The 142674-nt window shown below is 45.3% G+C and overlaps 7 protein-coding genes, 1 non-coding gene and 1 pseudogene across 11 annotated transcripts in view; 3 read left to right on the top strand and 6 right to left on the bottom strand.

Moving 5' to 3' along the window:
- The window catches only part of PGLYRP3 (peptidoglycan recognition protein 3), a 15928-nt gene extending 10416 nt beyond the window's left edge, over positions 1–5512 (bottom strand). The window contains exons 1-2 of the mRNA XM_010381150.2: positions 5236–5512; positions 3217–3312 (exon numbers count right to left, since the gene is read on the bottom strand). Coding sequence (XP_010379452.1) covers positions 3217–3271 — 55 coding nt within the window. The 5' untranslated portion in view covers positions 3272–3312; positions 5236–5512. The remainder of the gene's footprint in view (positions 1–3216; positions 3313–5235) is intronic.
- A 25942-nt stretch (positions 5513–31454) lies between these two features.
- PGLYRP4 (peptidoglycan recognition protein 4) lies at positions 31455–53999 on the bottom strand. Its single transcript, XM_010381146.2, has 11 exons — positions 53969–53999; positions 51842–51942; positions 50168–50465; positions 49517–49611; positions 47671–47760; positions 46724–46925; positions 44640–44758; positions 43176–43328; positions 41947–42145; positions 38740–38858; positions 31455–32319 (listed from the first exon to the last, which is right to left on the bottom strand). Exons 4-11 carry the CDS (start codon positions 49563–49565, stop codon positions 32141–32143), a joined length of 1110 nt encoding a protein of 369 aa, XP_010379448.1. The 5' UTR covers positions 49566–49611; positions 50168–50465; positions 51842–51942; positions 53969–53999; the 3' UTR covers positions 31455–32140.
- LOC115899369 lies at positions 32989–33095 on the top strand. The gene has a single exon (XR_004059094.1). It is a non-coding gene; the product is annotated as a U6 spliceosomal RNA (small nuclear RNA).
- Positions 54000–59428: 5429 nt separating the features above from the next.
- S100A9 (S100 calcium binding protein A9) lies at positions 59429–62738 on the top strand. The gene is made up of 3 exons (XM_010381142.2): positions 59429–59588; positions 59976–60140; positions 62379–62738. Exons 2-3 carry the CDS (start codon positions 59991–59993, stop codon positions 62571–62573), a joined length of 345 nt encoding a protein of 114 aa, XP_010379444.1. The 5' UTR covers positions 59429–59588; positions 59976–59990; the 3' UTR covers positions 62574–62738.
- A 12602-nt stretch (positions 62739–75340) lies between these two features.
- Positions 75341–76242, bottom strand: S100A12 (S100 calcium binding protein A12). The gene is given in 3 exon segments (XM_030935904.1): positions 75341–75605; positions 76093–76177; positions 76179–76242. Coding segments are annotated over 3 exon segments (276 nt in total). The 5' UTR covers positions 76229–76242; the 3' UTR covers positions 75341–75464.
- Positions 76243–80656: 4414 nt separating this feature from the next.
- LOC104676360 lies at positions 80657–85631 on the bottom strand (annotated as a pseudogene).
- Positions 85632–91073: 5442 nt separating this feature from the next.
- On the bottom strand, positions 91074–92234 carry S100A8 (S100 calcium binding protein A8). Of its 3 annotated transcripts, none has more exons than XM_010381139.2 (3): positions 92082–92234; positions 91436–91598; positions 91074–91285 (listed from the first exon to the last, which is right to left on the bottom strand). In XM_010381139.2, exons 2-3 carry the CDS (start codon positions 91574–91576, stop codon positions 91145–91147), a joined length of 282 nt encoding a protein of 93 aa, XP_010379441.1. In that variant the 5' UTR covers positions 91577–91598; positions 92082–92234; the 3' UTR covers positions 91074–91144. The 3 variants fall into 3 exon arrangements, with proteins under 3 accessions (XP_010379441.1, XP_030792552.1, XP_010379442.1); XM_030936692.1 differs by having other exon boundaries at positions 91436–91615; positions 92082–92224; XM_010381140.2 differs by lacking the exon at positions 92082–92234 and adding an exon at positions 91898–92012.
- Positions 92235–97515: 5281 nt separating this feature from the next.
- Positions 97516–103636, bottom strand: LOC104676349 (protein S100-A15A). 2 transcript variants are annotated; one of them, XM_010381138.2, is made up of 4 exons: positions 103614–103636; positions 101118–101263; positions 100292–100521; positions 97516–97848 (listed from the first exon to the last, which is right to left on the bottom strand). In XM_010381138.2, the coding sequence occupies exons 3-4, from the start codon at positions 100439–100441 to the stop codon at positions 97672–97674; spliced, it is 327 nt and encodes a 108-aa protein (XP_010379440.1). In that variant the 5' UTR covers positions 100442–100521; positions 101118–101263; positions 103614–103636; the 3' UTR covers positions 97516–97671. The 2 variants fall into 2 exon arrangements, with proteins under 2 accessions (XP_010379440.1, XP_010379439.1); XM_010381137.2 differs by lacking the exons at positions 101118–101263; positions 103614–103636 and adding an exon at positions 101692–101827.
- A 15000-nt stretch (positions 103637–118636) lies between these two features.
- LOC104676348 (protein S100-A7) lies at positions 118637–121438 on the top strand. The gene is made up of 3 exons (XM_010381135.2): positions 118637–118674; positions 120139–120296; positions 121212–121438. The coding sequence occupies exons 2-3, from the start codon at positions 120156–120158 to the stop codon at positions 121374–121376; spliced, it is 306 nt and encodes a 101-aa protein (XP_010379437.1). The 5' UTR covers positions 118637–118674; positions 120139–120155; the 3' UTR covers positions 121377–121438.
- Positions 121439–142674: the final 21236 nt, after the last annotated feature.

Genomic DNA, 142674 nt, shown 5'->3' with positions numbered 1-142674 from the left:
GCCCCCTCCTCTCCACTGTGGCTGAACCACTGCCCAGACACACGCAGCACTCAGCCTGGGAAAGTCGTGCCACCTTGTTCCCAGACTATCTCTCCTTGTCTTTCCCTGAAGGGCAAATCCCATCCCTTACTGCCCCCTGGCCTACATGCTCCCCTCCTTCAGAAAGCACCCCAGGCAACCCCGTCGCCCACCCTGGGGCTCTGAGCTGCCTCCTTAGCCAGGAAGCCTGAGGATGTATTTTCCTCACTGGCGTTTGCCCCGGTCACAACTGTGTCTCTTGTCTTCCCCTCCCCTAAGAACTGTGACTCTCTGAAGGAAGCTCTATCAGTCTCCTCAACAAGGGGCTGCAGAGCTCACAGGAGGCTCCATGAACACGGGGTCTGCGCCTCTTTCTTCCGGGTGAACACTCCCTAGTGGCAGGGCTGTGAGATCCCGCCCACGGCTGCAGGCTACCTGAGGGCTCCCTTTCTCCATCCTCATCATAGGAGCCCCAGGAGCACTCTGAGGGACAGTTGAGACACTGTCATGCTGGAGCTGAGAGTGGAAGACATGTCTTTTCCTCTTTAGGTTTTTTCTCCCTCTCTCTCTCTCTCTCTCTTTTTTTTTTTTTTTTTTTTTTTTGAGATGGAGTCTCGCTCTCTAGTACAGGCTGCAGTGCAGTGGCGCAATCTCGGCTCACTGCAGCCTCCACCTCCCAGATTCAAGCGATTCTCTTGCTTCAGCCTCCTTAGTAACTGGAATTACAGGCGCATGCCATCATGGCTGGCTACTTTTTTGTATTTTTAGTAGAGACGAGGTTTCACAGTGTTAGCCAGAATGGTCTCGATCTCCTGACCTCGTGATCCACCCTCCTCGGTCTCCCAAAGTGCTGGGATTATAGGCGAGAGCCGCCACACTCAGCCTCCTTCTCTCTTTTTTCATCTGGGTTTCTCTTCTTTTTCTCTCCTTAGGCTGAGGAACTCCCCTTTGCCTAAGGACTCAGGATGATCCAAAGGAGTGGTTGGAGATGAACATCTTGGGATTCCTCCCCATCCCATTCACTCTTAGTCCAGACATTATCACGTCCTGAGAAACATTTCTGACCACTTAAGAAGCCCCAGCCAATCTTCAAACCGCCTCACCATTGGGACCCTTGTGAATGAACTGTGAGATCCTGACAAACAGGTCCATAAGCCTCTGGGACAAGCCTCTAACTTGGGTCTCATTCCAGGAGAACTGTGGAAAATCCCCTGCAAGAGAGCCCTGGTGCATTGGTGGACTCCTTGGAGTGCACATGGCCAGCAAGTTCAGAGGCTGAGCCAGACATCCCACTCCGCAGTGCATAACCTCTCCTCCTCCCCAGGTCACCTAATGCCCTCTAGGGAGCACACAGAGGAGAACCACAGAAGTCTCTGGCCTCAGACTGACTCTGCCTTCCATATCTTCCCGGAGAGGCCTTTTTCCTCCCACCTCCTCCAGCCTCCCTCCATTCCAGGAGCACTGCAGTCTCGCCTGCTGCCTTATCTGGGCAGTGCCACCTTTCCTGGTTCACCTGGAGACCTACTAATCAAACCATGGGTGCCCAGCACAGTGTCACATACCAAGATGGTTTGACATGTTGAGCTAACACACATGTCTTAATCACCTATTGGTGCCAGACAAGGTTCTTGAAACAGAAATATACAGATCATTGTGACTGCCTTCAAAAACTAGATGTTTCAGAGATGCTTTACTGTGGATTAGCCACTGCCAGCCTGTCCTTATCCCCCACTGCTCCCATTCAGTACAAGGGATCCTGGGAGCAGTGGCCAGTGGCAGCAGTGACATTGTCACCAGCCCCACCTCCCACAGACCAGCCCTGTGATTACAAAGCATGTCTAAGGACGCTATCAGAATTGTGGCTTAAAACAACTTCGTGAGTTAAGCAAAGCAACTATGCTCTCTATACAAAAGGGAAACCAAGTCTTAGGAAAGTTAGGTAACTTGTCTAACATAGCAGAGGTTTTAAGTGTAGATTTAGATTCCAATCAGACTCTCTGACCCCGAAGCCCGTGTTCATAACAACTGTACTCTTCAGCCTCCCCAAAGTTGTCAGATGAACTTGGGTTAGTCACTGCCACAATGTGACCTGTTTCTCTTCCTACAAGACAAAGTCATCGAGGGTCTCCACCATGGTTCTGGGATTCTGTCTTTCTGTGAAATCAAGAGCAAATACATGACCAGGACACCAAGGCCAAGGTGTGCTAGAGAGACTGCTGAGGACAGGAGCCCACCTCAGCAGGCAGAGGGCCTGAGCTGGGCTGTGAAGGGGACACAGAGGACTGGAGAGGGGGGAAGGCGGAGCCTGGAGAGGACACTTTGCAAATGAAACCTAGAGGACTCTCAGAGTGGAAGAGCAGCCTGCAGGCCAGCACTGACACTTGGCAGGCAGGACAGGGGCAGGGCAGGAACCAGGAGACAGGGATGAGGACCACACACAACTCCCCGTCTTGCTTGGGCAAGTTAATTTCCCCATCAGAGCCTCAGCTTCTCCCTGGCCTGTGAGTTTCTCTAGCACTAACTCCAGGTAATCCCATTAAATTTGCTATCTGAGTAGCAGAGGACAGAAAGAAAGCTATATTACGTTATTCCTTCAGAAGGGGGTCTGCGTATGTAAGACAAACTGAAAAACATGTCATATTTAAGAATCACCAAGCTCACTTTCATTTTAATTCAACAGCATTTGTTTATTGAACATTGCTATGTGTCTACTGTTACGTATAAAATGATAAGAAATCTTCTTAATCTAGAGAAAGGGCATTGCTACTCTTGGGGAATTTGCTTTTGTTTAGAAATATAGACCCAAGTGCTGGGTTTAACTATGATTGGTATAATAATGATGGTGATAAAAATTAAATCATAGCTACAAATTACCCAGCACTTACTACTTGTGCTAAATGGCGCGCACTTGTGAACTAATTTAATCCTCAAAAACAACCCTAAGAAATGAGCAGTATTATCCTTTTATCATGGGAACAAATAAGATTCAAAGAAATTGCATAACTTGTTGAAGACCATAACAAAGGGCAGGCAAGGATTTGAACAAAAATCGTAAACTCTAGAACAGGGCTCCAAATTGCAAATCTACACTATCCACTAGCAAAGGGAAAGCACTTGGATGGGTTTCTGTTATTAAACTTGAGAACAGTTTTCTCTTGCTCATCAAAAGCACTTCTGATACAAGTAAAGAAAACTTACCCCAAGCCTGGAGACCCAGAATGGAGAAGGCAAGAAGCCACGGTAGCATCCGCATGTGGTCCCAGGACTCTGACCAGGAGAGTGTGAACAGTGGCCCTGGAAGAGAGGCTAACACTTAACACAACCATGCTAACTCTGCAAGTGGCGCACCCACCTACTATGTGGCATCACTGACTGCCTCCCCTACCATCCTGTGGCTTCCTGAGGGCCAGCACCTGGCTCAGGCTTCTCAGGACCCCTTGAACACATCAGGTGCCCAATAAGTGTCAGGACACTAATGCCTATGTCTAGCCACCCCACTCCCCATCCACCTCCTGTTGCCCTGGGCAACTCCTGGTTCCTCACAGAAGCCCAGTGCCTGATCTTAGGCCTTTCAGGGTAGAAAATAACAATTTCTAAAATCCTCGAGGTAGCTGTTATGAAAAAACCCTGTGTATGTATTTTCATATCTAGTGGTGCAATTTCATATTTAATCCCATTTTTATAGGCAAGAACATTGAGGCTCAGATGGAGTGAACTACAAGCAGAAGCAGGCTTGGCTTTGCCCCCTGCACCATTTGAGAGTCTCAGGTACGTAAAGTCATTCAATTCAGTCCTCTACTCTGCAAAGATCCCTGACAGATGCTTGACTAACCTCTTCTTTAGTGAGAATCATAACAACAGCTACCACTTACTGACTGCATTCTGTGTTCCGAGGTTTTTACTGAGGACTCCATGGATATTCACTAAGTAGTCTCACAATGACCTATGAGACCCGCACTTATCATCAGAACACTGGGCCTCAGAGAGTTTGAGTCACTTGTTCTAAGTTTCCCAGCTAATAGGGTCAGAGCCAGATTCATACCCAGGTCTGTCTGACTCCAGAGCCTCTGCCTGAAACTTCACAACCTGCTTGAGATTCTGATGATGGATGTCCTCAACGTGGGCCTGAGGTTGAACTATAGGATCACTATAGTCTTTTCCAGCTCCAGGAATCTTTCCTGCTCTTTCAGGTTGAAGTGAATTGCTTACTCATCCTCGGTCAGACTGAAACTTTAGCTCTATGAGCTACCACCCAAAACATCAACTTTCCCCCCAATTTTCCTACTGAGAAACTATAAAGTGGAGTTTGAAACCAAATGGGATAGATCATTGCCATTCAGGGTTTTTAAACTGCAATCAGTAGTCCCCAGACGGAAAATTTTTAAAACCACATCTTAAGAGTAGAGCATGTAGAAGCTTCCTGGGTCAGGACAAGCAACCACTTAGCAGATAACACCCAGGATTCCACTCATTCAGGAAAACTGCAGTGAAGAAAAAATGAGCCAGTTACAAATGAGGCAGGCACCTAATAAATATGAGGGAAAATGTTCAGCCTCCCTTGTTAGTTAAATGAGAGGTAAGGATTCACTTTCCCAAGATTGAAGCCCTGTTAGGAGTTGGTCTCCTGCAAAGTTTCTGGAAGCCACTATCAATTCTGGTTTGGACCCTGGTCATTTAATCATGGTGCTTCCACAACCATGTAATGTCAGTATGGCAAATCCTGCCCCAAGCTTGTCATATCATACATCCAAAATATCAAGGCTTCAGCCCAGTCCCTGACCTTGCCAGAGACAGAACTGATAGTGTCTCCAGTTCGCACCACGAACTGCAAGCACTAAGATGGCAGGATAAGCTAGAGCCAAGGATTTACCACCTTGGTTCACATTGTTGTGCATCCTATATACTTAAAGAAACGTTAGAGCAGGAGACAAGTGAGACATAATAGATAAGAATTTAGGGCTCTACAGAAAGGGAATAAATTGGGTGGAGGTAACCCCAGAACCCACAGCCTTGCCAAGAAAGATCCAGGAATGATGAAACCAAACTCATTTAGAAGAATTTAGAATAAAGAAACTTTTCTTATTTGGAGAAAGAGTTCCACAAGGGAGATCAGGAGAACTTTCCCTACCATGTACACATTTTAACCCTATAGACTTCACTCCCGTTGCTGGAAGAGGGCTTCTAAAGAAACAGACTCACACTCAAACTCACAGATACCTGTAGGTTCTGTGCTGTCCCAGCCCAGCAGGTCAGGGTGCAGTCGGCTCGCCCCTGATTGGCCAGCAGCTCCTTCCCTTCAAGACTTGGCCTCCAGGCCCTGCCCTTCTTCTCCAGCTGGTGCCTCCTCCGGTCTTCACTCTCCCTGGCGCTAGAGGGCACTCCCTCCCTGGGAATGGAGCACTTGGGCTCTGGCTTCCCAAAGAGGAGAACCCAAGATCCCTAACAAAAGATGGAAGAGGAGAGAAAGGCAGAGGGCTAAGGCTCCAAGCCAGCTCCGTTTACAGCACCCAGAGAAACTTAAGTGGGAACAGACTCAGCCTGAAAGCACCTGGGGACCCGCCCTGTGAATAAGCCCAGGTAGCTCCTCCCTGGGAAAGGGCATGATTGCCCAACACTCCCTGAGTTCCTTCCTCATCCCCAGCCCTTGTGCCTTGTAGACCTGGGGTCCCGGGGGTTCTGTCCCTGACATCTGGGAACTTCTTACCAATGAAGATCTATCTGTTCCAGTTTCCACTGGAGTCACCAGCAGGGGCAGGAGAAAGGGACAGAAATGGAAAGGCACATTCCCAGGAGGCAGCTAGCCACTTATTCTCACCCCATAGCTATCATGCCCATTCATCCACCACCACATCTCAACTTCAAACTCTTCACCTGAAACAAATCAAGGCTCTCCTCTCCTCACCCATTCCTAACAGTGGCCCTCAATCCTCAACTCCAGTCTCCAAGAATCGCTATCTCTTCTCTGAAGCAGTTGATACATAAGACTTTCCAGTCAGGCTCAGCCAAGGGTACCTGAGCTGCAGCCCCCTGGATGGGGAATGCTCAGGCCAGAGGTCTTGGAAAGTACCATTCTCTCTTGAGAAGATACTTGGGTATCCACTCTGTTCTATATACTGATCAGCCCAAACCACACTTCAGGGACAAAAGCTGGGGAGACCTCTGCTAGACCCCACACCTCATATGGCTGCCAGCATCTGAGGGAGACATGCTGAGTGAGCTCCATTTTCCATAGGGTGGGGAATCTTGGGTGAGGACCTCAGAGACAGACATCTAGCAAGGGGACCAGGAATTATAGTTGGTGACAATGACAGACACTACCTTATAAGTCTGAAATTTTTATTTATGACTTTGGATCTTTGGCAATCATGATTAGGTCCTTAAAATGATAATGGTTTATCTTTAGAACAGCACATTAGGGAGAACTGAGGAGACTGTCTCACTCTGAAGACCAGACATGGAAGAGAAGAAACCCAAGTGATAAAGTGGGCAGTGGCAGCCCACAAAGGGAAAAGAAAATGGGTACGATCCTGCAGTCCCCAACTAGAGATCGAAGGACACCAAAGGATTAGCTGGCAGAAAGTCTGAAGCAAGACCACTGTTAGCCATATGGTATTTTCATTAACATTAGAGAAAGTGTTCCTTCCGCAGGTAAAAGTTACAGCTAATATGTTAAGGCTAATGAAAACAGTTAGGATAAACAGCTACTTTGTATGTCATGTAAATTGAATTATTAAACAAAATAGCACTTTGAATTCTTTTTTTTTTCTTCGCACTTTGAATTCTTAATCACAGTAATTAGGAACTCAAAGTTACTCAGAGCATTTTTTTTTTATTATACTTTAAGTTCTGGGGTACATGTGCACAACGTGCAGGTTTGTTACATAGGTATACATGTGCTATGTTGGTGTGCTGCACCCATCAACTCGTCATTTACATTAGGTATTTCTCCTAATGCTATCCCTCCTCTAGCGCCTCACCCCTTGACAGGCCCCGATGTGTGATGTTCTCCTCCCTGTGTCCATGTGTTCTCGTTGTTCAACTCCCACTTATGAGTGAAAACATGTGGTGTTTGGTTTTCTGTCCTTGTGATAGTTTGCTGAGAATGATGGTTTCCACTTTCATCCATGTCCCTACAAAGGACATGAACTCATCCCTTTTTATGGCTGCATAGTATTCCATGGTGTATATGTGCCACATTTTCTTTATCCAGTCTATCGTTGACGGACATTTGGGTTGGTTCCAAGTCTTTGCTATTGTGAATAGTGCCACAATAAACATATGTGTGCATGTGTCTTTATAGTAGCATGATTTATAATCCTTTGGGTATATACTCAGTAATGGAATTGCTGGATCAAATGGTATTTCTAGTTCTAGATCCTTGAGGAATTGCCACACTGTCTTCCACAATGGTTGAACTAATGTACACTGCCACCAACAGTGTAAAAGCATTTCTGTTTCTCCACATCCTCTCCAGCATCTGTTGTTTCCTGACTTTTTAATGATCACCATTCTAACAGGCATGAGATGCTATATAATTGTAATTTTGACTTGCATTTCTCTAATGACCAGTGATGATAAGCATTTTTTATATGTCAGTTGGCTGCATAAATGTCGTCTTTTGAGAAGTGTCTGTTCATATCCTTTGCCCACTTTTTGATGGGATTGTTTGATTTTTTCTTGTAAATTTGTTTAATTTAAGTTCTTTGTAGATTCTGGATATTAGCCCTTTGTCAGATGCATAGATTGTAGAAATTTTCTCCCATTCTGTAGCTTGTCTGTTCACTCTGCTGATAGTTTCTTTTGCTGTGTAGAAGCTCTTTACTTTAATTAGATCCCATTTGTCTATTTTGGCTTTTGTTGCCATTGCTTTTGGTGTTTTAGTCATGAAGTATTTGCCCATGCCTATGTCCTGAATAGTATCGCCTAGGTTTTCTTCTAGGGTTTTTAAGGTTTTAGGTCTTACATTTAAGTCTTTAATCCATCTTGATTTAATTTTTGTATAAGGTGTAAGGAAGAGATCCAGTTTCAGCTTTCTACATATGGCTAGCCAGTTTTTCCAGCATCACTTATTAAATAGGGAATCATTTCCCCATTTCTTGTTTTTGTCAGGTTTGTCAAAGATCAGATGGTTTGTAGATGTGTGGTGTTATTCCTGAGGTCTCTGTTTTGTTCCATTGGTCTATATATCAGTTTTGGTACCAGTATCATGCTGTGTTTTGGTGACTGTAGCCTTGAAGTCAGGTAGCATGATGCCTCCAGCTTTGTTCTCTGTGCTTAGGATTGTCTTGGCAATGTGGGCTCTTTTTCGGTTCCATATGAAATTTAAAGTAGTTTTTTCCAATTCTGTGAAGAAAGTCATTGGTAGCTTGATAGCATTGATTCTATAAATTACTTTGGGCTGTATGGCCATTTTCACGATATTGAATCTTCCTGTCCATGAGCATGGAATGTTCTTCCATTTGTTTGTGTCCTCTTTTACTTCATTGAGCAGTGGTTTGTAGTTCTTGAAGAGGTCCTTCACATCCCTTGTAAGTTGTATTCCTAGATATTTTATTCTCTTTGCAGCAATTGTGAATGGGAGTTCACTCATGATTTGGCTGTCTATTATTGATGTATAGGAATACTTATGATTTTTGCACATTGATTTTGTACCCTGAGACTTTGCTGAAGTTGCTTATCAGCTTAAGGAGATGTTGGGCTGAGACAAGGAGGTTTTCTAAATGTACAATCATGTCATTTGCAAATAGAGACAGTTTGACTTCCTCTTTTCCTAATTGAATACCCTTTATTTCTTTCTCTTGCCTGATTTCCCTGGCCAGAACTTCCAACACTATATTGAATACGAGTGGTGAAAGAGGGCATCCTTGTCTTGTGCCGGTTTTCAAAGGGAATGCTTCCAGCTTTTGCCCATTCAGTATGATATTGGCTGTGGGTTTGTCATAAATAGCTCTTATTATTTTGAGATACATTCCATCAATACCTAGTTTATTAAGAGTTTTCAGCATGAAGGGCTGTTGAATTTTGTCGAAGGCCTTTTCTACATCTATTGAGATAATCATGTGATTTTTTTCATTGGTTCTGTTTATGTGATGGATTACGTTTATTGATTTGCATATGTTGAACCAGCCTTGCATCCCAGGGATGAAGCAAACTTCATTGTGGTGGATAAGCTTTTTGATGTGCTGCTGGACTCAGTTTGACAGTATTTTATTGAGAATTTTCACATTGATGTTCATCAAGGATATTGGCCTAAAATTCTCTTTTTTGTTATGTCTCTACCAGGTGTTGGTATCAGGATGATGTTGACCTCATAGAATGAGTTAGGGAGGATTCCCTTTTTTTCTATTGATTGGAATAGTTTAAGAAGGAATGGTACCAGCTCCTCTTTGTACCTCTGATAGAATTTGGCTGTTAGTCCATCTGGTCCTGGACATTTTTTGGTTGGTAGACTATTAATTATTGCCTCAATTTCAGAACCTGTTATTGGTCTATTTAGGGATTCAACTTCTTCCTGGTTTAGTCTTGGGAGGGTGTATGTGTCCAGGAATTTATCCATTTCTTCTAGATTTTCTAGTTTATTTGCATAGAAGTGTTTATAGTATTCTCTGATGGTAGTTTGTATTTCTGTGGGATCGGTGGTGATATCCCCTTTATCATTTTTTATTGAATCTATTTGATTCTTCTCTCTTTTCTTCTTTGTCTTGCTAGCAGTCTATCAATTTTGTTGATCTTTTGAAAATAAAACAGCTCCTGGATTCATTGAGTTTTTGAAGGGTTTTTTGTGTCTCTATCTCCTTCAGTTCTGCTCTGGTCTTAGTTATGTCTTGCCTTCTGCTAGCTTTTGAATGTGTTTGCTCTTGCTTCTCTAGTTCTTTTAATTGTGATGTTAGGGTGTCAATTTTAGATCTTTCCTGCTTTCTCTTGTGGGCATTTGGTGCTATAAATTTTCCTTTACACACTGCTTTAAATGTGTCCCAGAGATTCTGATGTGTTATATCTTTGTTCTTATTGGTTTCAAAGAACATCTTTATTTCTGCCTTCATTTCGTTATGTACCCAGTAGTCATTCAGGAGCAGGTTGTTCGGTTTCCATGTAGTTGAGCAGTTTTGAGTGAGTTTCTTAATCCTGAGTTCTAGTTTGATTGCAGTGTGGTCTGAAAGGCAGTTTGTTGTGATTTCTGTTCTTTATATTTGCTGAGGAGTGTTTTACTTCCAATTATGTGGTCAATTTTAGAATAAGTGTGATGTGGTGCTGAGAAGAATGTATATTCTGTCGCAATATTTGGGGTGGAGAGTTCTGTAGATGTCTATTAGGTCCGCTTGGTCCAGAGCTGAGTTCAATTCCTGGATATCCTTGTTAAGTTCCTGTCACATTGATCTGTCTAATGTTGACAGTGGGGTGTTAAAGTCTCCCATCATTATTGTGTGCAAATCTAAGTCTCTTTGTAGGTCTCTAAGGACTTGCTTTATGAATCTGGGTGCTCCTGTATTGGAGGATAGTTAGCTCTTCTTGTTGAATTGATTCCTTTACCATTACATAATGGCCTTCTTTGTCTCTTCCTTCATCCCTTTATTTTGAGCCTATGTGTGTCTTTGCATCTGAGGTGGTTCTCCTAAATATAGTACATTGATGGATCCTGACTCTTTATCCAATTTTCCAGTCTGTCTTTTAATTGGGGCATTTAGCCCATTTACTTTTAAAGTTAATATTGTTACGTATGAATTTGATCCTGTCATTATGATGCTAGCTCATTATTTTGCCCATTAGTTGATGCAGTTTCTCATAGCGTCAACGATCTTAACAATTTGGCATATTTTTGCAGTGGCTGGTACTGCATGTTCCTTTCCATGTTTAGTGCTTCCTTCGGGAGCTCTTGTAAGGCAGGCCTGGTGGTGACAAAATCACTCAGCGTTTGCTTGTCTGTAAAGGATTGTATTTCTCCTTCACTTATGAAGCTTAGTTTGGTTGGATATGAAATAATTCTGGTTTGAAAATTATTTTCTTTAAGAATGTTGAATATTGGCCCCCACTCTCTTCTGACCTGTAGGGTTTCTGCCAAGAGATCCGCTGTTAGTCTGATGGGCTTCCCTTTGTGGGACCTTTCTCTCTGACGGCCCATAACATTTTTTTCTTCATTTCAGCCATGGAGAGTCTGACGATTATGTGTCTTGGGGTTGGTCTTCTTGAGGAATATCTTTGCAGTGTTCTCTGTACTTCCTGAATTTGAATGTTGGCCTGCCTTGCTAGGTTGGGGAAGTTCTCCTGGATAATATCCTGAAGGGTGTTTTCTAACTTGGTTCCATTCTCCCCATCACTTTCAGGTACCCCAATCAAACGTAGATTTAGTCTTTTCACGTAGTCCCATATTCCTTGGAGGCTTTGTTCATTTCTTTTCACTCTTTTTTCTCTAATCTTGTCTTCTTTCTTTATTTCATTAATTTGATCTTCAATCACTGATATCCTTTCTTCCCTTGATTGAATCAGCTATTGAAGCTTGTGTATGCTTCATGATGTTCTCGTGATGTGTTTTTCAGCTCCATCAGGTCACTTATGTTCTTCTCTACACTGGTTACTCTAGTTAGCCATTCCTCTAACCTTTTTTCAAGGTTTTTAGCTTCCTTGCAATGGGTTAGAACATGCTCCTTTAGCTCGGAGAAGTTTCTTATTACCCATCTTCTGAAGCCTACTTCTGTCAACTCATCAAACTCATTCTCCATCCAGTTTTGTTCCCTTGCTGGTGAGGAGTTGTGGTCCTTTAGAGAAGAGATATTCTGGTTTTAGAATTTTCAGCCTTTCTGCTCTGGTTTCTCCCCATCTTTGTGGTTTTATCTACCTTTGGTCTTTGATGTTGGTGACCTACAGATGGGATTTTATGTGGATGTCCTTTTTGTTGATGTTGATGCTATTCCTTTCTGTTTATTAGTCTTCCTTCTAACAGTCAGGCCCCTCAGCTGCAGGTCTGTTGGAGTTTGTTGGAGGTCCACTCCAGACCCTGATTGCCTGGGTATCACCAGCAGAGGCTGCAGAACAGCAAATATTGTTTCTTGATCCTTCCTCTGGAGGCTTCCTCCCAGAGGGGACCTCTGCCAGCCAGAGCTCTCCTGTATGAGGTGTCTCTCGGTCACTACTGGAAGGTGTCTCCCAGTCAGGCTACACAGAGGTCAGAGACCCACTTGAGGAGGCAGTCTGTCCGTTATCAGAGCTCGAATGTCGTGCTGGGAGAACCACTGCTCTCTTCATAGCTGTCAGGCAGGGACGTTTAAGTCTGGAGAAGCTGTGCCCACAGCTGCCCCTTCCCCAGATGCTCTGTCCCAGAGAGATGAGGGTTTTATCTATAAGTCCCTGACTGGGGCTCCTGCCTTTTGTTCAGATATGCCTCACTTACAGAGGTGGGATCTAGAGAGGCAGTCGGCCTTGCTGAGCTGCAGTGGGATCTGCCCAATTCGAGCTTCCCAGCAGCTTTATTTACACTATGAGCATAAAACCGCCTACTCAAACCTCAGCAACGGCAGATGCCCCTCCCCCTGCCAAGCTCCAGTGTTCCAGGTCAATCTCAAACTGCTGCTCTAGCAGCAAGAATTTCAAACCAATGGATCTTAGCTTGCTGGGCTCCATGGGCATGGGACCTGCCGAGTCAGGCACCAGAGGGAATCTCCTGGTCTGCCAGTTGCAAAGACCTTGGCAAAAGTGCAATATTTGGGCAGGAGTGTACTGTTCCTTCTGGTACAGTCTCTCATGGCTTCCCTTGGCTGGAAAAGGGAAATTCCCTGATCCCTTGCACTTCCCGGGTGAGGCAATGCCCCACCCTGCTTCAGCTCGCCCTCCATGGGCTGCACCCACTTTCCAACCAGTCTTCATGAGATGAACCAATGAACAAGGTACCTCAGCTGGAAATGCAGAAATTACCTGTCTTCTACGTCAGTCTCTCTGGGAGCTGCAGACTGGAGCTATTCCTATTCAGCCATCTTGGAAGAGCACTCTCTTGGTTATGCTCAATATGTTTAGTTGCCTGACTTTCTTTTGTTTCTTTTTTCTTTTTTTGTTGAGATAGGGTTTTCCTCAGTCACCCAGGCTGGAGTGAAGTGGCACAATCTTGACTTACTGCAGCCTCAACCTCCCAGGCTTGTGTGCACCCACCTCAGCTTCCCAAATAGCTGAGATTCCAGGTGAGCTACCACACCTGGCTAATTTTTGTATTTTTGTAGAGATGGGGTTTCACTATGTTGCCCAGGCTGGTCTTGAACTCCTGAGCTCAAGGAATCCACCTGCCTTGGCCTCCCAGAGTGCTAGGATTACAGGTGTGAGCCATGATGCCTGGCCTAGTTGTCTTACTTCCTGAAGAGAAATGATCCTGCTTAAAAGAGTAACCTGTCATGTTGTGAGAAGGCCTATGAAGGGGGCCCCAGAGTGGATCTGAGAGAAGCTTCTGGGAGCTAAGAATGATTCCAGGCCAGTATCTAACAAGAAAACAGGGGCCTCAGTCACACAGCCATAAGGAAATGAATGATGCCAACAAACTGAATGAACTTGGAAGCAGATTTTTCCCCACTCAAGCCTCCAGATGAGAGTGCAGCCCTTTAGACCTTAACTTTGCCCTGTAAGGACTTTAGCAGAGGACCTACATAAATCATGCCCAGATTTCTGACCCATGGAAACTATGAAATAATAAATGTTGTTGTTTTAAGCCACTAAATTTGTGGTTGTTTGTTATGCAGCAATAGAAAACAAATACAGTATCTAAGATAATCAGGTAGTCTCCTGGCCATATAGGAGCATGTCAGCAGCTGAGAATGGAATCTTTGATGTATCTTTCTCATAACCATACAAAGATACAAGAAGAATTAATATCTTAAAATTAATTAATATCCTAAAATCCTACACCTTCAGCAAAATTAGCAGATGAAAAAAATCCAATTTTAGTTACAAAGGATGAATATGTTTGGGAGATCCATAGTACCGCAAGGTGATCATAGTTAATACTAATGTATTGGATACTTGAAAATTGCTGAGAGTAGATCTTAAATCTTCTCACCGCAAAAAAATAAAACAAGTATGCGTGGTGATAGATATGTTAATTAACTTGATTTAACCATTTCACAACGTATACATGTACCAAAACATCATGTAGTATGCTGTAAATATATATAATTTAAGAAGACAAAAATGTTCACAAACTTCTAGGTATATGAAAGTAAGTGTGGAGAGGGGAGAGAGCAAGTCAGGAAACTGACACTAGAAGCCATAACAATGAATGGTGAGGTGGTGGAGTGGTCAGTGCTATGAGGAAACGTGGGGATGGAAAAAGAGACCGTTATAAGCAGAATCTGGAATCCACAGCAGATATTCATCACCAGAATGTGAGGGACCACCTAGAGGAGCACTGCTCTGGACAGTTCTAAGAATGAAAAGGGTATTGCATGAGAACTGGTGGAGATCGACAGAAATGACTGGGAGTGCAAAGAGAACAAGGTAGTATCACAATATATCCAATAAACTACCCATTGAGTGCAACAGATGGAAGAGCCAATGAGCTGAGAAACAGGAGAAGCTACATTAATTTTCTCCCACCTCCAAACACAACTGCCACAGGATACTCCTGTAGCAAATGGACCAGAAAAAATCCAACTCATCTAAATATGAATAATAAAAGGCAAACTGTCACATCCAAACAAAGGCTCCATTTAAATATATGACATAAAATCATATTTTATTAACAAAAGTCATCATTAGAAAAGGTTACAATAGGCAGAGGGGAAAAATATTTCAACATAATTTTCCTAATTGTCTACCTATAAAAAAGTTTACAAAACAGAAGTAGAAGACCTCAGAAAAGAATTTAACTAGACAATAGGAGGATGTGAAAGAGAAGTGACATAATCATCTCAGGAATTAAGACTAAAATACAAGGAGTACAAAGGGGAGTATGTGCCCCAGAAAACACATGTCAGGGATCTAGAGAAAAGAAATTTTAGAAGTCCAAGGAAACTAAAAATTTTTTAAAAGAGAGAGATAAAAAAGAATTAGAGAGAGTTTGTACACAATATGATGTACTTATTATCTCAGAACTGTACACTTAATAATACTTAAGATGGTAAATTGTATGTGTATTTTGCCACATACACCTCCAATAAAAAATTGGAGGAAAAAAGAATTAAAGCAAAAGTGATCAATGTAGAAGACAGGCAAAGGAGATCCAACATATACATAATTCATGTACCAAAAGAAGAAAACCAATGTAAAAGAATAAATACTTTAAACAATAATTCAAGAAAAGAATGTTTTGAAATCAAAGATACGACTCTACATATCGAAAGGCCATACTTTTACCTGGGAGAATTAACTGCAATAGTAATTGCTAAACCATATTATGGTACTTAAAATATGAAGACATAAAATTTTTAGTCAGTCATGTGAAGAGACCAAGTCATTTAAAAGAGAAAAAATTAGATTGCCATCAGGCTTCTCAACAACAACATTCACACGCAGATTGTGGAGAAGAACCTACAAGACACTCATCAAAGAAAAGAGATAGCATGAGCCAAGAATTTTACATCCAGCCAATCTATCCTTCAAAGTATAAAGGCTACAGATAAAAATGGTTTTGAATATGTAGTAACTAGGTAAATCTTGTTGCTCTATGAGCCCTGCTATGGTTTGAATATGTTCCCCAGAATCCATGTGTTGGAAATGTAATGCCCAATGTGATAATTCTGAAAGGTAAGGCCTAATGGGAGGTGTTTAAGTCATGAGGGCTCATGCCTATCTGCCTTCCACTATGTGAGGATGTAACAAAAACACCCTCACCAGATGCTTGTGCTGTAGTCTCGGACTTCCCAGCCTCCAGAACGGTGAGCCAATAAATTCCTGTTTATTATCAATTACCCAGTGTCAGGTATACTGTTATAGCAGCACAAAATGGACTAAGGCAAGGCTCTTTTTTGAGCACTTTACTAGAGAATAATCTTTATCCAGTCAACGGATTATTGGAGAAATTTTGACCAAAAAAACCCTAAAAACTTGTGGTGAGCATTGAGTGTGTTTAACTCTAGAACTAGGGCTAAAACAAGTCTGAAGGACACAAAAGTAGATCGAACAAGTAAATGGGCATTTTTAATAAATATTATTGAAACAAGATCTAGTTCTAGATCCTCCCATTCACAATTGCTTCAAACAGAATAAAATACCTAGGAATCCAACTTACAAGGGATGTGAAGGACCTCTTCAAGGAGAACTACAAGCTCAATGAAATAAAAGAGAACACAAACAAATGGAAGAACATTCCATGCTCATGGATAGGAAGAATCAATATCTTGAAAATGGCCATACTGCCCAAGGCAATTTATAGATTTGATGCCATCCCCATTAAGGTACCAATGACTTTCTTCACAGAATTGGAAAAAACTACTTTAAAGTTCATATGGAACAAAAAAAGAGCCAGCATTGCCAAGACAATCCTAAGCCAAAAGAACAAAGCTGGAGGCATCACGCTACCTGACTTCAAACTATACCGCAAGGCTGCAGTAACCAAAACAGCATGGTACTGGTACCAAAACAGACATGTAGACCAAAGGAACAGAACAGAGCCCTCAGAAATAATACCACACATCTACAGCAATCTGATCTTTGACAAACCTGACAAAAATCAGAAGTGGGGAAAGGATTCCCTATTTAATAAATGGTGCTGGGAAAACTGACTAGCCATATGTAGAAAGCTGAAACTAGATCCCTTCCTTACACCTTATATGAAAATTAATTCAAGATGGATTAGAGACTTAAATGTTGGACCTAAAACCATAAAAACCCTAGAAGAAAACCTAGGCAATACTATTCAGGACATAGGCATGAGCAAGGACTTCATGTCTAAAACACCAAAAGTAATGGCAACAAAAGCCAGAATAGACAAATGGGATCTAATTAAACTAAAGAGCTTTGGCACAGCAAAAGAAACTATCACCAGAGTGAACAGGCAACCTACAGAATAGAATAGTGGCCCATATGGTGAAACCCCGTCTCTACTAAAAATACAAAAATTAGCTGGACGTGGTGGCACACACCAGTAGTCCCAGCTACTCAGGAAGCTGAGGCAGGAGAATCACTTGAACCTGGTAGGAGGAGATTGCAGTGAGCCGACATCACACCACTGCACTCCACCCTGAGCAACAGAGTGAGACTCCATCTTAAAAAAAGAAAAAAAGAAAAGAAAAGAAAAAGAAGCAGCAGCAGCAAAGTGTATTTTTCTGTCTTAGTAGTATTGATCTGGTCATGTGACTTGCTTTGGCCAGTAAGTAGAACGTGGAAGTAAGGTGCAAAAGTTTGAAATTTACATGTGCATTTGAGCCCCAGAATAAATATGCATGGGGCTGATCTGTGCCTAGTCTGGAGCAAGAAGCCAAACCCAGGCAGAGCCACAGCTTGAAGCAAAGCCTATCAGTCAACTCTAAATTAGCTCATTCACACTTGTTTCTCAGTGTGAGAATAAATGCTTATTGTCATATTCTGCTAAGTTTTGAGGTGATTTGTGAGGCAACATTATTGTGGCCAGTGCAACATTGGGGAAACAATATATTATTTTAAAGAATCAAGATTTTGTTTGGGGTGTGTGTGTGTGTGTGTGTGTGTATGTGTGTGTGTACATATTGTTTTTTATTTTTTCTGTATAAACTCTATCTCATGGTGTTCAAATGGTTGGTAAAGGGAAGTTTCTCTTTATAAGAGTATTCCAGCTAATAAATGAAGGTGGAATGATTGAATTATAATATCAGCACTTTATCACCCCTAATGAATTTCTGAACATGATTATCAGTGGCTGCTAACATCAAAAAGAAAAGCTAAATAGGCCATCAGGCATTATGTGACTTCTAATGGAAGAATCTAACCCCATCATTAAGTATTCTTGCCCTCAAAGAAATTGAACCACAAACCTCTAGATCTGCCAACTTACAGGAAATTTCAGAGCAGAGAGATGTGTTAAAATGTACCATGGATACACAATTACAAAATCTATGCTGTGGAAAACTGTAGCAAACCAAACTCATTTCTTCAACAAATAAATAGTAAGGAAAAAAAAAGAGATGCTAGGAGCCTACAGATTAGAGGAATTATAAAAGACATATCAAACACAATGTATGGACTGGGTGCGGTGGCTCACACCTGTAATCCCAGCACTTTGGGAGTCCAGAGTGGGTGGATCATTTGAGGCCAGGAGTTCAAGACCAGCCTGACCAAAATGGTGAAACCATGTCTCTACTAAAAACAAAAATATTAGCCAGGTGTGGTTAGTGAAACCCATCAGACTAACAACGGAACTCTCGGCAGAAACTCTATAAGCCAGAAGAGAGTGGGGGCCAATATTCAACACTCTTAAAGAAAAGAATTTTCAACCCAGAATTTCATATCCAACCAAACTAAGCTTCACAAGTGAAGGAGAAATAAAATCTTTTACAGACAAGCAAATGCTGAGTGATTTTGTCACCACTAGGCCTGTCTGAAGAAGCAAGAGCTCCTGTAGGAAGCACTAAATAAGGAAAGGAACCACCAGTACCAGTCACTGCAAAAACATGCCAAATGGTAAAGACCATCGATACTAGGAAGAAACTGCATCAACTAACGAGCAAAATAACCAGCTAACATCATAATGACAAGATCAAATTCACACATAACAATAGTAACCTTAAATGTAAATGGACTAAATGCCCCAATTAAAAGACACAAACTGGAAAATTGGATAAAGAGTCAAGACCCATCAGTCTGCTGTATTTAGGAGACCCATCTCACGTGCAGAGACACACATAGGCTCAAAATAAAGGGATGGAGGAAGATCTACCAAGCAAATGGAAAACAAAAAAAAGCAGGGTTTGCAATCCTAGTCACTGATAAAACAGACTTTAAACCAACAAAGATCAAAAGAGACAAAGAAGGCCATTACATAATGGTAAAGGGATCAATTCAACAAGAAGAGTTAACTATCCTAAATATATATGCACCCAATACCAGAGCACCCAGATTCATAAAGCAAGTCCTTAGAGACCTACAAAGAGACTTAGACACACACACAATAATAATGAGAGATATTAACACCCCACTGTCAACATTAGACAGATCAATGAGGCAGAAAGTTAACAGGATATCCAGGAATTGAACTCAGCTCTGCACCAAGCAGATCTGATAGACATCTACCGAACTCTCCACCCCAAATGTTGCAACAGAATACACATTCTTCTCAGCACCACATTGCACGTATTCCAACATTGACCACTTGGTTGGAAGTAAAGCGCGATTCAGCAAATGTAAAAGAACAGAAATTATAACAAACGGTCTCTCAGACCACAGGGCAATCAACCTAGAACTCGAGATTAAGGAACTCACTCAAAACCACTCAACTACATGGAAACTGAACAACCTGCTCCTGAATGACTACTGGGTACACCACGAAATGAAGGCAGAAATAAAGATGTTCTTTGAAACCAATGAGAACAAAGGCACAACATACCAGAACCTCTGGGACACATTTAAAGCAGTGTGTAGAGAGAAATTTATAGCACTAAATGCCCACAAGAGAAAGCAGGAAAGATCTAAAATTGACACCCTAACATCACAATTAAAAGAACTAGAGAAGCAAGAGCAAACACATTCAAAAACTAGCAGAAGGTAAGAAATAACTAAGATCAGAGCAGAACTGAAGGAGATAGAGACATAAAAAAAACCCTTCAAACAAATCAGTGAATCCAGAAGCTGGTTTTTTGAAAAGATCAACAAAATTAATAGACCGTTAGCAAGACTAATAAAGAAGAAAAGAGAGAAGAATCAAATAGACTCAATAAAAAATGATAAAGGGGATATCACCACTGATCCCACAGAAATACAAACCACCATCAGAGAATACTATAAATACCTCTACACAAATAAACTAGAAAATCTAGAAGAAATGGATAAATTCCTGGACACATACACCCTCCCAAGACTAAACCAGGAAAAAAGTTGAATCCCTGAATAGACCAATAACAGGCTCTGAAATTCAGGCAATGTTTAATAGCCTACCAACCAAAAAAAGTCCAGAACCAGACAGATTCACAGCTGAATTCTACCAGAGCTAGAAAGATTGGCTGGTACCATTCCTTCTGAAACTATTCCAATCAATAGAAAAAGAGGGAATCCTCCCTAACTCATTTTATAAAGCCAGCAGCATCCCGATACCAAAGCTTGGCAGACACACACACAAAAAAAAGAATCTTAGACCAATATCCTTGATGAACATCGATGCAAAAATCCTCAGTAAAATACTGACAAATTGAATCCAGCAGCACATCAAAAAGCTTATCCACCATGATTAAATGGGCTTCATCCCTGGGATGCAAAGCTGGTTCAGCATAGGCAAATCAATAAACGTAATCCATCACATAAACAGAACCAATGAAAAAACCAAATGATTATCTCAATAGATGCAGAAAAGGCCTTCGACAAAATTCAACAGCCCTTCATGCTAAAAACTCTCAATAAACTAGGTATTGATGGAATGTCTCTCAAAATAGTAAGAGCTATTTATGACAAACCCACAGCCAATATCATAGTGAATGGGCAAAAACTGGAAGCATTCCCTTTGAAAACTGGCACATGATGGGGATGCCCTCTCTCACCACTCGTATTCAACATAGTGTTGGAAGTTCTGGCCAGGCCAATCAGGCAGGAGACAGAAATAAAGGGTATTCAGTTAGGAAAAAACGAAGTCAAATTGTCTCTGTTTGCAGATGACATGATTGCATATTTAGAAAACCCCATTGTCTCAGCCCAAAATCTCCCTAAGCTGATAAGCAACTTCAGCAAAGTCTCAGGATACAAAATCAATGTGCAAAAATGACAAGCATTCCTACACACCAATAACAGACAGCCAAATCATGAGAGAACTCCCATTCACAATTGCTTCAAAGAGAATAAAATACCTAGGAATACAACTTACAAGGGATGTGAAGGACCTCTTCAAGGAGAACTACAAACCACTGCTCAACGAAATAAAAGAGGACACAAACAAATGGAAGAACATTCCATGTTCATGGATAGGAAGAATCAATATCATGAAAATGGCTGCCCAAGATAATTTATAGACTCAATGCCATCCCCATCAAGCTACCAATGACTTTCTTCACAGAATTGGAAAAGTTCATATAGAACCAAAAAAGAGCCCACATTGCCAAGACAATCCTAAGCAAAAAGGACAAAGCTGGAGGCATCATGCTACCTAACTTAAAACTATACCACAGGGCTACAGTAACCAAAACAGCGTGGTACTGGTACCAAAACAGGTATATAGACTGATGGAACAGAACAGAGACCTCAGAAATAATACCACTCATCTACAAACCATCTCATCTTTGACAAACCTGAAAAAACCAGAAATGGGGAAAGGATTCCCTATTTAACAAATAGTGCTGGAAAAACTGACTAGCCATATGTAGAAAGCTGAAACTGGATCCCATCCTTACACCTTATATGAAAATTAATTCAAGATGGATTAGAGACTTAAATGTTGGACCTAAAACCATAAAAACCCTAGAAGAAAACCTAGACAATACCATTCACGACATAGGCATGAGCAAGGACTTCATGACTAAAACACCAAAAGCAATGGCAACAAAAGCCAAAAAAGACAAACAGTATCTAATTAAACTAAAGAGTTTCCGCACAACAAAAGAAACTACCATCAGAGTGAACAGGCAACCTACAGAATGGGAGAAAATTCTTGCAATCTACCCATCTGACAAAGGGCTAATATCTAGAATCTACAAAGAACTTAAACAAATTTACAAGAAAAAATCAAACAACCCCATCAAAAAGTGGGCGAAGGATGTGAACAGACACTTCTCAAAAGAAGACATTTATGCAGGCAACAAACACCTGAAAAAATCCTCATCATCACTGGCCATCAGAGAAATGCAAATCAAAACCACAATGAGATACCATCTCACACCAGTTAGAATGGCGATCATTCAAAAGTCAGGAAACAACACGTGCTGGAGAGGATATGGAGACATAGGAACACTTTTACACTGTTGATGGGACTGTAAACTAGTTCAACCATTTTGGAAGACAGTGTGGCGATTCCTCAAGGATCTAGAACTAGAAATACCATTTGACCCAGCCATCCCATTACTGGGTATATACCCAAAGGATTATAAATCATGCTGCTATAAAGACACATGCACACGTGTGTTTATTGTGGCACTATTCACAATAGCAAAGACTTGGAACCAACCCAAATGTCCATCAATGATAGACTGGATTAAGAAAATGTGACACGTATACACCATGGAATACTATGCAGCCATAAAAAAGGATGAGTCCATGTCCTTTGTAGGGACATGGATGAAGCTGGAAACCATCATTCTGAGCAAACTATCATAAGAACAGAAAAGCAAACACTGCATGTTCTCACTCATAGGCGGGAACTGAACAATGAGAACACTTGGACACAGGGCGGGGAACATCACACACTGGGGCCTGTCATGGGGTGGGGGTAGGCGAGAAGGATAGCATTAGGAGATATACCTAATGTAAATGACGAGTTAATGGGTGCAGCACACCAACATGGCACATGGATACATATGTAAGAAACCTGCACATTGTGCACATGTACCCTAGAATTTAAAATATAATTAATTAATTAATTAATTAATTAAAATAAAGAATAATTTGAGATTTTCTGTTCTATTTTATTAATTCTTTCCTTTTTTTTTTTTTTTTTTTTTTTTTTTTGATGGAGTCTTGCTCTATTGCCCAGGCTGGAGTGCAGTGGCACGATCTCAGCTCACTGCAACTTCCACCTCCTGGGTTCCTGGGTTTAAACGATTCTCATGCCTCAGTCTTCTGAGCAACTGGGGCTACAGGTGCATGCCACCACACCTGGCTAATTTTTTTGTATTTTTAGTAGAGACGGAGTTTCACGGTGTTAGCCAGGATGGTCTTAATCTGTTGACCTCATGATCTGCCCGCCTCAGCCACCCAAAGTGCTGGGATTACAGGCATGAGCAACTGCGCCCAGCCTATTTCATTAATTTCATCTACCTTCATTATTTCCTTTCTTCCACTATCTTAGGTTGATAGTGCTACTTACTTTCTAACTTCTTGTGATAAAATTTTATCTCGTTAGTTTTAGTTTCCTCTTTTCCAATGTTTGTGTTGAAGGTTATAGTTTCCTATAAGTACTGCTTTAACTGCATCCCACACATTTTGTGTGGAGTATTTTTATTATTATTCGATTCAAATATCTTCTTATTTCCATTTTAATTTCTTCTTTGACCTATGAATTCTCTATCCCTTACATGGCCAATTCTTGTATGTCCAAAAGTCATTGCTCACAATTAATTTGATAATTTACTTTATGTATATCTCCCTGGCAGACTGTAAACTTCAGAGGGCTGTGAGTCTTTAATTAACTTTTTATCCATGGTATTATCACCTTTCCTAGCAAAGCACATTATAAAAATATTTTGAAAGAATGACAGAATATATAAATAAAGTCTTCATTGTAAATAATCAGCCCAAAAGCTAAAGGCTGTCTCGACTAGATAAGGCCAGGAGAAGGCAGTATAGACTCTTTGGTGACCTTAGAGTTCACAATCCCACCATTAGGAATTTCCCAAGTCTCCCAACTGCTTCAGCTTTTCTCTTAACTGTATATCAAAACCATTATTCTGCACACAACTGTCAGGGGTTTACTCTATGTGAAGTTCATCGTCATCCAAAAATAAATGACACAATAATTAGTTTACTTTTGAAGAGTTAATGATAGGATAGTGTGGGTCACAGGCTGAAACACCAGTAATTTTTTTGACAGTGAGGTCAAATATGGTAACCCGTGTGCTTTCTGTAAAGAGATATCTAAGAAAAGGAATTCTGAGGAAGAATGTAGAAGCCAGAAATGGGTTATTAAGGTGGGAATTGAGGCTATGTAATGGGCTACTAAGTCATAACCCTTTGATTTCGTGCTTGGGTTCAGCAAGGAGTAAAATGGTGAGAATGGTGAAAATCTTAGAAATAGAAGAGACTGGGAATATAAAAGAAATCTCCAGGGTTCTCAGTTTGGGAGGTGATACAGTTATGAGTGATGATGAGCTTGAGCTCTGTGACTAGGAACCTCTGAGATGAAGTCAATGGGGAGCATTTAGAGTTGAGAAGGTTGAAGGAACAAAGAAAATGGAAGTGTTCTTTGTGTTCTTCATATCAATGCTGAAGCAGCCTGGAGACCAGAGGCGTGATCAGGTCTTGGTCTGGATTGAACCCAGAGGGCAGGGCCATGACCTAAAAATACCTTTGGGCTGTGAGGAATTTGTTGAGACCTTGTAATGCACAAGAGACACCAAGGGAGTGGGTAGACAGAGAATGTATTAGAAAGTGTCAGCAACTGTGCAGATAATAGTGCCAGATAATAGTATGGTTGCAGAAAGTATTTTGGAAGATGACCTGGAATAAAGGGAGGGGGTGAAGAGGCAGTGGGTTGGAATATATTCTTGCAGGGGCTAGGCTCAAAGTTTTCCTCTGAGAGTCTGTAATTCTTCCCCAGACCTCAGATCGCTATGTGAGGGGTCAGTGTGCATGGACAGGATAGGGACTTTTCTGCTGGTGGGGCCTCCCAGAAACCTGGATTCAGAAGAGCACCCTGGAGTCTTGAGGCTCATTATAATACAGCAACTGAAAACTCCAGTGGACTCTAGAAATGGTCTAGACTCCTTATTTTAAAGAAAAAAATACTAATGTCCAGAGAGGGAAAGACTTTCTCAAGACCACAGAGCAAGTCAGGCAAAAAAAAGCCAAATCTAGAACTCAGCTCTGGTGCCCATGGTCTAGTGGGCACTTTCAACCAGGACTTTGAAACTTCAGAGCTAAAAGAAGAAAACCTGGGACAATAACTCTTTGTGTCTGAAGTGACAATGCCCTATCACCCCCTGGTGACTGGCAAAAGCCCACTGATTACTATCTAGAAGGAGTGAAGTTCCCAGAGGCACATCAGGATATGGAGATGGAAAGAGACATTGGCTCCCTCACTGTCCTGGGGATGGGAGAGAGTGCTGTTTCACTGTACGTATATAAACCTCTGTTTTGCATTGTTTCATTTTGTGTTCAAATAACCCATTTGAAGAAACTTCAGTGACTCCCACACAGTGACTAAAACACCAGACCAAAAACAGTGAGGACAGTTGCCTTATTTCATGTACAGGCAGAGTCGCCTGCTTATTGATAAATAAGACACCTGAAAGAAGAAATTTACCTACTGCGTCCCCTCACTCTTAACTGCGAGTCTTGGTTACAGTGAGAAGTCGAGGGTGAGAGCTCCTATATATCAGGCTAAAGGTCAGAGCCTTGAGCCCCTCAGCCCTGCAGAGGTTGGAATAATCATCTGCCTGCTACGTGGATTAAGTGGGATTCTTCAGTGAAGACTACCCTCTGGGTGGCCTGCAGTGAATGAGGGCTCTTGGCATCAGTCCACCTGCCCCTGCCAAACTTATCCCGGTCCTGCTTCCTTCTCCTCTCCTCCCCTTATTTTATTTTCCACCTGAACCAGATACATTATATATGGCACATATAACGTATAATAATATACAATATGTGATTATATGAAATTACATGTAATATTATATATAATTATGAATTACATATAATATTTATCATGTGATTATATATCATCACAGCCAGTGACTCTGAGCAAAATTACAGGGCAAAGGTAAACAGATCCAGTATTTATTCATTTGTTCCTCCACTCATTCATCCCTTTATTATTCAACATGTATTTATTCAGCATAAACTGTGGGCCAGACACTGCCCAGCACTGTGCTAAGCATTGAGGGTAGAACCACAAATAAGAGCCTGGCCTCAAGGAGATTGTAATCTAGGGAAGACACAGAGACATGCGAAGTGGTAAAGCAGGGTGCTGGGCAGTCTGATTTAATAGAAGGACGTGCACAGTGTCAAGGTAACTCCGAGGGTCTTCTGTTGATAATGCAGGTTCAGGGTTCAGGCAGGTGAACAGGAGGCCTATCAGAAGTGAAATCTTCTCAGAGAGGGAAAAATTTGAAATGGACTCCGGAAATTCAACCATTTAATGAGCTACCTTGTGCCTGGTGCTTAGAATAAAGAGACAAACAAGACAAGGCCACCAACCTCAGGGAGCTCACTGCCAAAAAAGGGAAACTAGCCCTGTACACTAACAGCCCTGCAGAGCAGAGGTTACAACCCAACTGCTTGAAGATACATTTTATTGGGCGTACATATTATTTTTAATTTTATATTTCAATTAAATCAGTGTTCCTTTAAAACCTGGAGATTTAAAATTAAAAATTGAGATGTATTGATACCTTACTCTGTTTGGGTGCCTCAACAAAATATCATAGACTTGGTGACTTAAACAACATTTATTTCTGACAGTTCTAGAAACTGGAAGTCCAAGATCAGGGTGTCTGTATGGTCACGTTCTGGTGAAGGCCCTTTTCCTAACTTGCAGATGGCTGCCTTCTCACCACTTGTTCACATGGCCTTTATTTGGGGGAGGGTGTGTGTATTTGTGTGTGTGTGTGTGTGTGTGTATGTGTGTGTAGACCTCCTGGTGTCTCACGAAGGCACTGATCCCATCATGAAGGTCTTACCCTCATGACCTCATCTAATCCTAATTACCTCCCAAGGGCCCATCTCCAAGTGCCATCACATTGGGAGTAACAGCTTCAACATATGAACTGAGGGGGACACAGTCAGTCTATAGCAATTGGAATATCAGGAGATCCGAAAACACAGCCCACAATCCAGAAATTAAGAACACTCATTCGTTGATTCATACAACAAATATTTATTGAGCTAACAGTATGCTCCAGTGGTCCTCCCATCATGTTAGGAATTGGGGATACAGCGGAGAGCAAAAGACAAGCCAACCACCACCCAGCAGTGTTCTTTCCACATGCCCCCTCAAAACATAATGCTGAGGCAGACACACATGGTTCAATAACTGGCTGGTGTCTGACATTAATTGAAGGGCCTTACAGGTCATGAAATGCCGGAAACTTCACACTTGAAATGTGAACTAGTGCCCCATATATTTTTTTTACTCAAACAGATAAAGGAAAAATTAAGGACAGAGTTAAAGGAATCACTTACCTAAGTGAAAAAAGAAGGATTGAATAAACCATATGGGCTGACTGAAAATGTTGGACAATTGTGGCAATATGTATACACACACACACACACAAATTTCAGCCATTATTTCTTCCCTCTATAGCATTATAAAACAAAATGGGCTACATAGTAGTACTTCTCATTTTGTCACTATGTTTGTGACTGATAAATGAAAGGAAAGGTATGTACTTCATGAAGTGGGTGGCCCTGGAGGAGGTCACTGGTGAAATCACACAAGCTATGATGAAATCACCAGAAGCTCTGATGAAGGAAAGCTGACAGTGAACCCAGAGTCGGGGGCCTGGTTCAAAGCCAGTTTGTACTCTGTCTGCCAGGTTAATTCTTGGGCACCTCTTGGTGCCTTCATCTGCAAACAGACATTATAGTACCTACTTCACGGGGGTTTTATGATGGTTAGATGGGGCAATTATGCGGAGGTACCTGCACACGTCATCTAACAAGTGTGGTCTGAGTTCCCTACAGGAAGAATGTTGATGAAGGATACAATAAGGCAGAGAAGACATGCTGCTCATATTTTCAGATGACCCAAAAGCGCTGAGTGCACAGTGAGCTCAAAGCAGATGACAAAATCGACATTTTGAAATGTTTCATGGCTGAAAAACTATGATGCCACTAAATCAGGACAAACTATACTCTTTTAAACACTGGGTCTGATTAGGCACATTGGTTGAAATGTGGATTTATATAACTTCTTCATAGAAAGCCTGATAGTTTTTCCCATCTGCCAAATCAATGAAGGTGATCAGAAGAATATAGATATCAAAATAGATCATGCTATCTTAGGCCTTATAATTATTACAACTATCAGTTGAGAACTATATCATTCACCAAGCATTTTCATATGTATCACCATATATAATTAGTGTATTGTAATAAGAGAAATAATGGCTCCACTCAGCTCTGCCTAAGTCTGGAAATCCTTGGAGTATTGTGTTCACTTCTGGTCACAGCATTTAAGAAGGAATTTGAAATCCAAAGAAATCTTGCCATGGTATAATTCCCAAAAGATAGGAGGTCAGATATACCTAGATGCAAGCCCATCTTGGAACCGATACCCATAAGTTATGACATTAGACAAACTTATTAACCTCTCTGAAACTGTTCCCTCACCTATCAAGCAGAAATGACAATACCCAGTCCACAAAATTGTTATGAAGATTCATGAATCCCCATAGACTCTGTGCACACAGAAAAGACTCAATAAAAATTGCCCCCTCACATAGGCTACATGTTGACTCTGTGGGTCTGCTCTAATTGGGTTCAATCCTGGATATGTTTCCTTTTGACTCTTCCATCCTCTCACTCCCAACTCCCCACCCTGCAGCCAACACCAATTCCCATGATGAACATGTAGGATCGTAGGAGGGCCAGATCCCATCAAGCCTATACCACTTTGGATCAGCTATTAAAACAATGTCAGATATTAAGGAGTATATTCCCTGGAGTCTTGGGATTCAACATTCATCCAACTTAGCTATGTTTAGTTCGCAACTACTACATGCAGCAGCTAGATAAACAGTGGTGAAAAGACAAGCGTGTTTCCTGAGTCCACAGACCTTTCATCAGCTGGGAGCCGTGTGTGTGATGTTAATAGTCGTTAATGCCTAGATTTTTCATTAGGGCTTGCAAGGTGATGATATTCCATTTCTACCATTACTTTTTCATTTATTTGTTAGCGTACATCTATTAGGAGAAGTTCTCTATTATTTGGTTATTCAACTGTATTCTTTGCATAGGAAAGGAAGAATAGGTGCTTTTCTCTTTCCCTTTTTTTACAAGTTTTAAAGTAAAAAAGTAGATTCAGTGGATGTCCTAGAAGTGACAATTTGGGGTTTTTTTGTTATTATTACGAATGTGTTGATTTAAACTTAACAAGCTCAGACACATTGCAATTATTGTTGCTGTTGATGCTCATATTGTCATTAGCCATTAGACACTGGAATTTTCCCTTTAGACAGTAGAAATTTCCCAAGTCCTTTCGACCCAATATGAGAAATATTTAATAGCTTCATTGCTATCTGATATGATAAAATGTTTTAACTTATATGTTTCCCATCCCAGACCTGAAATCAGCCATTTCTCTAAGAACTGTTGATTTCTTTTACTGGGAAGTGGTATTTTAAGATCACAACTTGGGTGCTATGGATACTTATTGCTACCATATTGATCAGGTTTCTGGGCCTTTTCAGTGAGCAAAGGTAAAGTTATTTAAGATGAAACACCTCATATGTTCATAAATGAGTTCACTCTGTTATTTTTTAATTCACATCCAGGGACACAGTGTATCACTTAACCTCTGCTCTGTTCATCTGTATCTCCTTTTCCCACACTGAGAATCCTACTTCAAAAACACTGGGGATGATGGAATTAGAATATCACATAATTACTCATTTGTTTGATTCAATATCTCATACTAAACTTTCTTCTAATAACAATATTAATATTAGAACTACAATATGATTACTAAAATGGTTTTAAAAATTAACTTGCAGATGCTCTCCTTATTCTCTCCCCAGTTTTTTACAGTTCTACCTTATACTACACTGTCAGAGTTCATAACCATTACATACAATACTATTATTATAATAACCTTCATTTGGTCTTAATTTTACAAGTAAATATATATTAAATGCTTACCACCAGTCATAATGCCAGTGTCTCTCCAGTTATTTTGGTCATTTTTAAAGACATTCTCTTGTAGGTTCTTACAAAGAGTCTCATGAGAATAATATTCACAGAATTCTTCCATGTTTATGAGATTTTTTTTGTGACCTTTGTACATAAAAGTCAATTTAGTTGAACATAATCCTTGGATCACATTTTTTCTTATTTTTAAAACATTTTATTATATTTTCTCCTAGTCCAAAATGTTGTTGTCAATAAGTCTGATGATATTTTTCTCTCTTATTAGTAATTTGTTTTTGGTTTTTTTCCTGAATGCCCAAAGGATATTTTCCACTTAAGAGACTGAGTTCTTAAAAATCCATTAGTTCAGCTAGACCTTATGTTTGCATTCATCATTTTGAGTGCATCTTTTCTGGTATGAAGTGTGCCCTTTAAAAACAAAATTTCAAAATTGTTTTATTTCAGGAGGTGTTTCTAGCATAGTAGTTTTGAATATTTGTTCTGTTCCTTTACTTCAATTTTCTTCTTTAGGGACTCCAGTTACATGTGTCTTGTATCTTCTTTGCCTATGTTTTACATTTATCACTTTCTCTCTAATTCTTTTAATCTTACTTTTTAATTTATTTTTTATTTTAGAATTTTCCTTCATTTTATCTTATTTTTCTTTAAAGGCATTATCCATTGTGTGCATCCACTTTTAACATTTTTTAACTGGTTATTTCTGAAATGGATATTTCCTTTATTTCTTATTCTCTTCTGAGCCCCATTACCTTGTTTCTGAGTTTCTGTACTTTCCATTAATTGTTCTTTCATATCTTGTATTATTTTCCTAATTATTTTAGCTCAGTTTGAAATTGCAGTTTATAGTTTTCACCCATAAGCATGTCTTTATGTAATGCTTTTATTTTCTTGATTCTGCTCCTGATTCTATTTTTATCTTAAAATAACTTTATGTGGGTTTGAACCTCAAGTATTTTCTGTTGTTTATTGTATGTATTAGCTTTCCTCAACTTTAAAGAAGATGTATGGTGTTGAATAGCTTTTTTAATTCAATCACTCTGGAACACCTTCTTCTATTATTTTTTTCAAGTAAATGTTCAACATTATGATGGCTTATATTCAGAGAGCTTCTTGCTCCACTGCCTTTCCACACTTTCATGTGAGCTTCTTTTCTATTTTTTTTTTTTTTTTTTTTTTTTTTTTTTTATGTCTTATGCCTGGACTGAATTAGATTCTGTTTCCAGTAGTTCTCCCCTGTACTTTGTTCTAGAAGGGAATTTTATCTGGCTAGTTTTGAGAGGCATAAGACCCAGACCGTTCCAGTTCCCGTAGATCTTACTGCAGAATCCTTTGTGTTTACACACCATTGGGGTGTGCAAAAAGGCCTCTTGATTTTAGATGCTAAGCTGTCAAAAATTTGAGGTAAAATTATCTTGGTTATTTTAGGTTCTCATGTCCACCAGACACTCTGTTGTTTCTCTTTGCTTCCTCTTACACAGATGCTGGTACCATATAGATCTTATGGCTCTTGGACTGGGAGGGAACAGAAATGCAGAAAATGCTGGTGGTATGGGGGCACTGTCCAGAAAGTTATTCTCCAAATAGGGGATAATGTAATGAATTGGCAAGGTGAACATGAATTTGGATCTCTTCATTCATTTATTCATCCACTTATTGAATAAATATCAGTAGAACCTATTAAATTTCAGACACTGCTGAGAAACAGAGGACATACAGATGAATAAAACACAGTTCTTCCCCCGGAGAAACTCACAACCAAGTGGCAAGGATAGACATATCTATAAATAATGACAGCCCTTAAATAAGGGCTGCATCCAAATATATACAAGTTTATGTGTAAGAAAGAAGAGTGGTCTCATTGACCTGAGTTATGGGTGAGGGGTGATAGGTGGGAGGTGGGGGCTGCCAGGCAGACACCAGGGGAAGGCTCACCTGGCAGAGGGGCATGGAGAGAGAGAGAGAGAGAAGGAGAGAGAGAGAGAGAAAGAGAGAGAGAGAGAGAAATGAAACAAGAACCGGTACCTTGTCTCACCTGGCTGAGGAGTTGGGTTTCCAGGTGAGAGGAAGGTAAGGAGAGAAGAAGTCTGGACTCAGACTCGGAGGACTGTGAATGTCCAGCTATGAGGTTTGTAGGCCCTTGGAGGATGTTGGCAGGAGAGGGCATGATCATCCCAACCTCAAAAAGGAAGCACAGGATGGGATGGCAGAGGAGGAGGACACAAGGTGTTGAGCCAAGGTGGATGGTGAGGACAAGAGAGACCTGACAGGGGAGGGAGAGCAGTCTCAGAAGGACCTGGGGCTTCTCTCAGTGTTTGAAATGAGGCCAGGTGCTGATGATGTTGTACAAAGCCTGCCCAGGAGACAAGGTTTGGGCCACATCACTGTGGCCCACCAGCAGGTAGTTGGGAGTCAGGTACCCCTTGACCATGGCACACTGGATCAGGTCTTGGGCTGCCTCTAGTGCTGCAGCATTTGGTGGTGTACCTGCAAAACACAGCAGCCCATTGTCCACAGGATTACAGGGCACTCTGCAAGATAGAACATATTCCCAGAACCCACCCTCATCACAAAGCTAATATATTCCACTGTCGGCAGCCTCCCTAGAGACAGGCAAAAAAACAAGGTCAAGATTTCTTAGTGCCAAAGTTTTCCTGAATCAAAAGAGACAAGCCTGGGATAATATATTCTTCTGGGGATATACAAAGCTTTTATCCACTGCAAAAGTTTAGCCTGGTAGTTCTTTATAAGGATGCAATTTAGCCCCCCAGAGGACATTTGGCAATGTCATGAGATATTTTTGGTTGTGAAAACTGGGATGCAGGGGAATGCTAGTTGGTAGAAGCCAAGGATACTGCTAAACATCCTAGGACAGGACAGCCCCCTACAACAATGAATTATCTGAGCCAAAATGTCAATTGTACTGAGGTTGAGAAACTTGATTTAATCACACATATGCTGCCTGTACCCTTTCATGTCTAGCTGAATGCTCAGCCGAGTATCAAGTCACAGTCCTGGTTCACCCCATCCCCTGATCCAATGCCCGTTTTAGTATGGGCCATGTCACTGAATCAGTCCCAGTGACATGGCCTCATCTTTTCAGAGGTTCAGTGAAAGATCCTTGAGTCTAAACAAACCGATTAAAAGCTTTGAGTTGTTCTCACTTTGGTAGGACATACATTAAAACTGAAATGATATAGAGAAGATTAGTGTGGCCCCTGAGGTACGATGGCATGCAAATTCGTGAAGCATTCCATATTTTTAAGGAGAAATAAAGTGTTTCCTAAACAAGAAAATGCTAAGGGAATCTGTCACCACTAGGCTGATCCTATAAGAAATGCTCAAAGAAGTTCTACGCATGGAAACTAAAGGACAATACACACTATCATAAAAACATTTGAAAGTATAAAACTCACAGGACTTATAAAGCAATTACTCAATCGAGACTGCAAAGCAACTGGATAGCCATTAGCATTATGACAGGAATAAATCCTCACATATCAATATTAACCTTAAACATAAATGAACTAAATGCTTCACTTAAAAAATATAGGCTGACAGAATGAATAAAAACACAAAATGCAACCATATGCTGCTTACAAGAAACCCCCTAACTGGTAAAGACATTTACAGACTCAAAATCAAGGGTGGAGAAAGATATTCCATTTAAATGGAAACCAAAAAGGAACAGGAGTTGCTACACTATATCAAGTAAAACAGACTTTAAGTCAAAACAGTTAAAAAAAAAAAAAAAAAGGAAGTTCATTATGTAATGATACAGGGGTCAATTCAATAAGAAGATATAACAATCCTAAATACGTATGCACCCAACACGAGAGCACCCACGTTCATAAAATAAATACTGCTAGACCTAAGAAAAGAGATGAATGGCGATATAACAGTAGTAGGGAACTTCAACACCCCCCTGACAGCACTAGACAGATCATCAAGGCAGAAAATCAACAAAGAAACTCTAGACTTAAATTGGACTCTAGGCCAAACAGACCTAGCAGACATTTACAGAACTTTCTAGTCAACAATGGCAGAATATATATTCATCTCTTCTGCACATGGAACATTCTCAAAAACAGACCATATACTAGGCCACAAAGCAAGCCTCAATAAATTTTTTAAAAATTAAAATCATATCAAGTATCTTGTTGGACTACAGTGGAAGAAAACTAGAAATCAATATCAATTAACTCTCAAAACTATACAAATACATGGAAATTAAACAGCCTGCTCCTGAATGGTCATTGGGTAAATGATAAAATTAAGGCCAAAGTTGAAGATTTTTTGAAAGGAATGAAAATAGAGACACAACATACCAAAACCTCTGGGATACAACAAAAAACAGTGATCAGATGGAATGTTATAGCATCAAATGCCTCTGTCAGAAAGATAGAAAAGTCTCAAATTAACAACCTAATGTCACATCCCAAAAAAACTGGAAAAGCAAGAACAAACAAAACCCAAAACTAGCAAAACAAATAACAAAAAACAGCAGAACTAAATAGTATTGAGACCAAAAAAGAAATAGAAAGGATCAATGAAACAAAAAGTTGGTTATTTGAAAAGATAAACAGAACTCACAGACCACGAGCTAGATTAACCAAGAAACAAAGAGATAAGATTAGAATATCCACAATCAGAAATGATAAAGGTCACATTACAGTTGATATCACAGAAATAACAAAAGATTGTCAGAGATTACTATGAGCATCTCCATGCACACAAACTAAAAAACCTAGAGGAAATGGATAAATTCCTGGAAGCATACAATATCCCAAGACTGAACCAGGAAGAAATAAATAATTCAACTAAATCAGTAATTTAAAAAAGAATCTCCCAACAACAAAAAGCCCAGGACCAGATGGATTCACAGCCGAATTCTACCAGATGTAAAAGGAAGAATACCAACCCTACAAAAACTGTTCCCAAAAATTGAAGAGGAGGGAATCCTCCCCAACTCATCTACAAAGCCCCTCTGATACCAGCGCCAGGTAAGGACACAATAACAACCAAAACTGCAGGCCAATATCCCTGATGGATATCGATGCAAAAGTTCACAACAAAAAACTAGCAAACTAAATCCAACAACACATCAAAAAGTTAATTCCCACAATCAAGTGGGCTTTATTCCTGGGAAGCAGAGATGGTTCAACATATGCAAATAAAGAAATGTGATTCACCACATAAGCAGAATTAAAACAAAAATATATAATAGTTTTGATGCAGAAAAAGCATTCAATTAAATCCAACATTACTTCATGATAAAAACTCTCAACAAACTAGACATCAAAAGAACATACCTCAGAATAATAAATCTATATATGATAAAATCACAATCAACATCATACTGAATGGTAAAAAGTTAAAAACATTCCCCCTAAGAACTGGAAAAAGACAAGGATGCCCGCTTTCACCACTCCTATTCAACACAGTATTGAATAAAACAATCACGCAAGAGAGAGAAATAAAAGGCACCCAAATTGGAAAAAAGGAAGTCAAAACATCTCAGTTCACTGATGATATAATCTTACACCTACAATACCCTCAAGGCTCCTCCAAAAGATTCCTATATTTAATAAATGATTTCAATAGTTTCAAGATACAAAATCAATGTACAAAAATCAGTAGCATTTCTATACACCAATAACAATCAAGCTAAGAACCAAATCAAGAACTCAATTCCATATACAATAGCTACATATAGATAGATATAGATAGATAGATACACCTATAGAGATACACACCTATATGTGTTATATATAGGTGTGTATATATTTGTATATATGTATATGTTTGTATGTATATATATGTATTCCTAGTATATATATGTATTCTTTGTGTGTATATATGTATATACATACACACAGTAGGAATACATATATGTGTGTGTGTGTATATACGCACACACACACACACATATACTAGGAATACATTTAACCAAGGAGGTGGAAGAGCTCTACAAGAAGAATTACACAACACTGATGAAAAAAATTGTATGCTGGGTGCGGTGGCTCATGCCTGTAATCTCAGCACTTTGGGAGGCCAAGACGGGTGGATCATGAGGTCAGGAGATCGAGACCATCCTGGCTAACACGGTGAAACCCCGTCTCCACTAAAAAATACAAAAAAAATTAGCTGGGCGTGGTGGCAGGTGCCTGCAGTCCCAGCTACTCAGGAGGCTGAGGCAGGAAAATGGCGTAAACCTTGGAGACGGAGCTTGCAGTGAGCTGAGATTGTGCCACTGCACTCCAGCCTGGGCAACAGAGTAAGAGTCCGTCTCAAAAAAAAAAAATTGTAAATGGCACAAACAAATGAAAAGACATCCCATGCTTATGGATTTGAAGGATCAATGTCATTAAAATGACCATACTGCCCAAAGTAATTTACAGATTCAGCACAGTTCCTATCAAATTACAAACATCATTTTTCACAGAATTTGAAAAAAACTATTCTATAATTCATGTGGAACTAAGAAAGAACCCAAATAGCCAAAGCAATTCTAAGTAAAAAGAATAAAGCTGGAGGTATCATATTGCCTGACTTCAAGTTATACTACAAGACTATAGTAACCAACTAGCATGGTACTGGTATAAAAACAGATACACAGATCAATGGAACAGAATAGAGAACCCAGAAATAAAGCCACATAGCTACTCAACTGATCTTTGACAAAGTTGACAAAAACATACACCAGGGAAAGGACACCCTATTGAATAAGTGGTGCTGAGAAAATTGGATAGTCACATGCAGAAGAATGAAACTAGACCCACATATCTCACTGTATACAAACATTAACTCAACATGGATTGAAGACTTAAATGTAAGATCTCAAACTATAAAAATCTTTGAAGAAAACCTAGGAAAAAACTCTTCTGGAAATCGGCCTAGGCAACGCATCTATGACTAAGTCCTCAAAAGCAAATGCAACAAAAATTTAAAAAAGACAAACGGGACGTAATTAAACTGAAACGTTTCTTCACAGCAAAAGAAATAATCAACAGAGTAAACAGACAACCTACAGAATGGAAGAAAATGTTGGCAACCTATGCATCTGACAAAGAGCTAATATCCGGAATCTACAAGGAACTCAAACAACTTAGGGAAAAAAATCAGCTCATTAAAAAGTGAGGAAAGGGCATGGACAGATATTTTTCAAAAGAAGACATGCTAGCAGCCAAAAACCATGAAAAAATGCTCAACATTACTAATCATCAGAGAAATGCAAATTAAAATCACAATGAGAAACCATCTTACACCAGTCCGATTGACAGAGATTGAGGCCATCCTAGCTAACACGGTGAAACCCCATCTCCACTAAAAAATACAAAAAAATTAGCTGGGCATGGTGGCGTGCACCTGTAGTCCTAGCTACTCAGGAGGCTGAGGCAGGAGAATTGCTTGAACCCAGGAGGTGGAGGTTGCAGTGAGCCGCCGAAATCACGCCACTGCACTCCAGCCTGGCAACAGAGCAAGATTCTGTCTCTATAAATAAATAAATAAATCAGTCAAAAAATAACAGATGTTGCTGAGGATGCAGAGAAAAGGGAATGCTTACACACTATTGATGAGAATGTAGATTAGTACAACCTCTATGGAGATTTATCAATGAGCTAAAAATAAAATAGCCATTTGATTCAGCAATCCAAAGAGTATCACCCCAAAGAAAAAGAAATCATTGTATCAAAAAGACATTTGCACTCATATGTTTATCTCAACACTATTCATAATAGCAAAGGCACTGAATCAACTTCAATGTCCATCAATGGATGAATGAATAAAGAAAATGTGGGTTGTGTTTGTGTGTGTGTACACCGTGGAATACTATTCAGCCACTAAAAAATGAAATCATGGTGCAATGGCTCACTTTGGGAAGCCGAGATGGATGGATCACGAGGTCAGGAGTTCGAGACCAATCTGGCCAACATGATGAAAGCCTGTCTCTACTAAAAATACAAAAATTAGCCAGATGTGGTGGCATACGCCTGTAGTCCTAGCTACTTGGGAGGCTGAGGCTGAAGAACCACTTGAACCCAAGAGGCAGAGGTTGCGTTGAGCCAAAACTGCACATTGCATTCCAGCCTGGGTAACAGAGCAAGACTCCATCTCAAAAAAAAAGAAAAATGAAATCATGTCTTTTATAGCAACATAAGCGGAAATAGAGGCCATATTCCTAAGGGAAATGACTCAAAAACAGAAAATGAAAAACTACATATTCTCACTTATAAGTGAAAGCTAAACAATGGGTACACATTGGCACACAGAGTACAATAATAGACATCAGAGACTTCAAAAGGTGGGAAGGTGAAAGCAGGATTAGAGACAAGATGTTATTTAATGGGTACCACGTACACTACTCAGGTGATGGGTACACTGAAAGCCCAGACTTCACCACTGTGTAATAGATCCATGTAGCACAATATATCCATGGAGCCCCTAAATCTATAAAAATGAAAAAAAAAAGTGAAATAGAGCTCTGAGCCATGACAATTCTCAGTGTGAACTCTCATTGCAAAGACTGGGGCTCACTGTGGCTTTGGCATATAAGGCAAAGTGTCTCTACATTGTTGTCATGGTAACCAAGAGAGGATGCATCTGCTGACCAAGATGAGCTAAAAATAAGCACAAAGATCTTTTCCCCTTGCTTTGCATGTTCCTTACATACTGGAAGAAAGAGACATTTGGCTGGGTGCAAAGAAGGGTAGATGTAGGGTAAGCATTATGTCTGGGGATTACCTCTGGTCACACTCAGCTGAGTCAAATGTTGGATTGGAAGCTGGGTCAATCAAGCATATGTAGGCACTAAAATGACACTTGAGACTGAGACTTTGTCTTCCATGTCAGATGCTCTCTTTCAAATACCATGCAATGACCCTACTGCCCAAAGCATCCACTTACCTGTGAAGGTGCCCATGAAGGTAATGCCCAGGGCAATGTCTTCGTAGCCAGGGGTGGAGGAGCCTTGGACATTCCAGCCCACCCCTTCATAAATGGCGCCGTCCTGGCCCACCAGGAAGCTAGAGGACCACAAGGGGAGATGGAGACCAGCATGAAACTCTGGAATTGTTTCTCTCTTTCATGTATTAATTTATTCATGTCTTTACTGCTTCAGACTTTGATTATCTATTGGATTCTAAGCACTGGGTTACAGAAACAAGACAGAGTCCTTGCCAATGGAGTGCTGGTAAACTAGCCCAGGGGGAATGAGGAAGGCAGAGTAAGGAGAGGGAATCCCAGTTTACAGCATATACTGATTTCTGTGGTGTAAACCTCTCACTATAGCAGATTTCAGGTGACCAACAATTTAACAACAACCAGCTCCCAAAATTCCAGAATCTCTAACAATCAGCTCTCATGAGCTGGCACGAGTCCACTTGACTCCAGCACACCACTGCAGCCCCTAAGTAGCTCACAGTCAATAAGAAAAAAGAGAATGACAGCTTTCAATCCCTACGCCTTTTCTCCTTCTCACCAAGAAAGTAGTTTCCCCCAAGGTGACCCAGGATCTCCTTACCATTAAGTACAACGTAAACTTCCCCAATCTTTCCTGACTTGATCTCTCTGTAAGTTTGACTCTGCCACCCCTCTTGACTTCTCCAAACATTCTCTTCCCTTAGCTTCCATCATACCACATTCTCTTGCTTTCTTCTCCAGCTGCTCTCCCTCCACAGCTCATCTTCCTGCACTCTTTCCTTAAATGTGGGGTTCCTCAGGATGCTATCCTAAGCCCTCTTCTCCTCTTACTCGACACAGGACTAACCCATCCACTTCCTTGGCTTCAGTTGCCATCCATGAAAGTCCACATGGTCACAACTGGACCCATCTTCTTCCTCACCTGTTCCCCTTTCTGGGATCCCCATCTTGATGAAAGGCATGGTCACACACCCACTGGCCCCAGCCAGGAATACAGGCATCAGCCCACCCACTTCATCCACTCATTAACCCAGGCTTGTCAATGATGTCTCCCAACTACACTCCCTGATCTGCCCTGAGCCCTGGTCACTAACCATTAACCTCCGCTGACCTCTGAAATTCCTCCACTTCTCTCTGTGACCTCTGCTACCATCACAGGGATGTCACCACTTAATCCTGCCTGGATTGCTGCACAGTCCTCAGATCTCACTGCCTCCAATTCCACCCTTTCCCATCCAATCTATTCCTAAAGGGTAGCCAGACTAGTCTTTCTAAAATACAAATCTTACTGTGTCAAAACCCTGTTTTCAGTCCCTCAGCACTGAGTGCACACACCCTAGCTTAAGTTACAAGATCCTTCTGACATGTACCCTGTCTGCCTCCCCAGCATCAGCTCTCCCACACCCCTCTTTGACATCTATATTTATGCCGATGAACTTCTCTCAGCTGCCTAAAGGCACCTTTCTCAGGCTGGAATTCAGTCCTTTCCACGGAGCCCTTTCCCTCTTCCTGAATCACTCTTCCTGCTTCCTCCTCCCACTCACCTGTGAGGCCCCAGCTAATCTGATGCTCCCACAGAGATTGCTTCCTTCACTCCCATTTTCCTGGCATCCTAAGCCTCCCGTCTACCCTTCACGTGTCCCCTATCATAATGTTTAACCTACCCTACTAGAACTTATTTGTTTGAATTATTTTCTTCCTCACTAAAGCATTGGCTCCATTCAGGCAAGAACCATATCTATGAGGCACATCCAATGGCACCCCCAGATGATAGCCTTGTGCCACGCAGAGTACACATTCAGTTACATGTTCTGTGAATTGTAATCTATGAGGCAGGGAGTGTGTCATCCCGACCACAGAGCACCTCAAGGAAAGAAAATGACACTGTCATAATGCTATAATAGAAGAGGATACAATACAAGGTCCGAGTCAAGGGACAGGCAACTACCCTCTGAGACCTGAATGGAAAAAGGGAAAGGACCTCCCCTCAGCCTCCACCACTTTCCAATGTAGGCTTTCCAAATTTACAGTCAATTTTCAACTATCCACTCTCATTAAAGACAGCTACGCTGCAAGTAATCCTGTATGGTGGGACCTAGCAAAGCACTTGATAGGTTCTGATACGTCATAGATGTTGGAGGGAAAGTTTTCTCCTATCTTGAAAAGATACTAAAATGGGGACAGAGAACAGGGAGACCAAAGAGGGGAAAGACAGTCAGCTCAGAATCATGTACCAAGCGATGGTAAATTCATCGCTAAGCCAAAAATGGCCCTAGAGTTAAGGGCTCCTTCTATGAATGTGCATAAATATGCCAAATGGGCGAGCAGTAGCCTTTCCTGAGATTTAAAATTTAATGTGATTTTTCCTGATGGGACATTACATGGGGTCTAACCCCGGATGTCTTATCTGCAAGCTCTGAAAGCATCCTTCAAGAAATTTCTACTTGTTTTGTGGATTATTTGTTTTGTGGACTATTTGTTTTGTGTGTTTGTGCGGCAGTTTTTAAAATCAGTACTTTTTAATGGAAACATCTTGATCAGAAATGTATCACAGGATTTTGAGACCCTTTAAGATAATGTTTAATGGGGAAAAAAAAGAAATGTTTACTCTTGCACTTAGGTCGGTGTGTTCCTTGTTAAAGAATCACAGACCTTAGCATTACAGAAATCAGAAGATAGTGTCTGGTCTCTCCCCGGCCTTCAGACAGGAAGGATATTCTTCCCAAGGAGGTTGGTGGTTTCTAGAAGCAGAGAAGCAGCATGAGTCTACCCTGAGGGGGAACCGCTTCAGGTTGTGGCAAAGTGAGCAGCAGAGCCCCAGCCTCTGAGTAGTAGGTGGTGGTTACACAAACAAAGCACAATCTTTCAATTATCTTTTCCACAGGTACCACAGTCTTGCATGCGCACTGCTTCCTCCGGTGACTTTTTGGCAGAGTTTTAGCATCTATCATGCCAGTTTACTACCTTTAGTAGGTACACGTCTTGAGAACATGTTTGGGCAAATGACTACCCCCTTGGCTATCTCCTAAGTAAGACCCATGCAGGGTCGTGTGATGAATCCATTTGGTTACCCACACAGTGCCTCTCCTATGGTGACCACCCAGTTAATATTAGTTCCCTTTCCTCTTCCTTTCAAAGGTTCTGTTTCTGCCCCCAAGGGAAGAGAAGCCCACAGTACCCAGACCCACTTACTTATACCCAATGTCGCACGACTTGAGCTTGTCTATGTAGAAAGACTGGATGTCCCGGACCAGCAAGCGGCACTCATCGGAAATGTTGCAGGTCCTCCCGGCAGTGTGGATAATGATGCCATACTTCGCTGGGAGGGTCATCCTGAGACAGTGGGTCTCCCTGGCCCCCCACGCAGACCGTGGGACAATGCTGGGGCAAGCTGAGGTGGGGCAAGAAACCACAGAGGGTTCATCTTCCCCATCCATGCCAGCCGCTTCTCCACTGTAGGCTGACATAATGCTCAGGGCCCTCAACTTCCCAAACCCTTCTGGGTCTCCCACCCTGACCCAAACAGTGGGACTTGAGAGCAGACAGTATCCCACAGTGGGACATGGACATTTTATTCTAAGAATATGTCTTTGAGTCATTTGTAATCCATGAAACTCTCTGTCAGTGTAAGCGATCATGTATATTGACAGATGGCACCAGAGATCAAATTTACTAAGGCTTTAACATAAGAGATGAATCTTCTTTCAATCTTGATTAAGCTCAAGAAAAGGCTGAAAGTGCTTATTAAATTTACTGTTTTTGATGTTGCTGCTTGTCAAACCCAAACTAGTATCCACCTTTTATTATCTGAATTATGTTGAGTTCTTTCTTTAAAGTCTGTATAAGCAGTGGTCTAAGTTTTCTGCGCCACTTCAGTCTATTAGTGTTGTTTTGGTTTTTGTATTCAGAAATGTGTGTCAGTGTGTGTGTGTTCATGTGTAAACACATCAATGTATAAATATGTGTATAAATACATCCAGTCCCTTTCCATTGTTTCCTCCCTTGCACTTTTCTCCGTGTAATGTACCAAAAACGTCACTTATTTATTTGCTTATTGACTGTCTCTGCCCTCTAGACTGAAACTTCATGAGGCCAGGGACTTTTGCTTTTCATTCCTTCGTATATTTTCAGAGTCTAGAAGGTGTTCAATAAATGCTTGTTGAGTGATGGAAGAAAGGAGTGTGCATATATGACACCAGAGATAATGCTATGGCTCTTTCATATGAGGAATCTGGGGGATAAAGAGGTGGCCTGCAGGTTTCCTCTCAAGATTTGCCAGCCCCAAGAGTTCAGAGAGTTGGGTGGCCAGTTGCCTACCAGAAGGAATCTCATGAGCCCTACTGAAAAGGTCACTCCCAATGGTGTTTGCAAGTTAGTTGGGGTGAACCCAGCGGCAGGCCCAGTAGGGTTGAAGGTCTTACCTTTCTTCAGGCTCGCCTTCTGTCGAGGGGCCAGGCAGTTCTCACCTTTCACAAGAAGTGGCTGAACATAGCTGGATGACAGGTGGCCCTTCTGGACAGCATAGGAGATTAGGTTTTCCATGGCTGACAGGGCAGCAGGGCTGGGACTGTGGCCTGGAAGAGAGAAATCTGTGGGAAACCTCCACCCAGCCTGAGTTTCAGGGTATCTCTTGGGGGAGGAGGAGATGTTCTGCCAGCCCCTGCACAGCTGATGGAGAGGAAGAAAAGGGAACAGGTTATGGCCCCAGTTGGAGAGGCTGAGAAGGATCTGCCTGGAAAGATCTCTCAGTGACTCAAAATGAAGTCCTTTTCCATCCCAAATACCTGCCAAACTTCACCCCCTCTCTCCATGAAAGAGCTCAGAAGCAGCACCAAGCTCAGCAGCACCCGCCAGGCCAGGCCAGGGTTTCTCATCAGAAGAGGACCCCTCCAGGTATGTGCCAGACTCTGCCTACAATAACTCATTTAATCCTCAGCACAAACCTCTGAGAGATGCTATTATTAACTGCATTATTTGTGAAGAGGAACTTGAGGCTCCAAGAAGTAACATGCTCAAGATCCCAAGTTAACAACAAATGGAAATGAGTAGTCATGAAAACAAAAGCAAAAACAAGATAAACACGGAGTCATCTGGAACGCTGGGGAAACCACCCAGGAGTTGGAGATAAAAGATACGGATCATGTTCTGATTCCTCTCCTTCTAGCTGTGCCACTTGGAGTCATCGACCTCTCTGAATCCCAGGCTGCACCTCTGCACAACAGGGGTTATTAAATCTACCTGGACTATCTCAAAGGGTACTGGGAGAGGAAAATGAGAAACTAGGTATGCAAGATCTCTGTTAACAGGAAAGGGTGCACAAATTCAAAGGAATGGTCCTGGAGTACGTATGTTAGGATGCATGTGGCAAGGGGCCTTGGAGCAATAGCCCAGAAAGAAGTGAAAGAGAGTCAGAGATTAGGGGACTCAGAGTTGTTGTTTTTTTTTTTTTTTTTTTCAGAAATACATAGAAAATCTAGTAGTAAGAGATGAAAGGAAGAGGTGCCTGGCAGGAACTTGGAAAGCATGGCCCACAGTCACAGAATGGTCAGAGCTCAAGAGGATGTGATAGTCATCGACGTAGAGGAGAGAACTGAAGCCCAGATAAGCTTGCAGAGAGACGACTGGTTAGCCATCGAGATGGCTAGAGGAAGAGGAGCCTGTTTACAGGGGTTGAGAAGGACACCAGGCTAGTAGGAAGAGACCCTTCACAACATCATTTCCTGGAAATAGAGGAAGAAGAGAATTCCAAGAGAGAGTGGGTCTTCAGAGAAGTGTGAGAAGGATAAGAAGACAGCAGAGTAGCAGACAACTACTTCCCATGAAGTGGCTCCTGAGACAAAGGATTAGAGAATTCTTTGGAGAAGGTCAGCTGTGATAACTGTTACCTTTCTTAGTGCCGAAGAAGGCAAAGCCCAGGGAGATGTTGTTGTAGCCTTGGGTGTGCACTCCTTGGACGTTCCAGCCAACACCTTCATACACCCTGCCATCATCCCCAACCAGGAAGCTATGGAGCAAGATAATACTGGTTTCATGGCTGGCACTGTAGGACATTCCTCAGAGGGGAAACCACTTACCCAGCCTCAAAATGGAGAAGGGCTGAAGCCGTGTTCACTAAAAGGAAATTGCACGAACTCTTCCCAGACGCTGGAAAGAACAAGTCATTTATACTAGTCCTTAGAATTCAGAAGGAACCACTCTCACACTCCCTACCTCCTTCCCTTTTCAGAGGCTGCAGTTTTACCATAAATCATTCTACACGCTCAGGAGAAGAGGTCCTAGAGGTTCCACCGTAACTAACACTGACCTGACTACACAATGGAAGGGTCTTCTGTCTTCCACAATTCCTTAAACATGGCTCTCCTACCTCCTCCAAAGTGTGTGCTGTCTGTGTGATCCATGCAGAGCTGTTCATTCTATTTCTCCCTGTCAAGTAACTGTCCTACATAGACTTACCAAGAAGTAGCTCCTGAGACAAGGACGAGGATGCAGGCACTTTATTTGCAAAGGGACCTGACAGAGCAGGAGCACCATCATCTCGGACAAACACCACCACTTTAAGTTCCAGCTCCCTTTCTAGCCTCATGTATTTCAAGGAAATCACTTCTCTTCTAACAACAAGCAGCCAGAAAGAGCAGACAGTAAAACACAGATAAGACAGCTCAGGCACCGGGGGAGGGGGGGCGGGGGGGAGTCTCTTGGGTAACTGCCAAACTTCACCCTCATACAACTGGCCCCAGTAAAACAGTGGGCCTTAATGAGCACGTTCCTTTCCCTGCAGGTGCACTAAGATATGGAAGCTAAAAGCAGACTGGGGGGTGGTGGGAGTATGCCTGCAGCTGAAGAAGGATGTATGGGAACAGACACACAACTCTCCCTCCCAGATAAGCACAACAAAGACACAGAAGCAGTCCAAGCCTCTAATAAACTCTCCCACCCTGAATCCTTAAAAACTCTTAGTCTGTAAGAGAGTGGACTCTGACCTAACTTGGCCAGAAGCCTCTCTCAGTTTTGTTTTCTCTGAAATAAACCTGCCCTCGACTGTCAAGCCGCCTTTCATGTTTCTTTCCTCTGTCTTCAATTCTTGAAGGATCCCAGAAGCCAGGGTGAGGAGAGTGAGACAGAAGGAAGAAAGCCAGCAAAGTGTGTGAAATTGGGCTGACTCACAGGGGCCACCCACAGCTCCACCCCACCCTTTGGCCTTCCCAGGAGCTGTGTACATGCGCTTTAGAACTGCCTCTCAGAAGGGCTAGGGTTGAGGAAGCTACACACCAATCACCCTCCCCCACGAAGGTATTTACTCCCTTTTGTCGTCAGGGGCTGGGGGAAGGTCTGAAGCAGGAAAGCAGAGAGATGTGTTGGACACTTGAGGCAGGAAGCCATCACCACACTCAGGAACTGTCCACAGCTAGTCAAAGTCAGAGGTGAGCCAGAAGCATGTGGTATGGACACCAGTAGGAACTACTAGAGAGATCATTACAGCAACTGATGGACAGTTGCCTCACTGAGACCGGAGCCTATGCGTGTGGTGTGGAGGAACACACCAGGGATGAAGAGAGCCAGTTTAGCCTCCATGAGTCCACAGATGTGTGACCTCAAATTAATCAGCCTCCCTCCCTTGGGCCCCTCTCCCAGGGCAAAGAGATGGTGACACCTGCCTACCAGTCGGGGGAACTAAAGCCCTCATGTATGTAATCTGTGGTGTGCTGTGTAAGCCAGGGTTGGGGAAGGGTAGAGAATATAGTTATTACTTAACCTTCCTTGCTTCCTTCTGGGAGCTCTCAGAGACAGGTACCTCACAGAAAAATCCAAAGGATTGGGAGTTTCATGAGGGTTTTAAATATTTTATTCATTATAAAACATATAGGACCACAACCCAGAAAATGAGGAAAAGGGATGAGAAGGGACAAGAGAAGCATCCCAGGGAAGCAACACTGACCATTTGCCTTGGGACCCAGACCCAGCCTCTTACTTGTAGGCCACGTCACACCCGCTGTTGTTGTGGATATGATGGGCCTGCAGTTCCCGCAGTCTCTGGCTGCAGACTCTCTGGTCGTGACACTCCAGTCCAGGGACATGGTGTATAACAAGGACATTCACTGGCGTGGTCAGCTGAATACTGCAGCCAACAGCTTCTGCCCCCCATGCCTTGCGAGAGACCGGTGTGGAGACATCTGTGGGGAGGCCTTGGGGACGTCACTCAGTGTACCTGCCCCATCACTACCACATTAGCAGGCCAAGCTGAACATGCAGGCATGGGCTGTGTCGGCCTCATGGTAGTGGAAGAGCCTGAGAAGGAAGCCTTCAACAGGCAGGTACACCTGCCCTGCTTACCTCTGCAACCCCACCTCTCCAACACTCACCCCCAACACAGACTCTGCACCTGGCCAGGGAGCCTAATGCTTTGTTTCCCCATCCCCGAATGTCCCCTACTCAGTTCCTGCCCTGCTGTGTTCCAGGCTCTGCACTTCAGGAAGCATCACCTGCTTATCCGTGGGGAAAGCCCTGAACAGCCTGGCCTGGTGTCACCTCAGCATTCAGTATGTGCTCTCTGATCATTTCCTCTGTGGCTGTGAGTGTTCCCTGAGGGGACTGCATCTTCTGCCTCCAGCAGGGACTGTGTTGCCCCCTCAGTCTGAGGACTCCCTGAGGGCAAGGTTTGGGTTTCCCTCCACAGGGGCTCCCTGTCTGAAGAGGCTGTTTCCCTCCTTCCTGGTTTTCTAGCCCTCCAGCACCAGCCTTCCATTCCAAGGACCTAGGGCAATTAATGCAGGTGGTTTACTGGTACTGCTCTCTGCATCTCAACCCCATTTGCCCCCTCCCAGTCGCATGTGGCTCTGCAGACCTCAGAAACATTTCCAATCACATGAAAAACCCCAGCTGGTCCCCAAACCCCCTTACTATCCAGATCCAGTTTACCTTTTTCAGTGAGCTGGGGGATGTTCTCAAATGGGTTCTGAAGCCCCTCTGATACCTGTTTAGCTTGTGTTTTGTTCCAGGAGGAATCACCTGCAAAGGAATATCCCATTTTGCATCAGAGAGCACCAATACCAGCCATCGTGGTGGGACCAGCTCTGAATAGAAACAGCCATCCCCTCTGCACTGCCCCTCTGCCTCCTCAAATCCCAGAGCCCCCTCTAAGAAATCCCTCTGGGCTGACCAGAGGGCCACCTCTAATAGCAGCAAGTGGCAATAGCTTCTTCTCACGCCAACTCTGGGCAATCCCCTGGGATAGGCAGGGAGTTGGAAATGTTATCTTTTTCTCATGAGCTGTATCTACACACACGATTGGCAAAAAAAAAAAAAAAAAAAAAAAAAAAAAAGTGGAAATATATTCAGACACTTCAAAACCACAAAGTCCTCTCCTGTGTGCATTGTTTTACCGAAGTAATGGGGAAGCGTGTGTGGAGAACGGGTTAGAATTACCTGCATGGCTCAGACCAGTTTCCCCAGGATTGATTTTAGGGACATGTGCTATGCCCATTCTCCTGTCTGAAGGCCCATGGGGGATGGACAGGGTGTGTTGATTGAGACCCTTACCCGCAAGGAGCTTTCTCTTATTGACAAGCACAAACCCAAGCCATAGGTTAAAGTCTGATTAACATCATAATAATACAAATGCAATCCTTGCTCCTGTTTATCTGCTTTTACTGCCCACGTATTGCTATATCTTCAGGTGCATTATCTCATTTAATCCTCACAGTGAGTTAAGGAAGTCATAACTATCTCAGTTTTCAGGTGGGAAAATAAAATGTTATAGAGCTGAATTGCTTGTTTAAAATCATTCCTAGAGGCAGAGCAAGGACTTGAATCCAGGTCTATAGGCTCCAAGTTCTGTGCTCGACGTACAATCTATTCTTTCGCCTTAAGAGAGAGTAGGTTTTTATTTTGGTGGGGGGGTTGTTTTGTTTTTTGTTTGTTTGTTTGAGACCGACTCTCACTCTGTCACCAGACTGGAGTGCAGTGGCGCAATCTTGGCTCACTAAAACCTCTGCCTCCCGGGTTCAAGCGATTCTCTCATGCCTCCCTCCTGAGTAGCTGGGACTACAGGCATGCACCACCACGCCCAGCTAATTTTTGTATTTTTAGTAGAGATGGGGTTTCACCATGTTGGCCAGGATGGTTTTGATCTCTTGACCTCATTATCCATCCACCTCGGCCTCCCAAAGTGCAGGGATTACAGGCATGAGCCACCATGCCCAGCCAAGAGAGAATAGGTTTGTTTTGTTGCTGTTGTTGTTTGTTTGTTTGTTTGTTTGTTTGTTTGTTTGTTTTTGTTTTTGAGACAAGTTCTCGCTCTGTCACCCAGGCTGGAGTGCAGTGGCATGATCTCTGCTCACTACAGCCTCTACCTCCCGGCTTCAAGCAATTCTCCCACCTCAGCCTCCCTCCCGAGTAGCTGGGACTAGAGGCACACCCAGCTAATTTTTGTATTTTTAGTAGAGATGAGGTTTCACCATGTTGGCCAGGATGGTCTCAATCTCTTGACCTCGTGATCCACCCGCCTCGGCCTCCCAAAGTGCTGGGATTACAAGCATGAGCCACCATTCCTGGCCAAGAGAGAGTAGGTGTTTGTTTGTTTGTTTGTTTTTGAGACAAGTTCTTGCTCGGCCACCCAGGCTGGAGTGCAATGGCGGGATCTCGGCTCACCGCAGCCTTGAACTCCTCAGGCTCAGACAGAGAGTAGGTATTTTTTAAATTCCTATTACAAGACTTTAGGATCACCCTTCTTGGTTGCTCTTTGGCCCAGGGAAAGAAAACTTACCCCAGGCCTGGAGACCCAGAGCAGAGAAGACAAGAAGCCACGGCAGCATCCCCACGTGATCCCAGGACACCAACCCAGAGAGTGTGGATGGCAGCCTGAGACAGATGTTGACAGTTGTTAATATGACCATGCTCAACTTGCAGAGTATTCCCCACCCTGACTGCGGGGGGTGCCGTCCGCCTCCTCTACCATCCTGTGGCCTCCTGAGGGTCAGCACCTGGCTCAGACTTCTCAGGGCCCCCAGCATACAGCAGGTGCTCAGCATCCCTGTCCTATTATTACCCAAGCAACTGAATTTCATCACGTGCCCACCGCGTGCAAGGCCTGTGTACACACTTGCACATGCAGTCTTATTTAATTAGTCCTCACCCTAATCCTGTCATGTAAGACTGTTAACCCCCATTTTTATAGACAAAGGAAGTAAGATCCAAGAATGGTACAACCGAGAAATCCAGACTCATATGGATGGGTCTGATGCAGAGAATCCCTTCCCCACTGGGAATATGCTGGGTGAGGGAAATATAGGAGTAGCAAGGGTTCCTAGTTCTAGGACAGAGGAAATCCAACCCTTAACACCCTTTCTGGTGGATTCCAGTCCCTTTGCTGGAAGAGGGCTTCTAAAGAAGAAACACACACTCAACTCACAGATACCTGTGGGTCCTGTGCTGTTCCAGCCCAGTAGGTCAGGGTGCAGTCAGTTTGCCCCTCATTGGCCAGCAGCTCCTTCCCTTCCAGACTTGGCCTCCAGGCCCTGCCCTCCTTCACCAGCTGGTGCCTTCTCCTCCAGCCTTAACTCTCTCTGGCCCTAGAGGGCACTCCCTCCCTGGGAATGAAGCAATCAGGCTCCAGCTTCCCAGAGAGAAGAGGAGAGCCCAGGATCCCTAACTAAAGATGGAAGAAAAGGGGAAGACAGAGGGCCAAGGCTCTGAGCCAGCTCCTTTCACAGCACCTGGAGAAATGCAAGTGGGACCAGACTCAGGCTGAGAGCACCTGGGGACCCGCCCTGTGAATAAGCTCAGGTAGCTCCACCCTGGGAAAGGGCAAGATTGCCCAACACTCCGGAGAGCTCATGCTCAGCCCCAACCTGGGAAAGCCTGCAGGGCCTGATGGCTGTGTCTGCAATATCTAGAAACTTCCTGCCTGTGAAGATCTGCTCCGGGAGTCTGAAGACTGTGGATTGAAGTCACTCACCAACACCCCCTTTTACCAGGATCATGAGCAGGGTCAGGATGGACAGAGAGAAACTGGGAGGTACAATCTCAGGAAACAGCTCACGATGCCTAATTCCGCCCCAATAGCCTACATGTCTGCCCATCATCCTCCCGCCTGCCACTCCCCACCGTTGGCATCAAGCTGCCACCCACCACAGAAAGCCTACCACAAACCAAGAATCTCCAGCTCCTGGCCATGTTCCAGTTGTCACCTAATCTCATTCTGTAACCTGAACTTCCAGGCCTTGAATATTCACAGAGGAAACTCTGCATGACACTTTCCAAGAACACAGTAGGGTTCAGTCTCCATGGGGACCTGCAGAGCCTCTCATGGGGCAGCCTCCCTAGACACTGAGGAAGTGCCCTGAATCCAGAACAGTTGCTCTCAGTGAGCTGCAGTCCCACTCTCAGCCCCAGCTCCCCAGGAGCGCTCTCTGGATGGAGCCCCTTGCATGCACCAGGTCTACCTGGCATTCACCCTAGTCATGCACCCAGACCCAGGCTGGAGCTATGTGATGAGCAGGGGCTGCTAAGCTCTGTCCTGGGGCAAGGGTTAATGTGGGGCAGAGCCAGAGACAGAGATGAAGGAGACCAAGAACTGGAGCCTGGCACCAGTGCTGTAGGGACCCTGGCGATTTTACCAGCCTGGCAGCATGCTGTTTCTTCATGCCTTTAACTGGCTGCCCATCCTAACCGAGTAGAACAGCTCTCAAAATGAGAAGGTTTCTGGGCTTGCATCCAGGGCACCAAGGACTTGAGGAGACTCGGTTCCCCTTTTTGGAGGGGTTTAGGGAGGGGAAGCCCAAGGAGAGATTGGGTGGTGGCTGCCTAAGGGGACCACCAGATTCTCTGCCCCATCCAGAGACCAAGAGATTCTTGAAGACTAACAGACTGAGAGCTGTCCGGGACGAGGGCATCAGGAGGGAGGAAGAGAGCAGTGTGGGTCATCCCTCTGATTCTGTGAACTCAGACTCCCGAGAGGACCTCCTAAGTCCTGGATTATCCGGCCCCCAGTGCCATCTCACTCCACACTGGCAGAGCAGGCTCCCAGTGCTCTCTGCCCTACCTCTCACCATCTCAGGACCCTTCCCAAGTGCCCAGCCTCGCTCCCCACCTGCGGCCAGAGGCTCCACTTCATCCTGGCATCTTCAGAAAGGGCTCCGTGACTAGTCGGGACTGGTAGAGTCTCAGAGTCTCTCTTCTCCATTCTAGCACCTGTCATGAATTGTAATTATAACCTCCTCAAGAGAGTTCTCAAGTGTATCTCTTTACCTACCTTTAATAATATCATTATTTATATTTACTTTTTTTTTTTTTTTTTTTTTTTTTTTTTGTCCTCTGTCTTAAGCTTCCCTCCAGTTGTGAACTTCACAGAGGTGGAAATTATACTTTACTCTGTAGTCTCGGGGCTTAGCGTAGTGTCTGGCATAGTGCTGACTCATGTTAGAAACTCAATAAGTATTTGCCAGATAAAGAAGGAAGGAGGGAAGGAAGGAAGGAAGGAAGGAAGGAAGGAAGGAAGGAAGGAAGGAAGGAAGGAAGGAAGGAAGGAAGGAAGGAGAAGGAGGAAGGAAGGAAGGAGGGATGAAAGGAAGAAAGGAAGAAAAAGAAAGAAAGAGAAAGAAAGAAAGAAAGAAAGAAAGAAAGAAAGAAAGAAAGAAAGAAAGAAAGAAAGAAAGAAAGAAAGAAAGAAAGAAAGAAAGAAAGAGAAAGAAAGACTTAAACAGGACACACTTTTAAAAGGTGTCAAAAGAAGAAATGGAAAGGAAAAGCAAGCCAGCACACCCACCTGCTTCAAATAATGCATATCCTCAAGTACCTAAGGCAGTGGTTCTCAAAGAGTGGCCCAGGGGAAGCTGGGGGACCCCAAGGCCCCTTGCGGGGTCCATGAGATCAAAACTAATTCCAGAACAATATTCCCCGAACTGCCCACCACAGGAAACTGCCCACAAACCAAGACTCCCGGCTCCTTACTTTCCTCGCTGTGCTGATATTTGCACTGATGACACAAAAACAGTAGTCGATAAAACCACTGGAGACATGAACCTATGTGTGGCGTCAAACTGCACTAGCAGTCCTCGTATTGCTCACAATGTATTCTTTCAAGAAAAGGAGCCTCACTTAGGAATGTTCTTGATGAAGCAGTGAGAATTATTCATTTTATTAAACCTCAACCCTGATTCTCTCAAGGAAAAGCACTTGTGTGCTAGAGTTGTGAGTTGAAACAGCCACTTTTTCATGAACGCCATGAACAAATAACATAGAACAAATGATGGCCAAACTATGGATACTTATATTCGAGTATGCGGCATACATTTTCCTAAAAATTAACAAAGTGAGCCTTTCACTTCCAGGAAAACAACTAGAAATTGTTAGCATAATAAAATTGGAACTTTCAGGTAAAAATATGAACTTTGGAAAATTTGTGTCTGCCACCATGACTTTGACAGCTTCCCAATACTTGAAGACTACTGATGAGATCAGTGGTGAGATTAACAAATGTGGTGGGGGTTTTTTGCTTTTTTTGTTTTGTTTTGTTTTGTTTTGTTTTGTTTTTGAGATGTAATCTCTCTCTGTTGCCCAGGCTGAAGTGCAGTGGCACGATCTCTGGTCACTGCAACCTCTGTCTTCCCGGGTTCAAGTGATTCTCCTGCCTCCGCCTCCCAAGTACCTGGGACTACAGGCATGTGCCACCACACATGATTAATTTTTTTGTATTCTTAGTAGAAACGGGGTTTCATAGTGTTAGCCAGGATGGTCTCAATCTCCTGACCTCGTGATCTGCCTGCCTCAGCCTCCCAAAGTGCTGGGATTACAGGTGTGAGCCACCATACCCGGCCAAATGTGGTTTATTTATATGTGTGTGTGATACATACAAATATGTATATATATTGAGTAATAAATGATGTCAGCATTTAGAAGATGTACATAACTCAGTTAACCAATATTTTCCAAATGGTCAGTATATGAAGTCACAAAGTCACAAAGTTTGGATAAAAGATCCATTAAATTTTAGGATGGACCAGTTGATTCTAATGTAACAGAGAACAAAGAATTCACTGATATGGTTTCAGACTCTACGTTGCAACTAATCTTTGAGAAACCACTACTTGTTGGGTTTTGATGTAATACGAGAGAAGAATATCCACAATTATATATTTAAAGGCCCCCTTTGCAACTACTTATCTGTGAAAGATTGGATTTTCTTCAACTCTTCGACCAAGGCAACATATAGCAATACCTTGTATGCAGAGGTAGATGTGATAATCCAGCTGTCTTCTTTGAAGCCATACAGTAAATAGGTCTGCAAAAATGTAAAAAAAAAAAAAAAAGAAAAAAAAACACTCTTCTAACTTTTGATATAGATATAAAAAAATTATTTTTAATCGTTTCAAAATGTGGTAATATGTAATGTGTTTATTAATGGTACTTTAAGTGAGTTAATAAATCATTTAAGATTTTTTAAACTTTTAATGTAAGTAAATATTGATACATATAATCCACAAAAGCTCTTTGGGATACTCAATAACTTCTATGCATACGTATGAAAGGCTCCAGAGAGCAAAAAGATTGAAAACCTGGGGCCAAGGGAATCCCACAGCCTGTCCTGATGCAGATAGACCACAAGGTGGCAGCATGCGTCCTCTGATAACTCCGGAGCCACCTTCACTCACTAGGAGTCTCTGAGCAACCTCTTTTCTCCATCTCTCCCCACCGCTTCCTTTCTTACCTTCATGCTTCTGTGTTGCACGTCTTTTTTTTTTTTTTTTCTAACCAGCTTTATCCACCAACGCCTTCATAATTACAGGAAATAGCAATCTCCTAAGCATAAGTTCTGGCCAAACCAAGCCAGTCATTCATTTTATTCTGCAAACATTTCTCAGGTGTCAGCTTATCATCCAGGGATGAGTACATTGAGAACACTGCTCTCAAGTAGTTAATAATCTAATGAGGGAGACAGATCCAAAGGCCAGTGATTATAATACCTGCTGAGTGTGAAAACCCTTTATTCTTTACAAAGGGCTGTGGACTTCAAAGGGAGTCCTGAGAGCAGAGGATGCCAAAAGTCAGATGCTGAGATACTCGCCGAAAATTTCTGCAGGGATCTGGAACCTAGGCACATAGTGAGGGAGAAAGCCAGGTTCCCAGGAGATTGGGGAGGAGAAAGGATTGGAGCAACAGAAGGCAGGGGACAAAAGGGAATGCCAGCTTTCTCAATTTTGAAAGTAGTTTGTCTGAGAAATTAGGAGGATGATGAGCAGAGACAGCCAAGGTGGAGACAGGGGGAGGAGTCCAGACTTGGGGAAGCTTAGGTTGAATGTCTAGGAAGCCAGATCACTGGAAGGTCTTCACTGTGGATGCTGGAGCGGCCCAGCATGGAGGCAGGGAGTGGGGCTGCTGTCAGCAGGGGGCCTCAGAGAACTCAGGATAGCCAGTCAATGGAGGCCACAAGGATGCCAGGGGTGGTCAAAGCTTGGTGTGGACTGAACCCAAACATGGTAGGAAAATGGTCTGAAGCTACCCGTGGACAGCTTCTCTAAGTCATCCTAATGTACTAGAGTCTAGAATGAGCACTGGGGAAATGGGGGATGTCAGGGGGCTTGTGGTTAGGAGACCCATATCCAGAGATCTCCAAGGAAGAGCACCTGGGACTCCCAGCAAGGAGGAAGAGAGGGAGTGGAGGAATAGTCAGCAGGCTGGGCACAGCCTGAATGGGGCTGGGCCTCAGGCATCAGAGTCCCTGTGAGGAGAGGGACCTGACTTCACCTGCAGGTGGAGCAAGTAAGCCAGGAGACAGTGCCCAGGGACCGTGAGGCTAGTGGTAGTCATGGAGCCCACCAAGAGTCCATCAAAACTTGGAATCTGTGCTAGAAATGACCAAGGGTCAGCTGTCCCAATCTCCTCATGTAATGGATAAGAAAATGAAGGCCCGAACATGGAAATCACTTCTAAAGACCACCAGCAAGTCTGGGAAAGCTAGCACTAAAACCCAGCTCAGTCCCTCAGTCTGGGTCCCACTGTGTGCCTGCTATAACACCCCCATTACAACACAGGAGGGGCAAAGCTCCCCCAAAAGGCCACAGTGGGGGCTGCAGAGAAGGGAAAGACAGACGCACAGTGGCTCCCAGGCATCTGGGAAAGAACACAACAATTTGAAGGTAGCTGCAGGAGCCTCTGCCTGCCTGTTTGCTTGCTTGCTTGTTTGTTTGTTTGTTTGTTTGTTTGTTTGTTTGTTTGTGATGGAGTCTCACCCTGTCACCCAGGTCAGAGTGCAATGGCACAATCTCAGCTCACTGCAACCTCTGCCTCCCAGGTTCAAGCGGTTCTCCTGCCTCAGCCTTCCGAGTAGCTGGGACTACAGGTGTGCGCCACCACACCAGGCAAATGTTTTTATTTTTAGTAAAGATGGGGGTTTCACCATGTTGGCCAGGCTGGTCTTGAACTCCTGACCTCGTGATCCACCCACCTCATGCTCCCAAAGTGCTGGGATTACAGGCATGAGCCACCACGCCCAGCCACTTATTTGTTTTTTAACCCAAAAAGCCAAGCCCTTTTCTCCCAGTGAAAACCTGGAGTCATTGTACGGAGCCAGGAAAATTGGCCCACTCACTTCATGCCCCAGCAGGAGGCTCTGAATTTCCCTGGAAAATCAGTACCCAGAGGGGAAGACTCCCATCCCACCATCCCTCAATCCAACCTCTGGCCTCGGCTGGCAGTGAGGAGGCAGGTGGGGGGTCAAGCACCTACTGATCATGCCAGGAATTGTCTGCTCCGGTCAGAACCGGAATGGGTCGGCCCTGGCCTCACCTGCGCCTGGGCTAGCCTGGAACCTGGGGGCCTGCAGTGGCCTTCTTAGATGGGAGCCCATTGTCAGCATCGGATCCCCCAAGTGCAGACTCCCGTCTGTTTTGAAACCCTGACTGGCTGCTCACTCCCACCCACTGCTGAACCTTCTGTCCCCCACTCCCAATTTTACTTTCATTCTGAGTCAGCACTAAATGACCACAGTCAGTGGCTCTGCAGAAAGTCACAGAACAGAGGGCGACAGGCCAGTGTTTATGCCACATTCACTCACTTCATCATTGATTCATGCAGTCCTGCATTTATTCAATCAACAAGCGTTCATCCAGTGCCTACTGAGCCAGCCCTTGCCCGGTGCTAAGACTTCAGAGGTGAGCACGCAGCATCCCTGCCTAGAGGAGCCACAGTGGTGTGGACGAGTCAGAAAGTCGACCTGACAGTTGAGAGCTCCATGGCAAAGCAGAGGTGCCTGCCGCACACCATCACTCAGGGTTTGATTAACACACGCCCTGCTTCATTGTCATGCTTTTTTTGTTTTTATTTTAAATTAATGGACAAATGGTATTAAACAGGAATTTTCACATAAAGATTCACATGTATTGAGTCCTCAGGAGGTCCAAGAACATCTGATCTACTTTCCCACGTGGCAGCCCTGGCCTGAGACTGGCTGTCCCTTCAAGTTAGGAACGTTCTCATTCCCCACAGTCGCCACCACTGTCCAGTGTCCCCAACCCTGAGGCCCCATATTAGTGGCCACAAGTTACCCTACTGCTGATGTTGATGTTCTCATGCCTGGCCAGCTTCACCTTGGATCTGGTTCCTGCAAGGCTGAGTTGGAAATCCTTGGTCCAGGGTGAGAAGTGCTTTGACAGAAGCAGCAGAGGGCGCCATGGGAGCACACAGGAAGGGCGCCTGGGGCATGTGCAGGAACTGCAGAACAGGCTGCGTGGGCACACAGGGCCGGCTGCTGGCTGCTGGCTGGGCTTCCTCCATTAGCTTAAACAATGGAAGGCGGACTTGGATAGGAACTCTACCTCATGCATTCCTGAACTGTTCTGCACCATTCATTCATTCATAGATGACTCATGTATTCGAGCACTCATTCATTTATTTATTAAATGCTTGCTGTGTGCTTAGCACTGTGCCAAGCCCTGTCCTTAGCTACCAAGAGTGTAAAATGTGATTGGAAGACAGGCTATAAGACCATGTCTCCCGTGTGTCGCGACTCACTCATCAAGTTCTACTGGCGTCTAGCATTCGTATATGGCACTCAGTAGGTGCTCAATAAATATTTGTTGCATAAATGAAGGAAAAGATTATTAGTAACAATACCTTTTATTTACTGAGCCCTTCCCAACTTTCCATGTGTTGTCGCAATCCTCAAGATAAGTCCTGTTATTATCCTATTTTATTGATAAGAAAAGTAAGGCACAGAGAAGTTAAGTAAATTGCCTAAGGTCGCACAGACAGTCTGAAGTCTTAACCACTACTCCATGTGCATCTCAGCAGTGCAAGGCAGGCCATGCTCAGGGCCAATGCTTAGCACACACAGAGATAGCCTCAGGCTTTCAGAGGACAAAGCGGTCAGGAGGATCTGGAGCAATAAAGGAAGGCTTCATGGAGACAGAACAAAAGGACCAGTACAGGTAGAAGAGAACCATCTTTCCTGATAGAGAGAGTGGGCAGCAAGCAAGAGGGAGTCCCAGGGTGGATCCTCCACACTGGCTTCCAGAGGTGAGGGAAAGGGTGCCAGCAAGGACATCAGCAAGGATCAATCGGCAAATCTGAGGGTGTCCCTCGTGCCAAGCCCTGGGCTGTGTGTGTATAGGAGAACACGAACCTGAATGAGAACCTACCTTTGAGGATCTACAGTCAACTGTCGGACAGAAGCAAAATACGTAAATAATTTTACTCCAGGAAAGCAAGTGTTGAGAGTCAGAAGTGGTATGAAAATCATTGTCAGGAAGACAGAAACTGTTTCCAAATGGGAAGCACAGAGCAGTCTCCTTGGAAGAGAGTGTGTTAGAACTGAGCCGTGGGGGTGGACAGGATATCACTGTGGAGTGGGGGAAGGGCACTCCTGAGGTGGCAAAGTGGGAGGTGGGCCCTATGTTCCCGCAGTGGGCAGGGAAGTAGTGAAAGTGAATCTGGCCAGACAGGCAGGGCCATTCCAAGAGGGCTTTGTGTGCAGGGCTAAGTTAAGCTTTCTCCATAGGCAATGGGGAGCTACTGGAGGTTTGTAGCAGGGGAAGGACCTGTCTTGCCCACCAGGAGCCTACGTAAAAACAGTTGTCTCCCAAGTTAAAAGTTCCTGGAACCCTTGCTGGGAGCAGGATTTAGAAAAATGATGCTGAGAGACGCTAGAAACATATCCGCCCTGCGGCTCTCTCACTCAGACTACAGGAGGGAGGTATCATCGGAATCACCCTTAACCGGGAACCAGAATAGCTGGGTCCACTTCCTGCCAAGTCAGCAACCAGCTATGTGACCTTGCTCAGGTCCATCTCTGGATGTCAGTTTCTTCATCTACAATGCAATAGAGTTGCCCACCTCTGAGAACCCGTCTAACACCAACTCCCACCCTATGAATCTAAGAATCCCACACCAACCCCTCGCCATCCTAAGTATCACAAAGCCAGACAAGCATGGGGGAGGGCTCAGTCCATCCTTGTTGGACTAAAAGGAAGGGGCAGACTGTCCACGGGGAGCGACCGAGAGGGTCAGGCCCCCAAAGTCCTCAGCCTACTTCAACCTCAAAGGGGACGGGGGTGGGGCTGAGTGCTGCCAGAGGAGCAGCAGGCTCACTGGGGAGAGGAGGGGCTTAGAATAGAAGGGAAATGAACTAAACAACCAGTTTCCTCCCAAACCAGTTTCAGGACGCTCTGTGAACATTTCCTGCCCCGCCCCAGCCCCCTTCCTGGCAGCATTACCACACTGCTCACCTGTGAAGCAATCTTCCGGAGACAGGGCCAAAGGGCCAAGTGCCCCAGCCAGGAGCTACCTATAAATGCCGAGCCTGCACAGCTCTGGCAAACGCTCTGTGTGGCTCCTCGGCTTTGGTAAGTGAGCTGCCAGCTTCCCCAGGCAGAAGCCTGCCTGCCAATTCCTTCTTTCCTTCCCTGACCCAACTTCCTTCCAAATCCTCCTCCTGGAAGCCCTCCTTGGTTGGCCCTGCCCAGTTTAAAACTTCTTTCACATTTTCTTAGGTCGTGTTCCCCTGGGGCCTCCTGCCCTCAAATGCTTTGCTTTTCGGCACTCCCTAGATATTCTAAAAAATCATTTTGTACATGTGTGTGACAGACCATCTCCCAGTTAACTTGCAGCTTGTGCTTTCTTTTTATTTTGCGCTTCCCCCACTATTTCTGTGAGTGCTTAGTAGAAAGTGTCAAAGAAGCTTGACAGCCTTTTCTTCTGAGTGCCCCAACTCTTGTTTTTCCATTACACAGACAGAGCGCAAGAAGATGTCTTGCAAAATGTCGCAGCTGGAACGCAACATAGAGACCATCATCGACACCTTCCACCAGTACTCTACGAGGCTGGGGCACAAAGACACCCTGAACCAGAGGGAATTCAAACAGCTGGTACAAAAAGAGCTGCAAAACTTTCTTAAGGTAGGACTGGACTCAGGCAGGTCTGACCCAGCCTCACAGCAGTTTGGGTTGACAAGGGAGGATGGGAGTGTGGCCTACAGCAATCAAGGGGAAGATTTGAGTTCCTCGAGCCGAGCCGAGCCCCCAGACGCAGCGGGTGTCCTGTTATACAGGGTAGATGCTCACAGTTACACAGGATGACAGGGTCAAGAGATTGCTCAATTGAACCCCTGCTATTTGTCAGGCCCTATTCTGGGCAGAGGAACATAGTGGTAAATGGGGAGCCCACCATTCCAGTGGAGGGGGACACACAATAAAATTGTTGGCCAATAAAGAGCACAGATAAAGCCAAATGCCAGTAAGTTTATGGAAGAAAATGAGGCAGAGTGCTGTGGGCAGCGTGGGCTAGGTGGAGTAGAGGTGACCAGTTAGGGTACATGAGAAGGTCCTCTTTGAGGAGGTAACATTTGAGCTGAGCCCCGAATGCTGAGGAGGGAAGCCCCTGAGGATGACCCTTGGCACAAAGCTGAGGAGACCCTAAGCCTCAGGTGGGAACTTGGGGTGGAAGACTTGGAGGGTTTTTCTAATCCTAAGGATCTGCGGTGGAAAATGAATGCATAAATAGCACAGGGAGAGCACCTGCATAGCACTCAGGGAACTGGGAGGTTTTTCCCCTGCTCCAAAAATGATTAAGCAGTTCTAAGAAAAAGGCTGAGCACTTCCAACAGCCTTTTTGTTTTCTTTTCAAATTTGGGGAAAGTCGGGAAACAGAGGCCTGCATTAAGAAGGGTGGTACACATGGGTCTCGGTCTCAGTTCCACTCCCGGAGCCAGACATCCTGGGGTGGGTCCCTAGCCCTCCCAGTGCCCCTCCCTCCACCTTGGTAAGGTGGAGAATTGCAGCCTTCAGAGTTAGGGGCCCTGACATCTCCCCATAGGTGGGGGCCTCAGGCAGGCAAGATGCTGGGTGGGGTAGGCAAGAGAGGGCCCAGCAGAGAGGCTGCATGGTGAAGCTCTCCTCCATGTGATCCCCTGTGCCTGCTCTCCCCGCCCACCTGACATCCCCTGCCAGAAGCAAAGTGATGCTGTGGGGAAAGAAGCAGAGCCTCATGGATGGGCTGCGCAGGAGAGAGCTCGCATTGGCTAGGTGCCCCACAGGTTCTGGGAGGGGACTTAGTGAGGTGACTCAGCCACAAGGTGACAGAGCTGGACCAGCCAGTGGTCTCTTGGATATAGGATACCGCCTGGGTCTTCCACCTCCCCTAATGTCTCCCCCCTCTTTTTTTTTTTTTTTTTTTTTTTTTTTTTTGAGATGGAGTTTCGCTCATGTTGCCCAGGCTGGAGTGCAATGGCACAATCTCGGCTCACTGCAACCTCTACCTCCCGGGTTTGAGCGATTCTCCTGCTTCAGCCTCCTGAATAGCTGGGATTACAGGCATGCACCACCATGCCAGGCTAATTTTGTATTTTTAGTAGAGACGAGGTTTCTCCATGTTGGTCAGGTTGGTCTCGAACTCTCGACCTTAGGTGATCTGCCTGCCTCGGCCTCTCAAAGTGCTAGGATCATAGGCATGAGCCACCCTGCCCGGCTCATGCCTGTAATCTCCCCTTTTATACTTTATCACACTCTTGAAGGTCAACGGAGCACATACTCTGCTCTCTGCCCCTCCATCTCTCCTGCCCACACCTAGTTTTTCTAGGTGTTTCCCCATTGTGTTGGTTGAAATAAGTTTCACTAATTGGTAACCTCCAGAGGGAAGGGAAAGGAGGGCATGGCAGGAAGTGAAGTGCAGAGGGGTAGTGGAGTAGAACTGGCCTCTAAGTCAGATCTGAATTTGCATGCCCTGAGGAGTCAAGCTGTGAAGACTAATGACCCTCTCTAGGACTGGATTTGAGTCTTCCTCCAGGAAGATACCATTCCTAGCTGTTAAAATTGTTATGAGGACCAAATGAGGTGACATTTCCAGGCTTACTCATGCCATGACCAGGGCAAGACCCTGGAACTCAGCTTCCTCTTCTATAAATAGAGAATCAGCACCCAAGTCACAGGGTCATGGAGGGAATAAACTGGAGAGCGTTTGGTGCGTGTGTGCTCAGTGTCTGCTCCATTGTGGGCATTCAGCCCATGGTCATTTTTAATTTTTAAATCAAGCCCCAGGGTGAGGCTTCCCTGCACATTTGCCAGCTGGTCATTTACTGTGCTCCCAGTCCCCACCTCTGGCCACACCCGGCTCTCACAGCCTTCTCTCCCCACCTACAGAAGGAGAATAAGAATGATAAGATCATAGACCACATCATGGAGGACCTGGACACAAATGCAGACAAGCAGCTGAGCTTCGAGGAGTTCATCATGCTGATGGCGAGGCTAACCTGGGCCTCCCACGAGAAGATGCACGAGGATGACGAGGGCCCTGGCCACCACCATAAGCCAGGTCTCGGGGAGGACACTCGCTAAGACCACAGTGTCCAAGATCGCAGTGGCCATGGCCACGCCACAGCCACTAATCAGGAGGCCAGGCCACCCTGCCTCTACCCAACCAGGGCCCCGGGACCTCTTATGCCAAACTGTCTTGGCTGTGGTGGTAGGGGCTGGGGCCAAATAAAGTCTTCCTCCAAGTCAGTGCTCTGTGTGCTTCTTCCACCTCTTCTCCAACCCTTCCTTCCCAGGGCTCTGGGCATTAGAGAGCCCTGTCCTTATCTGTGACTCAGCCCCCTTATTCAGTATTAACAAAATGAGAAGCAGCAAAACATGGGTCTGTGCTGAGCCCCTTGGGCTCACCTCCCTGGCCATGTCCTCACCTCTGACTTCAGGCGCCACTGCTCAGATCCCAGGCACCCTGCCCCATCTTAGACACCCCGTCCAGCCTGTCCAGCCTGACAAGTGGCCCTTGTCACTGTACACTGTAGAAAGCAAAAGGGCATATCCCTACCCCTTGATATGTCAGCTACCTCCCCAACCAGCTCCAACCCTATCTTCACCCATCACTGTCTACGCAGCCCTCTCTCTCCTAATATAATTCTATTCCTCTGAAAGTCTTCCAGAAATGGACCCAGACAGTGCCACGTCTGGGGAGGAATACTGGCACTAAAGCAGTGGAAACAAGGACAGTTCCAGTGTGTTTACTCTCATAATTTTTCTGGATCCAAGAGAGCAATTGGGTCTGTCTTAACAGACCTGCCATCCTAATCCACGGGGGTGCTCACACAAGTGGGAGACTGGGAGCTTAGCTCTATGCCAACCCTGGTCTCAACAGAATGACAGAGTGAAGAAATGAGCTCCAGTCCTGGCTCTGCAGCTAAAAGACTCAGTGACTACCATGAGGAGTCTGTGCTCTGGGTCCAGAGAACCTGGGGGTCTAAAGGTTCTGATTTTAAGCTTTGAGGGCCAGCTGTCCTTTCTGGTGGGTAGCTGAGGGTTGGGGCCAGCACAAGTATCTGCTTCTCTCTGCAAAGCCTATTACCAGTCCTGGCCCCAGCTGCCTCAGGGCTACTGCTGCTGCTCCCACTTCAAGCTGCCCTAGACCTTAACTTCAGGGACTCCTCTGCCATCTTCCTGCCCTTTGGCTATAAAGTCCCTTTCCTAGGTTATAACCAGTGGGGGTGGGCCTTCCAAAAACCAGAGTTCAGATCAAGGTCCTCTGACCCCTGTCTTTTCAGCAGAAAGAAGACTCACAGAATTAGGATCTGGGCGAGCTGGGAAAAGACTAGCAGTCATCTACTCTCCCTTTTCATAAGTGAAGAAACCAAGGCATAACATGGAGAAGAGACTAGTCCAAAGTCACACAAGCGACAGAGTTGCTCAAAATAGTGCAGTATGAAAAATAGCTTGAATCATATCTGCCCCACTGGCTGCACCTCCCCAGCCCCTTCCCCAGTGCAGAGCAGGAAGATACAGAGCTGCTATGGTTGGATTTCAGCCCTCCCCTCACAGCCTGGCTATGGTTGTGCCCCCAAACTGCCTGTTGCAGACTTCTGCTCTAAGGGCCTGGGGGCTCTGCTCTGGGTGCAGGGTTATAAGGGCTCCCACTCAAGGGTATGAGGATGTTTCCAGGAACTGTCTCAGGCTGAGAGCTCAGGCAGCAGAGTCTAGAAGCCCTCACCAGTCCCTTCTGTGCCTGACTTGGAGACCTGACATCTGGAGACACTCATCTTCTGACAGCCCTTCTGCTCCCATGCTCACATCCAGGGAGGCATCACTGTCTTCACCCCCTTCTGAACACAGCTTGGTAATAGGGAGAGAGAAGCATCCTGGGGATTGGAAGGCCTTAGACCAGATGCTTCCAGTAGGGTGGTAAGTGCTTCCCCTAGGCCCTATGCCCACCATTACTTATTACAATGTGCCTAAATATGTTTATGACTCTGCCTACCCCTCCAGACTAATAACTCCAAGAGAGCAAAGTCCATCTGTCTTTTTTCTGATTTATTCCCAGCACCTAGAGTAGTGGCTGCTACCTAGAAGGTTCTCAACAAATATTGCCTGTATAACGGTCTAAAATTTCTCACATATTCTATGCTCTCTTCTCAAGGGATGATGTGGGGGGAAAAAGGCAAGAGGAGATCAAAACCTGCAAATGGAAGACTTCTGCATTAGCATTACAGAATCTCAAATCTGAAGGTAAGGAGCAGAAAGTTGAGGGAATCTGAGGGCCCTCTACCCCTCTGTTCAATCAGACCAATTTGATTTGAAGAAAGAGATTTGTCTTGAAAAAAGTGTGAAAACTATGGACTTAATCCAGTCTGCCCCACCCACACCCTAGAGTGATTATTGCCAACATCCCTGCCAAGAGATTGAACCAACCCTGCCTGAATTCCTCCAGGAAAGGAGAGATTCCTCCTTTGTGAGTGGCACTTGGAATGTTCCTCATTATACTGAGCCAAAATCCATCTCCTCATGCCCACCCAGCATTAGTCCTACTTTTCCTCCCCTTTGAGGACACAGAACAAATCTAACCCCTTATCAACCATCCTCCCATCCACATGTTTATTCTTCTGCTTCTTCAAAACACCCTCCCTAAATTACATCCAGGCTTTCTCCAGCCTCTTCACCTTTGCACCAAAAATGCTGTGCACCATCTTGGTGTCTCTTGTAAGTCCCTTAGGATCCATCAAGCCTCAGAGCCAGTGTTACTGCTTCCTCACTATCCACCCTTCTCAAGAAGATAGGGACTTTCTCCTTCAGGACCACAGAACTCTGATAATTCCACCATTGCACTTCAAATACTGAATTGAAAATATTCATTTGCCAAGACTATGAGCCCCTGAAAGCAGGGACCGTGGCTGATTTTCCCCCACATTCAAGATCCCAGCATGGATTACCCACTTATTCATCCACAAAGTGAAGATAGGATGGTTCTAGAGCAAAAATGGTTGCTTTGCTTGAATGTGGGTGTGAGGTAGGGGTGGTTCTCAGGAACTGGTGGGGAGTTGGGGGTGCCAGCTGTCTGGAGACCTGGGGCTGGCAGAGAGCAGAGCAGCTGAGCAGCAGAATGACCCAGAGACCTCCTCAGATACCAAGCATTCTTCCATTTGCCTTGTCGCTAGCAACTCAGTCTGCATGTAGGCAATTGTTTCAGACCCCAGGGGATGGTCTAACAGCAAGCCACTTGCACCCTGTTGAATTTTCTTTAAACGCAGTTGAACAGAACTCATCAAGGTGACTTAACCTCTTCCTTCCCATTAGCCTCTTTCATTTAAAAAAAAGAAAAAGAAAAAGAAAAACCTCGTTCTGTTGAGTAGAGCAGAGTGGGCTTCTTTGCTCAGATAGAGAGAGCAAGCATGCCCAGGTCCACGTCAAGGTTAAGATTCCCACTCCAAGTGAGAATCAGTAACTATCTCTGTGATTAATGAGTCCTTTGGGGAAACATGACCTTTGGGGACTTTCCCAGCATTATGATGACTAAAGAACCAGAGACAACCTGTCTTCAGATGACTATCCAACAATTCCTGCAACAGTGAGTTGCCCTCCAGTCTGGTGTTAGCTGTGGAACCTGAACTGCTAGATGCCTTTCTGGAGGAATGAGGAAGGATCAGTAGTGGTCTAAGCTGTTAAACTGTTTCCAGACACTTCACAGTGCTCTGAATGTGGTCTGGGGCCTGGGTGGTGGTGGGATGACTCCAGAAATTGGGGGAAAAATAATTCACTTGTCCATTCACTTGTATTTCCCCTCATTCACTCAACAGACATTAACTGCAGACTTACTATGTGTCAGGCACAGTATAATGCTCTGAGCGGCCTTCATGATAAATAAAGCTTGTCCATGTTGTCAAGGAGCTCTCGGGCCTTTAGGGAGACAAGACAGCTCCTCAAATTATTCTGATGTGGAAAGTGAGAGGCCGAGGAGGTCTAGCTAAAAGACTTTGGTGGGATGTAGTTCAGTGGGACTTTGAGGTGGGAATGATGCCCTTCACTGGGGCCATCTCCATGGAGGGGTGAGTATCACTGTGACATCAAGACTGGTACCTGTAGACATCCCGGGATAAACATGAAGGTGCTTCAGGAGACCATGTGTGCAAAGACCTGGAAATGGGCAGACGTGGGGTTTGAGGGTGAATGAGGAGCACTGGGGATGTGACAGGGAGAGGTAAGAGAGACAGAGAAGAACAGGGTAGGTACCAGGCCAAGGAGCTCACACTCCATTCAACAGAACAGGGGCAGAGCCCCGAAGGCTTCAGGGAGGGCAGTGATATAATCACATTTGCATTTCAAAGAAGTTTCTCTATCTGTGTTTTATGGGATGGATTTGGGGTGGGAGTGAAACCCCAGGCACATGGCCTGTGGGGAGTCTGTTGCAATAGCACAGGTGAGCACTTAAGAGAGTTGAAGCGGTGCTTCTCAGAAAAAGTAAAGTTACCGTGTTAGCCAGGATGGTCTCGATCTCCTGACCTCGTGATCCGCCCGCCTCGGCCTCCCAAACCCCGTCTCTACTAAAAAAATACAAAAACACTAGCCGGGCCAGGTGGCGGGCGCCTGTAGTCCCAGCTACTCGGGAGGCTGAGGCAGGAAAATGGCATAAACCTGGGAGGCGGAGCTTGTAGTGAGCCGAGATCCGGCCACTGCACTCCAGCCTGGGCCACAGAGCGAGACTTCGTCTCAAAAAGAAAAAAAAAGAAAAAGTAAAGTTAGAGTAAAGTCAGAGCCTCAAACTACCCCAAGCTTCACCTCAATTAGGAGGGGTGTGACTGCAACATGATAAATAAGTATTTCATGCTATTTGCCAAGACCTTTCCAGGAAGGAAGATCTCAGCTTTCACCAGCCCAGTGAGCCAACCTTACACAACCCTGATGCAGCCCTGCTCTGAAGTAAGCTCCATAATCCAACCCCAATACACTGCCCGCCTCTTCCAGCAGTTGCTTAAAACATATATTTTAGAAAGCCCCGTGTCATGGATTTTGACATTCCAATTACCAAAGTGACAGCAGGACTGAAACATCTGGTTTCTCAAGTCCTATTGCCCCTTGGGGCTCTGACTTGAAACAGTTTCTCTATCCCAAGACCACAGTCAGTCCCTGGATGATTAAACCACCCCTGTATTCAGAAATCTGCTCCCAGACACAGGAGACAAGGAAAGGGAGCCCCTGAGGGAGAGCCGACTGGCCTCCTTCCTGAGCGTCCCACGGAATGCAGAGTCCCAACTAAACACAGAGCACCGCTATTGGTGCCAGCTCAAAGCAACTATATCCAGGCTTTCCTTTTCTCCATGAGTTCGCCCACTCTTGCCCACATATCCAAAATTGCCGCATGCAGACTGTACAGTGAGGAAGGGGTTTGTTGCCAAGACCTGAGGTGAAGAGGAAGAGAAGGGTGGCCGCCGGCAGGGGCGGCAGGGCCGTCAGGGTTCCAGCATGCAGCCAGCACCTTCAGCAGCCCCCGCCTTGACTTGGAGTCTGATCCTCCCTCCTCTCCCCTGCCTCTCCCCTAACCTTTTCCCTCTTGATTTGCCCTGTCTCTTTCTCTCCCTACCTTTTCTACATCCTCTCCCCAAGCTTTTTCTCACTTACTGCCTTCTGCCCTCCTGTTCTCTGTGGTAAAATGCAGTTCTATGTGGCTGGGTGCTTTCAGAGAAGCAACTAGGGGTCATATCTAATATTTGTGAAGTAACTAGGGGTCATATCTAACCAGGAATCGCTCCCTCAAAACACAGGATGTCCCACTTTCGAGTCTACTCCTAATAACGAAAGGAGACAATCACAGGGGAAAATTGTTGAAGGTCTTGGGGAATCGAGTCTGGAAAAGGTAAGCAAGGGAGCCATTGCCTTCAAATATTGCTGAGGTCCAGGGAGAGGAGCCCACGCTAGGGGCAAGGCCTCCAAAACCCACTGTGGTGTGGCTCATTTGCTGCCAGGCCCTCCCACTCCCCAGCACCGCCTCAAGCATCGCCCTCACGTTCTACTCCATGTGTTCATTCCCTCCAGTAGGAAACAGCTCCATGCAAAGAAGCCAACATTCATCAGTTGTTCAGTCTGCAAATATTCACTGAGTAAGAACTAAATGAAGCGCCCTGTTATAGTTGCCGGGTCAACAAAACTGCGTCTAGGCGAGAGTCAGACCAGAGGCAAGTCAAGAAATAGATAGCCCAGATCATTTCAGATGTTGATGAGTTCCACAAAGAAAATAAAGGAGACCTGCTAACAGGACTGCTCCATGGGCCAGCAACCAGGCAAGGAAGCAACGCTGGAAATGAGGCCTGGATGACAAGAAGCCATCTCCACAAAGATTTCACCCCAAATACATTGGAGAGCCTTTGGAGGGGTTTAATCAGGCAGGTGATGTGATATGATGTATCTGGAGGAGATCATTTGGTGGTTATGTGGAGGGTAGCCTGGGGAACCCCAGAGTAGGAGCATGAGGACCAGTTAGGAGGCTGCTGAGCCTGGTCTTATGTCAAATACTGTGCTAGATTCCCTGACTTTACAGAGCCCTCAGTCCAGTGGGGACACAATTACCAAACAGATATTTTCTCTACAATACAATGTTCTGGGCAAAAGATAAGGAAACGCAGATGGTAAGCACAAGACGCCCTGAGATTACATAGAGGCACTGTTTGCTGTCTTCTTGGCTGTAGCGGTGGTGGGGGTGGGTGGGGGGAGCCAGGGGGCACGGGTAGAGGGAAGGAGGGAGAAGGAAAGTTTGCTTGGACTAATGCCCATGCTAAGTTTTGAAAGGGCAAGAATTGCACTTCCGTGTGTCCAGTCCTGTGTTAGGCAATAAGAGAAATCAGAGAAACATAGGAAGTAGGGGCTTTTGCCCTCCGAATTTTTAGTTTGCTTTATCTTAACTTGAAAGGCTTCTTGTGTTGGCCAAGTCAAAATGACAAGACCTAGCCATTCTCATGTCAGGGGCTTCTGATAGCCACTTTGTTGAGCCCAGGTCGTTCTCCTGAGATCCAAGGGCCTGATGCACAGGCTGGCATGGCTTGACTTGTGGTGTACTGGAAGTCTGACAAAGCTGTCTGGGCAAAGGCATTACTGAGTGATAAAGGACACCAATGCCACTCTTTTGGGTGCTATATGTGCAATACTTTGCCCTCAGGAGGATATTGGTGTCCTTCATCACTCAGTAATGCCTTTGCCCAGACAGCTTCGTCAGACTCATCATTCCAGCAGGAGCCAGAGAGCAGAAGAGGGAGGTTAGCCCCAAATTGGAAGGGACCTAAAGTCTACTCTTGATGGAAATACATGAGGAAGATACGAACAGGTGAGGTCCCTCGAGGATGTGATGGTTGAGTCGGGCCATGGTATATAAGCGGGTGTTCTAGAGCCAGAGAAGGGCCCATGTAGCCTAGTGTCTGCAACAGAGCAGACACAAAAAAATGTTTGTGAATGAAGGGATGAAAAGGCCCTTTAGACAAAGAGAACAAGGGGACAACAGGAGCAAAACCCAAGAAGTTTGAAAGCCATGGAGAAACTACAGACTGTTCTGGAGTGGCTGGAGAATAGGGCCTCTGGGGGTGACAGTGAGACAGGGCCTCCAGAAACAACAGGGCCAATCCCTGGGCTCAGTGGATCTAACAGTGCTTGTGTTCATTTGCTTTTCCCACGACACCAGCCACAGTCACGTGGTCTAGTCTCTGTGTATTCATGAAGGGACTGGAGATCACTTGTGCAAACAGCACACTATATACCTGAAAAAACTGAGGCTCGGAGAAGGGAAGCCACTCGCCCAAACTCACAGAGCCAAGCAGTTGAGCTGGGAGTCTAACCAAGTTCATTTGATTCCAAGTCAAGGGCCCTTGTCATTGTCCTTAGGTGCCGCTGGCTGATGGATTTTGACCAAGGTTAGCAGCCCTTAAAATTTTTCTAGCCATGATTCAAGTTCAATTTGTGGTTCAGAGGGCTGTTTTGAAACAAAATCATAGTTGGTGAGTGTTTTCACAACAGCAAATATGCTGGGCTTTTGTTCTCATCGGTTAGTTGTTGGTTTTTTGGGTTTTTTTAAGAGATTCTAATACTACTATATATATCAGAAGCGGTCCCAATCAAGATGAGTGCATCAAGGGAGTGGCCTAGTTTGCAGAACAGCTTGGTCTAGTTCAAAGGCCTTTAGAGGAAGATATTGCTTAACTTCCCTTGGTTCCTTATCTTACACTGGTCAACTTTAACTATCCAAGCCACCCCTAAATATAACCTCAAACTGCTTTGGTTTAAAATAATCTATACCTATTGTGCTGTGGCAGAGAGTGGGTCAGCTACAATCATTACCTCCTGTCTAAATTATGATCTTACTGTTATTGCTAATGTTTGCTGAGTGCTTACTCTGCATCAGATATTGTGCCAAGTGCTTTCCATGTGCTATGAGGTGATCTAATCCTCTCACCAACTCCGGGAGAGGGGTACTATGATTATCCCCATGCTACTGATGGGGAAATTGAGGCTTAAAGATTCTAAGTAACTTGTTCAAGGTCTCACAATTAGTAAGTGGCAATGCTAGGATTTGAACACAGAAGCATAAGTTCTAACCTCACACTCTTGACTGCTACTCTTTAGCACCAAGGGACATCCTCCTTCCTACCCTCTCACTAAGTGATGTTCTCCTTCTAGACCCTGTGCAAAGTTCCTCTCTCTCCAACTGAAGTCTCTCAGAGTACCAACACTGGGTGGCACCTGAGTATTCACCTAGTCTAAAACTTTCCAAAATGAATGTTTAAAATACTTTTGAATTCTTCAAAAATAAAGAAAACAAAGACCGAGAGGCAAAGTGATTTGGCCAAGATTGTGCCGTGAGGGAGGGCTTTCCCCAAATGCTCTCACATTCTCATTCACATTTGGTGATGGAAGCCTTCCAGGCTTGAGCCATTCCAGGACTCCCTTCCCTGGGTTACACACTCCTTCCTCTTCTGTCAATCCCACTTCACCCCCATCTTTAGCCTCTCCCCTCAGCCCCATCCACAGGCTTCTACTTTCTCGCACACTTTACATGCAACTGCATCTCACACATGCAGTTGTTTCCTCTGGTGGGGGTGGTCAGCAAACCTCCACCCCAAGCCTGTGTGCCCAAGACTCATCATTTGTCACTTGTCCTGAATCCCAGCTTCCCATACACTGTCTCTGCATGGCTTTACAGTAAATAAACCAAAAGCCAAATCCACCCTCCTGCAGTAAAAAGCCTCCCTTCCCATTTTTCCTCACATCTGTCATGCCTGACCTCCAGCAGGGTATCTAATCTTTCTAAAATTCTTTAATTTTGCCACCTGGCCTGCCCCTGCTGCTGAAGAAGATCCAGAGGTGGAACAGGAATTCAAAGAAATTAAAGAATGTGTAAGTAGAAACTCAGTTGTATGTAAGAAAACCCAGTTCCCCCGAGAAAGAGAAAGAGCTGGAGTCCCTTAAAAATTAACTGGCTGTTCTTCTGTGGCTAGTGAGCCTTATCTCTCCTCCTTTCTCAGGCATTATGAAGACCCTGTCTCTCTAGCTGTGCAGCTGTAAGGTCACTAGACAGATAAACTCAAGTTGCAAAACACGTTTTTCCTTGAAAAGTAAGAAATGATATAATGCATGTCTCAATTAATTGAAATCCAGTGTATTACAGTTCTAGCTCATCTCACACATATGACCATTTTTCAAGCACTCAGTAGTCATGCATAGATCATGGCAACCATATTGGACCCTGAAGCCCTAGATCATTTCAGAGATGGAATGGGGCTGGACTAGGGTGGTGATAATGGTGATGACAAGGGGTGGTCCGATTATCAATACATTTTGAAGGTGGAAATGACTTTCAAGTGACTTCCGCAGATTTCATAGTTCAGGGCTCAGTCCTTTGGATGTTAATCGAACTGGACCAGTGCACCTAAATAATTAATAAATATCCTCCTCAACCCCATTGGTCTCTCTTATTTTTTAAAATATCCTGCTACAGAGGAAGCAGCCACAGGAGGGTCTACCAGAGCCCAAGGCTATGCCCCTGCTGCCTCTTCTGTGGGTATCTTGATGGTCCCACTAAACAGAGACTGGGGCTGACTTCTGATTTCATGCTCCCCATCAGTGCCAGACCTGATTTTAGTGGTTGGTTGGAGGAGCCAGGGTTTGGAGGACAGGGAGGTTTCCAGTGACCCGCTGATCAGATTGAATTGCACTTCTCACCAGGGCACAACACCTGTCCCTGAGGCCATACTTCTTTGTATTTTCCCTGGGGCCAGTTATAGAGAGTCAAGCCTACAGACTTACTGATTTCCACACATTTATTCATTTAAGAAATGTTTATCAAACATTGTCCTAGTGTCCTCATGCCACTATAACAAAATATCATAGAATGGATAATTTATAAACAACACAAATTTATTTCCCACAGTTCTGGAGGCTGAGAAGTCCAAGATCAAGGTGCTGGCAGGTTCAGGTGCCTGGTGAGGGCTGCTCTCTGCTTCCAAAATGGCACCTTGTTGCTGCTTCCTCCAGAGGGGAGGAACACTGTGTCCTCACATGGTGGATGGTTTAAAAGGGGAAAACTTGCCTCCTCAAGCCCTTTCATAATGCACCAACCCATTCAAAAGTGTGGAAGCTTCATGACCTAATCGCCTCCTAAACCCCAACCTCTTAATACTCTCATTGGGGGTTAAGTTTCAACACGAATCTCAGAAGGAACACAAATATTCAATCCATAGCAAACAACCACCTCTTTCCAGGCACTATGCTTGTGCTAGTAATTCATAGTGATTCACCACCTGCTCTTTAACAACCTAGTCCATCAGAGAAGATGAATATTAAACCAATAATCATGGCCATGGATCCAGAATCACAAAAGAAGACAAGAGCACCAAAGGAGAGCAGCATGGTCCTTGGGGAGTGTTGAACAAAGAACCTGGCCTAGACTAGTGTGGAGAGTCTAGTCAGGGAAGTCTCCCCCGACCCTATGTTGGATAGGACATAATACTCTTCTCCCTGGTCTCTTGCTCCTTGTTCTTCCCAACTCCTTTCCATCCCTTTCCTTCTTTAAGAAAACCAAAGAGAGTGTTTCTTACTATCCCATGCCCACAGACATGTAAATTCTATATCATCTCCCCCCTTTCTAAGTTCTGCCCCAAATTTTATGACCATGTGTCCACTCTTTCAGGTAGCCTAATGGGCCCCAGCCTGCCCCCAAAGCTGGGTCAGTCTCTATTCTCCCACGACATCCTATACTTACTTCTGCCAAAACATAGATGACATGGCATGGGGATTCCTCCTGATTCAGGCCTTCCCCAACCAAAGATGAACATCTAAGGCAAGGACTTGTTCTTTCATCTCTGTATCCCTAGCATCCAGCCCAGTGTCTTAGGGGAAAACCTTTGGAGTAACCCTTGATTTTTCAATTTCCACCTTCGAAATGTATTGATAATCTGACCACCCCTTGTCACCACCATTATCACCACCCTAGTCCAGCCCCATTCCGTCTCTGAAACGATCTAGGGCTTCAGGTTCCAATATGGTTGCCATGATCTATACATGACTACTGAGCACTTAAAACATGGTCATATGTGAATCTTTGGATTTCAAAGTCTTAAAATGAAAGAAAAGAATGTAAACTATCTCAACAATAGTTTTATATAGCTGAAGTGATAATATTTTGGATCTATTAGGCTAACAAAATATGTTATTAAAATTAATTTCCCCTTTACTTTTACTTTTTTAAACATAGTTTCTAGTAAAGTTTAAGTTACACATATTATATTTCTCTTAAACAGGGTTGCCCTGGAGAGTCTCTTCTTAGCTTATCTCTTAGCTTCCATGCTTGTCTGTGCCCTACAATCTGTTCTCTGCAAAAGCAGCCAAAGTAATCCTTCAAAGTATAAATGGAATCATTTCGCTCCCCTGGTCAAAATCCCTCAGTGACTCCTTAGCACATTTAGAATAAAGTCCAAAGTCCTCCCCATGATCTACAAGCTGCTGTTATCTGCTTCCTGATACTTAAAGGCCCATATTCCCCACCACTCCCCATTTCAGTCACTGTACTCCAGGTATACTGGCCTCTGTGCCACTCTTTGAGCAGGTCAGGTATGTGCCCACCAAGGGCCTTGGCTACTCACTGCCAGGAACTCTTGGCTCTAGACATATGCAAGTCACTCTTCTTCATTTCTTTCAGATTTCTGCTCAAATGTACACCCTGACCACTCCATCTAAACCAACATCACCTTCCTTCCCTTTCCTCCCCAACTCTACTTCTCTACATTAGTTTTTTTCATATAACTTATCATTAACTACTATTGTATCATATGGTCACATCATGTCATATGATATCGTGTCATATTATTGCATATATATATATATATATATTTAAAGACAGGATCTTGCTATGTTGCCCAGGCTGGAATTCAATAGCTATTCACAAGCACAATCATCGCACACTACAGCCTCAAACTCTTGGACTCAAGCAATCCTCTCACTCCAGCCTCCTGAGTACTGGAACTACAGGCACATGCCACGAGGGCCAGCCATACAATATATCTTTATTTGCTTGTCTATCCATTTATTGTCTATCCTCTCCCCAATAATATACAAGTTCTAAGAAGACAAGGACTTTGTATCTTTGGTCTCTGATGCTCAGTGAACATTTGTTGAATGAATGAATAAATGAATGAATGAATAGTGGACATTCAACAAATAATTCAATAAATAAATAATTGGTTATCAAATGAACAAATGGAGCAGGAGTTCTAAGGGATCTAGATTAGGCTGCCAGAAGAGCAGGGGTAAGGTGTAATCAAGTCTGGGAACCACAGGCATGGAAAGAAAGAAGTGCACAGACACTATTCAGAACTTTTCATGAGTGTGTTTATTAACTCTCACTCCCCACAGGCAAGGCTGGGTTTTGGTGAGGGAAAGGAAAGACCCTCATTGACGACATTGCTGGGTAAAAGGCCTTCAGAGAGCTACCTACTCTTTGTGGGTATGGTCATGGGCAGCCTTCAGCGCAATGGCTGACAGGGATATGAATTCCTGAAAGTCGACCTGTTCATCTTGATTAGCATCCAGGCCTTGGAATATTTTGTTAATGACAGCTTTGTCTCTGGTATTCTAGGAAAAAAGGATAACAGAGACCTTGAGATCAGAACCTCCACACAAGACCCTTTCTTAGGCCTCTTATCCCTCAGAGCTCGAGTTAGGGAGGGCCAGGCACATTAACTCATTAGCCAACACTGTGTTGGAGAATCCAATGTAACAAAACAGAGGACACAATGGTCATGAACCACCCGGGAATTAACAAGTCTTGACCTGGAAGGTACTCTTCTGCTCACTCATTCAACCCCTCCCGTGCCCTGCCTCTCTCCATTTTACATATAAGGAAACAGACTCAGAGAGAGGAACTGAGTAGAGCCTTAAGTGAGTTATTAAGAGAGGGAAGCAAAGGCCCTCTCCCACAGCAGTGGGCAAAGCATCCTTTGGGAGCTCAAACTGGGGCTAACTCCACCCCAGTCGTTGTCCCACCATCCTCTGCCAGGCCTTGCCACTCTCCTCAGTGCAGGGGTGTGGGCAAGTTTGCAGTGAGAGGGGCATCACCTACCTTAATGGTGTTTGCAAGCTCCTTTGGCAGCAGCTGCTTCAGCTCACCCTTAGAGAGGGTGTCAAAATGCCCTGTCCAAACTGAGATTGTGGAAGATATTGACAATTCCCTCCAGGTACTCTTCAAGTTTTGTCATCTTCCCAGCCTAACGTTAACCTTCAAGGAAACAAGGGAGATCTAGCGCCAGTTTCTCCCCCACCCCTCAACATCCACTCTCCCCTTTCTTTCTGAATCAAGGGCCTAAAGAAAGCATAACATCCTCCATATCTATTTGTGGTCTCTCTGCTCTGTTTGATCCATGGTGAACTAACTTCTCTTGTATGGATAGGATGGGGAGGAGAAAACATATAATACTGTCTAATGTCTAAAAGAATCAGCCTCAGTTGCCCATGTTCCATACCACCTCATCCACCGGGGAGTATAACTTGGAGAGTATTGCTTACTCAAGCACCCTTGGGAAGGGTTCTGTGATTGACCAGGCTGTTTGCTTTCCTCAGGTGATAGCACTATGGCCACATGTCCCCTGCAAATGGTCCATAGCTCACCCCTGTTTAGCCATTCTTAAGTCATGGGACTGAGTCTACCTAGCACAAGAGCTGATCTACTTGGGTCCAAAATGCAATGTCACCCCAGAGGTGCTCAGGCAAGTGGAGGGTTGTGGCTTCCAACACCTTGTGATTTCACTGCAGTCACTACCCTGTGGACCACCTAAGAACCCACCCAAGGAAAAGGCACTTACCCCTCAATGCACAGGAATGTGGAGCTACAGCAAAAAGCCATCAGTGGTGAAGGGCACTGAGCCAAGGAAGGTTTTATCATCAGTCCAGGCTTCATCTTAGCCCTTGGGTGAAGAAATCTCTGATTCATCTTGAGGCAATTTATGTAAAGTACTCTGTTGCTCAACAGAAGCTTCAAACCTGTGGCTTTGGCTGCCACAGGAGCAGCCCAGATTGTACCCAGCTCAAATTTTACCCTCCTGCTCAGCCTGAAACAAAATCACCCCCACCCCACCCATCCGCACATGGGTGCCCTGCACGTTTTTTAGCGCTGAACCAGAGCCCAGCCTTCAGGTTTAGCTCTACTCCGCTTCTCCCTAATAAAAGACCAGGAGAACAAACTTTACAGCATGGGTGTCTTGTTTTAACAGATGAGGTTACCAGCTCCTTTTGGCAAATGGAATATCAACTTAAAGATCTGTATGCAGCTAAGGAGACAGGAAGGGAGACCTCCTCCTAAGTCATTCTGGGATGCAAAGCTCATCACTGGAGCAGAGGATAAATTTTCAAAAAATATTCCAAGGTTTTCAAAAAAGGAGAAAGCAATACTACTAAGCCTTCCCTTTGCGTTCCCAACACACTTTCCAACTTGGCTGTTACAAAGACCTAGAAAGCTGGAGTAGGGTAATCACTGTGTGTGAAGCAAGGTCGCCATGCCTGGGTTACTTTACCATGTTCCTGAGTTCAGTAAGACAGAACATTCACGTGAGTTTTAGTAAAGCAACTTTATTATTCACTGAGAGGCAGCAAGGGACAACAGATGCCCAGGATTCATGGAGAGGTGGTCCTTCAAGACTCAGAAACCTGCCCAAAATGGATTAAGTCTCATCTGTACGTTACCCGTGTCGCACCAAAGCTGAGGGACATCCAAAAGCACTCTGCCCTTGGTTTATGCCTAGAGGTCAATAAGATTGCTGAGCAGCCAAGGCCATGTGAGAACCTGTGCTGCCATCTACCCCACAACCCAGATATCCCCCTTAGCAAAGCTAGTTCATTTCATGTGCCCACCGACCTCCCTGGATCTGGAGGCAAAAGTTTGTCTCTCAGATCCATGTGACACCTTGACTGACACAATCTCAGTGCAACATTGTTGAGCCACTGACAGTATTTGTTTCACTAGGCCCAGTAGGACACCACCACAGCAGGATGATCAGGCCTGTGTAAATCAATGAAAGTGACCAAGGCGAGTCTCAATCATTTTAGGTTTATTTGGCCAAAGTTAAGGATGCTTGCCCAGGAGGTAGATCTATGCCTTTCTCCAAAGATTATTTTGAGGGCTTCAATATTTGAAGGAGAAACAGTGGATATTGGGGGAAGAGTAAGAAATACTTTTTAAATGTGTCAGTAGATAAGAGACAAGTGATTGCATCCTTTTGAGTCTTTGATCGATCTTTCACTGAATACACAATTTTCATGTGGGAGGGGAGTAGAGGAAATAGTCACTTATGCCTTCATCTGGCTCAGTGAATCTGCATTTTTACATAAGATCACAAAAACAGGGCAGAGGAAGCAATCAGATATGGATTTGTCTTGGGTGAGCAGAGGGATGACTTTATGTTCTGTCATTTTTCCCACACCTGTGAAGATAAGCTATCAATTACACTGCCAGGGTGAAATTCAATAGAACTGTTTTAGGGTAAGGATCATGAGGCTCACAAGGAATTTCCTTGTGGGCAAATTGTAAGGATGGTATACGGCTTTTTATCTTTGTAGCTATCTTATTTAGAAACAAACCTCGGGGGGCAGGTTTGCATGACCCATTTCCCAGCTTGATATTTCCCTCTGGCTTAGTAAGTTAGGGGTCCTGAGATTTTTTTTTCACATATGCCTGGAGAAGGGACTAGCCCAGGATCCCAATCATCCAGGCAAGAGGTTGCTAAAGGCAGATCACGAGATCAGGAGATCAAGACCATCCTGGCTAACACGGTGAAACCCATCTCTACTAAAAATACAAAAAATTAGCCAGGCATGGTGGCAGGTGCCTGTAGTCCCAGCTACTCAGGAGGCTGAGGCAGGAGAATGGCATGAACCCAGGAGGCAGAGTTTGCAGTGAGCCAAGATCTCGCCACTGCACTCCAGCCTGGGCGACAGAGCGAGACTCAAAAGAAAAAAAGAAATCAAACAAGCAGGAACACAGCCTCACACACAAATATTAACCTCCAATGTAAATGGCCTAAACACTGCACTTAAAACACAAACAGTGGCAAATTCGATTTAACGAGACCCATAAGACCCATCCTTCTGCTGTCTACAAGACACCTGTCTCACACGTAATGACACCTGTTGGTTCAAAGTAAAGGGATGGAGAAAGATTTATCATGCAAACGGAAAACAAAAAAGAGCAGAAGTTGCTATTCTTGAATCAGATCCAATAGACTTTAAGCCAACAACAGTAGAAAAGGATAAAGAAGGGCATTACGTAGGGATAAAGGGTTCTATTTAACAAGAAAATTTAACCATCTTAAATAAATACACACCCAACATTGGAGCACCCGGATTTATAAAACAAGTACTTCTGGATCTAAGAAAAGATGTTGGCAGCCACACAATAATAGCAGGGGACAACACCCCACTGACATCAGTAGACAGATCATCAAGGCAGAAAACCAACAAAGAAATTATGGACTTAAATTTGACAGTTGACCAATTAGATCTAATAGACATATATAGAACAATGCACCCAACAACCATAGAATATATTATTTTCATCTGCACATGGAACATACTCTAAGATCAACCACATGCTCAGTCATAAGGTAAATCTCAATAAATTCAAAAAAATCAAAATTATACCAAGAATCTTGGACCACAGTGGAATAAAAATAGAAATCAATACCAAGAGGAGCTCTCAAAACCACACAAATAAATGGAAACTAAACAACTTGCTCCTGACTTTTGGTTAAACAACAAAATTAAGGCAGACGTCAAAAAATTCTTTGACACATACAAAAATAGAGACATAACACAACATATCAAAACATCTGGAATGTAGCAAAAGTAGTGTTAAGCGGGATTTTCTTTTTCATCTTGGTTGTGGGCAAATCTCATTTTAATTGCAAAAGACTTCATTCACAGCACATTCAATAATGAACCAACAGGAGAGTTGCCGACTTTTGAACATATGAATATATAAAAATCCCTTGCAATTTAGGTAGTCAAGGTAATAAGCACATAAAAGGAAAGCAATCCTCATTTTTCTGAAGACTTTTACATTTTAAAAGGTGATTAGGCGTACTTGGAATTCAAAGCAGTAGAATGTACTTTGCAGGGGAAGAAGGAGGAAAACATTTTCCATGTCATCAGGCAAATATACAACAAATATATCCCAATTTCACTTGATAAAGTCAGTTGGATGACTTCCTTGAACCAGGCTAGGGCGGAACACTCAGTAAAAGCAGGCCCTGGGTGGGGATGTGAATCCACAAGAGGAGCACCAGATCCCATGCAGCGCCAAACATATCCGTTTCACCCTCTAACACAGGCGAGGCACACTGCCCCATGACCCTGGACATGGTATGCAGGAGAACAGACTTCAGGTGGTTACTGCTCCCACTGCCTGGTGCTTTCCAATGGTCTTAAGTCATGCCATGGAGAAAATCCTTTACCACCAAATGCAAACTGTCATTGAACTTAAGTCAAAAAGGATGTTATGGGGGAAATTCTTGAAACACATACATAAGGACTTCTATTTACCTAATTAGAACAACAATTACACAATTGGCATTCCTGTTTTCATAAGGTTTTGTTCTCTATATTGGAATGGTTTAAGGAAAGCTGTCTATTTTTTGTTTGTTTGTTTGTTTTATTTTACACTTTCAAAAGAGAGGGAACGGAGAGAAACATGTGACTAATTGCCCAACTTTGGGGTCCCGCAGGTAGAAAAGCAGACTTCTCTGACTCTAGGTCCATCTAGATTTGGGGGAAGTTTCAATGCCTAAGGAAGGTTGGTGAAGCCCTTTATACCCCTAATCCTATAGAAAGTATTCTACAGCGAATCTATCACAGTGTTCTAGCAAAGCATATGTTGAGGAAAACTACAGGTTTCAACTTAGCATCTAAATTTTTTAAAGTAGCGTTTCAGCAACAAACAAGCACAGAGAGCTCACCTCAAGAGTGAAATAACAGAACTACTGTTCAGGTACCTGAAAAGTCAAGCTGCTGCCCCCAGCTCCGCCCACTCAAAGGCTTAGGCAGACACGTAGGGTGGCGGCGGCTCCTTGGCAGCACCATTCACAGTGGCATCATCATAGGGGGGTAGGAGCACCGTAGTGTCATTGCTGGTAACATAAACCAGGACATAGGAGGAGCTCCTGCCATTGATGTGTCGGCAGCAGTTCCAAACACAGCTAATCAAATAACCCTTAATAGTTAAGATAATGCTAATAAACAGAATAATAATAAGGACCAAACAGGTAGGATTCACTGACATGACATCATCTCTGCAGGGAAAGTTAGGAGGCAGTTGTCGTATGTATTCCTAAATGGAGTTTGGATAAACAAGCACAGTGATTGCAACCAAGATGTTCAGAGAAAAATCAAAGATCTGGTAACAGAAGAATGGGATGATCCCGATTGTGTGTTGCCTGTATGCTTCATAATTAGCCATAGTGCATATAAGAATCATAAGAAGATACATCGCAATGGCAATGCACATATTGGCATCATCCATGAACTCAAAGTCACCTCCCACTTAAGAACTTGAAAAGTGATACTGATCCGGATCAGCCGGGCACTCAGCAAAATCAACAGTACCACGACATTGATGATCAGGTACCAGACACCGAGCTGGATGGTGCCGGCGCTGACATGGCGGCACAGGCAGCAGCTGTTGGAGTAGAACCTTATCCAGGGCGCGACCGGGGCGCGACCGTCTTCATCGCTCCTTGCGCGGAGGCGCGCCGGAGTTTCCAGGAGCGTTGACCTCCTTGCCAGGGGTCCGCTGCGCTGCTGCTGCAGGCTCTTCGGCCACTCCCAGCCCACTAGCCCGTGCGCCTGCCGGCCTCTCTAGTCTATCCCCCCAAGAGGGAATTGTATAGCGCTAAATGCCTATATCAAGAAGATATTAATAAAAAGACCTCAAATTGCCAACCCAACCTCACACCTAAAGTAAAAATTAAAAAATTTAAAAACAAGAAAATCAAGAACAACTAAACCAAAGCTAGCAGAAGAAAAGAAGTAACTAAAGTAAGAGCAGAACTAAATGAATTGAGACCCAAAAAGCCACACAAAGGATCAGTGAAATGAAAACTTGCTTTTTTGAAAGGATAAACGAGATTGATAGACCATTACCTAGATTAACAGAGAAAATGAGAGAAGATCAAAATAAACACAATCAGAAATGACAAAGGTGATATTACAACCGATTCCACAGAAATACAAGAGATCCTCAGAGATATGAACCTCTCTATGCACACAAACTAGAAAATGTAGAGGAAATGGATACATTGGTGGAAGCCAGGAAGAAATAGAATTTCTGAACAGACCAATAACAAGTAATGAAATTGAATCAGTAATAAAAGATCTACCAACAATAACAACAACAACTACAAAAAAATACCTGTATCAGACAGATTCATAGCCAAATTCCACTAGATCTACAAAGAAGAGCTGGTATCAATCCTAAAGAAACTATTGCAAAAAATCAAGCAGGGACTCTTCCTTAACTCATTCTATGAAATCAGTATCCTCATGACACCAAAATTCAGCAAAGGCACAAAAAAAAAAAAAAAAAAAACTACAGTCCAATATCCCTGATGAGCATAGATGTAAAACTCTTCAATAAAATACTAGAAAACCAAATACAGCAGCATATCAAAAAGTTAATTTCCCAAATAAGTGGACTTTATTCCTGGAATGCAGGGATAGTTCAACATATACAAATAAATACCTGTGATTCACCACATAAACAGAATTAAAAACAAAAACTATATGATCATCTCAATCGATGCAGAAAATCATTTGATAAAAATTCAACATTTCTTCACAATAAAAGCTGTCGATAAACTGGACATCAAAGAAACATACCTCAAAATAATAAGAGCCATCTATGACAAACCCACAGTTGACATCATACTCAATAAGTATATTTTGGGTGCATTCTGCCTAAGAACTAGAACAAGATAAGGATGTCTACTCTCACTGCTCCTACTCAACATAGTACTAAAAGTCCTAACCAGAGCAATTAGACATGAGAAAGATATAAAAGGAACCCAAATTGAAAAGAGGAAATCAAATTATCTTTCTTCACTGACAATATGATTCCATGTCCAGAAAACTCTTAAAGATTCTGCCAAAAGACTCCTAGACCTGATAAACAACTTCAGCAAATCTCAAAAAATGAAATCAACATAGAAAAATCAGTAGCATTGCTATACACCAATAATATTCAAGCTGAGAACCGAATCAAAGATGCAATTCCATTTACAACAGTCACACAAAAAAATAAAATACCTAAGAAAACATCTAACCAGTGAGGTGAAAGACCTCTAGAAGAAGAACTATAAAACACTGCTACAAGAAATCATAGATGACACAAACAAATGAAAAAGCATTTCATGCTCATGGATTGGAAGAATTGTTATAGTTAATTTAATACGTCCACATTGCCCAAAGCAATCTATAGATTCAATGCTATTCCTATCAAATTACCAAGGTCATTTTTCAGACAACTTTGCAAAACTAGTCTAAAATTCATATAGAACCAAAAAGAGCACAAATAGCCAAAGCAATCTTAAGCAAAAAGAATATAACCAGAGGTACCACATTACCCAATTTTAAACTATACTACAAGACTATAGTAACCAAAACAGTATGGTATTTGCACAAAAATAGACACATAGACCAATGGAACAGCATGGAGACCACTGAAATAAAGCCACATACCTACAACCAATTGACCTTGAACAAGATTGGCAAAAATAAACAAATGGGGAAAGGAAATCTTATTCAATAAATGGTGCTGGGGAAACTGGCTAACCATATGCAGAAGAATGAAACTGAACCCCTACCTCTCATCATATACAAAAATTAACTCAAGATGGATTAAAGACTTAAATGTTAAGACCTTAAACTATTAAAATCCTGGAAGAAAACCTACGAAATACTCTTCTAGACATGTTCTAGGCAAAGAATTTATGATTAAGTCCTCAAAAGCAATGCAACCAAAAATGAAAATTGATATGGGACCTAATATTAAACTAAAAAGCTTCCACACAGTGAAAGAAACTAATAACAGAGTAAACAGATAATCTACATAATGGGAGAAAATATTCACAAACTATACATCTGACAAAAGGCTAATACCCAGAATCTACAAGGAACTCAAACAACTTAACAAGAAGAAAACAAATAACCCCATTAAAAAGTGGGCACAGGACATGAACAGACATTTCTCAAAAAAGAAACACAAGTAGCCAACAAACGTATGCAAAAACTAATCATCAGGGAGATGTGAATCAAAACCACAATGAAATATCATCTCACAAGTCAGGATGACTATTATTTAAAAGTCAAAAAATAACAGATGTTGGCAAGGTTGGAGAAAAAAAAGGAATGGTTATACACTGTTAGTAGAAATGCAAATTAGTTCAACAGTTTGGAAATTTCTCAAAGAACTAAAAATAGAATTGCCATTCAACCCATCAATCCCATTACTGAGTATATACCCAAAGGAAAAGATACCTGCACTAGTATGTTTATCAAAGCACTATTCACATTAGCAAAGACATGGAACCTACCCAGGTACCTATCAATGGCAGTTGGATAAAGAAAAGATAGTACATACATGTCATATACGTCAGTACTATGAAGCCATAAGAAAGGACACAATCATGCCCTTTGCAGCAACATGGATGCAGCTGGAGGCCATTATACTAAGTGAATTAATGTAGAAACAGAAAACCAAGTACCAGAAGTTTTCGCTTATAAGTGAGAGCTAAACACTAAGTATACACCAACATCAAGATGGGAGAGGTAGACACTGGGGATTCCAAAAGGAGGGAGGGCAGGAGGGGCACCAGGGTTGAAAAGTGACCTAACAGGTACTATGTTCACTATTTGGGCAATGAGGTCATTGGCAGCCCAAGCCTCAGCATCATGCAATATACCCATGTAACAAACCTGCACATGTATACCCTGAATCTAAAATAATTTTTTTTTGCAAAGAGACCAAAGAAGGATCCTTCAGATGGCCTCACTGTTTGAAACCAAAGGGCTGGGTCTGCCTCTGGATCCCTTCCCCTGTCTGTACAATTCCTGAGGTGTTTACTCAGGCGTAGCAGGAGGTGTTGGTAACAACCAAAGGCCACTCTGCTCTGCCAGCAGATGATCAGAGGCTGTTCAGGTGTTCATCACCAGCTTAGCTAATGAATTCAGTGAGTTTCATTGGTCCTAAATAGCCCAGGTGGTAGCACTAGTTATCACTGACATAGTCAATGACAAGCTGGGTACCATTTTTCCCAGGGTATGTACACCTATGCCAGGTAGGAGAATACAGACAGCAAAATGGAATCAGCTATCAGAATGCCTTCCTAGAAGTGTATCTCAGGCAACCCTACAATGTCAGAAGCCTTTCCAGCTTTTGCACAAACACTTGAGGACCCCAAATTCCAAAACAGCATGCTCTATCTGAGGGTGACAGGTATTCTGCAGTATACCCCACAAAGGAATATTTTAGCCACGGGAGCACGTGTAACTCTGGTCAGGGAGATGTCATTATAAAAGTCTCTAGTTCAAGTGTACAAAGCCCATGTCAGATTTAGCCATGAGTTAGGTGGCAAGGTAAATTGTATGATGTGCCTACTTTCCAATACCATTGACAATGTTTAAAATCTGTCTGATTTTATGTCTATGTTCTAGGTAACCTGCACTGAGGCCATCACTCTCCAATTAGAAACACTGATGGCTACTGGGGCCCCAGTCAAATTGGTAACAGGCCACAGACAGACTATTCCAGCACGGAGGTGCCCTGAGTACATGGGTGGCTGATTCAGCAATGTTTTAGATCACAGGCGAATTTCCAAATCTCCTAAGACTGGAAGGAAAGCTCCTCCGCCCAGGGAAGAAGACAGAATTATTACTGGGGCAACCCCTAATAGTTTAGGGCAATCAAAATGCCAATCCTCTTGCTCTATACATAGGGAGATTTTCCCTGCCTAGAGGATTGCTCACACCAGGAAAAAACTACCAATCCTTCAGGCCCTGAGGTGTGCCAGGTAAAGTTCTGGGCAAGGGCGAGTGACCCAAGAGAGAAGTTCATCTGGTACCTTCTCTCCCTGCTCCTCAGTCTGGACCGCAGAGACCCTACGGGGGACGAGGAGAAAGAGGCCAGGCAGTCAGGTGAGGAAGGGCTGTCCCATCCACACCCAGGGTGGAAAATGGCTAGAAGAGAGCACCTTCCGGTTTTAATTAGGGTCTCTTGCTTGGAGACATGAGTTTCTGAGTCTCCTCACGTACAAAATGGAAATAGCAATTACCTCTCTCATAGGGTTGTTACGAGAAATGGGATAAGTTACCACAATGTCTTGAGCTAAAAAGCAAAATCATCAACAAAATCACGGGCCTGTGTCAAATTTTTGTTTCAATTCATTAATGAGAGAACCAGCAAGGAAGACTTTTTTGAACTGGTTTGAAGGATATTAAGAATATGAAAGACAGAAAGTAATGTCTAAGATTCCTAATTTAGACACAAGACTAAATACAAGTCTTTTGACTTTTCATAGAGTGACAAAAACCATAACAGTTTTGGGTTTAATGTCTTGACCAGCCCTTAAAGCCATATTGCCCTAGCCAGCAGAGGTAAACTGTCTAATTCATCTGTTATGGATTACTATCAAACATACTTTGCCGATTACTTTTCTCGAAAGTGTCGGATGAGGACTAGTAGCAAGGACCTGCTTTTATTCAGACAGACTCTAGCATGAGGTCAAAAATATAAGCAATCACCAGTTTGCCTTTTTCCAGGTTTGAGATGATGTTTTTTTTCTTTCACACTGACACACAGCTGGAGCCCAGTAAGCATTGGTAGGATTTCCCTCCCCTTTTCAGCCCATTTGAGTTTAGACTGAACTCCCCCGCCCCGGCAGGAGGGCAGAAAATGGGCTGGATTCTGGACCCAATCAAAATTGTTCTGGTTCCCAAGTGGAGGGATAAATAGGAAAATCTTTTCCTTTGGAATCAGGCCTTTTACTCAGCCACTGTAGACGGACTGCCCAAGTCCAGATCCTCTCCATGCCTTTTAAGACTTTTGTCACAACCACTAGGAACACACCTGAAGTCAGGACCCTTAGGCGAAGAACTTGGGAGGAGAAGCAAGATTTCAGAGAGGTCATCCTTATAGGAACCAGAAATCATAGTGGCCGGATCTGCTTCAATTGGTAAGCCAAGCTCTCCTTTGTGGGCTCAAATGTTACATGCGATTTCCTGCTAAACTACTTATTTCTAAACTTCCCACTCCTTTGTTCTTCTTTTGCAGCTGGGGAAACAGGAAGCAAAATCACCTTGCTCTGGGCCACGAGTCCTGTCTGATTCTGCCCAGTCAGTGGTTTCGGTAATGGGCACGATCTTGTTTGTAAATCATCATCTCCAAGCCTGCGTCTTCCAGGAAGCTTCCAAGGCCTGCCTCTCTCACTTCTCCTCTCCAGATGGCCAGTGACAGCTATGCCACTTCTCCTGCCCAGCTGTGTACTCAAGAATCAACTGTTGACCCAATTTTTCACAACCAGTACCCATCACTTATGGTGAAACTCCAAAGGGCACTGTGGGCCACCTTCCTCTTCTGGTGGGCTCAGAAAAAGAAGACTTATTGGACTTTCAAGTGATGGCAGACAACTGAGAATAGTAACTCTCCCCAAAAGAATCCACTGACAGCAAGTCCAATAGTGCACTTTCAAGGTGAATCAAAGGCACTGGGATAGGTTGCCCCTCACCACCCTGACACACACACACACACACACACACACACACCCCACCACCACCAATGTGGATAGCTGAGAGGCAGAATCAGGGTGCTTGCTCCTTTTGTGTACTCCTATTACTATCTTTTCTCTTGTGAGGTCCCCTAAATGTTGAGTTGACCTGACACGTGGCTTGGTGAACCCTGAGACCTTTCCCACCTTTTTTAGCCTGTGCCACATTCAGGTCAGCTGCTCACCTTTAGACTATGTATTGGAGAAAATTATAGCAAGATCACTGTGGTGTCTCTCAGAGCTCCATAATCTCCATTTCTGCAATGCTGAGTGTATTCCACACTCCTGACTTAAGTAGAAGCACTGGCGTGGGGGGATGCATAGATATCCTTCAGCAAAACTGAGAAGAAAGCAATTTAATGCCTAGGCCTTCCTCCTTGCCCCAGGAGAAGCCCATCTCCATATTCTGATGACTAGATTTTCTCATCCCATCTTAGATCCCAATCTTAACTTTCAGCTGGCTGCCAACCATTTTCACTAATATGTTAGCTGATAACAAATAAAATTGGCTGGTAATTAAAACATCCGTGAATAAGGGCTTAAACTGTTACCTTTCCCTGCTCATTCACATTTTATATGATTAAGGTATACTACAAGAAAAAGCCCAGTGACCTGAATTGTGTAATCTTCATCACTGGAAACCAGTTAATCTGAGTGGCATTTTGCTAGTGATAGGAAAAGGGTTTGCTCCTCCTGAAATCCTAGGGAATTGGTCACCTCCTCTTCTCCTCTTGGGCATGGAGCATGTCTAGCTTTTCCAAAGAACCCCTTCCCTCCACTCCCCCAGAGTTAGCTTCCTCTCTTCAGCCCGTGATCCTGGGGTTCCAAGCACAATAATTATCCCAGAGAGGGTGGAAGTCTCCCTGCTGTATTTACTAACTCTCCCTGCAAAGAATCAATTGACAGCAAGTCCAGCAGTGTACTTCCAAGGGGAATCAAAAGCACTGGGATAGATCGCACTCCCACCCTGACACACACACACAGGCCCCACCATACCCCACCGTAAGTGTGGGTAGCTTTTTCTCCCCTCTTCAGCCCATTTGAATTTAGACTGAATTCTGCCAGGCAGGAGGGCAGAAAATGGTCTGGGTTCTGGACCCAACCAAAATTGTTCTGGTTCCCAAGTGGAGGAATAAACAGGAAAATCTTTTCCATTGAAATAAGGTCTTTTGTTCAGCCACTGTAGCCTGTGCTTAGGCAATGGCTGGGGCCCTTGTGTGGTGCAGAGGGACACCAAGTAGCCTCCATCTTCCAGGCCGGGGTGTATCCTCAGCTTCACAGAGCAGGAGAGCTGTGAAGGACTGTGGGCAGCAGGGTAGGAACTGGTTTAACGCTTGGCAACAACAAATGTCCCCACAAAGCATCCACGCACCCACCCAACATAACAATAGCAATACAAATACTCCACCTTTTGGCCAGGTGTGGTGTGGATCACACCTGTAATCTCAGCACTTTGGGAGGCCAAGGTAGGAGGATCACTTGAGTCCAGTAGTTTGACACTAGCCTGGGCAACATAGCAAGTCTCTATCTCTACAAAAAAATAATTTAAAAATTAGCCAAGGGCAGTGGCTCATGCCAGTAGTCCCAGCTACTAAAGAGATTGAGCTGGGAGGATTACTTGAGCCCAGGTGTTCAAGGCTACAGTGAACCATGATCATGCCATTGTACTCTAGTGCAAGTGACAGAGCAAGACCCTGTGTCTCAAAAAAAAAAAAAAAAAAAAAAAAAAAAAGAGAGAGAGAGAGAGACAAAGAGAAATACTCTGCCTTTTATTACTAAAAGCCAGTAAGCAGGACAAGCGTTCTTAACCTTTTTGAGGTGTTGGGCCTTTTTGAGACTCTGATGGAAGCCATGGAGGAATGTTCTCAGTGCACGCACTCAAATGATACACTCAACTTCAACGCAATTTCAGAGATGTACAGACAGACAAGTTAAGAACCCTGGTTTATGGCCGGGCGCGGTGGCTCAAGCCTGTAATCCCAGCACTTTGGGAGGCCGAGACGGGCGGATCACGAGATCAGGAGATGGAGACCATCCTGGCTAACACGGTGAAACCCCGTCTCTACTAAAAAAAATACAAAAAAACTAGCCGGGCGAGGTGGCGGCGCCTGTAGTCCCAGCTACTCGGGAGGCTGAGGCAGGAGAATGGCGTAAACCCGGGAGGCGGAGCTTGCAGTGAGCTGAGATCCGGCCACTGCACTCCAGCCCGGGCGACAGAGCGAGACTTCGTCTCAAAAAAAAAAAAAAAAAAAAAAAGAACCCTGGTTTAGTGATTCTGGTGACAGCTTCCTACCTCTCCACCCATCACTAACATCATTGCCCCAGCACCTAAGTGAGGACAACAGAAAATTCCCCCCACCACAGCATGAAAATTCAGTTTGGGGTGACGTTCTTGTCAAAAGGTTCCCCTTCATTTTCTTCTTTTTTTAAGGCACATCTCAGAGAACAACTCTTCATCTTCTGGCCTTCCCCTTGTACTAGGCCTTGGGAAGTGTTTTTTAGATAATTCTCTGATCACCAAAGCATAGAATCCCATAGGGCAGCATTTGAATAAACTATTCTTTGACTTAAGTTTTACTAATTTATTTTCCTATTTGCCTATTCCTTTATCATTTAATTGAGTTGGGAGCTTGGGAGTGGAGAGGGAGGAAAAATTTTCAAAATTCCCAAGGACAAACTACAGGTATGGGGACAGGTGTGGGGATTATCCTATTAATGGAAGACTCTAAACATCGTCCACCTACATCACACCACACACAGAATCAGCCTTTCCTTTCTCGCTCTCTCTTTCTGTCTCTCTTTCACACACACACACAGACACACACACATACACACACACACACACACACACACACACACACACTTCCATGTAGCTATCAACCTAATTTCCCAAGAGCCATATCTAAGACATTTAACTAGAAACTAAAATTTAGCTTAAAGAACAGTATCAGTTGTTCTTATACCACCCTGTTCCCAAATCCCCGATCCATTTCAGAACTACTAGTAAAATCATCAGCTATAGTGTCATGGACTTTTTGGAATCCTTAAGCCTCAAATCCAATGGCTCAAGATGGTGGAGCTGGAAGGGAGTGTGGGGTAGAGGCCAGATGAAGGGTAAAGCAGGAAAGGCTTGTGAGAGGTGGGATGGAGTAACATAGATTACTTTTTCTTCCTTTGGGTTTTCCAACCCTTCCTCCACACCGGGAAACCTCATCCCACAAAAGCACAAATGAGAGAGGCCTGAGGTATTGATGACTTTATTATTCTGCAAGTACACATCCAGGGGCCCAGCCCCTGGGCCCAGTAACTCAGCTACTCTTTGTGGCCTTCTTTGTGGCTTTCTTTGTGGGCTGCCACGCCCATCTTTATCACAAGTATGAGGAATTCCTGGAAGTTAATTGCGCCATCGGTGTTGATGTCCAACTCTTTGAACCAGGCATCTGCACCCTTTTTCTGTCAAGATTGAGGAGAAGAAGCCAGAGTTTAAAGATCTTAGAGACAACCGAGGCATGGCCATCTACAAAGGGCAGTAGGGAGGATCGCTGACCCAGGGCAGCCCCAGGACCAGGTAGAGAGCCCCCACCACACCCAGCCCCTCCTCACCCTGATATACTGAGGACACTCGGTCTCTAGCAATTTCTTCAGGTCATCCTTGTAGACAGCATGGTAATTCCCCTTTATCAGGGAGTACTTGTGGTAGACCTGGATGATGGAGTCCAAGGCTTTCTCCAAATCGGTCAACATGATGCCCACGGACTTGCCCCACCTGAAAAACAGAACCCTCTTGGGAATCCCATGACAGGGAGTTTGCATCTGCCCAGGGCAGTACTCAGTGGGTTCATGCCCCAAGCGATGGCCTTCTCCTGGCCTGCACTCTCCAAATAACCAAACCAGCAGATGGCTATGGCTCTGGTGGGAAGGGTGGGATGATAGGGATACAGGTGTGGGAAGGGGAAGGGTCCATTCACACAGAGGCATACGCACACACACGGGGCCTGTCGACTTTCCTTACCACTCCACCCTCTGCCCAAGAAAGGTCCAGCCTAGGAGACAGTGTGCCCTTACCCACTGGAAGGTGCTGGAGGATGCACTCCTTCCTTATTCCTGCTTCACTCCCCACCTACAGGAGTATCTTTGCTCCAGACCTCCCTGAGGTTTATCTCTCTTCTCTCAGGAAGGCTGCTCCTCTTCCCTGACCCTCCCCAAGGGAAGCCCAAAGTGTGGGGCCAACCCAGACAGTCCCACTTACCAGGTCTTCTGAAAGACAGCAGACAACAGACATGCAGAGCTGAGAGGCAGCTCCCTTTTATAGCGGTTAGGCTTGGCCAGCTGCCCACAGCGTCAGGCCATCAGAGACAGCTGCTCCCTGGCAGAGTTGCTACAGTCTCTGGTTTCTCAACCAGGTGAATGTGGCAATCACTGCGCAGAATGAAAATTTTGGGTGGGGAGGTAGGAGAAGCGGAAAGAGGAAGGCATTTGCTAGGCAATAGTGCCCAGAAGAAAAAAGCAGGAAGTGGGGCTCTTTTTCTGGGCTACCGACATCCACTTGCTTGATCCACCAGATTCCCACTCCCATTCCCTCTCCACTATTGTGACTGCTAATCCCCTTCTTTGTTGGTCAGGCTATACATCCCTGAAATTGAATTGAAGTTGAATGCATTCCTTGATGGCTTCCATCCGAGTTTTCAAGGGTCCAAAGACCACAAAAGGGTTGAGAACACTTGTCCTGGCTGATGGCTTTTAGTAATGAAAACTATTGTTCTTGTTACTAAAAACTAAAACTATTGTTGTTGTTCTTTTTGGTGAGTGGGTGCTCTGTGGGGAAACGTGTTGTTGCCAAGGGCTATATCCATTCCTACCCTGCTGCCTACACTCCTCCATAGCTCTCCTGTTCTGTGAAGCTGGGGATGGACCATGCCATGGGAGATGGAGGCTGCTTGGGGTCCCTCAGCACTGCACAAGGGCCTGAGCCTTGGCATAAACACAGCAGGGAGACTTTCACCCTCTCTCAGTTAATTATTGTGTCTGAGACCCCAGGATCACAGGCTGAAGAAAGGAAGCTAACTCTGAGGTAGTGGAGGAGAGGGGTTCTTTGGAGAAGCCAGACATGCTTCATGCCTAAGAGGAAAAGAGGAGGTGGCCAATTCCCCAGGATTTCAGGAGAAACAAATCCTCTCCCCACCACTAACAAAATGCCACTCAGATTAACTGGCTTCCAACTCTGAAGAATGTGGTGTGTTTCTGTTGTTACAAAGAAAATATTTGTAAAACAAATATCTGATAATGGATTAATATCCAGAATATAAAAGAATCCCTACAACTCAACAACAAAAAAACAAACAAGCCAATCAAAAAATGGGGAAAATACTCGAAATTAAGATATACAAATGGCCAATAAGCACATGAAAATTACTAATCTTTAGGAAAACATGGAGCAGAACGACAATGAGATACCACCTGACACCCACCAGGATGACTACTACTTCTTTTAAAACCCAGAAAATAACAAATGTTGGCGAGGGCATAGAGAATTGGAAGCCGAATGCACTGTTGGTGGGAATGTAAAATAGTGCAGCTGTTATGGAAAACTGCAAGTTTGTTCCTCAAATAAATAAACACAGAATTACCACATGATCTAGTAATTCTGCTCCTGGGTATATATGCAAAAGAATTGAATGCAGGGATTCAAACAGATGCTTGTACATTCGTGTTCGTAGCAGCATTATTCGCAAGAGCCAAAAGGTGAAAGCAACCCAAGTGTCCCTCAACAGATCAATGGGTGAAGAAAATGTTTTGTGGGGACATGTGTTGTTGCCAAGGGCTAAATCCATTCCTACCCTGCTGCCCACACTCCTCCACAGCTCTCCTGTTCTGTGAAGCTGGGGATGCACCATGCCCTGGGAGATGGAGGCTTCTTGGGGTCCCTCTGCACTGCACAAGGGCCTGAGCCATTGCATAAACATACAGGGAGCCTTTCACCCTCCAAAATAAATCCAGCTCTCTCTGGATGTGAGCCACTGGGGACCCAGCACAGAGCCCAGCACACACGATGACAACAGCCACAATCACTAATCAGAGCAAATCATGGCAAAATACTAGTTAACACTCACTGGGCATTTCCCACATCCAGGAACTATTCTAAGTGCTTACTTAGATTAGTTGCATTATTTGCATTGATCATTTAATTCTCACACTAATCCAATGACATATGTACTATTATAATGCCCATTGTACAGATGAGGAAACTGAGCCCCACAGAAAGACTTAGTAATTCAGCGTATCAAATGATTGAGTGACTCATGGTGTAATGTGACAGCATCCACTTCCTATTCCCGCCTGTAATGTCTTTTGTCCCGGTAATGTCCTCCTCACCCTTCCTGATCCAGCTCAGGCATCATCTGTTCCAAGTCCATCCCTGATCTGCCTGCCTTCACGCCATCAGTGCAGAGTTAATTCTTCTCTCCTCCACACTACCCAAATCCTTACCCATCACAGCATTTGCCCTGCTATGTTATGATTCATTTGTTTATTGTCTGTCTTTTCTTTGGGACCAGGAGACCATTTAGAAAAGAAATCACATTTCTTTTCACAACCCTAGGGCCTGGCACCTACTAAGTGTTCAATTAATACTTATTGAGGGGATAAATGACTGCAAAATTAAGTTTGGCCTTTCCCTTATCCAAGGCAGAAATTCTCTTTATCACACTCAGCCATCTTAAATCATTTCTGGAAGAAGGCAGGGTATAAATTCATCAACCAAATGCAGTCTAACTTCCTTGACAAAAGGTGAATCAAGCTCTTATAGGAAAACAATGCCATTTCTGACATGACAAGTTTTCAACCAAGGATCCACCCTTGGTTAATACCTATTATTCACCACGTACTATCCTATGTGACCTGGCCTAACAGGACCTGCCTGAAAGCACCACATCATATTTTCAAAGTATTTTGCATCCACTGACTCATTTGATATTCCCAGCAACCTTGTGATGTGGACATTACAAGTATAATTATCCCTATTTGACAGATGGGGAAACTGAGGCATAGGGCGTTACTCCAGGTCCTTTCCCAGGTCCAGTGAGGGAGTCCTGAGCGGTGACCTCCTCCCCACACCATGTACAGGCTGACCGGCAAGGTCATGAAATGTCGCCCCCTCCCCAGAAATTGTGCCCCTGGACAGACAGCCTTGAGTGCTTTGGGGACAGCAGGAGCCAGGCTCAACTGACCTTGCAGCAAAAGGTATCAGGACTTGGGTAAGCATATGGGGGGAAAGGCAGAGGCTGTAAGCAGCCTGGTGGACATGGGGCAACCTAGAGGGAGCGGAACCTGGTCATGTTTACAGGAAAGTGCTCAGTCCCTGGGTGTGTCCCAACAGACCTGACAGGCCCAATCCTGAGGCCAAGGAAATGAGGACAGAGCAGGCAGAGCTGGTGAAGAAACCCCCAGAAGGGGGCAGGAGAGGGGCAGGGAAGGCTCAGGCTGGGCGCCCCTGCTTCGTACTCAATGCCTGTGGAGCCCAGCACCTCTCAGGTGAGACAGATATTTCTCCCCTGGGCCTGGAAGAAGAGTGGCCTAAGTAACTCAGGCAATGGTCTTCGTGCCTCTAGAAACAGCCAGAGGCCTGTGGGAAGGAGCACAGATCTAGGTCATCAATTCCAGTCCCACGGGCTCCAATTCTGCATTCCTTCCCCAAGAACCTGCTGAGCGTTTATGGGGACGCTGAGATCCTGTCTCAGTGGAAAGTATGAAACAAGCACAGTGCAGCAAAAGATGCCCCTTCACAGGAGAGAATGAAAAGGGGAATGGGGTGCAGACGTCTCCCAAGGAGGGTCCTGAAAGGCAAACTAAGCTGATGGCAAGTGTGGGAGGGACAGCAGGCCAGGTCTGGAGCAACGGGGGCAAATTCTGCCCCAGAGCCTGACTGATGAGAAAAAAAGGTCTGCAGCTCAGCTCCAGGGACAACCCACCGTGTTTGGCGCAAAGGCCCAGATGGAGAAGGAACCAGATCAAGTTTCTTAAGTGATCCTGCAGTCCTGTGCACAGGTGGTGTATCACCTTCCATCACTCTTTCAAAATCCATGATTTCTATCTCAGTAAGCTCAGGACACCAGTTCCCAGACCAACCCTCAGAAAAAAACAACCCATGACAGTGGGCTCTGGCAGTTCCTGAAGGCAGAGGAGACCCTCCCTAAGAGATTCTGCATTAGTTTCCTGGGGTCCCAGGAGAGAGGAAGAGGAAAAAGAAACAGAGCAAGCGCAGGGGCAGGTCTCAGGCGGGTGGTGTCAGGGACACCGGAGAACTTGGATCAGTGGGTCATGAATAGCCCTGGGTCAGGAGTAAGCCTCACATCCATCATCATGTTGTAGAAAAAAACAGACCCAACTCTTCTCTCCTCCAGGAAGCCTTCCTGGGTTGACTGTCACCCAGGTTCTACTCATTGCTGTTCCCTTAACAGGTGTCTGTGGTTCTGCCAGACTGGATTGTTGGCTCAGCTCCTGTTAGTGTCTGACTCAGCATGTGCAAACCCAGGACACAATTTTCCCTGCAGACTGGCTCCCACCCAGGCACCGATGTCCCATGCCAATCGCCAGCGCCTGAAACCTCCACCTCATTCTGGATCCTCCTCTCCCTCAGTCTGTGCCCAGGTCTGGGCTTTGACGTTCTGCCTTTTCTGATGCCTCCTCCCTTCCGTCCCCATGCAGCTGTTTACCTCCTCTTCACAGCCTCCAACTAGGCTGTGCAGGTCTGCTCTGTCTTCCTCCATCCCAAACCCCACCACTAATTTCCTAAAGCAGAGCTGGTCCCAGGGCCCTCGCCCCCTTCCCACACTTAACAACTCAGGATCCCTTACCAAAAGGATGAAGTCCAAATTCCAATGCTCAGTTTTCAGGGACTTCCAGACTCTGGTCCTAACCCACCCATTCAAGCTGACTTTCTACTCTTTTCTCCGTGAACGCCAATTTCTGAGCAAACTTTCTGTTGCTCCCGGACGTACTTTATGATTTTCTACTGTTGTTCCCTCTGCTAGAAATGCACCTGCCTCCCTATCCTGGTCTCTTCCCAGGCTCAGCCCCACCCTTGCTCGCTGATTCTTGAGGCTCTCTTTCAGAGCAGGGATGCTGCCAGAGGGGCATGTTAGTTCACCCCTACCCTCACCCCATGCTACCACCTGCGTGGTGGGTAAGTGAGTGACCATGGATGAGGCCTCACTGTCTATCTCCCCAGGAAAGGAGACTCTTCCTTCTCAGGCTGAACACTGCAGGTGGGCACTGTCTCCCCATCAGATGGGGCCCCCTGGAATCAGAGGTGGTGTCTCCCCCATCAGATATAAACTCCCTAGAGGAATAAGCTTTGTCTGCCTCCCCAGACAGGGAGTCCCTAGAGATATAAGCTGTGTCTCCCCCTCCAGACAGGGGCTCCCTGGAGATATAAGCTGTGTCTCCCTCCCCAGACAGGGAGTCACTGGAGATATAAGCTGTGTCTCCCCCCCTCAGACAGGGACTCCCTGGAGATAGAAGCTGTTTCTTCCCCTCAGACAGGAGCTTCCTGGAGGCAAGGGCTATTTCATTCATCTAAAATGGATCTTTCCCAGGTTGGGACTGAAACTTCTTTTTCTGGATTGTAGGTGAAGCCCAGAACCATATACTGACAAATCCTTGGAAATATGTATGAAATTGCTTTATTCTCTCTCACACTGCTCTCCTTTCCACAGACATGTACAGACATGTGCACACACACAGAGACACACACAGCTGGGTTCTCCATTCAGTTCCTGATAGCCAGACCACACCGCCTCCTGGGTCAGGCTCCGGTGGGCAGGAGGCTGCCTGAGCTCCCTCTAGTAGAGGCTGTGTTGAGCACAGTGGTGAGCGCACAGCTGCCGGTGGTACTGCAGGTGGTAGTCCTTCACCAGCTTTCCCAAGATGTAGAGGAACTCATCGAAGCAGATCTGGTTGTCCTTGTTCTTGTCTGCAGCCTGGAACAGTTCTGTGATATAATGCGGCTCCTTCCGGCCCTGAGAAGCGGGCAGAGTGTCAACCACCCACCCAGGCATGCAGCCCACCTGCCAGGCTCCCCACAGCCCACTGGGAGGGGATGGGGTAACTGTGGCCTGGCCTTGCCTGCAAGGGCTTACAGGAAATGACTCCTCACTCCAATAGTCAGTGACTAGGACTCTGAATGCTGCAAAATCAGGCTCAAGGGACAGGGGCATGGTGGGTGCCCCCATAACCAAGCCTGGAGCTAGTTGCATGTGTGCAGACAAAGGAGGTAAACTGGGCACCACTGATGGTTAACTGTCTTCAGTGCCCAGGCAGCCCTGGCATCCCAGATGATTTTGCATCCACCGGCAGCAGCTGTTTATGCCTCTCTTCACAGCTGGGCTGGAGGCTCCTCTGGAGGGACACCCCAGCCAGGGCTTCCTCAAGGCAGGGCAGTGCCTTCCTCCTCCACACTGGGAGCTCCCCAAGAGCAGAGTCGACCTGGCCCTCGAGTCTGCATCCCCAGCGCTGCTGCAAGGCTGGTGCCCAGGGGGTCAGCGGTTTGCATGCCTGTGCATTTGCCTGCTTCGGGAGCAATTCCCAGGCAGATGCACAGCATGTGAACCTCTGACCCCCTGGGCGCTGGGCCCACGTAGAGCGCAGAACAAGGGAAAGGACACAGCCAGGAGCCCTGGAGCTGTCCAGGTTGTTCTGAGGCAGGCGGCCCAGATATGGCCCTGAGGGCTGAGAAATGGGGATCGTAGAGGAGAGGAAAGAGGCATTTGAGGTGGAAGGAACAGCATGAAGAAAGTCACGGGCCAGAGCACAGCACAGGGACAGAGCGGGAAGACACAAGGTGGACATCGGGAGCACTGGGCAGGGCAGATGAGGCAGCTTTCAGCAAGATTTGGCTGGTGGGCATGAGGAGCCAGTGTGAAGCCCTAGAAACCATTTGGGGGAAACAGCTGTGGGCAGGTTTGCAGCCTCTGTCTCCTCAGGGCCCACTCCCACCACCCGTTCCTGTGATCTTAACTGTTCCACAAAGCTGGTCACCCAGAGAGGAGCTGGAGGCTTCCTGCCTGGGACAGGCTCTCCCAGCTTCCCTCACCTCAGCCCACCTTCCCCAGGGCTGCCCTCTGTGTTCAGGGTCTGTCCCCAAGGGCCCCGTACCCCAGTGGGGCTTTGAGCCCCATGAGTGCAGGGTCCGGGCTGTCCTGGTACAGTTTGCCCTAGAAAGGACAAGGTTTCCTGGAAACAGGACCACCCACAATCACTTCCCCCTCGCTCCGACCCGCTCTACAACCCTCAGAGTAACACTCCAGTAAGCAGACGCAAGGCTGGGGAGACGGGAAGTGACCAAAGAAGAGCCTTTTCCTGGATGGAGTGGCCTTGAGTCAAGATGGACCAGAAGTCCTCTGGAGATGACAGTCCAGACACCCCGGGGCATGGATAGACAGGAGGACCCCACAGACACCCTTGCAGGCCTTGCAGGTCCCAAGGAGCCCAGTAATCACGGGTCTGGGTCTGATGCCAAAGAAGATGGGCAGGGCCTGAGGGCTGTCTAAGCCTGGATTTGGGAGCTGGGCCTGTCCAGGTCTGAGAGATTCTGGGGACAGGAGGTGGAAGGGGAAGTAATGTTTCCTAACCCCACCCTACCCTACTCCTACTCTGGTTAGGGGGGCCACTGCAGCCCCTGCTATCCCTCCCCCATGCATGGGAGCAGGAGGGCCAGGCTTGTACAGCCCAGGAAAAGGGGCTGAACTCAAAGGGCTTGGAAGGTGGCATGGGGTGCGGGGCAGAGGCACTGCCTCGATGGGCCTGTGGGCAGAGGGGAGGTGTAGGGACTGTACTCAGGAAGTAGATGGGCAGAGGCATAAACAGGTTTGGGGTTAGGACTGAGTTCCAGGAAATCAGCTAAGTTTGGGCTGGAGGGAGGCCAGGCAGGGAGTTCTGGGAGAGGGAAGGACAAGAAACACAGCGGTGCCGGGGCCACCCCACTGTGGCCACAGATCCCGCCGTCCCATGAATTAAAGATTCTCAGGGCCAGGCACGGTTGCTCACACCTGTAATCCCGGCACTTTGGGAGGCTAAGGCGGGGGGATTGCTTGAGGCCAGGAGTTCAAGACCAGCCTTGCCAACATGGTGAAACCTCATCTCTACTAAAAATACAAAAATTAGCCAGGCGTGATAGTGGCCGCCTATAATCCCAGCTACTCAGGAGGCTGAGGCACGAGAATCACTTGAACCTGGGAAGCGGAGGTTCCAGTGAGCAGAGATTGCGCCACTGCACTCCAGCCTGGGCCACAGAGTCAGGCCCCATCTCCAGAAAAAAAAAAGAAAAAGATTCTCATGAGAGACAGCGCCCTCTGTAATAACCTCAGCATTTGCTTTCAACACTCACTTGCCACCCCAGAATCCACCCTGTACCACTCCCCGGGCCCCACTTCAAACCCCACCCTAATCCCAGACCCTGCGCACCAAGCTGTCCATGAAGCGGGGCACGTTGTCCACGAGCAGGGCCTGCAACTCCTGCAGGGACAGGGTCTCCACATCGCCTTGCCGGGCTGCATACTGGTGGAAGCAGTGGATGATTTGGAAGAGGGATTCCTCCACTGGGGTGTCTGTCATGACTGCTGGGCCCTGGCCCCGGGCAGGGGGCAGACGTGGAGGCGCAGGGGTGCAGCAGCCGGGGACAGTGGGTGGAGAATCTGGGAGGAGAGAGTAGCACCTTGTCCCAGCCAGTCCACAGCAGATGGTGCTTCCTCCAAGAGCCTTCTCCCTCTTGTACCTGCCCACATTCCAGCACCCAGTCTCAGGCCACCAGGACCTCTGCACTCATCTGACCCCATGCAAACGTGACTCAAAGTCGCTGCCCTGCAAGAAGCTTCCCTGAAAATTCTCAAGACAGGGCTCTGTTTGCTGGGACTGAAGGATTCCCAGACACAGGAGCTGTACCCTCCTCCCTCCAACCTACCCCAATTTAGCAGATGCCTCAAGTCAAGAATGGGGAGAAACTAAAGACTCTGAAGCAAGTCAGTGTTTGTGTTGCTTTCCAATAGAAATATTTTTAAATCCTTGAAAAGGCAGAATCCGCACTACCATAAACTGTCTTGTGCAACAAACAGAATGTTAGAATAACCACACTACGCAGAAAACTGGGCCCTGCTCTGGAGCGATTGTTTTCTTTCCCAGTTGAATGTACAGGCAGCAAGTGGATCCCACCTCTCTTCCTGCTGCCACCACACTGTGCCACCCTCTCCAAAGGGAGTCCCCGTGCCATCAGCACCATCCCTTCAGCCCTTACATCCCACGGCCCCCCGGGAGCCTCTGTGCAGCTCCTCTCTGGTGTTCTGATGCCTGTGACCTTCCACTCCCCACTTCCGGTGGAGATGAGACCCCAGTTTTCGGGCGACAAGATCTCCCTGTCAGTTCAGCAGTGCTCCCTGGACTCTGCAGATAGGAATCAGGACAACTGCTGCTTCCACCGCTCGTGGAGCCGGCCTGGCATCAGGTGAACACTTTATACAAAGTATCCCATATCCCACGTAACCCTCACGTGGGCCATAGGAAGCAGGCATCATTACTCCCATTTTCCTAAGTGGAAAATGAAACCCAGAAAGGATAAGCAATTTCCCCAAGATCACACAACCGATCTACCTGGAGCTTTGCTCAAACCCATGTCTTTGGGAACAAGCCCAAAGGCATGCTTTCAGTTCGGGTCCTACACCCCTCTTGGGCCATGATTGTACTGTTAGGATGTCCATCCACACTGTATGTGTTCTCTAAAACAAGTAATCTGTACCCACCTCTGCTTTTTAGAACCTGCACAGACTCAACACAGACCTTCACCCCACAATTCTCTTGGAAGAGGCACTGACCTGTCACGGTTGAGGTGAGGATCCAAATCCACAGATCCAGCCTGTATTGATCCCAGAGATTCCCCAGCGCTCAGGCAGGAGGCAGCTGTGTGAGCTGGGAACCCACCACCAAGCCCCACATCCCACCCATCCTCAGCACCTCCAATTATGGCAGCCAGTGTTGTGATGCTTCACAGGTCCTTCAGCAGCAGGACTGAGCCTTAATTGCATTCCTCAGGTGACATCACAACACTCAACTTCTAAGATTAACTCAACCAGTTTCAGGAGCCCACATCCCTCGGAGCAGGATCTGAAGCATCTAAGAATCACAAAAGGTCCCATTATCTATCTCCCTGCCTCAGAGCTTGTCCTCCCAGCTCCAGGGTTTGGGTGGGGTCAGACACACACTTAACTACATCTCCCTGGGATGTCCTCCCTCAATTAGCGAACCCCCAAACTCCACCGTCATGAAGCACATTCATTCCTTCATTCATTCAAAAAACATTCTTGAGTACCTACAGTGTGCCAGGCCTTCTGCTAGGCAATATGCATCAGACACAGGGCCAGCTCACAGGGTGGGGACATGTGAGGGGACAGTCACACACTGTCACTAGGCACGTGGAAGCCAACTGAGTGACACAGACAGGTGCTCCAGGCACCCAGAAAGGAACACCTTCCGCCTGGGGAGTTGAGGGGGACTTCCTTAGGGAGGTCATATTTCAGCTGCGACTGGAAGAGACATTTTGAGTTGCATGGAGGAAAGGAGGACCAGGCGCTCCAGACAGAGGACACGGCACAGGCAAAGGCCTGGAAGTGCAAAAGAGACAGCGTGGCAATTCCTCAAGGATCTAGAACTAGAAATACCATTTGACCCAGCCATCCCATTACTGGGTATATACCCAAAGGATTATAAATCATGCTGCTATAAAGACACATGCACACATATGTTTATTGCAGCACTATTCACAATAGCAAAGACTTGGAACCAACCCAAATGTCCATCAATGATAGACTGGATTAAGAAAATGTGACACATATACACCATGGAATACTATGCAGCCATAAAAAAGGATGAGTTCATGTCCTTTGTAGGGACATGGATGCAGCTGGAAACCATCATTCTCAGCAAACTATCGCAAGGACAAAAAACCAAACACCGCATGTGGATGCAAAATACTCATAGGTGAGAATTGAACAATGAGATCACTTGGACACAGGAAGGGGAACATCACACACCAGGGGCTGTCATGGGGTGGGGAGAGGGGGGAGGAGTAGCATTAGGAGATATACCTAAGATAAATGACGAGTTAATGGGTGCAGCACACCAACATGGCACATGTATACATATGTAACAAACCTGCACATCGTGCACATGTACCCTAGAACTTAAAGTATAATAAAAAATTAAATTAAATTAAATTAAATTAAAAAGAGTACGACCTGCTCAGGGGATGGAGTCCACAGGGTGCACCATAAGAAGTTAGAAGAAACAAGGCTGGAGATGCAGGAGGGAGACAAGACCGAGAGACAGGACCAGAAGACCCTGTGCCAAGCTACATCTGGAACTTTATCCTACCCAGTTCATAGTCTGTCATGGAGGCAGACATCTAACCAAAACTCCGAGGTACTGTACTTAGAAAAGCACCACAGACTTGGTGCCAAACATGCACCCCCTACCTCACAACCCCTACCACCCATGGCCAGGGCAAGACTGTGATACACAAACAAGAGAGGAAGCTAATAGAGGATTTTTTAAATCAGTTGGGTGATGGATGGGAGGTGAAAGAGAAGCGGCAGAACCAGATTTGTTCATTAGTAAATCACCAACTGCAATGTGGAAGTCACCCTACTCTGAGGGGGCCAGACCTTCAGGCTTGACATCCCTACAGATGCTACCTGGGCCCTTGTGTGAGTGATGGGTGGGGTCCCCCCTGCCAACTCACCCCAACACAAGACTTCTCCCAGCCGGCCTCTTCTACTTGGCCCCATTTCACCCCACACAGCTCCCTTGGGAGGGCCCGCACAGGCTGATGACTGAGTCTTCCAGAAGGGGGCGCCAAAGGACAGATCATCAAACCAGAGACTCCATCCCTGAAGGTTGGAGAGAAAATCATAGGTAAATACTGAAGCCAACAGCTTTTCCAGTTTGCTGGGTGAGCCTTTATCTACTCAACATAATGATTTCCCCAGCAAACAAGTGCTTCATCAATACACTTTGTTTCTAAACTAAAAACATAGCTTGAATTTCTCAGCATTGCCAAGCTAGAGCCACAAAAAATTGAATTCTTTGGTTCAGCCATCATTACCCTGGCAATTTATCCCAAAACAATTAATTAAGCAGATGTTAAAAACAATAAGCAGGAAAATGTCCACCATGGCAATGTCTATAACCAAGAAACAAAAATAAAAGCAAAACCTTAAAACTATCTAATTAACAAATTTGGTATACCCATATGGTTCACCATTGGACAATTGCTGGATAATAGCTTGTTGTTCAGAAGGAACTTCATTTCTGACCTATGGCTGGGGATGGGGGCAGACTGCACTCCTTTTCTCCCTACCCTCTGTTCACTCTAGGATAAAACAACCCCCTACACCATGCCAATACCCAAGTGATGATCCCTTTCACAGCTGCGCTGTAACTGCACTTTTTGCTTGATGTTATGCTGTGAACATCTCACATGCTTAATCAATGCTAGCCTGATTTTTAGCGAGTACATTGCGATCATCTGTTTGCATTTATCAGAATTTGTCTTATGAATCCATTATTGTTAGACATTAAATTACTTTTATTTATACATTTTAATGTCAACTCTTCCTTAATGTTTATCAGAATTTTGCCACATGATAGGTGCTAGGTGCCCCTGTGCTAGGTGCTGTGGAGAAAGGGGGTGGAAATGAATTGAATAACTCATAGTCTGTAGGTGGAGACAGACATCTAGCCAAAACTTCAGGGTACTGTACTTAGAAAAGAACCATAAACATGGTGCCAAACATGCATCTCCCATGTCATAACCCAACCACCCATGGCCAGGGCAAGATTGTGATCTTGACAGACACAATCTTCATGTCTTTCCAGTGTGCAGACCAGTCACTGAAAGCAATGTCCTGTGACATCCAGAAGCCAGTACAGCAAAGGAGTAACGCTTTCTGGTGAAATTGAGAAAGGAGGTTATCTGAAACTGGCCCTGAAGCACCCCCACCCCCGTTCCTGCCACACCCAGGGTTTTATACACCTCAAGGATTGGAAATACTTCAAGAAGGATAATACTGAATTTCTGACTAAGAGAGCGGTGAGGTGGTGGTGGAAAGGATCAAGTAATTACCTTAAAAAGTAAAGAAATGTAATATGGTACTTGACGATGAAGTGGGTTATACTGATGGCATATTGAGGGATTTTTGCCAGTTCTCACCAACGTATACCTATTTTCTTCTCTCCAGACCTTTTTTATCTTTAGGATTAGAGCAACCTGATATCCCAGTCAACAGCCTCAAGAGTATCTGAAATGTGTGTTAGATGGGCTGTGCTTGAAGGGGGAGCTGCTGGATGCATTAGAACCCTCACAGAGAATGTGATAAAGAGAAAGAAAGGGTGCATTATTGCCGTGTAGAGAATAAGAGTAGGATTCGAGCATAGGGAATCCCTAGGCTGCTTCTGTATGACCAGGAGGCTGCTGGAGAGTGAGAAGATGATTAACAGTATTAAGTTCTTCCTGTTTGCTGAGCACTGCTCCATTACATCCACCCATTCATCTCATCTTCTTAACAATTGCTGAAGAAGCCCAAGGAATGACAATTACAGGAGCATGCTGGGGACACAGCTAGTAATGCAGAGGCACGTTTCAAACCCAGGCCCATGGGCCCCACATACCCGTTCTCATCCACTACGTTACCTTGTCCCCGAATAACAGGGAATCCAACGTTGGGGAGAGCAGGAGAAGGGCCCTATGGTTAGAGGAAAGAGCTAGAACAGAGGTGCTCAGGTAAGAGCCAGCCTGGGCTGATGGAGGGGCAGAAAGAAGGGCTGGAGTGGTGTAAATGGAGCCCAGAGAGACAGGAGATGAAGTCTGAGGGGCAGGCAGAGGACAAGCCAATGAGGACTTTGCAAAATTTGGACTTTAAGCAGGCTAGGAAGCCACTAAAAGGCTTTTAGTAAGGGATATGCCATGTTCATAGTAGCTTTACATGCTATTGTAAAGCTGACAGTTCTCCCAAACGTAACATATAGATTCAGTGCAATCCCAATCCCAAAGTTCTTGCTGAAATTATAGAAATTGACAAGTTAACTCTAAAAAGTATATAGACAGGCCAAGAGTAGCCAAGAGAATCATGAAAAAGAAAAGACATGGGAGGATCCACAGTACTAGACTTTAAGATTTATCATAATAACTCCGGTAACTAAGATACTGCCCAGCTGGTTCAAGGACAAACAGATCAACAGAACTAAACAGAGGCCTGAGAAAAAAGACACACACGTGTAGTATATTTATTCTGTGACAAAAGTGGCACTGCTGAACACAAGCTTTTCGATACATTTTATGGGATCAATTGGATGCTCATTCTCATGAAACTAGACCTCACAAGCAGACAAAATGACAATTCCAAGTGGATTGTAGGTCTAACTGTGGAAAGTAAAGTCATAAAGCCTCAATAGCATATGCAAAGACATTCAAGCCCTCCGTCTTGAAGATTTACTTCTATATTTTCTTCTAAGAGTTTTAGTTTTAGCTCTTATGTGTAGGGCTGTGACCCATTTTGAGTTAATTTGTGTGTACGAAGGAAGGAAGGGGTCCAGCTTCATTATTTTGCGTGTGGCTGCCCACTTGTCTCAGCACCATTTGTTGGAAAGACTATTCTTTCTCCATTGAATGGGCTTGGCAGGCTTGTTGAAAATCAATTGACTGTGAACATGAAGGCTGAGAACACTTTATCACAAACTCTTAGCTTCACCTATGTAAAGATATCTTCTCTCTGCTCTGCCTCCTGTTAAAATCTGACATGACTCTTGCTCTAAACAAGCTTTGTTTCCCGAGTTCCGTGGCCTTGTCTCATGCAGAGCAATCATGTCCCATTAACCCACTCCCCACCCCCACTCCACGTCCACCCTGTGGGCCACGGCCTTGCCCTTTCCCAGCTGCTTTATCATCTGCTTTTTCAATTAGGGCTATGTTTAAAACATTTCCCCAATTCTGAAATATTTTTGAGTGATTGATTCCAAGCAGCTACATTATATGGAATTCCTGAACCATTCTGCCTAACTACACTTCCGACTCCAAATGTGTGGGAGTTATATTTCCTTTTTTTAAAATCCCCACACCAACCAATTCTCCAACTCTCCGAACACCACCAGGGTATCCTGCAATTCCATTCTGACCTTAACTACCCAGAGTTAGCACAGACCCCACAAGGTGAAGGCTCAGCCCCACAACACTGCCCCCACTTCAGATGCCAATCGCAGCACCTGACCTCCCATACTTCTGACTGACTGGCTAAAATTGGAGGTTTCTAAAAAACCCCTCCTCAGGTTGGATAATCTGCTACAAGAGTTCACAGGACTCAATGAGGCACTTTACGCATGATTACTGGTTTGTTGCAAAGAATACAACTTAGGAAAAGCCACGTGGAAGAGACACACAGGGCCACCTATGGGGGGCAGCACGGAGCTCCCAGGCCCACCCCAGGCACCCACCCTTCCGGCACCCCACCCGCTCAGCAGCCTGACAGCTCTCTGAACCCCATTGTTTGGGGTTTCTATGGCAGTCACTTTATTTCGGCATGGTTGGTTAAATAATCAGCCACTGGTGATTGAAGTCCTGCCCCAGCTGCTCTCTGGAGGCCCAGCCTGGGACTGAAAGCTCCAGCCCTCCAATCACATGGTTGCTTCCTCTGGCAACCAGCCCCATCCTGAAGCTGTCTAGGGGTCCACCAAGAGTCACCTCATTAGCACACACTCAGTATGGCTGGAAGAGTAACAAAAGATGCTCCCTCACCCCTATCATTCAAGAGATTCCAGGGGTTTCAGACGCTCAGCGTCAGGAACAGGGACAAAGACCAAATGTACATTTCGTATCATCACAGGGATTCCATGCGTACAGGCATCAAGATTTACGTAACCCACCGTTACTAAAAATTTAATTATCTTAATTTATTCCTGTTTCCACCAACTCCATTAACAATTGCATCCCCAGTATATGATTTTGTGCAGTGCCCTCTGGTAGGCATTGGAGAGAGAAAAGAATACAAATTAATTAAGAAAAGTCCTCTGCCTTTCAGAAGCTTTTGGTGAAGATCTCTTTTTTTTAAAGGTGCAAGATTAGTGCCCGACGTGGGACTCACAACCTGAAGAAGGGCGGAAACCGCGAAGGACCCAGGTACGTGCCTCCCTCAGCAACCCAGGGCGAGGTGGGTGCTCGTTGGCGCCACCGTGTGGAAGCTTGGGAAACAGAAAACCAAGTCTGCACTCAGGGCCAGAGTTTCATCCTGGGCCTCTGACTGGGGCCAACTGTAACAGGAACAGCCCTGACTGTAAGTCAAAATTGTAAAGTCCCCCTTGGTCAGAGAACCTTCCTGCAGTGGCCTCCACTGCTTTCTCCAGTTTGCCAGTTTTAACCTACAGGGCCCAGCCTCCTCTTAAACTTGGGTGAGGTGAGGAATGATCATTGCCAATGTGAAATTTGGTTGAACAGACAAATTTCTCGGGGTACACATGGGTCACTTCCCAGCTGTCTGTGTGTGTGGCCTCCGAGAAAGCAACCTCCTTTATCAGGTGAACAGAATTGACACTAAATCCTCCCAGCAAACCCATTCTAGACAGGATGGTGGGTGTTAGTCTGAATTGCACCATTTTGTAAGCCCCCTGCCATTTTGCAGAACCTCGTCAGAGTGAAAAATTCCATATGGATTCAGACTGTGAGAAGCATCCTGCCTAACCACCTGACCACAAGGCACAAGAGCACCCTTATCATACCCTGCCGGGCAAAGGCCCAACTGAGGGAACATCCCTATCGTATCCTGCAGGGCAAAGGTCCAAGAAACAGCCTATCACATCCGCTGGAAAAAGGTCCAAACCACCCGATGGTAGGAACGTCTTATCACTCTCCTCCCGGCGAGCAAGCCATACTGCCCAGACCCCCACCTAGACCTATAAATTACCCCAGCCTGTAAGTCTGGCATTAAGCTGGTCCCACCTCCTCGGGTCTTGTGCTGGACATAAAACCTGCATTGCCATAGAGCTGCCGACTCTCTCTGTGTCTTTCTTTAACCCTTGCCTTCCCTTCAAAACCTAACAGTGGGACCACAGGCTCTGGGCTGCAGCTGGGTATTCTCATCCTCCAGTGTGGATGGATCCTCCAGTGTGGATGTCTCACAGCAGAACTGAATCTGAATAATCTCTTCTGAACACCACGGAACTCTCTCTGTCCCGCTCTCCCAACTGCTGCTCGAGTCCAGTGATGCAGCCGGCCAACACCACCCAGAAGGACCCCAAACAGAACAGCTGTCTGTCTCGGAACATTCCTGTGGCTCCCTCTGCCCCCTCCCTCTCACCGTGGCTCCTGGAAGTGCTCTATGGCCTATTGAAAGGGCGCCTCGACAAAGCTTCCCCTGGTTCCCCCACCTGAAAAGTGATTTCCCCTGTTCTGAATTCCCACATACTTTATCTGAACCTTTCTGAAGACACCTGCCTCACTTGCTAGTTTGGCCAATGTTTATGGAGTTCTCTGCACTGAAGGCTGGAGGCACAATATAAGACATGGCCAGGCGGCTGCAAACATAGTGTGTGTGCAGCCAGGGCTGTCACTGAGATGTGCAGGGACATGGGGATGATGGCTCTGCCTGGAGAAGGCTTCACAGAGAAAGTGACCACTGAACTGCCTGGGGACCTGGGGCTTCCTGGCTCTGTCCCGCTCTACTCTCTCACCACCCAGTGGTTTATTGGAGTTCTCTCCTGGGGCCAGAGCACTGCTCAAAGCACGGTCCACATCCATTCCATCTCCCTGCCAGCCCAACATCCGCACACCCATAACAGAGTCAGCACTCACAGCATAAATGAATGGATAAAATACCGCAAAAAGAACAAATTGTTTTCTGTCCTCTTCCCTCAGCAACTTGAGATCTTCAAGAGATCCAGAAATATGTTGCTTCTACCTCAGACTGGGGAGAGGGGAACTCCCCAAAACGATGGAGGAGATGAAGATATCAACCAGCCAGATTCCTGTTCAGGACCAGCTTGTTGTGAGCTCTCCTGGGGGATCAGCAGTGGCTGGGAGGTTGGATGTGTGATGGGGCGGGGTGGGTTTATGGAGAGTGTTTGTTCCAAACATGACACAGGGGAGGGGCTCACAGGGTTCAACCTCATCAGCAGGTGCAAAAGATAAGGCCCCTATTAAAGCTAATTTGCTGAGATTTTCATTTTAGCAAAAACAAATGATCAGTTTTATGGATGTCTCAAATATGTTTGAAATTTATGGAGAGGTTCCAAGATGGCCGAATTCCAGTCTACTTCTCCCAGCATGAGCAATGCAGAAGGCGGGTGATTTCTGCATTTCCAACTGAGGTACTGGGTTCATCTCACTGGGACTTGTTGGACAATGGGAACAGGACAGTGGGTGGAGCCCACGGAGGGTGAGCCAAAGCAGGGTGAGGCATTGCCTTACCCAGGAAGTGCAAAGGGCTGGGGAATTCCCTTTCCTAGCCAAGGGAAGCCATGACAGATGGCACCTGGAAAACTGGGTATCTCCCACTCTAATACTGTGCTTTTCCAACAGTCTTAGCAAACGGCACACCAGGAGATTATATCCCGCACCTGGTTCAGAGAGTCCCATGCCCACAGAGCCATGCTCACTGCTAGCACAGCACTCTAAGATGGAACTGCAAGGTAGCAGCGAGGTTGAGGGAGGGGCATCCGCCATTGCTGAGGCTTGAATAGGTAAACAAATTGGCTGGGAAGCTCGAACTGGGTGGACCCCACCTCAGCTCAAGGAGGCCAGCCTGCCTCAGTAGACTCCACCTCTAGGGGGCAGGGCATAGCTAAACAAAAGGCAGCAGAAACTTCTGCAGACTAAAACATGCTGGACTGATAGCTTTGAAGAGAGTAGTGGTTCTCCCAGCACAGAGTTTGAGATCTGAGAACAGACAGACTGCATCCTCAAGTGGGTCCTTGACCACCAAGCAGCCTAACTGGGAGGCACCTCCCAGTAGGGGCCGACTGATGCCTCATATGGCCAGGTGTCCCTCTGAGACAAAGCTTCCAGAGGAACAATCAGGCAGCAACATTTGCCATTCTGCAATATTTGCTGTTCTGCAGTCTCCGCTGGTGATACCCAGGCAAACAGGATCTGGAGTGGACCTCCAGCAAACTCCAACAGACCTGCAGCTGAGGGTCCTGACTGTTAGAAGGAAAATTAACAAACAGAAAGGACACCCACACCAAAACCCCATCTGTACATCACCATCATCAAAGACCAAAGGTAGATAAAACCACAAAGATGGGGAAAAACCAGAGTACAAAAGCTGAAAATTCTAAAAATCAGAGCACCTCTTCTCCTCCAAAGGGATGCAGCTCCTCGCCAGCAACAGAACGAAGCTAGATGGAGAATGACTTTGACGAGCTGAGAGAAGAAGGCTTCAGACGATCAGTAATAACAAACTTCTCCGAGCTAAAGGAGGATGTTCGAACCCATCGCAAAGAAGCTGAAAACCTTGAAAAAAGATTAGACTAATGGCTAACTAGAATAAACAGCATAGAGAAGACCTAAGATGACCTGATGGAGCTGAAAACCATGGCACGAGAACTATGTGACACATGCACAAACTTCAGTAGCTGATTCGATCAACAGGAAGAAATTGTAGCGGTGACTGAAGATCAAATGTACGAAATGAAGTGAGAAGAGAAGTTTAGAGAAAAAAGAGTAAGAAGAAACAAACAAAGCCTCCAAGAAATACGGGACTATGTGAAAAGACCGAATCTATGCCTGACTGGTGTACATGAAAGTGACGGGGAGAATGGAACCAAGCTGGAAAACACTCTTCAGGATATTATGCAGGAGAACTTCCCCAACATAGCAAGACAGGCCAACGTTCAAATTCAGGAAATACAGAGAACGCCACAAAGATACTCCTTAAGAAGAGTAACTCCAAGACACACAATGGTCAGATTCACCAAAGTTGAAATGAAGGAAAAAATATTAAGAGCACCCGGAAAGAAAGGTCAGGGTACCCACAAAGGGAAGCCCATCAAACTAACAGCGGATGTCTCGGTAGAAACTCTACAAACCAGAAGAGAGTGGGGGCCAATATTCAACATTCTTAAAGGAAAGAATTTTCAACCCAGAATTTCATATCCAGCCAAAGTTTCATAAGTGAAGGAGAAATAAAATCCTTTACAGACAAGCAAATGCTGAGAGATTTTGTCACCAGCAGGCCTACCTTACAAGAGATCCTGAAGGAAGCACTAAACATGGAAAGGAACAACTGGTACCAGCCACTGCAAAAACATGCCAAATTGTAAAGACCATCGAGGCTAGGAAGAAACTGCATCAACTAATGAGCAAAATAACCAGCTAACATCATAATGATAGGATCAAACTCACGCATAACAATATTGACCTGAAATGTCAATGGGCTAAATGCTCCAATTAAAAGACACAGACTGGCAAATTGGATAAAGAGTCAAGACCCATCAGTGTGCTGTATCAGGAGACCCATCTCACATGCAGAGACACACATAGGCTCAAAATAAAGGGATGGAGGAAGATCTACCAAGCAAATGGAAAACAAAAAAAGGCAGGGGTTGCAATGCTAGTCTCTGATAAAACAGACTTTAAACCAACAAAGATCAGAAGAGACAAAGAAGGCTATTACATAATGATAAAGGGATCAATTCAACAAGAAGAGCTAACTATCCTAAATATATATGCACCCAATACAGGAGCACCCAGATTCATAACGCAAGTCCTTAGAGATCTACAAAGAGACTTAGACTTCCACACAATAATAATGAGAGATTTTAACACCCCACTGTCAACATTAGACAGATCAATGAGACAGAAAGTTAACAAGGATATCCAGGAATTGAACTCAACTCTGCACCAAGCGGACCTAATAGGCATCTACAGAACTCTCCACCCCAAATCAACAGAATATACATTCTTCTCAGCACCACAGCACACTTATTCCAAAATTGACCGCATAGTTGGAAGGAAGGCACTCCTCAGCAAATGTAGAAGAACAGAAATTATGGTAAACTGTCTCTCAGACCACAGTGCAATCAAACTAGAACTCAGGATTAAGAAACTCACTCAAAACCGCTCAACTACATGGAAACTGAACACCCTGTTCCTGGATGACTACTGGGTAATTAACAAAATGAAAGCAGAAATAAAGATGTTCTTTGAAACCAATGAGAACAAAGATACAACATACCAGAATCTCTGGGACACATTTAAAGCAGTGTGTAGAGGGAAATTTATAGCACTAAATGCCCACAAGAGAAAGCTGGAAAGATCTAAAATTGACACCCTAACATCATAATTAAAAGAACTAGAGAAGCAAGAGCAAACACATTCAAAAGCTAGCAGAAGGCAAGAAATAACTAAGATCAGAGCAGAAATGAAGGAGATAGAGACACAAAAAACCCTCCAAAAAATCAATGAATCCAGGAGCTGGTTTTTTGAAAAGATCAACAAAATTAATAGACCGCTAGCAAGACTAATAAAGAAGAAAAGAGAGAAGAATCAAATAGACACAATAAAAAATGATAAAGGGGATATCACCACCGACCCCACAGAAATACAAACTACCATCAGAAAATACTATAAACACCTCTACACAAATAAACTAGAAAACCTAGAAGAAATGGATAATTTCCTGGACACTTACACTCTCCCAAGACTAAACCAGGAAGAAGTCGAATCCCTGAATAGACCAATAGCAGGCTCTGAAATTGAGGCAATAATTAATAGCCTACCCACCAAAAATAGTCCAGGACCAGATGGATTCACAGCCGAATTCTACCAGAGGTACAAGGAGGAGCTGATACCATTCCTTCTGAAACTATTCCAATCAATAGAAAAAGAGGGAATCCTCCCTAACTCATTTTATGAAGCCAACATCATCCTGATACCAAAGCCTGGCAGAGAGACAACAAAAAAAGAGAATTTTAGACCAATATCCCTGATGAACATCGATGCAAAAATCCTCAACAAAATACTGGCAAACTGAATCCAGCAGCACATCAAAAAGCTTGTCCACCATGATCAAGTGGGCTTCATCCCTGGGATGCAAGGCTGGTTCAACATTCGCAAATCAATCAACATAATCCAGCATATAAACAGAACCAAAGACAAACACCACATGATTATCTCAATAGACACAGAAAAGGCCTTTGACAAAATTCAACAGCCCTTCATGCTAAAAACTCTCAATAAATTCGGTATTGATGGAATGTATCTCAAAACAATAAGAGCTATTTATGACAAACCCACAGCCAATACCATACTGAATGGGCAAAAACTGGAAGCATTCCCTTTGAAAACCGGCACAAGACAGGGATGCCCTCTCTCACCACTCCTATTCAACATAGTGTTGGAAGTTCTGGCTAGGGCAATCAGGCAAGAGAAAGAAATGAAGGGTATTCAGTTAGGAAAAGAAGAAGTCAAATTATCCCTGTTTGCAGATGACATGATTGTATGTTTAGAAAACCCCATTGTCTCAGCCCAAAATCTCCTTAAGCTGATAAGCAACTTCAGCAAAGTCTCAGGATACAAAATCAATGTGCAAAAATCACAAGCATTCTTATACACCAGTAACAGATAAACAGACAGCCAAATCATGAATGAACTTCCATTCACAATTGCTTCAAATAGAATAAAATATCTAGGAATGCAACTTACAAGGGATGTAAAGGACCTCTTCAGGGAGAACTACAAACCATTCCTCAGTGAAATAAAAGAGGACACAAACAAATGGAAGAACATACCATGCTCATGGATAGAAAGAATCAATATTGTGAAAATGGCCATACTGCCCAAGGTAATTTATAGATTCAATGCCATTCCCATCAAACTACCAATGACTTTCTTCACAGAATTGGAAAAAACTGCTTTAAAGTTCATATGGAACCAAAAAAGAGCCCGCATTGCCAAGACAATCCTAAGTCAAAAGAACAAAGCTGGAGGTATCACGCTACCTGACTTCAAACTATACTACAAAGCTACAGTAACCAAAACAGCATGGTACTGGTACCAAAACAGAGATATAGACCGATGGAACAGAACAGAGCCCTCAGAAGTAATACCACACACCTACAGCCATTGGATCTTTGACAAACCTGACAAAAACAAGAAATGGGGAAACGATTCCCTATTTAATAAATGGTGCTGGGAAAATTGGCTAGCCATAAGTAGAAAGCTGAAACTGAATCCTTTCCTTACTCCTTACATGAAAATTAATTCAAGATGAATTCGAGCCTTAAATGGTAGACTTAAAACAATAAAAACCCTAGAAGAAAACCTAGGTAGTACCATTCAGGACATAGGCTTGGGCAAGGACTTCATGTCTAAAACACCAAAAGCAACGGCAACAAAAGCCAAAATTGACAAATGGAGTCTAATTAAACTAAAGAGCTTTTGCACAGCAAAAGAAACTACCATCAGAGTGAACAGGCAACCTACAGAATGGGAGAAAATTTTTGCAATCTACTCTTCTGACAAAGGGCTAATATCCAGAACCTACAAAGAACTCAAACAAATTTATAAGAAAAAAACAAACAACCCCATCAAAAAGTGGGCAAAGGATATGAACAGACATTTCTCAAAAGAAGACATGCATACAGCCAACAGACATAGGAAAAAATGCTCATTATCACTGGCCATCAGAGAAATGCAAATCAAAACCACAATGAGATACCATCTCACACCAATTAGAATGGCAATCATTAAAAAGTCAAGAAAAAACAGGTACTGGAGAGGATGCGGAGAAATAGGAACACTTTTACACTGTTGGTGGGACTGTAAACTAGTTCAACCATTGTGCAAGACAGTGTGGCGATTCCTCAAGGATCTAGAACTAGAAATACCATATGACACAGCCATCCCATTACTGGGTATATACCCAAAGGATTATAAATCATACTGCTATAAATACACATGCACATGTATGTTTATTGTGGCACTATTCACAATAGCAAAGACTTGGAATCAACCCAAATGTCCATCAGTGACACTGGATTAAGAAAACGTGGCACAAATACACCATGGAATACTATGCAGCCATAAAAAGGATGAGTTCATGTCCTTTGTAGGGACATGGATGCAGCTGGAAAACATCATTCTCAGCAAACTATCGCAAGAACAGAAAAACAAACACCGCGTGTTCTCACTCATAGCTGGGAATTGAACAATGAGATTACTTAGACTCTGGAAGGGGACCATCACACACTGGGGCCTATTATGGGGAGGGGGGAGGGATGGCTTTGGTAGTTATACCTGATGTAAATGACGAGTTGATGGGTGCTGATGAGTTGATGGGTGCAGCACACCAACATGGCACAAATATACATATGTAACAAACCTGCATGTTGTGCACATGTACCCTAGAACTTAAAGTATAATAAAAAAAAAAAAGAAATAGGAAAAATGAAACCAAATTTAACATGGTACATATCAGTAAATATATTAAAATTAAATTGAAAAAATAATACATTATCACAGAAAGCAATTATGCAGCAAAAGAATAAAGTAAAATTCAATTATATACTGCTTACAAGAAGCACAACATATATAAGAAAAAAAAAAAACTCAATGATAAGAACACAAGCCAATCAATTAAAAAATGGGTCAAAGACCTTAACAGACATCTCATCAAAGAAGACACAGCAGGTGAAAGATAAGCGTATCAGAAGATGCTCCACATCATAAGTCCTCAAGAAAATGCAAATTAAAACAACAATGAGATAACCAGTACACGCTTATGAGAATTATGTCAGTGTTCCAAAATCTGGAACACTGACAACACCAAATGCTGAAGAAGGATGTGGAGCAACAGGAACTCTCATTCACTGATGGCAGGAACACAAAATAGTACAGCCACTTTGAAAGACAGTTTTTGGTGCTTTCTTAAAAAACTAAACATACTCTTACCATAGGATCCAGAAATCACACTCCTCGGGATTTACCCAAAAGAATTGAAAACTTATGTCCACACAAAAACCTGCATACAAATGTATATGAATATACTGCACAGTGGTGAAGTCCGGGCTTTTAACGTAGCCATCCTAAATAGCAAGCATTTTACCCACCAAGAAATGTCTCATCCTTCACCCACCGCCTGACCTCCTGCAATTCGCAGTCTCCAGTGTCTATGATTCTACTCTCTACCTCCATCTGTATGCATGATGTAGCTCCCACTTACACGTGAGGGTGCACAGTATTTGACTTTCTGTTTCTGAGTAATTTCACTTAAGATAATAGCCTCTAGTTCCATCCATGTTGCTGCAAAAAGCATCATTAAAATTCTTTTCATGGTTGAGTAGTATTCCTCTCTCTCTCTCTCTCTCTCTCTCTCTCTCTCTCTCTCTGTGTGTGTGTGTGTGTGTGTGTGTGTGTGTGTGCGTGTGCGTGTGTGTGTGTGTATCTTTTGCCACTAAAAGTAACATTGCCATCATATGGGGAAGTGGGAGAGGGAGAAACAGGTCCCCCAGTTACATAAGAACTGACAGAGAAGGAAGTTGAAGAAATATGATGGGTGGAGAAAATAGGTCCCACCTAGGGAGACATCACATCAGCTCTATGGAGCCCCAGAGTGCTTAAGGGTCTGACACTAAATGAACCAGGACCTCTTATGGCCTACAAGGAACATTGTAAGAGGATAGCAGAAAAAGTGCATTTCAGTGATTCATCATCTCCCTTTCCTCACCATGCCCCAGGGACTCCCATGCCTTCACAATCCTCTTGCCCCTACCTGGGTCAGCCTTTTCACAGCAGGGTAGGGCACATTATAGCCAAGGGCACAGCTCCCAACTCCTACACAGGCTGTTTTGCATAGGAGGAGGAAAAACGCTGAAGACTTTCTGGGAAGTTAGTGCCATGGGGCAGGAAAGAACTTTTCCCACTCCCTGCCTCCAGGCTCATTCCACAGGGGCGTCACTCCGCCACCCAACCTAGATAGTGGGGCCCTGACCCCAGTCCCCCCACCTGAGTCCAGGGCTCCCGTGAGGGGCTGACCAATGGTTAGCAATGAAGGAACCCTGCTTCCCTCACTGGACTTTGAGTTCCCGTAGGGCAGACCCTGATGCGACCCAAGACCTACAGCACAGGGGTCTTGTGTGCTTACAAGTACCTACAAGTAAGGATGTGATTCTGCCTTTTCTGTGTTCGTTTGATGATTTGCTGTGTTTACTAACACAGTAAGTGTTACAGTGAGTAAACTTGGGAACATCTCAACTTCTCCTTTCCTAAAATAGAGATTGCAGCACCTGCCTCTTAGGACTATGAGGGTTGAGGAGATGCAGGAGCAGCAGGTATCTTGATGTCTGGACATTAGAATGCTCAGTAAGCAGTGGGATCGTAGAACAGGCTATCTCAACAAATGTGTGGAAGGACTGGGAGAGGGAATAAACAAGACCATGCTACCTTCAGGAGTCTGAAACTCCATCCTCTTTGGGTCCAGAGGCCCAGTGCTCTTTTCTCCCATTTCCTGACTTGCTACTACACATGCACCAGCTATCTTACCCTCAAATCAAGGTTGAGCCAGAGAAGTCACCAGGTGAGGTCTCTGGGGTGGGGTGGGACCTGGTGACCTAGGACCCTGGCCAGAAATCCTGAGCACAGCCTCCTGGGTGTGTCCCACCCACCTGAAGTGGGGCAAGGCTCCCAGAAACAGATGACAGAGGTGGCCCGAGGCCTGCCAGCCCCTGGGAAGAGCCAGGCTGAGCCTTATAAAGGACTGCTCTTTTTCCAGACACACACATCTCACTCATCCTTCTCCTTGTGACACTTCCCAGCTCCAGTAAGTCTCACCAGCCTCTTTGCATTTTCTAGAAGTGCTCAGTGCCCGGCCTGCCATGCTGCCTGAAGGAGGCGAAAGGGCTGTGGACGAAGACTCAGGAGCCTGGGTCTAGGCCAGTTCTGCCATTAGCTGGGCTGTGTGACCTTCACTCAAGCCAGAGAGCCCACATCTGTACAACCAGGTGGCTGGACCAAACCTGTCCATTGCTGCTTTGCAGTCTTTTGAGACAACTGCTGTGGAAATGTCCCTAGTGGGACCTGAGCAAGGACCCTCTCTTTCCTTCCTGTCTTCCTCCTCCCTGGATTCATCCTCCTTTTGGGATCCCCATTGCTGAAACCCTCCCCAACTCCGCCCCCACAGAGGGTGGAGGGATAAGGGTCCCCTGTGAATGCTTTGGAGGCTCTCCAAACCCCCAGGCCTGGGACCTAAAAATTCTCAATCTCGGGGCACAGGGCTTGGCCTCTGGCCTTGCCCTCAGATTCAAAAAGCTTTGAGTGGCTCCTCTTAGTCAGTTGCTGGCACGGAGCTTTCTCCTGCATTGAGAGGTATTGGGGGTTTATTGTCAGACACCCACATGCGTTAGCCAAGGTGCTTTTCTGGTTCTTTGGAAAGTGTGGGAAGTGAGAGCTGCACTGTCCTATTTTTCAGGCTTGGGGTGCAGGCCAGCCCAGACTGACCACTGGCTGGAAGATTTGCTTTGGGAAGTCAGACCTTTTTATTTAAACAGGGTCAAGCCTTGGTGATTCCGAGGGTGCAGATAATTCCCAAGTGCAGACATGAAGCAACCCCCACCTCACTCCCACCCCATCCGGCAGCTTAAGAACCAGGGAGTTATTTCTGTTCCATGTAACAAAGGCCATTCCCGTTTCTCATTCCCAAGGGACAGGGCTGTTTCCCATTCACACTCATATCCAGGCTCACAAGTACACCTGGAGCCTGCACACACCGTGTCATGCAGGGCTTGCACTTGAGTCAAGGTGGGGCCCACGGTGTCTGGTTCCTGAAGCAGCCCAGGAGGGTCAGAGACCAGATCACTGAGGCCATTGTCCTGCCCCCGTGACTCTCACCTCAGCTGTGAAGCTGGAGGAGATAGATATGGTGCTGTTTTAGGAGTGGGGTCTGCCATGTGCTGGCTGAGACTGGAGGGGTCCCAGCTCAGTTCTTCCATGTGTTGCTGGCCCCCGACTCTCTCTGCTTCTCCCTCTCCAAAGCTCTGCCCACAGCTGGACTTCCACCATCCACCTGCACCTCCTCTTGGCCCTGGCCAGGGTGGGCCAGGTCTCAGACTTGGTCCTACCCTCTCATTTTTGAGCAACTTATCCCATCGCATTTTTAAAAATCGACTTCCTTCTGTTCCATCTTAGGGCTGTTTTTCCTCTGTCCTCAGCCCTCCTTCCAACACCCCCACATAGAGAACCTAACTTAAATGAAGGGAAAAAAAATGATTGTGTTTATTTCCTGAAGCCTTTTTGAAAGCCAAGATGAGCAACACTCAAGCTGAGACGTCCATAATAGGCATGATCGACATGTTTCACAAATACACCAGACGTGATGACAAGATTGACAAGCCAAGCCTGCTGACGATGATGAAGGAGAACTTCCCCAACTTCCTCAGTGCCTGTGTGAGTCGGGGTTTAGCTTCTCAATGTTGGTTGGATGCTGGCATGGCTGAGGATATATTTTACTATGTGTCCTTGGATGAGTCACCCTCATCCTCTGGTTAAAACATTTCCCATTTGCAAATTTGTTGCTTGGATCATATGGGAATCTAATGATGATAGGCAAAAAAGTATGAAAATAGGAAAGAGTTATACAGATATAAATGAGGTTATGAGATGGTCAGCAAAGTGTACAGCTTGAGGGCGGTGCACAGTCCCCTCCCAGTGCTCACTGACCCCCTCTCTGTGAGACTGAAACTCACATGCTCAGGTCCTGCTTCCCAAAGGCCCCACATTAACATCCTTGAGATCAATGGGAAAGCACGATAAGTTCCATTGCTAGTAGAAATCAATAGCCCTCTTCGTGATAAACAAGACTCATTAGCAAATCTGAAAAAAATTGTGGGCTGCTAGGTACCAAAGGGTCTAGACGACCAAAAGCAGGGAACCCAGAAGATGAGTTTGGTGGAAAAAGAGAAGAAAGGAGAGGAGGTCAGAGAAAGAAGAGAACAAAGCATGAGGGCCAATTTGGGGGCCCTGGGGTAGAGCTAAGGTAGCCAGTGCCCTTAAAGGCTGGGGACAGGTGAGAGTGAGGCTGGGACAGGGGACTGCTCTCCCCAAGGTCACTAAACAGAGCGCCTTGGGACAGGAACTGCCTCCCATCCTGAGGTTTGAGACAAAAAGTCTCCCTAGAGAACTCCAGGGATAACATTCACATCCTCACCCCAACTTCACCCACACGCCCTGCACTCCCAGCCCCGCCACAACGCCTGTGCAGATCTAGGCATTTGTCTCTGTCTCTGCCTCCTCCTCTCCCCTCCCAGCCCAAAACTTGTTTGTGATTGAATTTTTCTTGTTTGTATGCTTTTCTCTTCACAGGACAAAAAGGGCATACATTACCTGACCAATGTCTTTGAGAGAAAGGACAAGAATGAGGATAAGAAGATTGATTTTTCTGAGTTTCTGTCCTTGCTGGGAGACATAGCCACAGACTACCACAAGCAGAGCCACGGAGGGGAGCCATGTTCCGGGGGAAGCCAGTGATCCAGCCCCACCCAGGGGCCTCCAGAGACCCCAGGAACAATAAAGTGTCTCCTCCCACCAGACACTTGCCTTATTTCCTTCTTCTCTTTGGTGACCTACATTGTCAAAACTGCCAATTCCAGGCTAACTTTGTTGGAGAATCCCCGCCACCCCCAAACAGTGGGTCACCCAGGAGTAATGTCCCACCACCAATGTTCTCCCTGTGGCCTCCAGCAGAGCTGAGCTGCCTCTCACACAGGTCCTGGTGTCTGCCTCTGCCCCACTTCCTAAATGCAGCCACCACAGCTGGTTACAGGTGGAAGTTGGTAGAAGGCCTCTGCCAGGTCACAGCAATGCCCCTCCTTGTCAAGGCATGGACCAGGTCATTTGGATGTATTTAGATACTGCACTGAGAAGGAGCTGGCATCTCTCAGTGTGCTCCTGCCCTCCCGCTCCCGCCCCAGCTGTTCTCCAGGGCTTGGGGAAACAGAAACCACTCACATAGGGATTCCTGGATGGCATCAGGCTCACGGCCCTTGTGGCTATGAATGGGAGGCTCAGTAGTTCCCTGAGGATGGACTTCCTTGTCCTGTGGTCTGGGCTTCAGGGGCTGTGTCCTCTCCCTGTGCTGTGTGCTTGTGTGCGTGTGCCTATGTAGGTGGCCCTGTGGAAGTGAGAGGGAGTCACCTTGAAGCTGAGCTGTCCTCCATGATGGTTTGCTAAATGCCAGGACTAGGTTTCTGGTGATGAATGAATATTCCAGATTTTTAGGAGCTCAAAGTAGTCCAGGAGTCCAAATAAGGAGTCTGGCCAGAATAAGGCAGCACCATGGAAATGCCCTAAGGACTGACACAGAGAGCTCATGCTGATTGTGATGAGAAATTGCAGCACCTCTATCTGGTGGGTAATGAGTAGTTTGTTATTGGTAGTCTACTCCAGGCCAGGTACTGTGCTATGGGCTGAGGATGCAGAAACAAGCAGGACACAGTGCTGTCCTAGCAGAGTGCTGGCGGGTCTCTCCATACAGGCCACAACACAGGGTTAATGTTCACCCAGTGCCACTTCCAGGCCATGTTCTGTGCAGCTGCTCTTAGTATTCCTCCTTCTCTCTTACCACCCTGGTCAGTCTGCTGCTAACCTGTCAGTCAGGCAAACATTCTTCTTGGAGGAATCAGGCAACCATCTCAAAAATTCTCTTTCCATCTGACCAGCAGAAGTGTGTAGGATGCGTTATTTGCTCTTGTGAATGACTGCTCCACTCCACACTCACACCTCTGTTCACAGACCAGCATCTCCTCTCCTCATCAGGAATCTTCCTTCCTGAACATATTCTGCACCTCATCCGCATTCAGGACTGATCTGCAGTTTTCACCTCCAGATCCCAATGTCTGACCATTAGGTTTCTTCTCTCTCCTTCTCTCCCTTTCTCATTCTTATTCCACCTGTTCTTGGAACTCACAGAGACCTGCACTCCCTGGGCTTTCATTTTCTCTTCCCAGCCCCCTGCTGCCTTCTCTATGCAGCCTGCCCCCCATCATCCACCCCAGAATTGCTCTCTTTCCTCTCTTAGCTCTGTTGCCCACTTTCCTTGGGCCACAACTTCCCTGCATATCTCCATCCTAGAACCATCTTCCCCATTTTCCTCCTCTCTCCTCCACCAGGACTGCTGGTCACTGCTCAGAACCATCATGCCAGGGTCCCAAGGGTGGGTGCCTGACTTCCTCTCTGCCCAGCACTCTCTGAATCCCTCCTGTTCACCCAGCTGCTGTTATTCCAAGTATGCGCAACACACCCCCATCAGTGTATCTCAGTATTTCATGCCTCAATACCAATCTTTCAAACTACTGCCTCTGCCAGAAATGTCTTTTAATACTTCATCTGTCTCATTCACATTACATTTTAAGACTGACCTTAATGTCAATGTCTCTTAGACATTTAGAGGGTGAACCACCATCTCTTCACCCCAGAGAAATGATATCTGCCTCATTTGTGCCTCCCTCACCCTCACCCCACTCCTACCATAGTGGCTACATTACCTCAGATCCCCCTCATGTCTTTCCATCCAGACTTGGAATCATGGGCGGAAAACACTGTTGCCTCAGATCTCCTGGTTACCCAGCACATAGCAGTATTGGATCCCAGCTCATAATGAGTACTCTATATCATTTTTTATTATAAAATACATTTGTGCAAATTCTGATCAATACCACCTCATGTAAATAGCAGTGCAAAATCTAAAAACTTCCAGTCCTGGAGGAAGGTTGTGCAGCTTAGGAGAGGACCTCAGAATCTGGACCCCAGAATCTGGAACTAGGCCAAAAGGAATAATGCAAATGACTGAAGAGCTTCCCTAAGGACTCACATCCTGATCTCCCAAAAGAAGAGAGGGTCTCCCTAGGGTGGGGTTGCTGGACTTTCAAGTCCATCGCTAGAGTCCAGAAGGCAACTGGCTACCCCTAATGTTGGCATGCCCTCCCTTTATTTTTCCAGTTCATATTTTACCTGATAATATTCCATGAATCGGTAATGGCACATACTAATTAGGATGGAGTGTGTGGACAAATACTTCTTCATCTTCTTGTCTAGGATTAGAAATCACCTTCTCAAGGGAGCCTTGTCTAATGTTCCTGAGACTATTTCACACTCTCCATCCTTATGCCAATGCAGGACTCATCACATCTATTAGGATATTCTGTTTATACATCCTCTCATCCCAAGAGGTGATCACAGGGCAGGAACCACATGTCCAGCATACAGTTCCTAGTTAAGACCCCAAATCCTGAGATATTGCTGATTTGCTATGGCAGGTCGTCAAGAGAACTGTCATTCCAAACTCACCAAGGTGGCTTATAGAACAGAAGCAAATAGATGTAAAGAGGAGAGGGGGCCAGGCCGTCTCCACAACCACAGCCCAGAGCTCCAGTCACCAGATAGAAAATTGATTTGATTTCACCCAATATTCCTTCAAAACAGTTTCAAGGAATAGGGTGTGGGCAATGTGTCATTCCATATTGGAAGGAGAACATTTTAGAACAAGGCCTAAGGGCACAGGTATTAGTGTCATATTGATCAGAATTCAACCTTTGTTCTAACACATACTAGAGCAAGAATTAACTTGATTTGGAATAATTAATAGTTACTGTACATTATATTGGTACTAAAGAGAAGGAATAATTGACAGCTCTATGCCCACACTCACATGACAGCTGATGTGAAAGAGATTCTGGAAATCCAAACGGTCCCAAGAAATTCTAATATCAAAACATTCCAATAACTTTATTTTTCCAGTCTCACTCTGTTGCCTGGGCTGGCGTGTCGTGAGCTGTCCGTGGTGCTGAATTCACTATGACGTCATTCCTGTCTCTCTTTGCTTTCTTCTGACTGACATTTATTCAACTTTCTCTACAGGAATCTCTTATGTTACCCCACATGCAGGTGGTTTTTGAGTAGGCTCCTGAAGAGTGATCTCAACTTTCCAGGAAGAAAAGAAGGCAAAGGGAACAATGTGAAAGGAGCAGAAAATCATAAAAGACCATGCGTTTGATAAACAACCAGATTGTTTCCAGTACCCTGTCACTATAACCACACCATGACAGCATATTCACACATGTCCCCTTATAAATCTGTGAGGTAGTTTTTTGGTATTCTTGCCCAGGAAAGGGGTTGATGCATCATAGATTTTATATATATGTGTGTGTGTATATATATATATATATATATATGTGTGTGTGTGTGTGTGTGTGTGTGTGTATATATATATATATGTGTGTGTATATATATATATGTGTGTGTGTATATATATATATATATATTTAACTAAGTGTGAGATAATATCTTATTGTTTTTGTAACTTGCATTTTATAAGAGTTATGACCAGCATCAGATAAGTTTCAGTGTTCTCCTTTCTTTGGCCTCAATATTATTGGATTGAAGAATTACTGCTTCTCACTAGGAACATCATTTATTTACCATTATTTTCAATTTTATATTAAAACTCAATTTCTAGTAGGACCTTTGGTTTCCTTGGTTTATTTTTCTATTTCAGTATTTTTTATCTTTTATTATTCTTTAACCATGTTTTGATCTAAATTAAAGCAGTTAATGTGAACCAATCAGCTTCTTTGGGAATTGCATAGAAGAGCATGAGAGCCTTTATTTCATACAATCCAACAATGTAACTTTAAATAACTTTACAGTGGAACTCCAACTCATATCCACATTGCTCTATGCACAGTTAGCATTATTACCTCTGAGTTGCATTTACTCTGTAATGTGCTACCACAGTATTTGTCTACCCACTTCTCCATGAATACCTTCCCTACCCTCATATTGCCTCCACTCCTTACCACCACAAACAATACTATGAGGAACATCATTATATATATTTCCTTGTGTATCTGTGTGAATATTTTTGGAATATATATATATATTCCAAAAGGTAGACTACCTGGGATACAGATTCTATGTGCTTTGGCTTGACTATTGTTTTCTTGCCAACAGAACCAAGAGTTCCTGTAGCTCAGCATTACTGCCAATATGTCTGCTTCTGATTATGGAATACATTTGTAGCAGACCAATTATCCCAATAAAACATAGAAAATGTGGACAAAATCATAAAATTATCTGCCTCAAAGCATCAAAATGCTACCAAAGTAACCAGGATTTGAAGGCTCTGGTTATCCAAGAGAAAGAAGACTCAATCAATGCACTCAACATTAAAGCTGCTTCTCTTCCTGAGAAATTAATTCTTAAGTAGTTTGAACAAAGAAGTTAACAAACCAAACAGAAAGTAACTTCTAAGAGACAAGGAAGATTATTTGCAATTTTAATAGTCATTCAGGACTGGTGAGATTGAAATTAGTGTTCAGGACTTCCAACACAGCCAGAACTTGAAAAGACAAAAATTGGCCAGGCACGGTGGCTCAAGCCTGTAATCCCAGCACTTTGGGAGGCCGAGGCGGGCGGATCACAAGGTCAGGAGATCGAGACCATCCTGGCTAACACGGTGAAACCCCGTCTCTACTAAAAAATACAAAAAAAAAAAAAAGACAAAAATTTACATAAAAGAGAAGCAACAAATGGTGAGCTGATCACTCTAATTTTCTCCCTTTTAGGCATGCATCTTTTCACAAGTTGTGCAGGACAAGAGGTACAGCCCATCAGAAAATCTTTGTTAAAAACCTAAATAGCTAGTAAGAGCCTTTAGGAGATAAAAATCAAAGCTCAGAGGATTTCCAAGGTAGAGGTACCCTTCTAAACATTCCAGGATTTCAATTAGAACCCCTCAATTGCTACTCCTGGGAATAAGTATATGGATCAGAAATATACATCCTAAAATTCAGTTTTGAATCAATAAACCCAGATGGGATATAAACGATCTGCTACTCTAATTCCTTTCCAGAAGCTAAAGAAAATTCTCTGGAGGGAGAGAAAATCATCCATAGCCTGAAATAAAAAAAATTTTCATTCTTAATGTTCAGCATTCAAAAAATACAAGTACACCAAGAGAGAAGATAAAAATAGGAAATGGAAATAAGAGAAGACAAAAATAGAACATGTAAACAAACCCAGAGATGATAAGCCAGGCGCAGAAAGACAAATATCACATGTTCTCCCTCATCTGTGGGAGCTAAAAAAAAAAAAAAAAAGTTCGTCTCATGGAGGTATAGGGAGAATGATGGTTACTGAGGCTGGGAAAGGTGAATGGGTGGGGTGAAGGGAGATTGGTTAAATGAGTAGAAACATCTAGCTATATAGAAGGAAGACGATCTAATGTTTTATGGCAGAATAGGGCAACTATAGTTAACCAGAGTGTATTGTGTATTTCAAAAGATCTAGAAGAGAAGAATTCAAATGTTCCCACCACATAAAAATGATAAATACTTGAGGTGATAGATGCCCTAAATACCATGACTTGATCATTATACATTCTGTGTATATAACAAAATGTCACACATGAACCCCTTAAGTACGTACAAATATTATACATCCACAAAATTTTTTAAATGCTGTAAATGGAAGCAGAGAATAGAGAAGATCACAGAAGAGAGTGAAGTCAAAATTATTATTTAAGGTCAGACAAATAACAGTGTATTTGTATAGAATGAAAAGACCAGAAAACAGAAAAAATGATGGTGCATAAGAAAAAGGGGAGAATTTCTGTAGTGGGTGTTTGAAAAAAGCAAGGGGGATGGGATGTAGTGAAAGAGAATGGATGGACCTCTGCTGGGAACATAAAAAGTTCATGGTAGTCGGGGGAAGGCAGAGTGTATGGCCTCTGATTCTAAGAGAGTAGATGGGGTAATTGAAATATGCAAATACTCTCTTATTTGTATTGAATGCGCAGTTGGATTGGTGGTCATGAATTTGAAGTGTGACCAGTCAACAAGGTAAGCACATTTTTCTCCAGACTTGTTTATCTACAGAAGTGTAGGCAGAGTTGGACTTACCTAGTGTTGGCAATGACCATTCATAGCTGATACATAAGAAAAAGACACCGAGACATGTACTCTTGATAGACAACTCCACATATGAAGCAATCTACTTTAAAAAACCTGAAACCTGAATATGCTGAAGACTCTAGATCTACCAAGTTACAAAGGGAAGAGAGAGGCTGAGGAATCTGTTAATTGACACCACACGGATACAATCAGGAACTCCAGACTGCAGAAATTCTACAGGACAAATGATCTGGTTTCTACAACACCAACAGCAAAATGAAAGGAGAAAAAGAGGAAATGGAGGGTGAAGCTGTACATTTAAAAAGTCTTGGGTGAGTGCGGAGGCTCACGCTTGTCATCCCAGCACTTTGGGAGGCTGAGGCAGGTGGATCAAGTGGGTAATCCTAATTAAATATTTGTTAAATCAAAAATAATAATTCCTGGCCCTGCACAGTGGCTCACACCTCTAATCCCAGCAGTTTGGGAGGCCAAGATGGAGGATCCCTTCAGCCCAGGAGCTCAAGACTAACCAGGGCAACATAGTGAGACCTCCATCTTTACAAAAAATAAAAAATTAACCAGGCGTGGTAGCACGTGCCTGGAATCCCAGTTACATAAGAGGCTGAATCAGAAGGATTACTTGAGCTAAGAAGGTGGAGGCTGCAGTGAGCCATGATCCTGCTGCTGCACTCCAGCCTGAGCAACAGAGCCGACCCTGTCTCAAATAATAATAATCATTCCAAAATAAGGGACATAATTTTTAAGGAGAGTTAAAAGGCTGAAAAAATAATAGCATATAAGCTGGAAGGGGAGTCTCTGAATTTAAAGTGAATTATTTACTTTAGGAGTTTAGGAGGAGAGTAGAGATATTCATTAGCTCTAGTCTAGCATATATTGCAAGTTAAAATTTCAAAGGTAACCACAAAAATTGTGTGCCTGTGTGTGTTTGTGTGTGTATGCCCAAACCTATGATAGACGGGGATAACCACATAAAAAAGAACAAAATATAGCCCACGTCTGTAATCCCAGCTCTCTGGGGGACCGAGGTGGGCACATCACTTGAAGTCAGGATCCAGGCAGATCAGGTGGAGACCAGCCTGGACAACACGGCAAAACATTGTCTCTCCTAAAAATACAAAAATTAGCTGGGCATGGTTGCAGCCACCTATAATCCCAGCTACTTGAGAGGCTGAGGCAGGAGAATCACCTGAACCCAGGAGGCAGGGGTTACAATGAGCCAAGATCACACCACTGCGTTCCAGCCTGGGCAACAGAACAAGACTCTGTCTCAAAAAAGAAAGAAAGAACAAAGCAGCTAATCAAGAATGCACTGCGTTGCCAACATGTATGACCAAAGAGAAAGAGGAAAAGAGCCTAGCAACCAGAGCAGGGGACCCGTTTACTGGCTCTTGGTGTCTGCTAAGCCGGGGCCTGGGTGGAGAACCCACGGGCTGGACTGGGCTGAGATGGGGTTGGGTCATCCATAACCTTCAGAGCAGGGCTTCTGGCCATGGGACTGATGGTGTAATTCCTTAGCAACTGCAGAAAAACACTGGAGAAAAACTTGGAAAAATTGATCTTGTCATCATGATTCCTGTCCTTATTGAACAACTTTTCTAAGAAATCCGGGCTCTTTTTTTTCCTGTGGGGAGAAGATATCAAACAAAAGGAAGGTTACAACCTGGTGCTGGACTGGGAGGGTGAGAAGGAGATGGCAGAGGCTAAGGGGAAATACGTAGAGGGTGAGGTGGAGGTTGTAGAAGGGTGGGGTTGGGACAGCCGTAATGGATGCAATGGGGAGCCCTGACCCTGAAGATTTAACTGGTGACTCTTGGCTCAAATGAGAGCATGCATAGGAGATCCCAAAATTCTGAGGCAAGGTCTGCCTGTGCCCCTTGGAATGTCCAATATTCATTCTGCCCGGGCCAACACGCTTTGGATCCTAGTCTCAAAACTACCTCCACTCCTCTTCATTCCATCAAAATACACCAATTCTGAATCCCCTCCTTGTCGTAGCTCACTCTCTGTGATTCAGTCTGTTGCATTATTTGTGCCAGTGAGTTCAGTGGGTGTTAATGGTTTAATGGTGAAGTTAGATGTCATAGTGAGTGGAAACCAAAAACTCCCCAGGGTTTTAGGGCTGCCCCATTTCACTTGGCATTACGATTCTGTGGTGTTAACTGCTGCTCCGAGGGGTACATGAAAAGAAGCTTCCAGAAGGAGCAGATGAACCCAGAGTTGATTTTAAAGGGGGAAATTTTTTTGCAGACAGAAGAGAGATAGTTTAAGCCAGGAGACCTTCTCCCGACCCACAAGTCACATAGCCTGCTGACTGTCTAATAACACTCGTTAACATCACGGTCCCTCTTCCCATCTTACAAAGCATCGCACATGTTTTACCTCATTTAAGTGTTCATGACAACCCCAGGAAATAAGTGACATTGTCTCCATTTTTACATCTAAGGTAACTAAGGCTCCCTGAGTTGGTGTTTAAGTATTTGTACCAATGAAATAAGTAAACAGCAGGGGCTGTGCAGGAAATCGGGTCTTCTCACCCCATCCTGGACTCTGTCTACTACACCCCTTCCATTCAGGAGTAGAGGTGCAGTGGCTGGGGAGAGGTGCGAGGTGCTCGCCAGCCTGCCACATCCATGTCTCTCCATGAGCTGGTTCTGAGGCCAGTGAGGTCCAGGGGTGCCGTGCACTCCTGCCCCACTCCCACCCAGCCGCTGGGTCCCTGCTCACACAGGCCGACAGGAAGGTGGGGAAATGCATGACATTGGACAGCCAGGTCTGCCCACGGCATCTGAAAATTGGGTGTATTTGTGACATAGGTTGAGTAAGCCCTTCAGCAGCTCCACAGCTCCTGTGTCCAGTAAGCTGCAGGAAAGGGTGCCAGTCGCCTGGCTTGCTTTCCAACATCTGAGACTGTGGGGAACAGGGATGAAAGGAGACAGGATAGGCAGGGAATGGAGTAAGGGCCAGGGCTGCAGGAAAGGGTGCCAGTTGCCTGGCTTGCTTTCCAACATCTGAGACTGTGGGGAACAGGGATGAAAGGAGACAGGATAGGCAGGGAATGGAGTAAGGGCTGGGTCTGCAGGGAAGGTGAGCGGCAACCCTGAGATGGAGCAGAAGGAATCTGATAATCCTTTGGTCCAGGTGAAATCCAGAAGAGGGAATAAATGTTTGAGGAAAGGGAGGGGAGGTCGTCCTTGTGGAGCTACTGACAGGTCAGCAATCAACAGCCCGGGGGAGGCCTGAGCCACCCCACTCCATGTGTCTCCTGGACCTCTGGGCTCAAGTCCTCTTACAATGCTCCAGTGGACACTGGAGGACTCTGCCAATCCCTGCACATTTGTACCATCCCTGTGCTCCCAACTCTGGGCCCAGTGCTGGGAGCAAGGGGAAATTAAGGGAATGGCACAAACATGAAGGATTCACTCTGGGCCTCTCCGGTGCCTCAGAGCGTCCTGAAGAGACCTGAGCCCAGGAAGCCGGGAAATGGACAAACCTCTCAGTAGAAAGAAGGACTGCAGCAGGTAGAGGCGGCGCTGAGGATGCTGGTCTTGGTTCTGGCCTCAGTGGTCTACAGAGACATTCTCTGCAGTAGCTCCTCTGTGAGGCTCCCTGGTGTCACAGGACCACCAAAAGTCAGAACAGAAAGGATGTAGATTATCTAGTCCAACTGCTCACTGCCCAGAAGAAGATGCTGAGGCCTGGAGGGAGAGGACAAATGACTTCCCTGCAGGCTGCACAGGCCAATCAGGAACAAGCTGTAACTTGAACCCAGGCATCCTGACTCCCAGCCCAGGGCCTTCCTCCTGACATGAGCAGGCAGCAAGCAGGCTGGGGCATTGTGCCTTCAACCTAGAAGAAGCACATGGGCACACAGGGACTCACCAGACCCCACAGAGGAGGCAGAGAAGGGAGGTAAATGGGAGAAGGTTGTTGGGAGGAGAGCAGTGCCTTTGATGATGCTCAGATCTAGGCTGGGACCAGGACTGGGCGCCTGGGGCTTATTCCATCAGTTGCCTCAACATGACGCTGGTCCGGGTGGAAACTCACAGCCGACACTGCCCTAGGGCTCCGTTGTGCCTCCCAGCGAGCCCCCAGCAGAGTCCTCTTGCCTTTCTAAGTCCTTTGGAGCTGGAACGGCGGGTGATGACAGAGGGAAGGTGAGAAGGCTGCTGTGCCCCCAGGACATAGGGCATTTGGGGATTTGCAGGTGGAATCGGAGTCCCTGATTATGGATCCAATGAGTCATTTGAGGAGCTTTCCTCACCTGTCGGTAAGGTAAATGCGCTGTCATTTGTGACAGGTTACCACACGCCAGGCAGTCTGCTAAGAGCTTTGCATGCATCGTCTCATTTAATTCTCAGGAGAATCCTGTGGGATGGGTATTATTATCTGAGTTTACAGATGTGAACAGAGAGTTTAGCTAGATTTACCAAGAGGACACCCCTAGAAAGTGGCAGAGCCAGGATTTGAAGCCAAGTCCTGACTCCGAAGCCCACTTCTAGCTGCCTGTGGAAATCCAGGGTCTGTGCTGTCCGTCCTGGCTGAGCATGTGGTTACCCTGCCCCACAGGAGCCACTGTCCAGTGCAGTGCACAGCAGAGGAACCAGGGCTCTGACCTGGACATGGCCCAGGGACCTTTGTCCAGGCTGTTCTGTGAGCTCTAGGCCCCAGGTGGCAGGCAAGAAGCCTCTGTCTTCTCCAGAGCACATGTCATCCTGCTGGCTACAGTGGCCTCCAGGTCACTCCAGAAGGGACAGCTGCTGAGAAAACCCCTGTGCTTTCTAAGGAAAACCGCTTTTATTAGAGACATCTTGCTGATCCTCCCAGGGCACCCAGGAAGACAACTGAGATTTTTATCTCATTTTACAGCTGAAGGGAAAAGGGTCACTGGCAGGTGGCTTGCACAGTCACAGAGCTGGGGAGGGGCAAACATGGGACCATGTTGCAAAACTCTGACTCCAGTGAGCACCCTTGCTGCATGATCTCAGAGCCCCACCAGGTCCCTGGACACACCAAGACAGCCATGGTCCATCCCCCACAGAAATCTCATGGGCAGGAACAAGTCCTGCCAACTCACTGGGCTTACCATTGGCCTATGGTGTAATGCAAATTATTCCCCACTGGGAGAGGGGAACCTGGATTACTCAGTGGGCACCCACCCAGGTACCCTGGTGCTCCCCACAGCTTCTTCTCATGCCTCCTTTGAATAGGGCCTGTTCACAGAGCCCTTCCTATTCCCCCTACACTGCTCCTCATTCTTCCGGGTCTGTCAGGAGCACCAGTGGCCTTCCTGACATCAAGGATCTCTGGCTCTGCTATTCTCTCGACTGCCCCTCAGCACATGCGTGCACACACACGAACACGTGCATCTGCACACACACACACACACACACGGGCACTGAAGGCATCAGCACTGGTGCCTTGGAACTGTGTCCTCTGCACGGCTTCCCGTCTACCCTTCTCCAGCCAGATCCTCTTTCTGCAGAGTTTTCAAATGTGTTTATTCCAAGATATTTTCTACAGACAAAATTATATGCAGGAGTCAGAGATGTCAAACTGTAAAAAAGCAGAGGAGTTTGGGGAAGGGGTGGAGGTGAGGCCATGATCCCGAATCACCTCCAAAGCCCTCCGGTTAAAAGCACGGGTTCCGGACACAGGCTACCATACAACTTACTATCTCTGTGTGTCAGTGTCCTCATCAGTAAAAGGAGTGACAAAGAGAGTAGATTCCTCCCAGGTTGTTGTGAAAATTAAACAAGTTAATATATGTGAAGGACTTGGGGGGTAATCAACAAGTGGTATTTACTAAATATACGTACTATTATTATTATTATTCTGTCTATATTCAAGAAAGTAGCATAATGAGGTATTACTTGCACTACCTTTCCCCAGAGCAGGTGCAGGAGGGAGTACCTGGAAGATGGTTTCATCTTGAGCAGAAAGGGCAGAACCCCCTTGCCTGTCTCAGAAATGCCGAGTTTTCTACCGTCACCTGAGGTTCCCAGGATGAAACTGTGCGTGCAGAAGACAGATCTGAGGATTAGCCAGCCTCTCTAGTGCTACCTACCCAGGTGTGGCTCCCTTCAGTTAGTATGGAGCGCTGAGGCCTTACCTGAGACATGAGCACAAATGCTCACCCAACTGATGGGGTTGGTTCCAGCCTGATCCCTGTAGGGAGTCTCTCTAAGACGGTGGTTTGCACAGTGTGCCATGGGGGCCCACTTGGAAGAACACATGATGAGATAGAGCAACTGGGGCTCAGGCACCAGGCCAGGAGTTAGCAGCACTGAATTCTAGTCTAGGTGGCGGCGGGTGAGGCCCTTACCTCCTTCTGTAGAGCTGACTCATCTACTGAAGAATGAAAAGAACTCATTTCACGGAATTATCCTGAGGTTCACAAGAGATAATGGGGACAACGGTAATATATAAATATAAGGAGTGGCAGTTTTGTTTTTGTTGGGTTTTTTTTAAAAACAATAGTGATCTTTTCTTTTTTATTTAATTTTATGTTTTTTTTTAAGTTCCAGGATACATGTGTAGGATGTGTAGGTTTGTTACATAGGTAAACATGTACCAAGGTGGTTTGCTGCATGGATCAACCCATCACCTAGGTATTAAGCCCCACTTGCATTAATTATGTATCTTGATGCTCTTCCTCGCCTCGCCACAGCGACAGGTCCCAGTGTGTTTTGTTCCCCTCCCTGTGTCCACGTGTTCTCATTGTTCAGCTCCCATTTATAAGTGAGAACTTGCAGTGCTTGGGTTTCTGTTCCTGTGTTAGTTTGCTGATGATAATGGCTTCTGGAAATGGCAGTTTTGAGAGACTTAGGGCCGATAAGGTTAATTGGAGCCAGGTCAAGTGGGGCAGCAAATTAAAACTAGCAAGAGAAAGCCCGACAAGGAGGTGATAAGTGCATCAAAATAAGAATCAGGCAACTTGCCCCTAACAAACCATGTGGCCAGCAGCAGGCACACCCCAGGCCTCTCTTTTTTCATCCATAAAATCGTATGAAATCCGGTGTCATGAGGGAGTGCTCCCATATAAGCAACACGCTCCCTCATCACCTTTATAATGCACTCTCCTTGATCCAGCACCCTCGGGGTCTCTTCTGAGACATACTCTCCTGGTTCCTCCTGCATCCTCTGAAGGCAGGGATTGGCCATTGGAGATGCTGATACTGAACTCAGTACCCTGGCTTAAGTGAGGGTGACAGGGTCCTACAGCAGTAGAGGGAGGTGACAGAACTTAATCATTAGAAGCAAGCTGGCCGTGGGGGAGCGTGTCCTGCAGGGATCTACAGAGGTGGCTAAAGAGCATGGTGCTCCTAGGAACAAGATATACAGGCATCTCCTTCAGAAGGAATTCAGCCTTGCCCACAGAGAGGTCTGGCCTCTGCCCTGGGCTTCTGCAGGTCATGTCTAAGCCCTGGAAATATCATCCCTAAGAAGAGTGTCCTTGTTTTCCTGGAGATTAGAACCACTCCAGAAAGCCTAACAATGTGATTGATGGTGGAGGCTTTGAGTCACGTGTTATCAGCTTAACCTCTGGAGGGCTGGAGACTGAGGTCAGTCACACAGGCAGTGCACCAAACGGTCTTCATAAAAACTCTGGTCACCAAAGCTCAGATAAGGTTCCCTGGTTGGCAAAGCCACAGGCCGTTGCCAGGAGCAGCACTGCCCATGACTGCAGGGGGAGAGGATGACTGGATGCTCCCACTTGGAGCTTTCCTGGACTCTGTCCCATGTGTCTCTTTCTGATATATTGTAGTCTGTATCTTCTCCCTGTAATCCACAACTGTGAGTATAACCACGTTCAGTGAGTGCTGCAAGTTCTTCTGGAAAATTATCAAAACACAGGGTACTGCTAGAAACCCCTGAACTTGTAATTGGTGTCAACAGTGACGGCTGTCTTGTGGACTGTGCTTCCTCTAACTCTAAAACAGCCAACAGGGTACAGCTTAATATGACCAATAAAAAGAAGCAAGAATGGATGAGCAGAAGGCTGAGATCAGTCACCAGATAGAAAAGTACTATCTCTTGTCCACTCTCCACACCTGAGCCAGTTCTCGACCCTGAACCCATCAATAGAAAGAGAAACCTGGTCCCCACAGAAAGACATTGTCATACCACAGCAAGTGCATATAACAGCGATTTCCTCACCTTCACCTAAGGTGCCCATGGCCAATTCCTCTGCTTAATCAGTTAGGCTCCTCGTGCCAGGACCCCAGTTGCCCCCAAAAAGACGTAACTTCACAGGAAGGGTAATTGATTCTGATCACCATGTAAGACTGCTTCTACATAATGGAGTAGGGAGAATATTTCTGAGACTCAGGTGATCCCCGGGGGTATCAATTATTATCCCTACATATAGTTTTAACAGTAAATGGGTAAATACAGCAACCAAGATCTGATAAGGGCATAGGAACCAGGAGCATGCATCCCTCAGGGATGAGAGTCTGCGTCATCCCCCCCAGGCAAGCCACCTAGACTAGCAGAGGTGCCAGCCACCAGGAGGGAAATCTATAATAAATCATAGAGGGGGGAGAGGATGTGCATTAGTTGTGACCTGTAAAACAACTGCAGCAGGATGGCCTGTAGTAGCCCCAACTCTTCTCTTGCAAAATTATCCAGAAATCAAAATCAACTAGAATTGAGCAGCAATCGCTGGATAGAATGAATCTGACGTGAGAACCAAATGGATCTGAGTGGGCACAAGGCGTGGACCGTAGTAGATGCTGTGATGCCCACCCTCATCCCTGTTACCTGATCCATGTGCCCGTCACCAGCTTCTGTCATTGGTGGCCACTAACAGGGCAAGACTGCACCCTTCTCCTAAGAGCAGCCCCTGATCCAATGGCGCTCCCAGCCCAGAAATACCTAAAAGCCTCTGTCTTTCCCTGGGGGTGGCCCGTAGCCAGTGACAAATGGTGCAGGGGTACACAAGGTGGGCTTCTTTGACTCCAGGTGGGGCATCTCCATTCAGGCTGCAGACCTCCCCGTGGGATGAGAAGAAAGCTAGCTGAGGCCAAGCTCCTGTCTCTGATGAGCTTTTTCCCTGTCCATGCTCTCACCCCCATGTCCTCCCAGGTTTCTCCTGAGAGCACTCCCTGATAAACCATATCACTTGCACAGGAATCCCCATCTTAGTCTCTACTTCTAGGAAATCTGACTGTGAACTTACCCCAAATCAGTTCCCCTGATAAAATAGAAAGGGTGATGTCAGCCAAGTATCAAGAGTGAGGAGAATGCAAGAATCTGATAAGAGGCCGGGCGCGGTGGCTCAAGCCTGTAATCCCAGCACTTTGGGAGGCCAAGGCGGGCGGATCACAAGGTCAGGAGGTCGAGACCATCCTGGCTAACACAGTGAAACCCCGTCTCCACTTAAAAAAAAAATACAAAAAATTAGCCGGGCGAGATGGCGGGCGCCTGTAGTCCCAGCTACTCGGGAGGCTGAGGCAGGAGAATGGCGTGGACCCGGGAGGCGGAGCTTGCAGTGAGCTGAGATCCGGCCACTGCACTCCAGCCTGGGCGACAGAGCGAGACTCCGTCTCAAAAAAAAAAAAAAAAAAAAAAGAATCTGATAAGAAAGGAGGACAAACCAGGTGAGGTCACAAGCCCAATGGTCCCAGTTACTCGGGAAGATGAGGCCAGAGGATTGAGTCTGCAGTGAGCTACAATCACACCACTGCATTCCAGTCTGGGTGACAGTGAAAGACCACATCTACTTAAAAAAACATTTTGTAATGGAGGGGGCCAGGTATGGTGGTTCACATCTGTAATTCCAGCACTTTGGGAGGCTGAGGCAGGATTGCTTAAAGCCAGGAGTTTGAGACCAGCCTGGGCAACCTAGCAAGACCCATCTTTATAAAAATGAAAAATTTTAAAAATAGCCAGATGTAGTGTCCTGCACCTGTAGTCCTAGCTATTAGGAAGGCTGAGGCAGGAGGATCGCTTGAGCTCAGGAAGTCAAGGCTGCATTGATCTATGATGGTACCACTGCATTCTATCCTGGGAGACAGAGCAAGACCCTGTCTCAAAAAAAAAAAAAAAAAGGATAGGCTGGGCATGGTGGCTCATGACTGTAATCCCAGCACTTTGGGAGGTCGAGGTGGGTGGATCACTTAAGGCCAGAAGTTCAAGACCAGCCTGGCCAACATGGTGAAACCCCGCCTCTCAAAGTACAAAAATTAGCAGGAGGTGACGGCTCACACCTGTACTTCCAACTACCTGGGAAGCTGAGGCATGAGAATCGCTTGAACCAGGGAGATGGAGGTTGCAGTGAGCTAAGGTTGAGCCACTGCACTCCAGCCTAGGTGACAGAGGGAGACTCCCATCAAAAAGAAAAAAAAAGAAGAAAGAAAGGAGGATAATCCCATGACATGAGGCTCAAAGATGAAGGAATTTACAGAGAGGTAAGGAATAATGGGGAAATGGTCTAAACATGACCCTGGTGATTAAGATGAATGCTGACCCTGCTGCCTGGCGCAAAGGGTTTGGAGGACTTAAAACTGGGAAGAATTAGCAACACCCAGGGGAGAGGCCACAAGAAGATGGGCATCTTGTGGGGAGGAACAGCCATTGCATCATTTTCGTTTCTGCATTTTCATTGCCTGGCAGAGTACAAGGCTCAGAGACAAGCATCACTAACTGTCTCCTCCCTGCCCTTCATCTGATGCTCCTTCTCCGACAATGACCACCCAAAAAGCATGGACCTGAATCAGCTGGACTTGTAGCCAGTTCCATGTGTTTTGGAAGGATTTCCACACTGACCCAAGACTGACTCTTTTGCCTTTGCATCCCCAGTGCCCAGCCAGATGCTGGCATTCAACAAACCACATGTCAGAGAGAGACAACAATATCCGCTCACACTGATCCCAACAAGCAGACACAGGAGCAAGGCCAGAGCTGCAGGGGCCAGGCCAGAGGACAGGGGTCTAGTGCTCATGCCACTGCTGCTCCTTTCTACTCATGAGAGTGGTGCACAGAGCAAGTGCCCATCTGGCCTCTGGCAAGGCCCCAGGCAAGGGTTCCAGTTTACACCCCGATATAGGGTCATCAAGCTAGGCAGGATGCATGCTCCCAGGTGTGTGAGCACAGGTGAATCTCAAAGTCCAACAACCAAAAAAGAAGAATGACCCAGTCAGGACTCAGGGCACTGTGGGGAGCATTCTGGAAGCAGACATCTACTAGGGAGCACTTCTGCATCTAGTGGAGCATCTACAAAGCAGTTAACGAATAACTTCCTGTTCTGTCTAAGATACACACAGCCAAGGAAAAGGAGGAAGTATCTTGTGGGAGTAGATGCTTTATTGTTCATGGGGGTCTCCAGAGGCCCCTGGGTGGGGCGGGATGACTGGCTCCCCCCGGAACAAGGCACCGCTCCATGCATTATCTTGTGGTAGTCTATGGCTACATCCCCCAGCAAAGAAAGAAGCTCAGAATAATTAATCTGCTTATCCTTATTCTCATCTTTTTTCTCAAAGGCAGTGGACAAGTAATCTGTGTTGCTTTTTTCCTGCATGGAGAGAAACACACAAGAAAGAAAGATGAGATTTGAATTGGAAAAAGAGGAAAGAGGCATCCTGTGGTGTGAACATGGCAAGCGGGTAAGTGGGACAGGAGTGGGTGGAAGACAGAAAGCAGCAATGCTGGGTTGTTCCTGAGGAGTTCTCCACTGAGTGACTCCATGAGGAAAACACAGGGATTGGTGTCAGGCTCCACCAGGAACCACACTGGTAAAAAGTGAGGGGTCTTCATCAGCCACAGACCCGCAGACCCACCCACCTACCCACCTGTACAGGCGCTGTCTCCATTCTCCCCAGAGGCCCAGCACAGGCTGACTGCCTTCCTTCTCTTACATGTCGACTCTTCTCCCATTCCATTTCTTTCCCAATTCAACTGTTAAGTGCCAGGTTCCCTTTCTTTAGGACACAGTGCTCTATTCTCTCTGTTATGTTTTGCTAATAAGAGTGATGCATTCAAACAGTGAAATAAAACCCAGTATATAAATGAGCTCTGCCGAATGTAAAGGGTGGTGCTCATGTTATCAATATTCTGATTTCCATTGAGTTCCATCTTGAAAAGGCTCCACTTGAACCCAGAGAAGTGACTCTCACAGAGGGATGAGGTTACGTTGGGCAGAAGAAATAAATGGCCAGAATATGTGTGCAACCTCTCCAGGTCACGCGGCAGGGGGCCCAGTGGCAGGACAGGAGCTCATCATGTCTGATTCTCAGCTCCAGTATCCATCCCCTGAATGGTTAGTCTCTCCACGGGGCTGGTCCTGTTCCTGCTCTGCCTGCCCCGCTGGCAAGTAAGACTGACCATGTGTCCCACTCAGTTCCGGCCAAAGAAACGGAGTTCTGCTGGGTGGAGCGCCTGGAAACTCTGTTTTCCTGGCTGAAGGGGACTGGGGCTGTTGGGGACAGGGGCAGCTGGCCTAGCCCTGTGCTCCTCCCCTGCTTCCATGGCAGGGACCCTGGTGCTGGGCACAGAGCAGTCTATCAGATAGTGTCAGCTCTCATCAAGTCCCTGTACATGCCCTGCATGTCACACGAGCCCTCCTCCGGCTCCTAGCCAAGAACAATACGTTCATCTGGCCTTCACCCTGTCCTCTGCTCTGTCACCTGCTCCACCCAAGCGTTCTTATGGTCCCCCAGCCTGACAGTTCCTGCCTCAGTTTTGGTGTGGAGCATCATTCTCCCGTCCCAGAACTGAGCAGGAGGCCAGGCACAAATAGGTGCTCAGGCCATGAGTGGAGAGAATGAAGCCAAGGGAGAGGAACCCAATCGCGAGGGGGGGCTGACCCGCCCTCCGCCCCATCAGGACACAGCTCCAGGGACTGCCTCATAGTACAGAAGGGTGGTTCTCTCTTATCTTCTCACTTTCTAGGAGGACAAACAGCACAGGTGACCCCCAAATCCAGGGCACATGTCTGACACCCTCTGGGTGGCCCCACCTCGGTATAAAGAACCATCCTATAGTAGAAGAGTCCTAGATCACTTATCCCATGGCCTATGGAGACACTTGAGAGGGTCAACTACAGCAGGAAGCTGCTGGGTCTCTGGTCCTCACTTCTCTTCGGTGTTAAGCACATTCCTGGAGCTGGGAGAAGAAAGCACCTGCAAGTTACCCTCCCTCTCCAGGAGAAGGAGGATGGTGCAGTGGCCCATCCTCTGTTCAAGCCCAGGTTGGATGTGTGTGGGCTGGAGAGTAGTGGTGGATCCCAAGTGTCAGCAGGATGCCTGGGTCATAGAAGCTCAGGACCTCAAGAAAGCCTCGACAGGAGGGAACACAGACGGGCTAATCCCATGCAGAGCAAAACTGGCAAGGGAGCATATCAAGAACTGGCTGTTCTCTTAAAGCTCACCTAACACCTAAAAGGAGAGAGATTCCTGCAGTGAGCAGTGCTCTGACATCCCAGAGCCCTGTGGCTCTGTCTATGGCTCCCCACAGAGATACTGTCACCTGTATGTCCCCAGACTGCAGACTCAGAGAGTCTTCAAATGTCAGAGCTAAGTGTGATAGGAGATCATCCAATCCTGACCCTCATTGTACACGTGGAGATGCTGAGGCCCAGAGAGGGGTGTGTCTCGTCCAAAGTCACACAGTTCAGGGTGGCACAGCTTGGTCTAGACCTGACTCCCAGCCCGTGACTCTTCCTCCTGCATGAGTGGGCAACAGAGCAGCTGGAACAGTGAGCACTACCCGGGAGGAAGTGAAGGCATGGACCCCAAATCACTAGCCTGACTCAGAGCCGTGGAGGAGGCTGAGGAAGACCTGTGTAAACTGTAGATCTGGGCAAAGGAGCAGAACCTCCAGTGAGTCTCAGACCAGGCCAGAAGCCTCAGGCTGTGAAGCCTGGCCATGTTCCACCACCCTCTCAGAGCATGGTGACCCTGCCCAGCAATTCCCACCAGATCCCCAGGGCCTGAAGGATCTGCCCCACCCAGACAACTCATCCTGAACCTTCTGTTCCATCGCCAGCCACATGTGGCTGTGCGGTAAAAGTGATAGGACCATGGGTTAGAGCAGAGACGAAGGATTTGCTGAGCCCCCAGAACTGTGACCTTGAGTCTCTGGGAAGGGAATTTTGTTTCTGTTCACCCATTCAGGAATAATAGCTAATAACAAAAGAACCATGTACAAATCGCTGCCTAGAAAACTCTTGTCAATCCCTCGGATGCAGATCAAAAGTCACTGCAGTGGTAGAGCCTTCCCTGATTTCCTCAAACAGAGGTTTTGCTGGGACCCCAGGTTCCAACAGCACGTCCACATCTCTCGGTGCGCCCTCTCACGTGGCGGTTCTGGAGTGACCTGCCTGCCATCCCTGGATGAGTCAGGAGCACAGGGTGCCAATCCCAGGCCCACAAGTCATCCTTTGTGTGGCCTGGCTGGAGGTGGCACCTAGCTCTCTGTGCCTTAGGCCTTATGTATCAATAGAGACACCTATTCCTACTTCCCAGAATTCTGAGGATCACAAGAGCCTGTCAGTGAGAAAGTGGTTTGTGAGGTAGAGAGTACTGCATAAGTGTGAAGAGACGGCATTGCTACTGACATGCTCAAGTGACATCTGTGTCTCAGGTGCTCAAGTGACATCTGTGACTCTGAGTTTGAAATCCCCACTCCCTGGTGCAACCAGTTTACAGCAGTGGGAGTGGTGTTGTGGTTACAGATTCCTTGGCTATAGCAGTGGCTGGGTCAAAAGATGTATGGATTAGATGCCATGGGGGAGGGAAGACAGGCTGTTCCTGAGGGCAGAGCCTCATTCAGGAAAGAACATTCCCTACCTTACCCATCCCCATGGTGCCTGGCCCTCAGGTAGACCTCAGGTAAACCCTCCTGAATCACCCTCAGCCAAG

The sequence above is a fragment of the Rhinopithecus roxellana genome, chromosome 8, assembly GCF_007565055.1.
Source record: "Rhinopithecus roxellana isolate Shanxi Qingling chromosome 8, ASM756505v1, whole genome shotgun sequence".
NCBI classification, from domain to species: domain Eukaryota; kingdom Metazoa; phylum Chordata; class Mammalia; order Primates; family Cercopithecidae; genus Rhinopithecus; species Rhinopithecus roxellana.
This window is presented reverse-complemented; position numbering and strand designations above follow the sequence as displayed.

Excerpts from the sequence above, each read along its gene's own strand:
- PGLYRP4 (XM_010381146.2), bottom strand. The coding sequence starts at position 49,565 with ATGCTGCCGTGGCTTCTTGTCTTCTCTGCTCTGGGTCTCCAGGCCTGG. Across the intron at positions 47,761-49,516 it reads TCTGGGTCTCCAGGCCTGGG|GTGATTCCTCCTGGAACAAA; the intron begins GTAAGTTTTCTT and ends ATTCCTTTGCAG. Across the intron at positions 43,329-44,639 it reads CTTCTTCGGCACTAAGAAAG|GCCACAGTCCCAGCCCTGCT; the intron begins GTAACAGTTATC and ends TCTCTCTTCCAG.
- S100A9 (XM_010381142.2), top strand. The coding sequence starts at position 59,991 with ATGTCTTGCAAAATGTCGCAGCTGGAACGCAACATAGAGACCATCATC. Across the intron at positions 60,141-62,378 it reads AGCTGCAAAACTTTCTTAAG|AAGGAGAATAAGAATGATAA; the intron begins GTAGGACTGGAC and ends CCCCACCTACAG.
- S100A8 (XM_030936692.1), bottom strand. The coding sequence starts at position 92,114 with ATGTCTGTTGTCTGCTGTCTTTCAGAAGACCTG. Across the intron at positions 91,616-92,081 it reads GCTGTCTTTCAGAAGACCTG|AGGGTTCTGTTTTTCAGGTG; the intron begins GTAAGTGGGACT and ends GGGATTCCCAAG. Across the intron at positions 91,286-91,435 it reads AGTGTCCTCAGTATATCAGG|AAAAAGGGTGCAGATGCCTG; the intron begins GTGAGGAGGGGC and ends CAATCTTGACAG.
- LOC104676349 (XM_010381138.2), bottom strand. The coding sequence starts at position 100,441 with ATGACAGACACCCCAGTGGAGGAATCCCTCTTCCAAATCATCCACTGC. Across the intron at positions 97,849-100,291 it reads CCCGCTTCATGGACAGCTTG|GGCCGGAAGGAGCCGCATTA; the intron begins GTGCGCAGGGTC and ends CCCGCTTCTCAG.
- LOC104676348 (XM_010381135.2), top strand. The coding sequence starts at position 120,156 with ATGAGCAACACTCAAGCTGAGACGTCCATAATAGGCATGATCGACATG. Across the intron at positions 120,297-121,211 it reads CCAACTTCCTCAGTGCCTGT|GACAAAAAGGGCATACATTA; the intron begins GTGAGTCGGGGT and ends TTCTCTTCACAG.